This window comes from Moschus berezovskii, chromosome 1 (genome assembly GCF_049115385.1).
Source record: "Moschus berezovskii isolate FMDL1 chromosome 1, NW_MosBer_1.0, whole genome shotgun sequence".
NCBI classification, from domain to species: domain Eukaryota; kingdom Metazoa; phylum Chordata; class Mammalia; order Artiodactyla; family Moschidae; genus Moschus; species Moschus berezovskii.
Genome location: NC_142460.1, coordinates 163,269,441 through 163,413,619, shown reverse-complemented (window position 1 = coordinate 163,413,619; position 144,179 = coordinate 163,269,441). Strand labels below are relative to the sequence as shown.

Genomic DNA, 144,179 nt, shown 5'->3' with positions numbered 1-144,179 from the left:
ACGTGTGCTCAATAAAATATCCGAAAACATCAATGTGACTTGCAAGTTTGGGGAAATACACATTTTTATAGTAAAACAAGTGGGAATAATGTGAGAATGTAAATTAAAGGGTTAGATGGGAAACTATAATAGATTACAGGGACTTCCCTGGTGGCCCAGTGGTTGAGACTCCATATTTCCACTACAGGGGCACAAATTTGATCCCTGGTCAGGGAACTAAGATCCTGCATTCCACGCAACAAGATAAAATAAAATAGGAGATTACCCAAAATGTTGTGCTTTTGGCAAGTCCTTCTGAGTTATCCCCCAGAAGCTCAGGGGCACATATCTCTCTCTTCTGCAAAGAGAACACAGAGAGGGGAATTTGGGAAACATTGTTCAAAGCCAATGACACAGGAAAGGAGCCACAGACCTCAGAGATCAGGGAGGAAAAGTGAGAGAAGACTATAGGACAGCAGGTGGAAAACTAACAATGTTGATTTCCTTTTTTGAAATCAACATTATGGTCACGAGAAGGGAGGGTTACTAACAACAAAATCTTTAAACATTTTGATCTCTATAATATCCTTATTGACAGTTGCTGTTGTTTAGTCACTACGTTGTGTCTGACTCTTTGTGACCCCATGGCCTGCAACACGCCAGGCTTCCCTGTCCTTCACCATCTCCTGGAGTTCGCTCAAACTCGTGTCCACTGAGTGGGTGATGCCTTCCAACCATCTCATCCTCTGTTGCCCCTTCTCCTGTCCTCCATCTTTCCCAGCATCGGGGTCTTTTCCAATGTGTTGGCTCTTTGCATCAGGTGGCCAAAGGATTGGAGCTTCAGCTTCAGCATCAGTCCTTCCAGTGCATACTGGCAGAGAAGGCTTTAAGTGGTCTTCTTTGTGGTATCCTCCAAATACTTCATGGAATGTGTTAGTAAAGAGAATACAGGTTCTAACTGTTTTTTTAACTGCTTGATTTTCTAGCAGTTTTTTTAACTGCTTGATTTGGGGGGTTTTGTTTTATGGTTCAAATTTTATATTCTGCAGAGAGACAAACACTCAAGAAAGAAAACCTATCGAACTGAATTAGCATTCCAAAGTCTTAGGAGGATTTGGAGACTGGACCATCATTTCATAAAAAGGAGAAAATAAATTAAAGCTTTAAAAAGAAGAGAATGAAGTCATTATTTTTACAAAATTTTTAAAAACCCAAACTCTGAGGGCTCAGATTTAGCTAAGCCACCATAAAATTAAAACCAATAAAGCCTGTAAGTGTACATTTTTATTAAGTAGAAGTTATTCTAATTTTTATCATTACAAAGTAGGAGACTTCTTTGGGTCTGTCTGTCACTTTTAATTTGGGGAGCTCTTAAATATTTAGTTTATTGCCTCTTTGGAACTGAAGTCTGGGCAGATAAAATTTTCACAGTGCTGAAAAGCAAGCTCCACTCTCACCGCTGGCTGTGCCAATGGAACATGTTAGATAGCAGATCTGTCACTCAAGGAGTTTACATTAAGAACCGAGGCCTCTGCTGCAGCCTGAGCACCTGCTCACTGTGTCCAGGGCTCTTCCCACTGGGGACCTGTGACAGGGCTCAGAGTATGGCACGGTGAGTGACTGGGTGCCAAGCCCCACCCACCTCCACACCAGCCAATTCGAGAACCATCGAAGCTGCATCCTTCCTGATTAATCAGTTTATAACTATGTGCTTGTTTGTCTGTCTCCCCAACTGGAACCCTTGGAAGTTCCAAGGGGCTGGGGATCGTGCTGCTAGTCTAAAGGACGAACTTTTGTTCATACAGTATTGCTTATATGTAGAATCTATAAAAATGATACAGATGAACTTATTTCCAAAGCAGAAATAGGGACACAGATGTAGAGGGAAAAATGTATGGATACCAAGGGAAGAAAGAGGGTGGGATAAATTGGGATACTGGGATTGACATATATACACTTGTTGTTGTTGTGATGTCTCTGCTTTTTAATATGCTGTCTAGGTTTGTCATAGCTTTCTTTCCAGGGAGCAAGTGTCTTTTAATCTCATGGTTTCAGTCACCATCCGCAGTGATTTTGGTGCCCAAGAAAATGAAATCTGTTACTGCTTCCACTTTTTCCCCTTCTATTTGCCATAAAGTGGTTGGTAAGACTTGATGCCATGATCTTAGTTTTTTTAATGTTGAGTTTCAAGCCAGGGAACTCTACTTGGTGCTCTGTAGTGATCTAAATGGAAAAGAAATCCAAAAAAGAGGGGATATACATATACATAGAGCTGATTCACTTTGCTATACAGCAGAAACTACACAACATTGTAAAGCAACTATAATCAGATGAAAATTAATAAATAGGAAAATAAAGGACAAATATTTATTGAATGAATACATGTTGGTTCCCACGGAGGAGTCACTGTGTCTCAGAGTCTTCCTCCTTGACTGGTCATCGGTTATTTCACCATATGGGGAGGCTCCAGACTCTGGCCTCCTATCAACTTAGTCGTTCATCCAGCTCACTTTCTCTGAACTCTTCTCACGTCTCAGGTGCTGTGGCAGGAGGGGGCTTGGAATAGAAAGATGAACAAGATGCCAACAAACGTGTGAGCTCATCAAGCAAATCAAAGCCTGACTTCCAATAATTTTTCTTTTCATGGGAAAGCACACTGAATTTTTTACTCTCAAAACATAATAGGAAAACAGAGAAATTTTAAACTTAGGAAGGAAAACAAAAGAGGTAGGAGATTTGATTCACCACCATCTAAGCCCAAGAGGACAGGCTCTCTGACGTCACTCCCTATCCCCCAATTTCTCTCCCCTCCAAGCAGCAGACATTAACAGACCCCCTAAATTTCCTATACACAGAGACCTGAAGCAAACAAATATCAAATGGGTTTAGTTTCCAGCACCAACTCCTATTGGCTGGTAGTGTCTGCCTGGAGCCACGGGTACCATATGCAAAGATGAGAAAGGCCGCCATCCACTAGTGGTGGGAGCCAGATGCCACAAAGTCAGTGCTGCACTAGGAGATAAGCATTCGTACAGGGCAGACGTGGAGATCAGAGGAGCATTTTTCTGACCGTGCCTTAGCCTAGCACTAGGCATACAGTAAGTGCTCAAGAAAAATTTAGATCGAGTAGTCTCTACTCTAGTGATGTTCACTTGGTGAAGTGCATGTACACTTTCTGTACCATTCTGTAGCTGAAGAATCTATGGGAAGTTGATGCCTTTGGGATGGAGACTGCAAATACCTTCTGTTCTGGTTGTCATCTATGATTCTCTAACATTCTCCTATTAGACTCATGCAATAGAGTCCAAGACATACCTGATTTAATATATGCCCAAGAAGATTCCCTATGTTTGCCCATGACAAACAGCCCTTACCAAACACGGTTATGATCATTCATTTATTCATCTGCAACTTCTCCAAAGATAGTGATGACTTCTAATTCATTTTTGCTTCATCGACTCCAAGAAATCATTAAGTGGTTGGACCATCATGGGACCTGTGGAGACAAGCCAAGTAGATAGTTTGGGGAAGTGCCTTATGGAGGTAGAGTTGGCAGGACTTGATGACGGATTTGGATGTGCTAATAATGGAAAGAGAAGAATCAAGGATTACTTCTAGTTTTTTTCTTATTATAGTGAGGGATCAGAAGTTCTGTTTCAGATTTTTTGGTCTAGAAGCCTAAAAGATATTGAAATAGAGATGTCAAGGGGACAGTTGCATATGTGAGACTAGAGCTCAAGGAAGAATTCAGGGATGAACATAAACTTGGAAGTCATTAGCATTTAGATGGCCTTGAAAGTCATAGGACCATAACAAACCACCTAAGGGGAAAATTCAAATGAAGGAAGAAGGAAGGCCAACCACCAGGAGTTCGCCAACATGTCATCTGGGAAAAACCAGCATTAATGAAAGCAATTTGAGGGAGGAAGGAAATCAAGAGAATGAATCATTTTGGAAACCAGAGAACGCATTTTAGGCGAGAGAATGAAGTGGTCAACTGGATCTAACACCACCAAGAAGACCTGTGAGGGGACCCATGTGGATCTCTTGGATCCTGACAAGATGGGGGTCATTGGTGACCTTGCCGTGAGCTGTTTCCCTGCTGTGCTGGGGACAGAAGCTGGACTGCATCACAGGAGAACTGGGGAGGAAAGACTATGATTATAAAGTGCTGTTATTCGCACAGAGATTGTCACAGAGTAAGCTTTGGTGAATGAGAGGATGTGTCATTAGCCATCACGGAGCATGGCTCCTGTGCAGCTCCATGTGACTCCTAAGCTGTAGGTTGCTACAGATGGAAATTCTAAAGTTAACTTGCACTCCAAAATGTTACTTCATCCAGGAAATGGGTACCAGCAAAGGAACTTGACCAGAACAAAGTATCTTTTAATTTTAAAAATGTAAATTTATATTTTTGAATCATAGTAAAAAAAAAAGAAAAGAAACATTTGATCAAAACTACTAGAAGACTCGTGATGTAAAAGAAGGAGCTACAGAAGCTTGAGTCCTGTTGAGTCAGCTGGGTCCTAAAATGTGGGTTGAAGGAAGCACACGGTGATTTGGAGGAGCTCTGCGGGTCAGATAGACCCAAGGACTAATGTCTATAGATGAAGAAGTTGTTCTATGAGTAAGTATTTTTTTAATATCACATGTTCTGATATCTCAGCACTCCAGTAACGTCATCAAAAATGAGAGATGCTAGATGTGTGACTTAGTTGGCAGGTCATGCTCTGTGACCTCTCCCGCAGGCTGTAACAGCATGGTAGCAGATCATTCTGTATGTCGGAGGAGAGGAGAACCTTCTTCCAGTCATCATTATATTCAAAAACTATGTATGTTCAGCAGAAAACCAGAGAAGCAAGCAAAATACTACAACCTCTTGCAATTCTGAGTCCCCAAATTCTGAAACAGCAGCTGACCAGCCACCACAGATGCTCTGCCTGTTTGCCTTTCCCCTTGGGCTCTGAATCTACTGTTTGGAGACATACGCAACATGCTAGCCCAGTCCAGTCCCACTGCCTTCCAAGCTCTTCAGAAACCCTTCACCCAGTGAGCCCATTGACATGCCGATCTGTCTGGTAAAGAAGTAATCTTGTAGAAATTGAGAGCTTCTACCTCCATTCCCTCTCTGAGCACTTGAGGTGTAGATGAGATGCTTTCACTGAATCAAAGACTCAGATGCTCTAGCTGCAATCTGCCCTTTACTCTTTTTAAGGTGTTTTTGTGTGTGTGTGTCTTTTTTGTTTGTTTTCTTTTATCTTTATTGGAGTATAGTTGCTTTACAATGTTGTATTAGTTTCTGCTGCACAACAACATGAATCAGCCATAAGTATAAACATATCCATTCTCTTGAAGCTTCCTCCCACCCCCTCATGCCACCCTTCTAAGTCATCACAAAAATATGCTGAGCCCTTATTATGTGCCGGAAGTGTTCTATCCAGCAAAGCACAAAACAGCAACATGCAAGACAAACTTTTGTGGCCCCTTGTGATGTTTATTTTCTAGTGGCAGAGACAGGCAATAAACCAGCAAAGGAATGAGACTATGATACTCATTTTGAATACCAACAAATGCTGTCAAAAATAATATAACAGGTGAAGAAACAGAGGTGGCAGGAGTGGAAGATGGGATGATCTTCCCATCTGACCAAGCAAGAGTCCTTCCCATGCAGGTGCCTTGTTAGCACTGAACCAGATGAAATGAGGGAACGAACCTGGTGAATAGCTGGGAAAAGAGCAAGGATTTAAAGGAAGAGTTACTGCAAGGATAAAATCTCTGAGGTAGGGATGAACCTGGCCTTTTTTACAAATTGCAGGATCCGTGTGTCTGGAGCAAAATGAGAGAGAAGCATGAAAGAATTCAAGATTCTTAAGTTACACAGGCATCACATATGTAGAGGTGTGTATGTCGTGATAAACAATTTGAACTTTTCCTAAATGTGGTGAGAAGATTTTAGAGCAGAAGAATGGCTTTGGAGCAGGATAATGGCATGACCTGGTTTCTATTTTAAAATATTACTTTGGTTATTTTGCAAAGTAAAAGCAACTGGATGGTGGTGCCTTTGATAGGGTGATAGTAACAAAGGTTGTATTAGTTTTCTTTTCTTTTTTTTAATTTTATTTGGCTGCACCGCACAGCATGTGGGGTCTTAGTTCCCCAATCAAGGAATTGAACCTGTGTTCCCTGCATTGGAAACCCAGAGTCTCAACCACCAGACTACTGGAAAGTCCCAGTTTTCTTTTTTATTTTTTTAACTTTTTATTTTGTATTGATGTATGGCCAATTAACAATGTTGTGATGGTTTCAGGTGAACAGCAAAGAGACTCAGCCATACCCAAACATGCATCCATTCTCCCCAAAACTCCCTCCCATCCAGGCTGTCACATAACATTGAGCAGAGTTCCCTGTGCTATACAGAGTAGGTCCTTGTTGGTTATTCATTTTAAATATAGCAGTGTGTACATGTCCATCCCAAACTCTGTAACTATCCCTGGCAACTGTAAGTTCATTTTCTAAGTCTGTGGGTCTCTTTCTGTTTTGTAAATAAGTTCATTTGTATTATTTCTTTTTCAATTCCACATATAAGGAATGTCATATGATATTTCTTCTTCTCTGTCTGACTTACTTCACTTGATACGATCATCTCCAGGTCCATCCATGTTGCTGCAGATGGCATTATTTCATTCTTTTTAATAGATGAATAATATTCTATTGTTGGAAATGGCAACCCACTCCAGTGTTCTTGCCTGGGAAATCCCGCTGACAAAGGAACCTGGCAGGTTACAACCCATGAGGTCACAAAAGAGTCGGACATGACTGAACACGCACACACACCACATCTTTATTCATTGTTCTGTTGGTGGGCATTTAGGTTGTTCCCATGTCTTGGCTATTATAAACAGTGCTGCAGTGAACACTGGGGTGCATGTATTAATATTTTTTTCAGATCATGTTTTTCTCTGGATATATTTCTAGGAGAGGTCATATTAGTTTTCTATTCCTTCTGTGACAAGTTACCATAAACTTAGTGCCTTAAAACTATACTAATTTATTACCTCACTGTTCCTTAGGTCAGAAGTCCTATATAGTCTAATGATGCTAATACCAAGATATTAGCAGCATTTCATTCCACTCTGCAGGCTCTAATGAAGAAATTATTTCCTGTTCAATTAAGTTGTCAGAATTTACTTCAATGTGGCTAAAAACCCAAAGTCTCTGTTTCCTTCAGGCCATAAAATTAGGGCTGTGCCCAGCTTCTAGAAGCTGCCACATATTTCAGCTCATGGCCTCTCTTCTTCATTTTCAAAGCCAGCAACTGTGGTTAAGTCTTTCTCACATCACGTCTTTCTTACCCCCTTTTACCTTCCTCTTCCAATTGTAAGGAGTCACGTGGCTAAATTGGGTTTCCAGACAATCTAAAATAAACTTCCATCCAAGGTCTGCAAATTTAATCACATTTACACAGCCCCTGTTGCCATGTAAGGTGGCATCCATGTGTTCTGGAGATTAGAACATAGACATCTTTGGAGAGGGGGCATTATTCTTTCAATCACAGAGGTGGTCACAGTAGATGGATTCCAGATACAGTTGAAAGATATTCCCAACAATACAATGGAAGAAAGACATAAAGAGGAGAACCAAAACCAGATGGCCTGACTCTCAGTGGCATCACTTACTTAAATGGGAGGCAGTGGGCTTGGGGAAAAATCTAGTACCGATGGGTAGACTCGGTGTCTATTTAGTATCTAAGAGAGATGCCAGGAAACAAATTGGATAACAAATCTGAAGCTTAGGGGGAAAGTCAAGGACAAGTATAAAAATGTGGAAACATCAGTTTATACGTGTTTTTTAAAGCCACAAGACTATGTAAAACGTGAACGACCTAGGGAACAATTGTAGACACAGAAGGAAATCAAAAGCTCAGTCCAAAATGAACCAACATTTCAGTTCAGTTCCGTCACTCAGCCGTGACCAACTCTTTGCGACCCCATGAATCACAGAACGCCAGGCCTCCCTGTCCATCACCAACTCCTGGAGTTCACTCAAACTCATGTCCATCGAGTCAGTGATGCCATCCAGCCATCTCGTTCTCTGTCGTCTCCTTCTCTTCCTGCCCTCAATCGCTCCCAGCATCAGAGTCTTTTCCAGTGAGTCAACTCATCACATGAGGAGGCCAAAGTATTGCAGTTTCAGCTTCAGCATCTGTCCTTCCAATGAACATCCAGGATTGATCTCCTTTAGAATGGACTGGTTGGATCTCCTTGCAGTCCAAGGGACTCTCAAGAGTCTTCTCCAGCACCACAGTTCAAAAGCATCAATTCTTCGTCAATCAGCTTTCTTCACAGTCCAACTCTCACATCCATACATGACCACGGGAAAAACCATAGCCTTGACAAGGCGGACCTTGGTTGGCAAAGTAATGTCTCTGCTTTTTAATATACTATCAAGGTTGGTCATAACTTTCCTTCCAAGGACTAAACATCTTCTAATTTCATGGCTGCAATCAGCATCCGCTGATTTTGGAGCCCAAAAAAATAAAGTCTGACACTGTTTCCACTGTTTCCCCATCTATTTCCCATGAAGTGATGGGACCAGATGCCATGATCTTTGTTTTCTGAATGTTGAGCTTCAAGCCAACCTTTTCACTCTCCTCTTTCACTTTCATCAAGAGGCTTTTGAGTTCCTCTTCACTTTCTGCCATAAGGGTGGTGTCATCTGCATATCTGAGGTGATTGATATTTCTCCCAGCAATCTTGATTCCAGCTTGTGCTTCTTCCAGCCCAGCGTTCCTCATGATGTACTCTGCATAGAAGTTAAATAAGCAGGGTGACAATATACAACCTTGATGTACTCCTTTTCCTATTTGTAACCAGTCTGTTGTTCCATGTCCAGTTCTAACTGTTGCTTTCTGACCTGCATACAGGTTTCTCAAGAGGCAGGTCAGGTGGTCTGGGATTCCCATCTCTTTCAGAATTTTCCACAGTTTTTGTGATCCACACAGTCAACGGCTTTGGCATAGTCAATGAAGCAGAAATAGATGTTTTTCTGGAACTCTCTTGCTTTCTCCATGATCCAGCGGATGTTGGCAATTTGATTTCTGGTGCCTCTGCCTTTTCTAAAACCTGCTTGAACATCTGGAAGTTCACGGTTCACATATTGCTGAAGCCTGGCTTGGAGAATTTTGAGCATGACTTTACTGGAGTGTGAGATGAGTTCAATTGTGCGGTAGTTTGAGCATTCTTTGGCATTGCCTTTCTTTGGGATTGGAATGAAGACTGACCTTTTCCAGTCCTGTGGCCACTGCTGAGTTTTCCAAATTTGCTGGCATATTGAGTGCAGCACTTGCACAGCATCATCTTTCAGGATTTGAAATAGCTCAACTGGAATTCCATCACCTCCACTAGCTTTGTTCGTAGTGATGCTTTCTAAGGCCCACTTGACTTCATTTAGACATCACAAAAAGAGAAGAATTGTAAACAACAAATAAGAAAAATCATGGGAAGAGGAGCTAGTAAAGCAGGAGGACGAGAAGGGAGCCTCATGGAAACCAAATAAGAGACTTCAAGGAGGAAGTAAGTAATGTACCAAATCCTACCAACCAGTCAAGCAAGGTGAAGGCTGCAAGTGTCCACTAGATTTGACAGGATGGTGGTTGTTGCTGACCTTGACCACTGTGATCTTAACATAGAAGATAAAAGCCTGTTGGAATTAGAAAGTGAGACAGTGGGAACTGTAATTTGGGCAACTCTTTTGAGGAGTTTTGCTATAAAGATCAGCAAGTTGAACTGGTGACAAGAGGGAGATGAAACAAATCAAAGCAGGACAGTGTTTTGGTGTGGGAGCCAGTCAGCATGTCTGCTGTTGGGGATGATCCAGGAGAGAAGGAAAAATTGATTGTGCAGGGAAGCCACCCACCATAGCCAGAATAGAGAGGATCCAGGGCACCCTGGAGAGGCTGGGTTTAGACACAGCCCACCCTTTATCACAAGAAAGAAGGCCTAGGACATGAGTCAGGCAGAGGCTATTGCTGGGCTGGCAACTCATTGAGGGAAATACAGGGCAGTTCTCTTTTGATTATTCTGTGAAATAAACCAAGATCATCAACCGGGAATGATTATCCTTCATCAAATATTTACTTCCCCCAACAGCTCCATCTGAGGAGTGTGTGTGTTAGTCCTCAGTCATATCTGACTCTTTGTGATCCCATGGGTTGTAGCCTGACATGCTCCTCTATCCACGGAATTTCCAGGCAAGAATACTAGAGTGGGTAGCCATTCCCTTCTCCAGGGGATCTTCCCGACCCAGGGATAAAACGTGAGTCTCCCACATTGGCAGGTGGATCCTTTACCATTTCAGCCACCAGGGGAGCCTCTTTATCTGAGGAACAGACTTTCCCATCACATTGTGACTTACTTTGGCCAATGCAACTTGAGTGAATGTGAGGTGGACAGAACATTGAAATGACCTTGCCCAGCTGGACCTGGTCTCTTTGCTTCTTCCATTGCTATGAAAAAAAAAGAAAAAATGTTTCCTGGTCCTCTGGAACAAGAAGAGACATATGGAACGAGCAACCAAGCTGATCCAGAGACTGGTAGGCACAATCGCAGATTCTTACTGCTGTGTGCCACGTGCACTTAGTACTCGCTTGTTATACAGTAAAACCTGACTGATGCAGAAAGATATCAGCAGTTTCAAGGAGAGAGGAGAAAGTGTGAAATAGTTCTCTCTGGATGTGAAAGAAAGAATTGATCAGAGGAAGTAACAGGGTAGCTGGGTAGCATTGAGGGATTTAGTGAGGTTATGTAATGAATTCAAAGCGGGACCAGTTGTCAGTGCTGACAATTGTTTCTCGAACATTTGGTTGTTTGGAAGCAGGTGTTAGAGTCAGAAAATTTACTTTAGCCAAGGCTGGAGTTTTGCCAAGCCAAGCCAAGAAGGGCCAAGAGCTGAGGGTGTTCACAAGGGAGAAATTATGGCTAAGGAGCAAGAACTCTAAACTGGGTTTTTAAAAAAGAGTAATGCTCGGTGAAAAGGGAGGACAAATAAATGGATGGTCCCAGTATAAACTAAGCATTGTGAGGACATAGCACTCAAGTAAGTGTGTGTTTGAAAGTGGTGTTTGAAAGGAATATGCTTAGAATTAAATTTTCAGAGGTCTTAGAAATGGCCAAAGGAGCAAGTGACTGAGGTGAGACAGAAAACCTCGCATGTGAACAGGGAGGAAAAGAAAGAGCTAAGAAGCCTTTGTGTAAGGGTTTGATGTGAATGTTGAATCAGCAAGAACCTAGAGCAGAGATGAAGACAATGTGAAGTGTTCAGTATCTATACTTGCTCATATTAAGTTGGTGGGAGACACGAGTTTTCAGAAAAATGAACAAATTATTTTTACTCACTTATCATAACCACGCTCTCCTCACACTCCAATCCTTGCCCCTGGGGTGATACAAAGAATGCTACATCTGATGTCTCTGAATACATCCTATAGTTGCAAATGAAAATATGCATCTGAGCAGTTAAATAAGATGGTTTATATTGTAGCCCTCTTCCCTTTCTTGAAAAATAAAACTAAAACTCATCTCCTCTCTAAGAAAAACAAAGAGTTGGACAGGAAAGTGGTGAGACAGATTTTATTCAGAACTATTGCAAAAAGGGAGATCTCAGTACCAGGCTCAACTTGGAGTAGAGCATGGGCAATTGGGAGTCACAGCCAAGGAGCAAGTAGAGGGAGTGGAGGGATAATGACTAAAAGGAGGCATCAGGGCCAGGGCAGTTCTGGATCAGGACTCTTGCTGAAGGCAGTCTGGGATGATCAGACATTATCTGGGGGACAGTGGAAGATGAGGAATCTGATCACATGTCAAGGGGGAGGGCTCCTGGTTAAAATAACTTCGCAAGTTTCTTGACAAAACTGACTCCTAGAAGGAGGTGCACAGATGGATCTAGAAGGTGCAGGAGCCTGAACAAAAATGGTTAAGGAGAAGATCTTTGTCACTCCCTAGGGAAATAAACTCACCTTGGAATGTATCCTGAATTCTTTCTTTGGAATGCAAATAAATGACTCCAAGGAGGAGAGGAAGTGAATGTCTCCAACTTTAGAACCCAGAGACATGCAAATGTCCCAAGTCTCACCCCACCTTGAAATAAACACACCCCTCCAGGGAGGCAGCTCTCTCAGGAAAGCCTTTCACTTTCTCATCACCCTTCACCTTCCAAGTGTTGATCTTGAGCACAGCTACCAAATTTCAGTGAAATTTGTTTAAAACACTCTGTACAAAAATGTAAAAATATATTTTCTACAGTTTCCCAGATAATAAGAAAGAACTAAGTGTTCAAACCTTCAATGAACAAGAAGGATGGTGAGAAGTGAGTATGGTGCGATGGCTGATTTTATGTGCCAACTTGTCTGGGCCAAAGGGTGTCCAGACATTTGGTTAAACATTATTCTTGGTGTGTTTCTGAGAGTGTTTCTGGATGAGATTATTTTTTAAGTATATAGGGCTTCCCCAGTGGCTCAGCAATAAAGAATCTACCCTGCAATTCAGGAGATGCAGGAGACATGGGTTCAATCCCTGGGTCAGGAAGATCCCCTGGAGAAGGAAAAGGCAACCCACTCCAGTATTCTTACCCAGAAAAATCCCATAGACGGAGGAGCCTGGCAGGCTATAGTCCATGGGATTGCAAAGAGTCAGACATGACTGAGCAACTAAACAACAACTATATATATGTATATATTTATACATGTATATATATATGTATAATTTTTCTGTACAGCAGAAATTAACACAACACTGTAAATCAACTCTACTTCAATTGATCAGTTCAGTTCATTCAGTCACTCAGTCGTGTCTGACTATTTGAGACTCCATAGACTGCAGCACACCAGGCTTCCCTGTGCATCACCAGTTCCCAGAGCTTACTCAAACTCATGTGCATTGAGTCAGTGATGCCATCCAACCATCTCATCCTCTGTCGTCCACTTCTCCTCCTGCCCGCAATCTTTCCCAGCATCAGGGTCTTTTCAAATGAGTCAGTACTTCTCCTCAGGTTGAAGAAGGAATTCATAGGGCCTGGACTAAATCTTAGGCCTGTTCATGCTAATCATGCTCGGCCACCTCTCCAGTGGACTCTGAACTCTGTGCTTAGTGCCTATGGAAACTACAATAGAAGGATAAGACCCACTCTGGACAGGGGAATTTTGAAGATCACATCGAGGTCACTCATCACCTAAGAGAAAACATACTCTAATCACCCCTGCCTCCAGACAGATCATAAATTCTTTTCTGTATCGATTGGAGTGTAACCACAGGCTTATTGATTATTAACTGTTTGAACACCTAACACATGAATGATGGGGTTGTTGTGATTGTATTTACCCTTCCTTTGTTTATGTAAGTCTCAAGGAATTTGGGGTGGTGGGTTCGGACACGTACACACGGGGTATAAAAGATTTTCACAAATGCTGGTCGGGTTCCTTGGCTAAGAGGAGACTCTGCCTTGGGCCCGCCAATGTAATAAACTGCACTTCACTATCTGCATTATCTTTCTGAGTGAGTTTGTTTCCCGGAACGCGTGGCTACAACAAGGTGACCAAAGTATTGGAGTTTCAGCTTCAGCATCAGTCCTTCCAATGAATATTCGGGGCTGATTTCCTTTAATATGGACTGGTTGGATCTCCTTGCAGTCCAAGGGACTCTCAAGAGTCTTCTCCAACACCACAGTTCAAAAGCATCAATTCTTTGGTGCTCAGTTTTCTTTATAGTCCAACTCTCACATCCATACATGACTACTGGAAAAACCATAGCTTTGACTAGATGGACCTTTGTTGGCAAAGTAATGTCTCTGCTTTTTAATATGCTGTCTAGGTTGGTCATAGCTTTTCTTCCAAGAAGAAAGCATCTTTTAATTTCATGGCTACTGTCACCATCTGCAGTGATTTGGGAGCCCAAAAAAATAAAATCTGTCACTGTTTGCACTGTCTCCACATCTATTTGCTATGAAGTGATGGGACCAGATGCCATGATCTTAGTTTTCTGGATGTTGAGCTTTAAGCCAACTTTTTCACTCTCCTTTTTGACTTTTTATCAAGAGACTCTTTAGTTCTCCCTCACTTTCTGCCATAAGGGTGGTGTCATCTGTGTATCTGAGGTTATTGATATTTCTCCTGGCAATTTTGATTCCAGCTTGTGTTTCATCCACTCCAGCATTTCTCATGATGTACTCTGCATATAAGTTAAATAAGCAGGGTGACAGAATACAGCCTTGACGTACTCCTTTCCTGATTTGGAATCAGTCTCCTGTTTCATGCCCAGTTCTAACTATTGCTTCTTGACCTGCATACAGATTTCTCAGGAGGCAGATCAGGTGGTCTGGTATTTGCATCTCTTTCAGAATTTTCCACAGTTTGTTGTGATCCACACAGTCAAAGGCTTTGGCATAGTATATAAAGCAGAAGTAGACATTTTTTTTTAATTCTCTCACTTTTTTGATGATCCAATGAATGTTCACAATTTGATCTCTGGTTCCTCTGCCTTTTCTAAATCCAGCTTGAACATGTGGAATTTCACGGTTCACTTACTGTTGAAGCCTGGCTTGGAGAATTTTGAGGTTTGCTAGCATGTGAGATGCGTGCAGTTGTGCAGTAGTTTGAGTGTTCTTTGGCATTGCCTTTCTTTGGGACTGAAATAACTGACCTTTTCCAGTCCTGTGGCCACTGCTGAGTTTTCCAAATTTGCTGGTATATTGAATGCAACACTTTCACAGCATCATCTTTCAAGATTTGAAATAGCTCAGCTGGAATTCCATCACCTCCACTAGCTTTGTTCGTAGTGATGCTTTCTAAGGCCCACTTGACTTCACATTCCAAGATGTCTGGCTCTAGGTTAGTGATCACACCATCGTGATTATGTTAGTCGTGAAGATCTTTTTTTTACGGTTCTTCTATGTATTCTTGCCACCTCTTCTTAATATCTTCTGCTTTTGTTAGGTCCATACCATTTCTGTCCTTTATTGTGCCCATCTTTGCATGAAGTGTTCCCTTGGTATCTCTAATTTTCTTGAAGAGATCTCTAGTCTTTCCCATTCCATTATTTTCCTCTAATTCTTTGCATTGATCTCTGAGGAAGGCTTTCTTATCTCTCCTTGCTATTCTTTGGAACTCTGCACTCAGATGCTTATATTTTCCTTTTCTCTTTGCCTTTTGTGTCTCTTCTATTCACAGCTATGTAAGGCCTCCTCAGACAACCATTTTGCCTTTTTGCATCTCTTTTTCTTTGGGATGGTCTTGATCACTGCCTCCTGTACAATGTCACGAACCTCCATCCATAGTTCTTCAGGCATTCTATCAAATCTAATCCCTTGAATCTTCAATTAATACATATATATTTAATAGGACAGGAGAAATAAGTGTATATGTGACAAAGTAAGAAAAAATTTGAATGAGTAGTTAGGAGTAAAGCAAACTGTTCTCCCAGTGTGGGTGGGCCTCGTTTAATCTGCTGAGGGTCTGAATAGCATAAAATGCTGAGTAAGAAAGAATTCCTTCTGTCTATCTCATTGTCTTTGAGCTGGAATAGCCATTTCCTTTTACTTTCAGACTCGAATCCAGACAGGATCTTATAACTCTCCTGGTTCTCATACCTTTGAACTTAGACTAGAACTTCACCCTCAGTTCTCCTGGGTATGCAGTTCTCCTACTGCAGATCTTGGTACTTGTCAGCCTCCACAATGGTGTGAGCAAATTCCTTATAGTAAATACATATAAGTATTTTAGAATATATATACAGTAAATTTTAGTGTGTGTATAGATAAATATATACTATATATTTAAAATTAAACATTAAATATTGAATATATAATTATAATAATGCATTTTATTGTAGGAGATATAAATATACAAATATATTCATTGGTTCTGCTTTTCTGGAAAAATCCAAGATTAATATACATGGTAATGGCAGTTACCTCAACAGACCAGAAGGTTTTAAGGAAGTAGGGAGAAAATGGTCAGGAAGAAACAATGAGAAGCAGAAAGGAGGCTATCCCACCTCCCAGCCTGTGCTCCATGGGGAATGGGAAAAGAAAGAGACACCACAAGGACTCCAGTGTCCTCAGGGGAGAACAGATCTCATTCTTAGAGAGAAAGGAACTTTCTGAAAAGAGATGAGGTTGAGGGAATTTTGTGGATGACAGACTTGATTCCAGAGGACACAGAGAAAGGTTCTGAGTGGTAAGGAAGGGATAGGAGACTGAACCCTATTAAGGGATATAAAGAAACTCACAAGACACAAATCAGACAGGGAAAAACAGACCACCTTAAAGGCTTAGCCTGCTGGTGGAGACTGACCTAAATGGGATGAACATACAGAGCAATGACACGATCTCTGATGGCCTTTCAGGAGAAAGTGACTAAGTAGCTCTAATTCGATCCACAGGCCAGGAGTCTGGAGAAGGGAAGTCTCCTTAAATATTTCAAGGAGACATGAGCCCAGGAGAGGCAGCTCCTCCAGCATGAACCACTGGCTGTGCCCTTCAATGGGGCTGCAGGCACTCTGACCACACAGATTCTGCTCAGTTCACCAGTGAGTAGCCTTACTACCAAGAAAATGGGAGGTAAAACTCATCACCTTCCATTACAGAATGGAAGATGATTCATGGTCAAAGTCCCCTGAAGAGAATCTGGCCATACAAAAGCTCTCCCTGAGAAGATCTCCATGTCCCACAAATCATGGAAGACCAGGCCCAAGGGTAAGTCTTTGGTAATGTTTCCCACCCTGTCCATTCCAAGTTTTATCCTGTTTCTCATAGGAACTGGCTCATCCTAGACCATGCGTCTGCTTCCAGAGCATCTCTTGGGCCACATCCAGGTCCATGGGCAATGTTTCTTCCTCCTCCTGCAACTTGTCTCCCCTGGGGGCCCTCCCGACTCCCACCATGAATCAGTACACCATCCACCACTTCCTTGACTTTGTCCAGCCTTCCCTTGGGCTTCCTCACTTCATATACCATCTCTCTGTTCATTCATTCAACATTATTAACATTGAAAACTCCCCTACCCTCTAACAACAACTCTTTCTAGATTGCCTAAATGATATGTACTCTAGACAACGTGTGTGAGGGACTGTTGGTCACAGTTCCATGCCTGAGTCATCTTTGGAGTCCCAGTTCAGCCATCCTTGATCCCCACTATAATCATTATCTTTTCCTAAATGTGAAAAGCCCTTGAGATACATTTTTTTCCAAAGCACTTATTGCTTTGGAACAACAAAATCTTCCAACTCCCATTTCCCAAAGTTAACTGTCCTCACTCATGACCTTGCTACTTGGTAATGAAGCTTACATCTCACTTTTTTAAACATTCATTCAAACGTTTACACAACTGATACTACATTATTTAGTCTCTCACTTCATCGGTCTGTTCTGTTTTAATCTTTTAAGAAAGCATCAATCACATCTTTATGCCATGTAGTGTCACATTCAGACAGATGTTAACTACTTTTACTTGATGAAATAAAAACTCAAGAGTAGATTTGTACTGGGACTTCCCTGGTGGTCAAGTGGCTAAGACTGTGCTCCCAATGCAAGGGGCTGGGTTTGATCCCTAGTAGGGACTTCCCTGGTGGCTCAGAAAGTAAAGAATCTGCCTGCAATGAAGGAGACCTGGGTTCAATCCCAGGGTCAGGAAGATCCCCTGGAGAAAGGAATAGCTACCCACTCCAGTATTCTTGCTTGGAGAATTCCATGGACATGAAGCCTGATGGGCTACAGTCCATGGGGTCGCAAAGAATCAGACACAACTGAGTGACTAACACTTTCACTTTCAGGGAACTAGATCCCACATGCCACAAAGATCAAAGATCTTATGTTGCAAAACTAAGACCTGAAGAAGCCAAATAAATAAATATTTTTTAAAAAAGAGTATACCGGTGATAACCCAACACGTGACCAACTGTAGCCAATGAGCTCTCACCACAGTCTTCCATTTGGTCACTGAAGCTTAGAGTCATGCATTTTCCGGAGAACAGATTAGCATTTTGCATTTTGCAGGTGCCTCTTACACCTGCCCACATTGACCCTGAAAAGATAAGCAAGTTTAAAGCCTGTCACATTCATTCATTTTTAGGTCTAGTTACTCCCATGGGCCTTGGAGAGAACCATTTGTGTCTCAGTGACAAGGGAAACATGCTCATCAATACCCTTGGGGGCCTCTTCATTCTTTTGTTTCCTCAGAACTATCACAATCAAAGAGCAGCTGCAAGCTCGGCACAATTTCTTGGCAGTTTGCCAAAAAAGCAGAACATCTTAGTGTTCAACTCTGGGATCCCCAGAGATGTATTCATCAAATCTGAGATTTTCCAAGTCCTCCTCCTCTCCTTCTCCCTGATCTTCACGTGTTTGATTGTGAAGTCAATGAATCAACAGGAAAAGGAAAAGGGAGATGCAGCTCCTTGGCATAGATGCCTTCCGGTGCCCCATGTCCCAGCTCCTCAACCCACTGTCCACGCATCTGAGGAGTTAGGGGAGCCCTCTGACTCATCCTGCGCTTTGCAGCCCCCACTCCTGCTGACTCAGGCAGTCGCTTTTTACCTTTTCCTGTTTGTGCTTCAGGGTCTTCTCAGAAGCTGGGAGAGAAGGAGGAAGAAACTAACCCTCCCATAATGGGGATGGAGTAGGGGAATGAGAGCTGCAACCTCCTGTCCTTCAGGGGGAAATAAAAAATAGCCACACTGGGAGGGATTGGGGGCAGGAGGAGTCGGGGACGACAGAGAATGAGATGGCTGGACGGCATCACCAACTCGATGGACATGAGTTTGAATGAACTCTGGGAGTTGGTGACGGACAGGGAGGCCTGGCATGCTGTGATTCATGGGGTTACAAAGAGTCGGACACGACTGAGTGACTGAACTGAACTGAACTGAACTGAATGCACAGTTGGGGCAAATTCTGGACCCTAAAGATACAAAGAGACCAAAAAACCACACTGCTACTTTTAAAGAGCCCAGAGCAAAAGCGGAGTACTATGTGTGCCCCTTGCTCTGGATACCACCTAAGGAGTGGGCAGACCCCTAAGCCACCCCTGCAGCCTGATCCCTGAACAAAGCTCTACCCTCACCAGGTATAAGAAACAAGCTTGCCACCCCCTTCCCAGGGAGACAGCAAGCAAGGGAAACTGTGGATTGTTCTTGTTCAGCCCTGCTGCAGCAAAGACCCCAGCAAAGCCCTGCCTGAATTTCTTGTGCGGCCTCTAGTCAATTTCTACCAATTGGGAAAGGTACTGAAACTCCAATACTTTGGCCACCTCATGCGACGAGTTGACTCACTGGAAAAGACTCTGATGCTAGGAGGGATTGGGGGTGGGAGGAGACGGGGACGACAGAGAATGAGATGGCTAGATGGCATCACCGACTCGATGGACATGAGTTTGAGTGAACTCCGGGAGTTGGTGATGGACAGGGAGGACTGGCGTGCTGTGATTCATGGGGTCGCAAAGAGTGGGACACGACTAAGCGACTGAACTGAACTGAACTGAACTGAAAGAACCCTGGATGGTAACAGAAGTCCAAGATCAAAGTGCCAGGAAACATGATTCCTGGTGACATTTCCTCCTGGCTTGCAGACGGCTGCCTTCTCGCCATGTGCTCCTGTGGCCCTTCCTCCGCCAGGTGTGCTCAGAGTGAGAGAGTTCTCTGGGGTCTCCTCCTCCTCTAGGGACACCAATCTATCAGATTAGGGCCCCACCCTACAACCTCGTTTAACCCTAATTAGCTCCCAAAGGCACCACCTCCAAATACCATCCTGTTAGGGTCAAGGTTCCAACATAAGAATTTTGAAGAAGACACAATTTGTCCCATGAAAGGGGTCCTTTGATACAATAACATATCTTTTTAGAATCTATTCCTGGAGGAGATCACTGGTAACCCACTCCAGTATTCTTGCCTGGAGAATGCTATGGACACAGGAGCATGGCGGGCTACAGTCCATAAGTCGCAAAGACATTGGACATTGCTGAAGCGACTGAACACAGAATCTATCCAAAGGAATGATTCCAAATTATGTAAAAACATGTACATAGAGAATTTTCCATGCAAGAAGACATACAGAACTAACCTAACATGTGCAACAATGGTAAGGGATGTAAGAATGACAAAGCCAGAAAAAGAAATGTTACGTATCCATTAAACATGGCAACTCAAAGATCATACAGCAACAGGAAACACAGTTATAATGGTAGGTGCTTTTTTAAAAAAGATGAAGGATCAAGTAACTCTGGGATTGAACTGGCTTTGGGTTTTCTCAGTTATTGTTACCATTATGAACTGATTTGTCCCCCTCTAAAAAAAAAACCCATTTGAGGAAGCCCTGCTGCTGCTGCTAAGTCACTTCAGTCGTGTCCAACTCTCTGCGACCCCATAGACGGCAGCCCACCAGGCTCCACCATGCCTGGAATTCTCCAGGCAAGAACACTGGAGTGGGTTGCCATTTCCTTCTCCAATTCATGAAAGTGAAAAGTGAAAGTGAAGTTGCTCAGTCGTGTCCAAGTAGTAGCGACCCCATGGACTGCAGCCTACCAGGCTCCTCTGTCCATGGGATTTTCCAGGCAAAAGTACTGGAGTGGGTTGCCATTGCCTTCTCTGTGAGGAAGCCCTAATCCCCAGTAAATCAGAACATGACCGCATTTGGAGATGGGACTTTTAAAGAGGTGCACGTGTGTGTGTGTGTGTGTGTGTGTGCATCCTTGTCACTCATTCATGTCCAACTCTGTGATCCCACAGACTGTAGCCCACCAGGTTCCCCTGTCCAAGGGATTCCCCAGGCAAGAATACTGGAGTGGGTTACTGTTTCCTCCTCCAGGGGATCTTCTAGACCCAGGGATCAAATTCATGTCTCCTGTGTCTCCTGCATTGCAGGCAGATTCTTTACCATCTTAGTCACCAGGGAAGCATTTGAAAGAGGTAATAAAGGTTAAATGGTGTCACAAGAGTGGATTCTAATCCAACCTGACTGGTGTCCTTAGAAGAAGAAGAAGAGGTGCCAGGGATGTTCCTGCAGAAAACAAAGACCATCTGAGGGCACAACCTTCAAAAGAAGGCCATCCGAAAGCCAAGGAGAGAGGCCCCAGGAGGAACTGTCCCTACTGACACCTGGATCTTGGACTCACTGCCTCCAGAACTGTGAGAAAATAAAGTTCTGTGTTTCTAAGCCACCAAGTCGGTGGTACTTTGTTATGGCAGACCAAGCTGATTGATCCCATTACGCTCACGGAACCAAAGACTTAACGATCCCTAAGATGCTCTGTGTTCAGGTAGGAGCTGAAGCGCAGAAAGGTTTTCCTCTGTGTTCAGCCCCTGTCCTCAATTTTCACCCGACCCTGCATACCTGCCTCTCTGAGTTTCCTGAGCTTCTGGGAGCTCTTGCTCCCCACCCCTGCTCCCTGTCCTTGCCCAGCCCAGCATCAGCCGCAGATCATCCTTTGGACTTGGGACTTGAAGGTGGAGCTTTGTGGGTATCCCTGAGCCTCCTTCCCATGAAGGTCCAGCTGCTCTGCATCTGCAGTGAGTCCTACAAGAGCGCTCCGGAGATGCTAGTGGTGACAGTGTAGGATGCTGAGCCCAGTGCTCTCTCCCCATCTCAGTGGACATGAGCTTGAGCAAGCTCCTGGAGACAGTGGAGGACAGGGAAGTCTGGCATGCTGCAGTCCATGGAGCCACAAAGAGTCAGACACATCTTAGTGAGTCAATAACAACAACTCCCAGGTAGAGGAGTTGTCTCCCCAGGGAGTGGGTCTGTCTTCTTTCCTTCCTTCAGCACCAACCGGTGTGTCCCTGCATCTTGGAGGCTACAAACCCCACTGCCTCCTTTCCTATCTGGAGAAGGGAATGGCAACCTACTCCAGTATTCTTGCCTGGAAAATCCTACAGACAGAGGAGCCTGGCGAGCTATGGTATGGGGTCACAAAGAGTTGGGCATGACTGAGCAACCGAACACATCGGTTTAAGGCTTCAAGTGATGGATCAGGCATTAGGGTGGGGCTTACTGCTCCCCTCCCCTCACTCTGCCTCTGCATTGGTATCTAATATAGTCTGCAGGGCTGCATCACCAATTGGGTTCTCTCCAGCCTACACCCAATCTGCCTGGAGAGTCTCTGATGGAGTTCCATAGGAGAGAGTCTGGGGGTGAGTCCAAGTCTAAGGGTTAAGTCTAGGGGTCTCTTTGCTGCCATGTTAGTCCACACTAGGTTTGTAGCAATTAATTTAAAAGCTTGCTGACTTCTTTGGAACACTCTGATGACAGGAGTGACTTAATCTCTGTTCTGAGGCAGTACTTGTGACTAGAGGGAAGAACTTTGCCCCTTGAAATTCAGGCTACTCGATTGCCCCTATGATGAACTCAGGAAAAACTACAACTTTGTGGCTTATCTGGCTTCTTCTCCTGAAAGTCTGAGTGATGTTCTTTCCAGCTTTCTCCATCCTAGGCAGAAGGGGACCCACATCCAATTTTAAGTTATGTATTGGCTGCATGTAAATACTGAATTCAGCACCAGAAGAAATAAGCTTAGCAAACAAGACAACAGCAAGCCCAGAACTATAATTACCATGAGGCTCTGATATCACTGATAATTCTCCAACACTCAAAAATATTCCAAGGAGAATGTAAACAGTTAAGAAAAATGACAGATGGGAAGAGATGAAATGGATATAGCCACTATGGAAGACTGTATGGAGATTCCTTAAAAAACTAAAAATAAAACCACCATATGATCCAGCAATCCCACTCCTAGGCATAATTGAAAAATTATGAAAAAGGAAACCAAAATTGAAAAAGACACATGTGTCCCATTGTTCATTGCAGCACTATTTACAATAGCTAGAACATGGAAGTAACCTAGATAGATGAGGGATAAAGCAGTTGTGGTACATATGCACAATGGAATATTCAGTTCAGTTCAGTTCAGTTCAGTCGCTCAGTCGTGTCCAACTCTTTGCGCCCCCATGAATCACAGCACGCCAGGCCTCCCTGTCCATCACCAACTCCCGGAGTTCACTCAAATTCGTGTCCATAGAGTCGGTGATGCCATCCAGCCATCTCATTCTCTGTCGTCCCCTTCTCCTCCCGCCCCCAACCTTTCCCAGCATCAGACTCTTTTCCAGTGAGTTAACTCGTCGCATGAGGTGGCCAAAGTATTGCAGTTTCAGCTTTAGCATCAGTCCTTCCAATGAACACTCAGGATTGATTACTCAGCCATAAAAAGGAACGCCTTTGAGTCAGTTCTGATGAGGTGGATGAATGTAGAACCTATTACACAGAGTGAAGTAAGTCAGAAAGAGAAAGATAAATATCGTATTCTAATGCACATACACAGAATCTAGAAAACGGTACTGAAGAATTTATTTACAGGGCAGCAATTGGGAAACAGACATAGAGAATAGACTTATGGACATGGGAAGAGGGGAGGAGAGGGTGAGATGTATGGAAAGAGTAACATGGAAGCTTACATTTCCATATGTAAAATAGAGAGCCAATGGGAATTTGCTGTATGGCTCAGGAAACTCAAAGAGGGACTGTATCAACCTAGGTGGGTGGGATGGGGAGGGAGATGGGAGGGAGGTTCAAAAGGGAGGGGAAATATGTATACCTATGGCTGATTCATGCTGAGGTTTGACAGAAACAGCAAAATTCTGTAAAGCAATCATCCTTCAATTAAAAATAATATTAAAAAGAAAAAACAAAAAGATACATGCACATTTATGTACATAGCAGCACTATTCACAATAACCAAGACGTGATAACAATCTAAATGTCCATCGACAGATGAATGGATAGAGGTGTGGTATGTAAATACAATGGAATACTACTCAGTCATAAAAAAGAATGAAATAATGCCATTTACAGCCACATGGATGGACCTAGAGATTATCATACTAAGTGAAGTAAGTCAAAGACAAATATCAAATGATACTACATGTGGAATCTAAAATATGACACAAATGAACTTATCTATGAAATAGAAACAGACTCTCAGATGTAGAGGACAGACTTGTGCTTACTAAAGAGCTGGGAGGGATGGATTGGGCATTTGGGATTAGGAGATGCAAACTGTTATATATAGAATGGATAAACAATGAGGTCCTCCTGTATAGCACAGGGAACTATATTCAATATGCAATTATAAACCATAATGGAAAAGAATGTATGTATATGTATAACTGAATGACTCTGCTGTATCACAGAGATTAACACAACATTGTAAATCAACTATACTTTAATCAGATAAATTTTTAACTAATTAAGGTGATATGAAAGGGAAGTCATTTATAAGACTACAAAAATAAGGCCTGGTAGGACCCCCAGTGGCTCAACAGGTAAAGAATCTACCTGCAATGCAGGAGACATGGGCTCAATCCCTCAGTTGGGAAGATCTCCTGGAGGAGGAAATGGCAACCCCCTTCAGAATTCTTGCCTTCAGAATCCCCATGGACAGAAGAGCCTGGTGGGCTACAGTCCAAAGAACTGCAAAAAATCTGACACGACTGAGAACACAAGCGCAAGACTACACCAGAAGACATATGAAGTCATCAGATCCCTGAGTCCACGCTGAGAATTACCAGGATGCAGCAGCTTTAAATCCAGACGGATCCCTGGGCATTGTATGAGCAACTCAAATACTCAGAATAGTGGTGCTATTGGGGATGCACTTTTCCAGAATGGTGAACAGGTCTTGAGGAAGCCCCTGCCTAAAGCAACTTTAATCTTCTGTTGATTGTCAAGGTAACTGTGTTTATAGAGAAGTCAATGTACCTTACATGCATGGTAAATATACTTTATGATTGTATTTATTATGAGATATTTATAATGAAAAATAGGCTCAGGTTAAATTAATCACTGGGTATATGCCCAGGAGCAGGAATGCTGTATCAAATGGCAACTTTAATTTTAGTTTTTTAAGGAATCTCCACACTATTCTCCACAGTGGATGTACCAATTTACATTCCCACCAACTGTGTAGGAAGGTTCCCTTCTCTCCATGCCTTCTGCAGTATTTATAGTTTGTGGGTTTTTGATGATACAGATTTATCACTTATGTAGAATGTCTGATAGGACATCTGAACATTTTGCAGACTTTTCCCTAGTGTTGTAGATACCTAGAAACCCACCTTCAACTGAAAGTCTTCAAGAATGTCAATCACTAAGAAGTTCAAGCATTGCACCTACACAAGAAGAAGGGGCACATCTTTGATCAAAGAGGCCACAGAACTGAAGGGAGCCAGGCAATGTGCTCAGGGTCACAGGGCAAGCTGGCTGCAAGCCCAGTCGCTTCTTTGCAGGCTGTTTCCCCTGCACCAGGCTTTTGGAAGCCTCTAGTCTCCAAAAAGGGGGAAATTTAACTCAGTAATGACTCCCCCAAAATAAAAAAAACCACAGCAATTACCTTAACTGTGCATCTTTGAGCCGCAGTTTGGTGCCTGTGTCCCCCTGACTGGAGATACCGTGGGACCAGGTGAGCCAAGGAAGGCAGAGTGGCCACTAACATGCATTAGTCAAAATGGGCCTTGAAGGCCTGGAGGTTCTGAAAACCAGGTGAGCCGCAGCAAGAGCAAAGCCGATTTCCACGTGCCCATGCTGCTTCTGAAACGAATCACTCATTTTGCAGGAGTGTTTCCACCAAGTGGAACACACCTGCCCTGACAGGAACAACGCCAGGGCCACAGGGAGCTGGTGGGTAAGGAGCCAGCCCACCTTCGCGGAATTCAATGGGAAAGTAGCCAGTCAGTAATTAATTACACAATTACGTCATCAGGGCAATGAAGGAGACAGCGAAGGTGACATATTAATTGTGTCAAGGCATTAACCCAGCAGGGAAGGAGTCAGAGTTTCATCGAGGAAGCAGGAAGCTCCCTCTGATACAGAATGTTGCTGTTCAGTCCTCATTTGGGTCCAAATCTGCAACCCCTTGGACTGCAGCATGCCAGGCTCCCCTGTTCTTCACTATCTTTTGGAGTTTGCTCAGATTCATGTCCCTTTAATCAGTGATGCTAACTATCTCATCCTGTTGCCCCCTTCTCCTCCTGCCCTCAATCTTTCTCAGCATCAGGGTCTTTTCCAATGAGTTGGCTGTTTGCATCAGGTGGCCAAAGGAGCTTCAGCTTCAGCATCAGTCCTTTCAGTGAATACTCAGGGTTTATTTCCTTTAAGATGGACTGGTTTGATCTTGCAGTCCAAGAGATTCTCAAAAGTCAGAATAAGGGATTCATCATCAGAATTCCACCTCCCACATCACAGAACATGCTGGGGAAGGAAAGGCCCAGAAGGGAGGGTTGGAGGGTCAGAAAAGAGGCCCTAGGCAGGGCCTGTGAGGGGAAGCTGAGAAGCCCAGGTGAGCATGGCCCCTGCAGTCAGACCACGGCAGAAGAGTGAGATGTGAAGCGATAGTCAGCAGTCACATGAATTTGAACCAGAGAAGAAACACAACCTTCCTCTCAGCTCAAACACCGCAACGACACAGGTGCCCTACAGAAGCCAGCAACCTTCCCTACAGAACTTTACACACCTGCCAGGACCCAGAGAAGCAGGCAAAAAGGTCATGGACAAGCCAGAAGGGCTGCAGGTCAGGCAGCAGGCCAGCCTGGGCAGGGGTGAAGTCCAAGGGCACCTGAGCCCCACCCCACCCTTCCTTGTGCGTCACTGGGCCTTCATTGTCCACCTCCCAAATTTCAGGCATCTTTCTGTGCGGCCAGCTCCCACCTGGAACCACAGCAGCCAGAGTAGCCAACTAACAGTGCAGAAGCCTCCAGAGGCTTCACCAAAGAGAAGCTGAAGGATCAGCCGGAGTTGCATAAAGTGAAGGAAGCGGGGAGTGGATGGTCCAAGTAGGTACAAAGGCCCTGAGGTGGGTGGACCCATAGATCCCGGTGGTATTTTCCACACTGCAGTGAGCAGAGCGTGGAGAGCGGTGCCTGGCCAGGGAGGGTGGGGGGAATACCCAGCTGGGCCTCGGAGGCCATGGCAGGGTTTGAGATTTCATCCTAAGAGCAGTAGAGAGGCAGGGGAGGGTCACTCAGCACACACAGCAGGCAGAAAACCTACCCTGGAGCCTGAAAGGCCACGGGTCTCTCTGTGACTGTGTCTTTGACTTTGCTTGGCTCACTGGGACCACACTGGACTAGGCAAGGGCTCACTGACATGACCCAGCAAAGCGTCCTTGTGCGGAGGGAGGCCAGCACGCTGCTGACTCAGAGGGCCACAGAGTGACTGTGTCGGTCTTTGCGGGCCGAATGGCCTCAGACACAGCTCTTTCCAACTCTCATCAGGCCTGAATGTAGCCACGGAAAACACGTCCACACTGACTGGCTTCTGCTAAAACCTCGCTTGTGGACACTGACATTTGAATTTCACCTAATTTTCACCTCATAAAACATTATTCTTCTCTCGACTTTTTTCAACCATTTAAAAATGCAAAAACCATCCTTAGTTCGTGGGCCATATCGAACTAAGTAGCAGCTGAACTTGACTCAGGAGCTGTAGTTCACTAGCCGCCATGGGGGACACAACACCAGTGTCTCTCCCCTTAATCTTGCACTTTATACAGACATACCATACACACCCACACACACAGACACAAACATATACACAGGCACACACACATTGTGAAAACGCGGCACACACAGCACTCACACGCACAGACACCTCAAACACTCAGGTACACAAACACAGAACACACACATCACTCTCTCACACGCACAAGCACAGAACACACACATAAGCACGCACATGAAAACAGCACACACACATACACACCATAGAAATACACAAACACAGCACACACACAAACACCATACAAAGACACACAAACACAGCACACACACATCAGACACCCACACACATAACACACAACACAAACAGATACATGCACATGAACAAAAGCAGCACACACACACACCATACAAACAGACACACAAACAGAGCACACACACACACACACACACACACACAGAGCACAACTGTGAGGAGGCTGCTCTAAGCCTCCAGGCTGACTGCACTGCCTTTTAATTCAGTCCAATGTGTCCATTCTGACTGAAACAAACAAAACTAGATCAACTGTAATTTTTTAAATTAGTTTTTGATTTAGACAATCATGTGCTAGTCTTTCAACTACCTTAGACTTTATTAGCCATGAAATTGGAGCATTACCAAGAGCTGCTAAATTAAGTTACTCTGTGAAACATCCTACATTCTTAAGGTTTCTGTAGAGAAATAGGATCAATACATCCTGTGCTACATTTCCCCCACAGACGTTACTAGAATCTTATAAATTGTCTGCTGTCGACCCAGTACGATTATGAGGCCAGGCACGAACCTCTCAGTCTGAAGCCACAGGGTGAGCGATGATTCTCACAAATCTTCCCACCAGCCCACAGGGTCAGAATCTCATTGCTGCTGCTGCTGCTGCTAAGTCGCTTCAGTCGTGTCCGACTCTGTGCGACCCCATAGACGGAAGCCCACCAGGCTCCCCCGTCCGTGGGATTCTCCAGGCACAGTCTTAGAAATAACGTGTCTCACTCAACAAAAGAAGACAATTGTGGGGTTGTTTCAGCTCTGGACCCAGGCTGCTGCCTCAAGTTCTGCCTTTCCCAAGTTGAGAAGCCAGGGCACCTGCTTCATAAATGTTAGAGCGTGAGCCTCACCAGAGGCCGCGGCCTATGGCATGATTTACAGGCTGTGCAGGGTGAGAATTAAATATTTACCAACTGCAGGGGAACGAGGCTCCTTCCAAACTCTGCAGGGATGAGGAAAGTCTGCACGCACTTGGAGCAGGGCGACCTCAGTCCTAAGTGGACCATGTCAGGTGAGGACAGGTCAGCGGAGTGGGGAGGTGGGCATCTCCAGAAGGGACTTCAGGAGTTCACCATTCAATCCCTTTGTTCTACTGATGCATCACCAAAGATAAAACCTACTAACGTTCAGTGCAGACAAATTCCTTTCCTCCAACATGTGTCCTCTTGGCGTAAATGGATTCACCCCAAGAAGAAGAAGTGGAACCTGCCAGGCACGTCTTTCCCTGTGATGTCACAAGCACATTCTCAATGCCTCAATTTCTGTTTCCTAAATGTCATCAAGTGTCTTCTCCCTGCCTCTCCCATCCACCAGCCACACTCACCCCTCTCCATCCGGCATGGATGCCATCAGCAAGCTCCCTGGAGTCCGGCTCCGGTCGGGCTTGGTGAGCAGCAGTGTGAGGAGACCGTGTCTCTGTTACCCGACTCCCTCCCGGTCAACTGTCTGTGGCTTGGCTATGGCCCCAGTCCCTGTCAGGGGCCTTCGCTGTGCAGGCCTGGCTGCGTCTCGTGCCCCATCAGTCCGGTGTGTGGCGACAGCTCCTCAGACCGACACGTCCTGCAAGGGCCCCACCACCATCCATCCCACTCTACTTGCCCGAACCCCTTCACCTGGAATAGCCCGTCTCTTCCTCCATCTGAGACCCACATTCTCATCTGGGTCTTACCTGGGTCAGTCCACCCACAGAGAACTGTCCGACCTCTTTGCACAGGACACATGTTCTTCCCTAAGGGCATGTTGCTGTTGCTGTTGTTGTTTAGTCACTAAGTCACATCCAACTCTTTGCGACCCCACGAACTGCAGCACGCCAGTCTTCCCTGTCCTTCACCGTCTCCCTGAATTTGCTCAAACTCATGTCCACTCATGTCAGAGAAGGCAATGGCATCCCACTCCAGTACTCTTGCCTGGAAAATCCTGTGGACGGAGGAGCCTGGTAGGCTGCAGTCCATGAGGTCGCTAAAGTCGGACACGACTGAGCGACTGCACTTTCACTTTTCATTTTCACGCATTGGAGAAGGAAATGGCAACCCACTCCAGTGTTCTTGCCTGGAGAATCCCAAGGACAGGGGAGCCTGTTGGGCTGCCATCTATGGGGTCGCACAGAGTCAGACACGACTGAGCAATTTAGCAGCAGCAGCAGCATATCCACTGAAGCCATGTCTTCTGTATTGGCAGGGGAGTTCTTTACCGACTGAGCCACCAAAGAAGCCCCTCCAAGGGCAGGATACGCACTTACATGGTAGGTTCAGATGCTAACGCAGCATCTCCTATATCCTCGACAGCATCCATTCACCTTCAGGTCATCACCACTGGCAACCCAGCTCTAAGATCCCTAATGGTGTTCCAAGATCAGGGCCACAAAGGGCACAGGAAGTGCTTCTATTGGACCTCTTCAATTATCTTCAATGTACTGACATTATGACTTGAGTCATTGTTGTTGTCACTAAGTCTTGTCTGACTCTTTGCAACCCAATGGATTGCAGCACACCAGGCTTCCCTGTCCTTCACTCTCTTCCTGAGTTTGCTCAAAACTCATGTCCATTGAATCTGTGATGCCATCCAACCATCTCATCCTCTGTCATCCCTTTGTCCTCCTGTCCTCAATCTTTCCCAGCATCAGAGTCTTCTCTGAGAAGTCCGCTCTTCGCATCAGCTGACCAAAACATTGGAGCATCAACTTCAGCATCAGTCTGTCCAGTGAATATTCAGGGCTGATTTCCTGAATGACTTGAGTCCTACTTTACCAGCTGAGCCACCAGGGAAGCCCTAAGTAAACAAAGGAAGATCCTTAACTCCCTGGGGCAGGCTTAGAATCTGACAGTGTAACCAAAGAACCCTGGAAGGATGAGCAGGTGTGGTCTCCCTGGGTATCATTTTATGACTCAAGGCTTTGATGGACACTGTTTAAATACATATGTAACTTCATTGGTCTTTCACTGGCAGAGAGGCATATGTATCTTTCAGAGAAACGTCCTTGGACACTATGCTTTAACTTTTCTCACCCCTTCCCCCACGCCTGCTTCAGCTCTGTGCATTGCAGGCATGAGAGAGAGATTTATCACATCAGCACAATCCCATTATCAGTTAGGAGCTGCCCTGGGGTTTGCAGGATTCCTAAATAGAAACTGGCAAGTACACAGACATAACACTGAGAGCAAACACAGATTGGGTGTTTGTGTAAAACAGCCCATCCTTGACACACCAAGGTCATTTCCAAGTAGACAGCTCTAGGTCAGCACTATCCAAAAAGTTTTCTGCAGCAATGAAATCTGTAATATACATGTCCAACACAGCAGCCACTAGCCACACATGGTATTGAGCACTTGACCTGTGGCCACTGGGATTGAGGAAATCAATTATATTTCATTTAATTTCAAATAATTTAAATGCAAATAGCCACATGTGCCTATGATATTACATGGGTCAACTCTAGATAGTTCTGCTTGTAAAATGTTCATACTTCTTGTAAAATAAAAACTAGCTAGGGGACTTCCCTGGTAGTCCAGTGACTGAGACTCCATACTCCCAATGCAGGGGACCTGGGTTTCCTTCCCAGTCAGGGAACTAGGTCTCCCATGCTGCAATTAAGACTGAACACAGCCAAATAAATAAAGAAATATTTTTTAAAATAAACTAGCCAAGGATCCCTTCAGGAGAAGGTAATGGCACCCCACTCCAGTACTCTTGCCTGGAAAATCCCATGGACAGAGAAGCCTGGTAGGCTACAGTCCATGGGGTCGCAAAGAGAAGGACACGACTTCACTTTCACTATCTTTCTCAATATTTACCTATTTGACGTCGGTATTTACTCAATGCCTACAGAATACTAGATTCTGTAAAGGTTACAAAAGGCATAAAGGACATAATATTTGCCTTGTCCCAGGATCCAAATTCTGTGGCAATTTAAGGAAAGCAAACCATGAAGTGAAAAATACGGAATTAACTCATCAAACAGCTCAAAGGGTCTCCTGCACACTCCGGTCTTTCTTCTCTGTCATTCACGGATGCTGGCAGGAGACAGAATCATGTTGACAGAAAGTAAAGAAGTCTTGATAATAAACAAGAGTCTCATTTTTAAGCAGTTGTATTGGCAATTAATGTTTCTCATTAAAAACATTTAGTGTTTCTCATTAAAAGGACTCTCAGGAAAGTGATATAGCAATATTCATGGCTTTCTGAAATTTTGCGCTTAAGTTTCACCCTTCAAAAACATAGGTGACCAATTCCCTCACATTAGGGACACAGTCTTATAAGAGGTATTTTTTTAGGATCTTGTAAGTAGTGGAGATCAATCCTGGGTGTTCATTGGAAGGACTGATGCTAAAGCTGAAACTCCAATACTTTGGCCACCTCACGCGACGAGTTGACTCACTGGAAAAGACTCTGATGCTGGGAAGGATTGGGGGCGGGAAGAGACGGGGACGACCGAGAATGAGATGGCTGGATGGCATCACCGACTCTATGGACATGAGTTTGAGTGAACTCCGGGAGTTGGTGATGGACAGGGAGGCCTGGCGTGCTGTGATTCATGGGGTCGCAAAGAGTCGGACACGACTGAGCGACTGAACTGAACTGAAGTAGTGGTGATATTCAAAGTATTTGACAACCTGAAAGATTGAAGGCAGGATGAAAAGGGGATGACAAGATGAGATGGTTGGATGGCATCACCGACTCAATGGACATGAGTTTGAGCAAGCTCCAGCAGTTGGTGATGGACGGGGAAGCACGGCAGTGCTGCAGTCCATGGGGTCACAAACAGTCAGACACGACTGAGCAACCGAATTGAACTGAACTGAAAGCAGGAAAGCCACCCAATCAGAATGGACAGTGTAGATGACCCAACCCCAGAATTGTTATAGTCTAGGTACACCAACAAATCAGAATGCATAGTGCATGGGAACCACCCAATCAGAAAGGAGATTGTATGTACATCAACCAATCAGAATGGATAATATATGGGAACCAGTCAATCAGAACAGGTACAGAGCAGAACACAATCCCATGTTGTGCCAGCAAATCTCCCTTAAATTAGTCATCAATTCATAGAAGAGGGTCCAGGGTAGGGGCTGAATGTAATTTAAGATAAAGAAGTATTTTATATCATGATAGTATACAGATATACATAATTTAATTATGCTTTGCTTTATTGTGCTTCATGGATATTGCATTTACAAACTGAAGGTTTGTGACACCCAGCAGAAGTCTATCAGCGCCATTTTTCCAGCAGCCTTTGCTCATTTCCTGTGTCTGTGTCACAGTTTGGTAATTCTCACAGTATTTCACTTTCATTATTATTATACTTGCTGCGGTTGTGGATGTAAAATGTTGCCTGCCATATCAGCAAATAAAGGATGCTGTGGCCATCAAGCCATCAGCCACTGCAATCGGCCCTGAAGGTGAGGAGATAGGATAGGAAAGAACAAGATCCTGGCTCCAGACAGCTGCGATACACAGAAAACGAATGATTTCAGCGAGCGGAGGCTCTTGTATCTCCCCATACATAGAAAAACACTGAATTGCTTAACTTGAGATGTCTGGTTGTCTTTAATAAACGGTCATCTTTTGATGACTATCTGGTCATTGTTGCAAAAACTCCTACATATCCTGTCTCTTCCTTTACCTCTTGGGAGCAGTCCCTCAGAGTTCACTAGGAGGCTGCCTTCCAGGCTTGATGTCTTTAGAAAATTTGCCAAATATAAAAATTCACAGTTTTTAGGTTGGGCAGTTTTTTTTTCAATCGATAACCTGTGATCAGTGATTTCTGATGTGACTCTTGCAAAAAGTTTGCAACTCACTGACCACTCAAACGATGGTGAGCATTTTTTAGCAAGAAAATATGTTTTTAATTAAGATGTGTGAATTGTTCTTTTAGACATAACACAATGGCACATTTAATAGACTACAGTATATGTAAATAAACTTTCACATGCTCTGGGAATCAAAAAAAAAAAAAATTGTGTGACTTGCTCTACTGCTGTGGTCTGGAACCGAACCTACAACATTTCTGAGGTCTGCCTGTACAGAGTTCTTTGTGAATGGATTAGCACACAGGAGTGTGTGATCAGAAACATCATCATCACAATGAATTTGTGTCTTTACCAGGTAACTCTAAGGAATTCACTAAAATCCCAACACTTCTGAAAAGTCAAACTCTATCTTTACAATAGCATGGTTGGTCCTGGCGGGCTCAGGACAGTTACTAATTACTAGCCATCACAGTAATCTGCACCAACCAGTGGAGCGCTCAGTCAAATCATAGTCCAACCTCTACATTAAATATGAAGAGATGGGGTTGTCAGCAAAATACGCTGAGAATCTCTACATGAAAAATGAAAAAAGAATTTTTAATGGAGGTGGTCTGTTTTGTTTCTTGGAAAATGCTTGATTCTTAAAACTCTATGATTACTTAAACCATTTAAATAGTAAAGAGTTAAGAAGAACAATAAAAGGTTTTTTGGTGTCTTCCTTTTATTTATGAAAGAACATATTGCCCATATCCAGGTTTTTCATGGCTGGAGATATATCCCCCAAACAGCAAAATCCACATCTAACTCATCTGAGGCCATGAGAACAAGATTGACAAGGGAGCAGATAAAAATTAATGTCTTCATGTCAATATCCAATAATAAGATATTTCTCAAGGTGCACTTCTGCTTTAGAATGTAATATTAGTCTACGGCCATACCACCCTGAATGCGCCTGATCTCTAGAATGTAATATTATTTATAACCTACAACGAATGATTTTTCTGGGCAATTTCAGTCATCTGATGGATCCAAATGTTTAATCCTCTTTGTTTCCACAGATAATATGCAATAATACCCACACAGTAAACATATATAAATATGATCTTCAAGAGACTGTAGATAATAAAGACCTCTTAAACGTCACAGTGGGATGTAGACATATCTGCCGTTTGCTAGGTTAGCAAGCAGGAGTGTTGAGTGATGAAAAGCATTATCATAATGAATGTGCAACTATGGAATTCGCTGAAATCTTGAAATATTTTTAAAGTCAAATTCCACTTTAGAAGCTGGGAAAATGGATTCCTTCTCTCAAAATAAAATATCCATTCTGATGATGACAACATTGCTTCTTCCAGGTCATGCCGCAACGTGGGACCCCGCGTTAGAATGACAGCAGTGACGACATCACAGTCAGCAGTGATGACGCTGTGAGCAATGAGATGTAGGCCCTCAGTCAAGAGCCGTGTGGCGCCAAAGGGCCGTCTGTACTACACCAGAGTCGCATTCCTGACCTTCTTAGGACTGGCCACATTAAAGGAAACCTGTGGGTGACTCGCTGGGCCCAGCTGGCGGTGATCAGACTCCTGAAGACAAAGAAAAAAAGCATGAATTGAGTTGCTTGAGATCACCATAAAAGGCACATTTGAGAAGAAAGCTCCACTCATCAGTGAAGATAAAATGAGGATGCAGAGAGGAATACAAATGTTAGCATGTGTCCTTCCTTTATGATTTTCAGTACAACACTCTAGACATTTCCCAAATTCAGGGCCTAAAGAGAGATCCAATTCAAAGAATCTAGAATATGTATGAAGGCAAATTACAGCAAAAATTCATGATTTTGTTTTTTAATATTCCGAATTCTCACCATTATGTGAAAATATAAAATATTTTCAACCTTCTTTAAATAACACACTCCTTCCTAAAGGAAAGGAGCAAAATTGATGAACTGACTCCATGTAGATCACCCATCTATCTCCTCAGACGGTTTTCCTGGCTCTTACATTCCCCTTCTGAAATGCGCTCCCAAGCAGAACACTCACTCCTCCAAGGGGCCAATGCCTGTGGAAGAGTGCTTCCCTGTTAGAACACATGCAGTGTATCTGGAGAAAAACATGATCTGAAAAGATACATGCATCCCAATGTTTATTGCAGCACTCTCTACAATAGTCAAGACATGGAAGCAAACTAAATGTCCATCGACCCAAGAATGGATAAAGAAGAAGGTACATAATACAATGGAATATTACTCAGCCATTAAAAAGAAGGAAATAACGCCATGTGCAGGAACATGGATGGACCTAGAGATTGTCATACTGAGTGAAATAAGTCAGAGAAGGAGAAATACCATATGACATCCCTTATATGTGGAATCTAAAAGAAATGATACAAATGAACTTACAAAACAGAAGCAGACTCAAAGACTTAGAAAACGAACTTATGATTGCAGAGGAAAAGATAGGGGGAAGGGATAGCTAGGGCGTCTGGGATAGGCATGTACACACTGCTATATTTAAAATGGATAACCAAAAAGGGCCTACTGTATAGCACAGGGAACTCTGCTCAATGTTATGTGGCAGCCTGGATGGGAGGATGGGTTGGGGGAGAATGGATACATGTATATGTATGGCTGAATCCCTTCCCTGTTCCCCTGAAACTATCACTACATTGTTCATTTTCTACGCAGGTGGCACTAGTGGTAAAGAACTCGCTTGCCAATGCAGGAGACATAAGAGATGCAGGTTCAATCCCTGGGCCCAGAGGATCCCATGGAGAAGGAACGGCACTCCAGTATTCTTGCCTGGAGAATCCCATGGACAGAAGAGCCTGGCGGGCCACAGTCCATAGGGTTGCAAAGTCAGACACAACTGAAGTGACAGCACACATGCATACACCAATGCAAAATTAAAAGGTTTTAAAAAATAAAATAAAAAATAAATTACATGCAGTGTATTTTCCTGCCCATCCTGAAGATGCTGGCTCAGACTGCAGGGCCCTGAAACTGCATTTAACATCTTAAATAATGTAACTGGCCACCAGGAATAATTAAGGTCACAATGGAACGGCAGCGAGTCTTGGGGATGGCACCACTCTGACTCCTGGTTTTAATTCACTGATTCCCAGTCACCCAAGGAGAACCTGACGGGGCTACATCGTGTCACAAGGATGGTGCTTCTGCTGTAATGATGCCTGGGGTTTTGCTGTTGTTTGCCTTTTCCCCATGAGTTGGTTGCACCAACCAATGTTGTTTTCTAAATTTATCAAGAGTTTGTTTCTGTTGGTCTCAGTACGGGAGAGATAAGGGGGGAAGACATACCCAGGTTTCGAATTATTCATAAGCTCATCCCCCAAAACTAACAGACTTGGAAGGAAAGACATAGAATCGCCTGAAATAACCAGAAAAAATGGACTGCCAGTGAGTCAAGGAGAGGAAAAGGAGGATTGTTTGTTTTAAATATTCATCATGATGTGAAATATTTGCAAACCCCATGGTTTTGTATCAAAATAAAAGAAGCTTTCCGTTCTCATTGACTCCAATTTTCAGGAAGAAATTTCTGACTTTATCAGTTTTGTGCTAATGAATTAATGGACAGTGACACCTATATTAACTGTACCTCACCAACAGAAATTCTTGTCTGGAAAATAACATCAGTGTTGTATCTCTTAACTGGAGATGCAACCAGAATAGAAATAATCAGGAAGAAAAGTGTCATGTTTTGATTAATGCGAATTTTGAAAATCAGTCTCGTTTTTACCTTCTGAGTCTTCCTAAAATTCAGTGCATGATCTGGGATTTCTACAGCCTAAAATCCTCTTGTATTTATTCATATTGAAAGCATTGTGCCTTCAGACCCACATAAAACACGGGAGATTTAAAAAGTGTTCCCCAACTATGATGCCTCATGGTTATGAAGTACTTCGATGTCAGGACCCTTCCATGTGACCCTCCTCACAGCCCCTAACAAGCATCTTGAATCCTCTGAGCTCTGCAGCAAACTCCCTGCAGTGGGGTCGTGAACACAGGTCATTCCAAATGCACAGATGTAAGTGAAGCTCCGAAACTCAGGGATGACTTCCCCTTAGGAACAATGCAATGCATGTCTGTTATGTTTTCACGCTGAGACACAAATGAATTTTCCTCAAAGCAGATTGCCCAGGAGCACAGTAAAAATTTCCATTCTTCAGCCATATCTCCCAGAGATTCTGGCCCAGAAAGTCTGGAAGAGACTCAGGAGGGAGCATTTTAACAAGCCCCCGAAGTGCGTCTCTGTCCTGAGGACCGTTGCTCAGTCCGCTGGTACCTAGACTAACGTGTTTCTAGGTGCCGGCTTCATCTCCACGCTCAGCAAGCATTCTTCGGGACCCAGAATACAGGAGAAACACCCCCCATTTCTTCCAGTTGTGACAATAATAAGGACTTTCTCTCTCAGACCCTGGTAAAGAGTCCCAAGTTCGGGGGGACTCAGCAGGGCAGTGGGCTGAGAGGCGGGGATGAGCACGGGAGGTGCTCCAGGAGGCTAGTGGGTGCTGCGTCCCTTGATTTAAAAGCCTGCGACTCCCAGTGGACCTGACCTGCATCAGCCATGGCCTCTGGTAGCTCCAGACCACAGTGGCTGGCCTTACGTGGAGGCAACCTCCAGCCCACAGCCTGTCCCCAGTGACACTGCCCCAGAGCTGAGCCCTCACCCCTTCTGAAGTCCTCAAGGACCGTCAGCACTGAAAGAACCAGAGACACCCGGGGATCTGAAAAAAGGGGGTCCCCATGACAACTGTGGTGACCTTCCCATGGCAGTGAGGGCCTCCAGTGTTCTGGACCTTAACAGGGAGGGTGTCGAAGGAGCGAGAGTTATAGGGGGCTGGTGCCATGGCAGATAGGGTTTTACCCCTTCCTGGACAAAGGAGCCTGACAGGCTACAGTCCATGGGGTCACAAAGAGTGGGACATGACTGAGCGACTGTCACTCACTCACTCAAAGTATGAAGAGGGTTTCCCTGGTGGCTCAGACAGTAAAGAATCTGCCTGCAATGTGGGATACCTGGGTTCAATCCCTGGTTTGGGAAGACCCCATGGAGAAGAAAATGGTGACTTACTCCAGTATTCCTGCCTGGAGAATTTCATGGACAGAGGAACCTGGGATCAGTTCATGAGGTCGCAAAGAGCGGGACACGACTGTGTGACTAACACACACACACACACAAAGTATTAAGGAGCCAGGCTCCTGTTCCAGTAACTGCTGAGCGTAAGTTGTAATTAAAATCACGCCTGGAGGTGCACGACGAGGACACAGCATGTGGGTGCTCTCAGCAGCCTGGGGATGTAGATACAGATGGAAGAACTCTGGGTGGGACTGAAGGGAGGGTGAGAGTTACTCCCCAGACAGCCTGCTCCTCGGTGCCTGGGCTCAACTCTGAGCAGGTGTGGTCACAGACCCCAGGACCTCCTCTCCTTGCAGTGGGGTCCACATGATGCCACAAGAGTGCTGCTGCTTCCATTTAGTCTCTCAGTCATGTCAGCTCTTTTGCAAGCCCATGAACTGTAGCCCGCCAGGCTCCTCTGTCCATGGGATTCTCTAGGCAAGAATACTGGAGTGGGTTGCCATTTCCTTCTCTAGGGGAGCTTCCCGATCCAGGGATGGAACCTGCATCTCCCGCATTGGCAGGAGGATTCTTTACTGCTGAGCCACCTGGGAACTGCACGGTGTGCAGGCAGCACCGGTCCTGGAGAGCAGTCCAGTAAATCCCAGTCCAGTGTGGTTAATGTGAATGTCTTGGGACTCAACAAACCCTAAGCATTGCCCAGGGTGAAATGACAAGGCAGCCACGTCGATCTTTGGCGACATCCCACTCTCCCCACCTACAAGGCCATTTCCGTCTTAGGCAATAACCCTTCAATCCAGCCACATGTCAGAAACCCCTCCACTGGCTCTAAAATGCAGAGATGCCCAGGCTGCCCCACCACCAGCTGGACTGAGCCAGGAGATCCACGGTCAGGGGGGGACCAGGAATCTGGGTACCCCAAAGGCCACACCGATGACTCCCCTATGCACTGCACCCGGAGCCCTTCAGGCTCCCCCTTCCCTGGATCATTTGAACAAGACAGTCTTGAAGAAACCCTGAGGGACCAAAATCACAAAGGAGCAAGAAGGCCATTTGACCTGGAATCATGCACCTTTCTTCAAGGACCCGAAACAAAACGTTATATACTCATCTACTCCGATCAAAGAGTATTTTTGTCCTGATTGCATTGTGGTGAGCAGTCTATAAGCACTCAGGCTCCTGGTGTCACTTAACTCATGACAGCGTAATGCTGGAAGTTGAGGGCATTCTCCACTAGAGGGAATTAGTGTTTAATGAGCATCCAGAATGCCGTGCCAGACTGCACAGAGTCCACGGCCTTCCACTACCTAAGACCTCCTAAAGATGTGGAGGGTAAGTAAGACATCAGCTGAGATGAGAAGGCAGCATGGGGAGAACACACACAGGTGGACTTGTGGGATGCTAGACTAGTCAAAGGCAAGATGGCCCTGCCCTGAGACCCGCTGACCCAGGGCAGGAGCCTCAGCTGCTCTCACACACATGCCCTGTCTCCATCCACGGGACCGGCATCTGACCCAGCCGGCTCTGGGGTGAGGAGCCCGGGCCGCACTTTTGCTGCAGGCTGACTCTCAACCTGAGATCTCTCCATTTAACTCAGGCTTCTCAGGACCTGAGCCTAGCTCAGATTTTCTGTAAAACTGTGTCATCCATAGTCAACCACCCTGACGCCTAACCAGCCAGCTCTTGGGCAAGAATCTCACTGGGCACCTGCTATGGGCCTCTGAGGTGGGTGGCAACACCCCACAGCAGCATGGACAGCAAAGTGAACAAATTGAGTCTGTGAAGCACAGGGAGAGGAGGGCAGGACACTAGGACAAGGGACGGGGCTCTGACTCTCAGCTGCCTGTCCTGGGCCCTCCAGGGAGCAGGGGTCACTGCACAGGGAGAAAAGTTACAAGGAAAGAAAGCACAGAGTGTACTGTCCTTGCTCTGTGGCCTAAGAAGTTCTGAGGAGGGTCCCCACCACCGGCAGAGTGGGAGACGCGGCCACACAGACCGACTGCAGGCCTGGCTGTGGCAAGTTCTAAAGGAACCTCTCACCAAAGGTGGCCTGGACCTGCTCCTACAAGCTGTGGCTTGACCACCTGGTGGGTCTCCAGGGGCCAGATGACCACATGCAGGACTGTGTCCTCTTTGGAACAAGGACATGGGAGGGAACTACTGAAGGCCAGCCCTTTCCTCTATGGACCATCTTCTTCCCGCCCTCCTCCTTTTTTTCTTAAACTGGAGTATAAGAATATCGTGTTAGTTTCAGGTGTCCAGCAAAGTGATTCACCCACACATATATTTTTTCAGATTCTTTTCATAGATTATTTTACCCTCATAGGTTATTACAAAATATTGAATATAGTTCCCTATATTCTACTGTAGGTCCTTGTTGGTTATCTATATAGAGTGATGTGTATCTATTTATCCCAAACTCCTAATGTATCCCTCCTCTCACTTTCCCTTTTAGTAACCATAATTTTGTTTTCTATGTCTGCAAGTCTGTTTTGTAAATAATTGGTTTGTATCATTTTGTAGATTCCACATAGTTGCGATATCATATGATATTTGTCTGTTCTCTCCCTCCTTTAGGGCTTCTGTGGTAGCTCAGTTGTAAAGAATCACCTGCAAAGCAGAAGACCAGAGTTTGATCCCTGGGTCAGGGAGGTCCCCTGGAGAAGGGAATAGCTACCACTCCAGTATTATTGCCTGGAAACTTGCATGGACAGAGGAGCCTGATGGGCTACAGTCCATGGGGTCGGAAAGAGTCTGACACGACTGAGTGACTAACACAATTCTTCCCTCCTTTAAGGGCCTCACGGGAAACATAACCCACGGTACACCTCACATCCAGGTTTCCCAAATGGGCAATGAGGACACAGTGCCTGGACCCACACCTGCAAGGCACCTTTTGCTTAAGGATCAAAGACAGACCTTTTCAGAAATGTGCTTATCCTAAGTTCCCTCGCTTAGAAAAATCCAACTATTTTAAAACCCTTTGTCAGTTTCTAGCTCAGCCAAAAATAGTTCATCTTCCTTTCATCCTCTTTGATTCTTAAGAAACCTGGTGCTCTGGCTGAGGTTCCCTGCTTGCCTAGAAACCTTACAAACACTTCAAGAAGTGTGGGGGTGTGTTACCAGCCCTCAGGACCCAGCACCTCAATGGCCACTGTTCTTTTTCCACCAATAGATTATCTAACTGGTTACATGTTTAAGAAGAAGAAACATCCTAAATTTCTCTCCCTGTATATTTTTTTCATCATATATATTTTTCATCGAAGTACCATTAACACAATATTTCAGGTGCACGGCAAGGTGACTCAGTTATACATAAGCACATTATTATTTTTCAGATTATTTTGCATTGTAGATTATTATAAGATATTGACGCTAGTTCCCTGTGCTATACTATAAATTTTTGTTGCTTGTTGTGCATCTATTTTTTTTTAATTGGAATCTAGCATTTATTCATACTAAGTCAAACAAGTGGACTCAAAATGTCATAAAATTTTTTGTTAGGCAAAAATTCGTAAGTTTTCTAAGATACATATTATACACACTGTTATTAATATATGAAAAAGCTTTCCTACTGTGCTTGAGAAACAACATCAAAAAAAAAAAAAGGAAGAGATGGAGAAACTGCAAAACAAACTGAATGAAATGTCTCCCTGTATATTTTCAAAGCAACACTCAGAGCTCCGAATGCCATCCTCCTGTATACAAGCATATCCGTAGTCCCCCTTTCTCCTTATTTCTATCAGGGACATGGGACATGACCCCCTTCTGTATCTCCTCCCCTCTGCCCCATCCTCCATCCCAGATCTGAGCACTGTGACTTCTCTAGTGGAAAGACACACACTATGGAACCACAGAAAGGCCACTGAAGTAATGACTGGCTTAAATGTGTCCTTGGGATGACCATGCTTGACACTGAGGGAGAGCCCCTTCATCAGCACGCAGTGCCCACTCAGGTCCAGTCGTGGGGTCTTGACAGGAAAGGCCCATCACAGCCTGGCAATTGCTCCCCTTCACCCACCACCTCTTAAGTCAAGAGTCACTGGCCCTTCAAAGGGGAAACTGCTGCATCGCTACAGCCAAAAGATACATGTGCCCACAGGAGCAGCTTGACGGGAAGAGTTTTACCTCTCTATTCTCTGCCACCCAGCCTGAGGCAGTGGCTCGAACTTTTACCAGGAGCTCACAGTTTGTCACGCAGGTCCATCTGCTTCTGTGACTCGAACCCCTCATACATCTTCCCGCCTGGCTACCTTGGTGTTACTAACAGCATCACTTAGCTCCTCTCGATACGTGGCTGAGCATCCATCAAGGTCCCCTTCCCTGCACAGGCCTGGGAGGTACATGTCTCTGGCAAGATGCACATATGGAGCTGGGTCCCAGCTGCAGGGAGGCATATTACAGCTGGCAGCCAGCTGGAAGCTGAAGTGAACATCAACGCCAGGAGAGAAGGATGGGGCTTCAAAGGCACGCACTCAGCAGTAGCGCCTCAGGCAGGTACCAACTCCGAGGCCAAACAGAGCTAAGGCTATGTGATCCACAAGCTGTCGGAGCCCCAGTCTGCGAGTCTGGCTCTCCCAAAATCTAACAGAGGAGAACACCCATTGGGGACACTAGGGCAGAATCGCATCTAAGTGCTTCTCCTTTGAAGATGCACAAGTTAGAAAATGGTCCTGGTTATACACACATTTGTATTTCGTTTGTTGTTTGAAGTAATTTTTGTTAGGGTATAGTTGCTTTCCAGTGCTGTTAATTGCTGTTGTACAGCAAAGTGAAGCAGCCATACAGATATACATGCTTGTGTGTTCAGTTGCTCAATCGTGTCTGACTCTTTGCAGCCCCATGGACTGTAACTTCCCAAGCTAGAATACTGGAGTGGGTAGCCATTTCCTTCTCCCGGGAATCTTTTCAGCTCAGGGATTGAAGCCACATATCCTGTGTCTCCTGCATTGGCAGGCAGATTCTTTACCACTGAGCTGCCTGAGAAGCCCACATATACATACATCCCCTCTTTATTGGATTTCCTTCCCGTTTAGGTCACCACAGAGCACCGAGTAGGGTTCCCTGAGCTGCACAGTAGATTCTCATTAGTTACCTATTTTATACATAGTATCAGTAGAATATATATATTAATCCAGATTCAAAGAACAACCCATGGACACCAAGGAGGGAAGAGGGAGTGGGATGAATTGGGAGATTGGGATTGACATATACACATTTGTTTAATATGATTTTGGGATATAAAGAACCGTATATTCTGCATATGAACTCTAATTCATTCGAGTGATAAACAGTGTTGACTCAGTGTCAGAAAATAACGAACTGTGTCTCCACGGCTCCTCATGGATGGTTTCCCTTATGTTAATGTGTCTTGGAAGTGCGGTGCCCATCAAAAGTTGCCTAGCAATCAGAAATACCTGCAATCAATTGTGCTCTGCCCTCACTGTTTACAATAGCTAGGACATGGAAGCAACCTAGATGTCCATTGGTGGACAAATGGATAAGGAAGTTGTGGTACATATACACAATGGAATATTACTCAGCTATAAAAAGGAGCACATTTGAGTCGGTTCTAATGAGGTGGATGAAATTGGAGCATATTATACAGAGTGAAGTAAGTCAGAAAGAGAAACACAAATACTATATATCAATGCATATATATGGAGTTTAGAAAGTTAGAAAGATGGCAACAATGGTCCTATATGCAAGGTAGCAAAGGAGAACAGACTTTTGGACTCTGTGGGGGAAGGCGAAGTTGGGATGATTTGAGAGAAGAGTATTGAAACATGTATATTACTATATGTAAAATAGATGACCAGTGCAAGTTTGATGCATGAAGCAGCGCACTCAAAGCCAGTGCTCTGGGAGAGCACTGAGAGATAGGGTGGGGAGGGAGGGGAGAGGGAGTTCAGGATTAGGGGGCACATGTGTACTGGTGGCTGATTCAGTGTATGTATGCCAAAACCATCACAATATTGTAAAGTAATTACCCTCCAATTAAAATAAATATTAATTTTTAAAAACACATGAGAAAAAATAAATTTTTTTTAAAAATCAAGCTCTTCCTGATGCCCCAGGCTCACACATCTGTCTGCACATCCCACATCTCTGTGTGGACATCCTCAATATTACCAGTCAACAATTACACTTTTGGTCTTTTCCCAAAAAACCTGCTCCATAAGGAGAGATACTATGTGTTCTGGCCCCGTTCCCCAACTCTGTCCCGTTGACTCAGAGGTGGGCAAATGCCACATGTGTCCATCATGAACATAACATAATCACCTGCCATGAGGCAAGGGTGTTTAATGGCAAAAAAAAAAATGTCCAAAAAGGGGAGAAGGTCTGAATCACCTGATGAGGTTGCCTACTGCTGCGTTGTTCTGGAACACTGGTTTCAGAGGACTTGGCATGGAGAGAAGCCGGCTCTGCAGCAGAAAGAAGATGTTTTTAGAGTCAGAAGTGACCCAAACCCCACTGCCTATTCTAACAACTCTGACGCATAAAGAAATACTTTTATGTAGTACCCCTGGCATCAATCATTCCTAAGCACAAATGGCTTTTTTAAACTTTACTTGATGGGACATACTTTTAGAGATTTATCTTTCTAATGAAATAAAATATACCAAAAGGACTCAAAATTGATTCCTTTCTTGAGAGGTTCGTCTCATTCAGAAACAAGATGAATCCATAGCTTTTACAGCTGATGGAGGGAAATAGACACAGTGGGAAAAGGGGGCCAGAGAGATTCAGTTTGGGCCACAACTTTGGTCAAGCGACTTGATTCATCACTCTAAATACTAATGAATAAATATTCTATCACAGGAAATTCTGCAAGAGACTATGATGGGATTATTAGAGGAAAGCGTCCATGCTTGGTGATATTCCTTTGAATCCGAAGCATACAATTTGGAATGTACATAGGAGGGAGGCACAAAAGAATAGAAAGGAAAGGGCTGCCAAGAATAGAGTCAAGGCTCAGTGGAGAAAACAGTTTTGAGCATCACTGCAAGAATCGATTAACCAAAAACCTTCCTGTGGAATTTGTTTTGCTGGCAAATTGTTAGGGCCAGCCCCCAACTTCTAAGAGGTAATTTGTGCAGTCTCTCTCTCAACTGCTTTGAAAAGGATTTTGGTTCAAATCCTACCACTGCCCTTCAATAGTGACAGTGGCTTCAAAGACAACCCATTATGACTGTCAAATTGAAAAGGAAAGATTTCTTGTTGAGTTTCAGATGTAACTGAAGTTTTGGGGAAGTTATCCCCAATGTATTAAAATGCCTCCTCACACACTTTAAGGTAGAAGAATTTTTTTAAAAAAAGAAAACGTTGAAAAGAATTATTTTTAAAAACAAATTTTCACCTCAATTTCCTTTAACTTTAGATAAATAGGTGGATTTTTACTGTTATTGTCTCCTAGAATATTTCTAGTTTCAGAATGACTTCTTCTAAAAATTACACCCCAAATAATGACCACCAACAACTAAGCCGATGCCTTCAGAACTGGTGTTTGGTGGGCCAGCTCCTCCTTCCCCTCCCTTCCAGATCTTACTGCTGTCCAAACCCAGCCACTCACGTGTGGTCCTTGGCTCATCTGAACGGTAGCCATAGTTTTCATTTGCACTTTTCAACTTTGTCCCAACAGTGTCTTTGCTTGTCTTCACAGTTGCAGATTTCCTAGAATTAGACCATTCGAAAAAGCCAATGTTCATCAGCAATGGATGTTCGGGTCTCACTGTCCACCCAGTGCATTCACACACAAAGAACTTAACACAAGGCTGAAGTTCAGGCCCTGGCTCCTGGAGGGTGGCCAGCATCAGGATGGATGCTCATACCCACCAGGATGGCTATGTAGAGTCCTGTATGCTCACACACTCCCCTTATGGGAAGAAATGGAACTTTATCATGACAGGTCTACGGACTCCAATCCCCAGGTGGTTGATACTCAACTCTCAGAAACCAGTGACTAAATAAAGCAGGATTGGCCACCTATGACCCACAGACCAAATCTGGGCCCTCATCTATTTCTATAAATAGAGTTTTATCAGAACTCGTCTGCTTCCATATTGTCTGTGGCTGCTTTCCTGTTGAGTAGCTGTGACAGAAAGCATGGGGCCCACAAAACCAAAGAGATTTCCTATCTGGCCCTTCATAGCAAAAGTCTGCCTCTGAAATAAAGCAAAAATTGGTACAGCTTCCCAGGGGAAGGAAGTTTGGCAGTAGATACCCAAAGATTTTTAAATATTTATGCTTTACCACTAAGAATTGATTATCAAGCGAGGGAAATAAGCAAGGGTATGTGCAAATATTTACCTAAAAGGATGTTCATTCATGAGTTAATGATGATTACATACAACTTCCTTCACCACATGTAGCCAGAAGATATTTTAAATTGCAGCATTACACATATTAAAATTGTCTAATAAGATACTGAAAGCTAGATGTAGTTTTAACACTCCCAACAAAATCACCACTGTCTAGAAATCCCTCCCTTGACTGCATTTATAATTATGTAAATATTGCAGACATTTAAACTGCTTATTATAAGTCCTTGACGTAGTTACCTTAAAAATGCTTGCAGCTATATCTGGACAGCTGTGAGAAGAGGAGGAATGTTTCCATCCCTTCCCGTGGGAGGGGTGAGCAGTGGTCACTCCTAACCTATAGGCCTAGTCAGTTTCATTGCCTTAAGCAACCCAGCTGGTCTCACTGTCTCCACTGCCCTGGAAGTTCCAGTAGGACTTCCGCCTGACTCTTAAAATGGTCCTCGGATCCCTAGCCATGACTTAAAGCAGGAGGGCACCAGTCATGGTACAGAGTGTCCTCTTGTGGAAAGAGTGGCAAATGCCGGACACCAAGTAAAAATCTACTCCACTTTCCTAAGCGAGCAAGTCAAACATAGGCAGTAGGAACCCACCTATTTTATTCCACAGTTAATATCACCCTATGAGTTGGTGATTGGCATACATTTTTTTCAGAGTTGTCCACTTTTAGTGCCTTATTTTGGAGAAGGAAATGGCAACCCAGTCCAGTACTCTTGCCTGGAAAATCCCATGAATGGAGGAGCCTAGTAGGCTGCAGTCCATAGGGTCGCTAAGAGTCGGACACGACTGAGCGACTTCACTTTCACTTTTCACTTTCATGCATTGGAGAAGGAAATGGCAACCCACTCCAGTGTTCTTACCCGGAGAATCTCAAGGACAGGGGAGCCTGGTGGGCTGCCGTCTATGGGGTCGCACAGAGTCAGACACGACTGAAGCGACTTAGCAGCAGCAGAGGCAGCAATGCCTTATTTTGTGTAATATAGTCCTAAAATCCCACAGCTGTGTGTGTTGGTTGGTTTTCATTTGTTTTTATTTTCAGAAAACTGACAATGATCTCAGACTTACCTTATTTCACTTTGATAACTAGATTCTGCAAAAAGAGAAAGAAAAGGAACAAAATTATATTAGCAAAATCAGGGCAGTTATTCTGAAAATAAAATGATATCAATTTTATAGGTCCCCTGATTTTAAACACTCACAATACTGAGTGTTTGTGATCAAATAGGTATTTAGTTCCCCAACGGTGAACTACCAAATGACTTCAAATATAAGGAAAGTAGAATTCACTGTTCACTATCATAAATAGAAGTATTTATGATACCTGGGTACCTGAAATACAGTGGGGACCCAGTATGTACTTAGTGAGTACTGACTCTGATTCCTGAGGTTATAGAGACTCCATTTGTTCACCATGAGGACTCTGTATTCCCAGTCCCTGCTGTCAATCATTCGGTGCTTACCTGTCCAGACATCATGCCAATGTTATGCAAATTGTTATTTCATTTCATTGTTACAACAATCCAAGAGGTAAGTGCTAGCATGATCATATTTTTAGCAAACTAGATACTATTGCACAAGTGTAGCTATGTTTTTAACAGATAAGGAATTACATTGCTTAAGCATTATATAGTTCTTCATTCTAAAACACATTTGCAGTCAATATTACCAATAGTATCAATTCATACAGTTTGCCCACCCTTCAAAAGCCCTTGCTAAATTGCTAGTGTTTTTAGTCAATGGATTCTTGGGCTGGAAGGAATCTAGCCCTTCAACATGGGGAGTAACACAGCCCCCACAACAGACCCAGCCCATCTGGCTCTGAAACCAGTGTGCTTTGCATCTTCGCCTTCCTGTCTAGTGCCCCTATGCATCTGGCTTTATCAAGATCCAAAAAATATTCATTTTCCTTATTTTTTGGATAAGGTTCTCACTTATTTTCAGTTCTAACAACATTACTGATTGACACCTCAAATTGAACCTCAGACACAATCTTATTTGAGTTGAAGGGGAGAGATTGGTCTCCCCGTGGTCACAGAGGACGCTGTTGCATTCCGGTAAGGTTCAGTCTGAAGGAGAGGGACCCCTGGCCCCACTGCTCTAGAAGCATGGATTCCCAAAGCCTCCAGGCCGTGCCGAGCGGGGCCCCCGGCCATGTTGAGTGGGGTCCCCAGCCATCCTCAGTCAGTCCCCAGAAACCAGGCAGAGCACTGAGAATTCTCCAGGCACCGAAAAAGAGGAGCACCAGAAAATAATTTTTTTGTTTTTATTCACTTATTTCTTTTGGCCACACCATGTGGCATGCAAGATCTTAGTTCCCCAACCAGGGATTAAACCTGTGCCACCTGCATTGGGAGCATGGAGTCTTAACCACTGGACAATCAGGGAAGTTTCCAGAAAATGCTTTTTAAAAATCCTTGAATTTTTAACAGTTTTAAGCATGGAAATAATTATCATGTGGAAGTCCAAGACTTTGCTGGATCCTCTACATTTAAGTCAAGGTGAAGTATAGCGTCCATTGCGAATCAGCTTTCCAGAGGTAAATAAAAGATAAACTCTAGGACAGATCACATAAACTTTTATTATGTTAATTTATTTAGTTCTCCTAACCAGTCTCTGGGCTTCCGTGGTGGTTCAGTGGTAAAGAATCCACCTGTAAAGCAAGAGAGGTGAGTTTGATCCCTGGGTCAGAAAGATCCCCTGGAGGAGGAAATGGCAACTTACTCTAGTATTTTTGTGTGGGAAATCCCATGGACAGGGGAGCCTGGTGGGCTACAGTCCATGAGGTCACACAGGGTCAGACGTGACTTAGCAACAACAGCAACAGCAACAACCAATCTCTAGGATAGGACTTATCCTCATTCTGTAAATGAGGAAACTAAGAATCAGAGGATCTCTGGGTGCACAACCCGTGTGGACCAGACCCTTCTTACTAGGCTGGTGTGGAGCAGACAAAAGCCTAGAAGATGCAGAAGTCCAAAGAACCAGAATGTTCTTCAGCTATACCACAATAGCTAATGTCAGAAGTAATAATCTGAAGGCAACAAGCAATTCTAGTCTGTTTTGAATTAAAAATTTAAGTTATCCATAGTTTTCATTAAAATTCAGTGGGGTTAATAATGCATCTGTGACATACAGGATAACTCCCAAGGAAAAACAAATTTCCATCAAATATGGGTCCCAGGGGTTCACTACTTTTCATTTCTGTTTCCTAGAGAATAAAAGTATGTTGTTGTTTAGTTGCTAAGTCCAACTTTTGCAACCCCATGGACTGTAGTCTGCCAGGCTCCTCTGTCCATGGAATTCTCCAGGTAAGAATACTGGAGTGGGTTGCCATTTCTTTCTCCAGGGGATCTTCCCAACTCAGGGATCAAACCCGTGTCTCCTGCATTGGCAGGTGACTGAGCCACCACAGAAGTCTGAATAAAGGTATAGCACAGAGGTAATTCTCCAAGGACAAACTAAACCCATGCAGGAGCTAAGTCTAGGCAAGTTAAGGCAGGACAATGCACGTCACATGAAATATCTCACTAAGAAAGCTAGTCCAAGTAAAAGAGATAGATAACATGGTGCCTGGCAGACATGCAGAAAGTGCTCATCAATTCACATAGTGCTAGTAAAATTAAAAGTACGATCAAACTGACATGTAGCCAAACATCAAAACTCTGACTTTAAGAAAAAAATTCAAATATTCAAATAGGAGTAGACAGAGGTTTTAGGAGAGAAAGAAAAACAAAGATGGACACACACTCAACACTTGGGTAGTACTGAGTCCATACAACAAAGTGCCTGTGGTTTCCAAAATCATGAACTAACTCCCACCCCAACACTGATTAACTCACCCCGAGGTTGCTGCTGCTGCTGCTGCTAAGTTGCTTCAGTCGTCTCCAACTCTGTGCGACCCCACAGATGGCAGCCCACCAGGCTCTGCCATCCCTGGGATTCTCCAGGCAAGAACACTGGAGTGGGTTGCCATTGCCTTCTCCAATGCATGAAAGTGAAAAGTGAAAGTGAAGTCGCTCAGTCGTGTCCAACTCTTAATGACCCCATGGGCTGCAGCCCAGGCAAGAGTACTGGAGTGGGGTGCCATTGCCTTCTGCCACCCTGAGGCTGAGCCTGCCCCAAATAAGGTCATTGCCTTCACATATCTTGGAATATCTCAGAAGACTTCATTTAGAAGATGTGTACTTATATTTATTAATTTTATTTGCACTATTTTTGTTAACAGAAGACCATGTTTTGTTTTCTACCACTGCATCGATATTCACCTAGAAAAGGAGAGTCAGAATCCTACAAAATTGAAAATAATCTTTTGATGTGCTCAGATAGGTGGATATTATTTTAGAAAGAAAAAAAGTGTAGCATCTGAATGACACATCAAAATAGCCTTATATCCTGGCAAATAATGAAGTAAAAAATGGCAATCCACTCCAGTCTTCTTGCCTGGAAAATTCCATGGACACGGGGCCTGGGCAGGCTGCAGTCCATGGGGTCTCAAAGAGTCAGACATAACTGAGCACACACACCTTGCAAATAAACACACAACCATCTCTTAACCTTCTCAGGGTGTGAAGATCTGTCTTCCTTGAGGGGTTGGCTCAGGCCTCCTTCCATGAGAAAGTCCTTTCCTTCTCTACTAATTTCATGCATTTCCTTTCAAGGACTCTAAAATCCAATATATCTTTTGAAAGAGCGGATGAGCTAATGAACTACAAATGCTTGTACCAAAAATTAAAAAACACAAATCTATGTGAACAAAAGTAAATTACCTTCTTTCTCTGTCCTGGAGACACAGCAGCAGAATATTATAATCAAAACAATGATCAGGATCAAAAGCAATGACAATGACACAGCAAGTAGAACTATGGCCCAGGTAGGCAATGATGTACCTGGTTCATCAACACTGTCTATAAGGTAGAAAGGAGAAAAAAATATATTTTAGTGATGCTTGTCATTGTCAAAGGTATGTAATCACTGAATCTGCCACACTATAAATTAGATTACATTTTCCAACAATGTTGTAACTATTGGATCTGCTACAGCCAGATGTCAAAGGCCAAGTTCCCTTTAGTGTGATTAAATATTCAATGTTCTACAGTATCTTCCATTACTGTCTCATCCATTTATTGCTACCAATAAATACCTGCCTAGTAACACAGTCCAAACATTCTCTGGTCAACGCCTCTAACATTCCTGAGAGGTGGATAAGCTGGGCTGTGCCACTCCCTAAGGTCAGAACAGTGGTTTCCATGCTCTGATACCATTTACTTACTCAAGAAAAGCTTATTGACCAGATAAATGCCCAGGAGTAGGATTGCTGGATCAAAACTTTAATTTGAAAAGAAACATGCACCTCTTTGTTCACAGCAGCACTATCCACAATAGCTAAGACTGGAAGAAAGCTAAATGTCCATCAACAGATTAATGGATAAAGAAGATGTGGTACACAGTGGAATACTAGTCAACCACAAAAAAGAATGGAATAATGCCACTGGCAGCAGCACGGATGGACTTAGAGATTATCATACTAAGTGAAGTAAGTCAGAGAAAGAAAGACAAACATCATATGATATCACTTATACGTGAAATCTAAAGTACAACACAAATGAACATAGTTACAAGATGGAAACAGACTGACAGTTTCAAACAAAAACATACAGTTACCAAAGGGGGAAAGGGGTGGAGGAGGGATGAATTAGGAGTTTGTGATTAGTGGATACAAACTATTACATATAGAATGAATAGACAATAAGGTTTACTATATAGTACAGGGAAATATATTCAATGCCCTGTAAGAAACCATATACCACCTGATGTGAAGAACTGACTCACTGGAAAAGACCCTGATGCTGATAAAGACTGAAGGCAGGAGGAGAAGGGGACAACAGAAAATGAGATGGTTGGATGGCACCACCGACTCAATGGACATGAGTTTCAGCGAGCTCTGGGAGTTGGTGATGGACAGGGAAACCTGGCATGCTGCGTCCATGGGGTCGTAAAGAGTCGGACATGACTGAGCGACTGAACTGAACTGACCTATTCAGTGTTTCAAGTCAAGCTTAATCACCAATTTATTTTCAGGAATGGAAGCAACTGATATACTTTTGGAGTTGCTGTTATCTTATTTACATTAATGTATCCAGCAGTACTATAACATTGTAAAGGTGTTTCCCCCCAGAAAGTAATGACAATGATGATGTGATTTCCAAGTTGTTCATGGCAAAGACATGTTCCTTAGAAAGAGTTTTGATGTACGCAACTTTAAATAGGGATCTGAAATCATGATCATGCAATATACATTGTACCAATTAAGCAAATCAGAAGTAGTAAGAAAATTTGTAATTATTCTGGAAATTTCTAGACAAAAAAAGTGCAATCAAAACAAAAAGGAGAGCTGGGGAAAGAAAGAAAGAGAGAAGAAAAACCATTTTGATTTTTCATGGCCATGTCCTAGTGGGCACATTCCAATACATGTGATATGGTTGTCTAAATTGAAATTTAATCTACTTTAAATGACATGCAATTATATACAATTACATACTCAGCACCAGTCATACCAGCACATTTCAAGGGCTCAGTTGCCCCAAATAAAGAACCTCACCTTCATCAGGGAGAGTCCATTGGGATCACACCACCTTCCCAATCTTTCCCTGAGGCTAATAAATGCATGAAAAGATGTTCAACATTGCTCATTATTATAGAAATGCAAATCGAAAGTACAGTGAGGTATCACCTCACATTGGTCAAAATGGCCAGCATCAAAAAATCTACAAACAATAAGTGCTAGAGAGAGTGTGGAAAAAAGGGAACCCTCTTGCACTGTTGATGGGAATGTAAATCAATCAGCCATTATGGAGAACAGTATGGCGATTCCTTTAAAAACTAGGAATAAAACTACCATATGACCCAGCAATCCCACTTCTGGGCATATACCCTGAGAAAACCATAACTGAAAAAGACACATGTGCCCCAATATTCATTGCAGCACTATTTACAATAGCTAGGACATGGAAGCAACCTAGATGTCCATCAACAGATGAATGGATAAACCAGCTGTGGCACATACATACAATGGAATATTACTCAGCCATAAAAAGGAACACATTTGAGTCAGTTCTATGAGGTGGGTGAACCTAGAGTCTATTACAGAAGTAAGTCAGAGAGAGAAAAACAAATATCATATACTAACGCATATATATATGGAATCTAGAAAGATGGTACTGATGAATCTATTTGCAGGGCAGCAGTGGAGATGCAGATGTAGAGAACAGACTTATGGACATAGTGGGAGGAGAGGGTGGGACAAATTGAAAGAGTAGCATGGAAACAAAATTTTTTTAATTACCATATGTAAAATAGATAGTGAATGGGAATTTGCTGTATAAAGCAGGGAACTCAAACCCCATGCTCTGTAACAACCTAGAGGGGTGGAACAGGATGGGAACTGAGAAGGAGTTTCAAAAGGGAGGGGACATATGTATACCTATGATTCATGTTGATATATGGCAGAAACCAATACAATATTGTAAAGCAATTATCCTCTAATTAAACATAAATTTAAACAATAATTTTATAACAACATTTTTAAGTTGATCTGTTTAAATATGAATTGCTATTCAAGAAAGTCTGTCACTCAACTCTGGGTGCTTGGGTAACATCTCAGTGTAAATGTGTGCTATCTTATTAGATATTAGTCATTAGAAAAATAGTAAAACGACAGACTTTCTATGAAGAAAAATAGGATTTGCTTGTAAATCAATGGCCTCCCCACACTTAGGAACCAGAGATTATAGCTGAAAAATGTCTCTTGGATGTTCTTATCTAGAGTTTTCTTTGAAATCATAGTTTCAAAGTTAAAGGCTCAGAATAAGTTGCATGAATGGTTATAGATGATCACTAATGCTTTGGTGTCAACCTCTGGGTGCTGACCTCTGGATGAGCAAGGATCTCACTGCCGAATAATCCACAGACTTATCTCAAAGCAAGTGCTGAAATCCAGAGAACTCTGAATTTTGAAGAACTACATAATATAAAAAGATATTTGCCTTTTGTCCTTCATACAAAGCTCTCTGCATTACCTATGATGACTTTTTTATATTTTTCTTTTTTTAACATCTCATATTCAATGCCACCTTAAATGTCTGTGAAACTGGCCACTATAAGGTCCATTATTCCTATACTTCTGCTCCTATCTAAACTAGATTTGTCCCCACAAGGACCGTGTCTTACTCTCCTTATACCCCAAGCAACAGGCATATTAAAATTGGGCATGTTGAACCAATGAATCAATCGATGGATGGATAGAAGGATGGATGGACAGATGAAGAGATTGTTTCTTTCTGACTCTACATAGAGAAGAGAAATCTGTACACTAGGTTGTCAACTGCAGCTGACCCAGAACTGGGACTCACCTTTCTCCTCATATTGAAATGCTTGAACAAGGATTACAGGACTTTAGAAAAATCAAAACTAATATCTATCTCCACATCAGCCACAGTGCTTCTGAGGTAAGCTGGGACAGATAGAGGTAAGAAAAGATTTACCCCCCAAAAATGAAGGGGGAGGTAACAGAATTATCACTCCCCATGTCATCCTCCCTAGCCCCATACATGGAGCTTTAAAACAAGTCAGTCCTTAAATTAGGCGTTTGGGATTAACAAATCACTCAATCAGTTCAGTCACTCAGTCATGTCCAACTCTGCAACCCCATGGACTGAAGCACGCCAAACTTCTCTGTCCATCACCAGCTCGCGGAGCTTACTCAAACTCATGCCCATTGGGTCGATGATACCATCCAGCCATCTCATCCTCTATCGTCCCCTTTTCCTCCCACCTTCAATCTTTCCCAGTATCAGCATCTTTTCCAATGAGTCAGCTCTTCGAATCAGGTGGCCAAAGTATTGGAGTTTCAGCTTCAACATCAATCCTTCCAACGAATATTCAGGACTGATCTCCTTTAGGATGGACTGGTTGGATCTCCTTGCAGTCCAAGGGACTCTCAAGAGTCTTCTCCAACACCACAGTTCAAAATCATCAATTCTTCTGTGCTCAGCTTTCTTTATAGCCTAACTCTCACATCCATACATTAATACTGGAAAAACCATAGCCTTGACTAGACGGACCTCTGTTGGCAAAGTAATGTCTCTGCTTTTTAATATGCTATCTAGGTTGGTCATAACTTTTCTTCCAAAGAGTAAGCATGTTTTAATTTCATGGCTGTAGTCACCATCTACGATGATTTTGGAGCGCAAAAAAAAATAAAGTCTGTCACTGTTTTCACTATTTCCCCATCTATTTGCCATGAAGTGATGGGACCGGATGCCATGATCTTAGTTTTCTGAATGTTGAGCTTCAAGCCAAACTTTTCACTCTCCTCTTTCACTTTCATCAAGAGGCTTTTTAGTTCTTCACTTTCTGCCATAAGGGTGGTGTCATCTGCATATCTGATGTTATTGATGTTTCTCCCGGCAATCTTGATTCCAGCTTGTGCTTCATCCAACACAGCGTTTCTCATGATGTACTCTGTATATAAGTTAAATAAACATGGTGATAATATACAACCCTGACGTACTCCTTTTCCTATTTGGAACCAGTCTGTTGTTCCATGTCCAGTTCTAACTGTTGCTTCCTGATCTGCATGCAGATTTCTCAAGAGGCAGGTGAGGTGGTCTGGTATTCCCATCTCTTTCAGAATTTTCAACAGTTTGTTGTGATCCACACAGTCAAAGGCTTTGGCATAGTCAATAAAGCAGAAATAGATGTTTTTCTGGAACTCTCTTGCTTTCTTCATGATCCAGTGGATATTGGCAATTTGGTCTCTGGTGCCTCTGCTTTTTCTAAAACCAGCTTGAACATCTGGAAGTTCATGGTTCACGTATTGTTGAAGCCTGGCTCGGAGAATTTTGAGCATGACTTTACTAGCATGTGAGATAAGTGCAACTGTGTGGTAGTTTGAGCATTCTTTGGCGTTGCCTTTCTTTGGGATTGGGATGAAGACTGATCTTTTCCAGTCCTATGGCCACTGCTGAGTTTTCCAAATTTGCTGACATACTGAGTGAAGCACTTTCACAGCATCATCTTTTAGCATTTGAAATAGCTCAACTGGAATTCCATCACCTCCACTTGCTTTGTTCGTAGTGATGCTTTCTAAGGCCCCCTTGACTTCACATTCCAGGATGTCTGGTTCTTGCTGACTGATCACATCATCGTGATTATCTGGGTAGTGAAGATCTTTTTCGTACAGTTCTTCTGTGTATTCTTGCTACCTCTTCTTAATATCTTCCGCTTCTGTTAGGTCCATACCATTTCTGTCCTTTATTGAGCCCATCTTTGCATGAAATATTCCCTTGGTATCTCTAATTTTCTTGAAGAGATCTCTAGTCTTTCCCAATCTGTTGTTTTTCTCTATTTCTTTGCACTGATCACTGAGGAAGACTTTCCTATCTCTCCTTGCTATTCTTTGGAACTCTGCATTCAAATGAGTATATCTATATATAAAATAGATAAACAACAAGGACCTACAGTATAGCATAGGAAACTGAACTCAATATTTTATAATAATTTAGGGAAGATAATCTGAAAAAGAATATATACATGACCACTGTGCTGTACACCTGAAACTAACACAACATTGTAAATCATCTACACTTCAATTAAAAAAATAAAAATGAGATAAAATACAGTATATGGTCAAAAAACAAACCAGTCCCTTAATGTCAATCACATCCAGAGAGTAACATGACTCGTCCCCTTGCTCCACAGAAAACAGACTCCCAAGCATCATCTGAAGTGCTTGCTATGCTCATGGATTCAGAGCCAGCTCCCTCTATGCCGAGTCAGGGGTCTGTAATGGTACCCCAGGTGATTCTGAGGCAGGTGGTTGGTGATCCACACTTTGAGAGTCCCTGAGTGCAGTCAAGATATAAACACTGCCCAAGCAAACTGCCACATTCCAGGGAACCCCCATATTCTCCCTCCCACTGATATGATGACAAAATTATTAAACCCAGAACTGCTTTAGGATATTTCGGAAGCCTTGTGACTTAGAGAGCTTCAGGCTCCGTGTCTATCAGTTCAGTTCAGTTCAGTCACTCAGTCATGTCCGACTCTTTGAGACCCCAAGAATCACAGCACTCCAGGCCTCCCTGGCCATCACCAACTCCCAGAGTTCACTCAAACTCATGTCTATAGAGTCGGTGATGCCATCCAGCCATCTCATTCTCTGTCGTCCCCTTCTCCTCCTGCCCCCAGTCCCTCCCAGCATCAGAGTCTTTTCCAGTGAGTCAACTCTTCGCGTGAGGTGGCCAAAGTATTGGAGTTTCAGCTTCAGCATCAGTCCTTCCAATGAACACCAGGATTGATCTCCTTTAGAATGGACTGGTTGGATCTCCTTGCAGTCCAAGGGACTCTCAAGAGTCTTCTCCAACACCACAACAGAACCAATCAAATTTCATGGCCACCGTGTGCCTATGCTCCCTTTAGCCTTAGGCTCACATGTTAGTAACAATCCTCACCCCACCAGGCTGTTCAGAAACTCAAGAGGCACGGGTCAAAATGCCAAATGCTGTGAGGTCCAGCACATATTTTCCAGATTGCGGTGCTCATCTTAAATTCGGTCTGATGAACTCTCTTTACAAACTGAAGTTTGGAAAGAATAGGAACTTTTATAAGAAGGGACCCAGCGGAGGTGGGTCTGGTTCAAGATTCAAGAGAAAGGCTTGAAATTCTTACTGGAAAAAGTCAACACACTGTTGACTTACTCAAATGCTTTCCTTTGCTGCTGGGAAAAAACCCTCAGCATGCCAACTTCGGTCAGTTGTTACTTAGCATGACAATCTTCCCCCTAATCTTGCACACCAAGATAACCCTAGGGAGGGCCTATTTGAAGGAAGGGAGGCCACCTCGCTGGCATGGGAAACAGAATCGAGAAAGAGAAAGGGTGATATTGCACCCTGCCTGCCTCCTGTGTCCCTTAATTCAACCACCAAGTTCAAAAGAGGGACGCCTGCACTCACCTAAAAGCCCCAGGCTCTCACCAACACAGCAACTAACATCAGGAACCACACGGCTCAGATTTTTGCTTCCTATTGGCTGTGACCTTGCTACCCTGGGGGTCAAATCCCCCACAGAGTTTCCCACCTAAGAAAGACTTATGCCCTCTCTCTTCTCCAAGGGAACCGCAAGAAAAGCGTGGGGTGTGCGTTGTAAACAGATGTAATTTAGGATTGGGGTCACACAGAGGAAACTTCCTTCAGTTCAGTTCAGTTACACAATCGTGTCCAACTCTTTGCAACCCCATGGACTGCAGCATGCCTGCCTCCCTGTCCATCACCAACTCCCCGAGCTTCCTCAAAGTCATGTCTTTCAAGTCAGTGATGCCATCCAACCATCTCATCCTCTGTCAGCCTCTTCTCCCTCCTTCAATCTTTCCCAGTATAAGGGTTTTTTCTAGTGAGTCAGCTCTTCGTATCAGGTGGTCAAAGTATTGGAGTTTCAGCTTCAGCATCAGTCCTTCCAATGAATATTCAGGACTGATTTCCTTTAGGATGGACTGGTTGGATGTTCTTGCAGTTCAAGGGACTCTAAAGAGTCTTCTCCAACACCACATTTAAAAGCATCAAATCTTCTTGCTCAGCTTTCTTTGTAGTCCAACTCTCACATCCATACGTGAATACTGGAAAAACCATAGCCTTGACTAGATGGACATTTGTCAGCAAAGTAATGTCTCTGCTTTTTAATATGCTCTTTAGGTTAATCATAGCTTTCCTTCCTTACTTTAATAATAACTTTTAATTGATTTCATAGTATATATATATATGTACACACATGCATACATACCACAGGTATCTATGTTTAGTATGAGGCTAATTTTTAAATGAGCAAGGCCTCCCTGGTGACTCAGTGGTAAAAAATCCACCTGCAAATGCAAGAGATTGACGATTCAGTCCCTGGGTGAGGAAGACCCCTGGAGAAGGAAATGGCACCCAGTCCAGTATTCTTACCTGGAAAATTGGACAAAGGAGCCTGACCAGCTACAGTCCACTGGGGTCTCAAAAGAGACACAAATGAACAACTAAACAACAACAATTTTTAAATGAGCACATATTACAGTGGGTTGAAAGAAAGAGAAACAATAGTCCTATATTGATAAAGTGAAAATCATGACAGTGGACAGAAAACAGAATCTTGGAATGATCTCATCCATTACCCAACCCCTTCATCATGCAAATAAGACACTCAGGATAAAGCTCCATTAAAGGTTAACCAAGGGCGCTCAGAGAAGGGAAGTGCCAGTCTCTGACTCTTTATCCTGCCATGTTGGGTCTCTAATCTGGAAAATTCCTGCCTGGGAAGTTGCAGCCCAGGTCCTATAGGAATCAAGGACTCTCAGTGGACACCAGTCCCTGATTTGCGTCTTAGCAAAGGGTGTGGGCACAATGATTCAAGATGGAAAACAGATTTGTGGGTAAGGATGGATATACTATGGGCTTCTCTGGTGGCTCAGATGATAAAGAATCTGCCTGCATTGGAGGAAACCCAGGTTCAATCCCTGGGTATACTATACCTGTTACCGACAAACAGTGACTAAGTAAGGTTATCTCCAAGTTCAACACCACCTGCCTTCCTCCTTACACTCCCTCCCATAACTGCCTGCACACGAGGACTGCAAGACTGAATTTACAGTGTGACTTTAATCTCAGCTCCGAGATTGTCCTTTTCCCATCTGTGAAGAAAAGGAAAATAGATCCCAGGTGCTCTCACAGAAGTGCTCAGAGTTTTAAAAGGGCACATAGACTTTCTCAAAACAAGCAGGATGACTACAAAATGTCTCTACCAGAATGTGCAAAATATGCTCCTATGTGGACCAGAAGGGACATGGAAGATCACTGAATCCACAAAATAAGTGAGAACTGTGGCTCACTCTCCTGCCTGTAGGCTCTGGTGCAGGCACTGGGTGTTTTAATCCACTTACTTCTCACACCAACAACCACCCTAGAGAGTAGGGATTATTATTATTATCTGTTTCACAGATGAGAAAACTGAGGCTCAAAGAGGTTAAGTCACCTGCCTAACGTCACACAGTGAGTAAGAAGGCAAGCTGGGAATTGAGCCCATGCTGTCTGGCATCAAGTCTGTGAAGAGCAGCATCTGATGAGGCTGGGCTGGGAGGCAGGGCCTTGGAAAGGTTCGATTTCAATAGCTCCTAATCCTGCTTGCTCAGTAATTTGGGAGCTTTAAAAAAAAATTGCTGACTTCCAGACTCTACGCAGACTGAGACAGAACTCTGGGGTGGGGCCTGAGAATCAGCATATGTGTTAAAGCTCCCTTAACAAGCAGCCAAGGAGGGGAAATGCATGCCCTATTCTCTTCCCTGCCCCTCATTTTACCTACAAGAAAACTATGCCACAAAGGCCAAGGATTTGCCCAATGTCACACAGTTCAGTTCAGTTCAGTCACTCAGTCGTGTCCGACTCTCCGCGACCCCATGAATCACAGCACGCCAGGCCTCCCTGTCCATCACCAACTCCCGGAGTTCACTCAAACTCATGTCCACAGAGTCGGTGATGCCATCCAGCCATCTCATTCTCGGTCGTCCCCTTCTCCTCCCGCCCCCAACCTTTCCCAGCATCAGAGTCTTCCAGTGAGTCAACTCGTCGCATGAGGTGGCCAAAGTATTGCAGCTTCATCTTTAGCATCAGTCCTTCCAATGAACACCCAGGATTGATCTCCCTTAGAATGGACTGGTTGGATCTCCTTGCGGTACAAGGGACTCTCAAGAGTCTTCTCCAACACCACAGTTCAAAAGCATCAATTCTTCGGCGATCAGCTTTCTTCAATGTCACACAACTAGTGCCCAAATTCCAACAAGGATGGTCACACCTACCACTCCTGTCTGCTCTCAAAAGGACCATGTCCCACAGAATTCAGATTACACCAGGAACCACCACACTCTACAAAGCAATCGTGTTTCCTAAAACTATGGTTTCCCTTGCACCGTCCACAGCCTGCACACTTGTGAGTTTGTAGAGAAAATGACCGAGACGGTCAGAGGGTTGAGGGAGCTTGGCTCAAGGCAGGAGTGAGGAGGGGCTTTCACCTTCTCGCTGTCTGTACATCTGTGATCTTAAAGTCTGTATTACCTCCATAATCAGGAAAATCAATTTAAAAAGACACCAGCATGCGCCTTTCAACATGCTTTTCTTTATAGAATCAATAAGCACTTCATGCAACCTTTTGGCTTGAACTCATCAAGCTTCCTAAGCTGTCAATGTCACTTTCCTCAAGGGCTTAAAAGGATTACCCCCAAAATGAACACAAACTCCTTGCACTTTTAGGAAATGGGTGACAAGACTGATGTTTTTATCTGATTCCTGAGGAAGCCTGAATAAGCACAGCCTCATGCATTCTTGGCTCTTCATAAACATGGCTTGGCTTCCAGAAGCCAACTCCCCTAGTTGTTACCTAGGTGGTAACAAGGTCTTCAGCGACTAAAACTTGCATAAAACACACAATACACCACCAGTCACCAGCTGCTCTCGATCTTGATGAATAATTTAGAAACAAATTACCCATCTCCAAATGAGTCCAATAAAATGGAACCCATTGCAACATACCCATCATGCTCTCCTCTGTGAAGCTGTTGGAACTCCAGATGCCGTAATTAAGCCTGCTCACTTCACTGGTGCCGGGCTAAGAAGAATTCAGCCGAATTAAACCCCATCAAGGGAAAGTGAATGCCCCTTGCCCTTTCCCTACAAGAGACAAACTTTGCAGACAAGCTCATCTCCAGATCCATTTCTACAAGACATCATCAGTCAGACCAGAGCTCTTTGTTGCATTATTGCCTTAATAAAGTGTGTGCTTTGAACAGCTTCATTCCATTTGGTGCTAATAGAACTTTTTTTTCAACCTTCCCTTTCAAACCCTGGACCATACTTTATCACATTTAAATAGCCTGAAAGCAAGCTGGGTTGGCTTCTTGGAGAGATGGCCAATTCCAGGCCGGAACAGGGGAAGTGCAAAGAAAATTTGGAACATCTTAATGAGCCAAGTGCTCAGAAACTAAGAGGGACATGTCAGAAGGACACTAGAGCCAGCTGGAAAGGATTCCCCCTGGTCAAAATTGGAATATCAGAATGGATTGTGATGGGAGTAAATTACAATGTATTGGATAAAAATGAGTCCACACCAAACTGTAAAAAATAAAAAAAAGAAAAAAGAAGAAGTAGAAAGAAAGAAAAGGAAGAAAGAGACAGTGATGTCTCTTCTTTGAAGAAGAATGTGTGTGCTCATTTGTTCAGTCATGTCCAACTCTTTGTGACTCGCTGGACTGTAGCCCGCCAGGCTTCCTGTCCATGGGATTATCCAGGCAAGAATACTGGAGTGGGTTGCCATTTCCTACTGCAGGGGATCTTCCCAACCCAGGGATGGAACCCACGTCTCTTATGTCTCCTGCACTGGCAGGCAGATTCTTTATCACTGTGTCACCTGGGAAAGCCATTACAGAAAAATGACAACTAAAAAATATAGAAAAATGGTGGAACCAGAAAATCATTCTTTTACAACCACCAAAGAAATAAGTGATTTGGGCAATGACTTATCCATGAATGCAAATATTATTAGGTGAAAGACTGTCAAGAAACAGATATTCACACAGTATTTGTAGATTATATATTAATTATAAAGCTAAAATGTACCTTTACAATAGAGAAATCTGGGGGACATTGCTTCAATCAGATGATCAGACTTATTACATGTAATCAAGAAAACTGGCGTCATGTGGCCAAATGACATTATTCATATAATGGCAAAAATATTTGACCTTCATCCAGTGTGCTGGGAAAACTCAGACAAATCCATATTGAAGGGCGTCTTGCAATAAAGGTCTGGATCCTTCAAAGATGCTTTTATCAGAAAAGACAAAAAACGAGAGAAAAGAAGACATGACAACCAAAGGTAACACACGCTCTTTAGCTGGATACAGGCTTGAGGGGGGAAACAACTAGAAAGAACAATGGGAGAAATTTGAACATGAACTGAATATTGTATAATAGTTTTGTATCATTGTTAAAGTTCCTGACTTCCAAGAGCATCGAGGTTAATTAGAATGGTCTTGTTCTTATGACACATATGCTGGGGTATTTAGGGGTTAAGTGTCATAAACCTCCAAGCAAATCTTAAATGGGGAAGAAGGGAAGGAAGGAAAGAGAGAGAAAAAAAAGTTGTCAAAAGAGTGAGGGAAGGATGGACAGAAGACAGGGAGGGGGAAGCAAGGAGGGAGGGAGGGAAAAAAAAGCTGAGAGAGAGACACAAACATGAGATGGTCACATCTGTTGTGTCTAAGTGAAGATACACTGGTACTCCTTGTACTGTTCTTGCAACTTTTCTAAAGGTTTTTAATTGTCCAAACTAGTAAGAAAAGCAGGTAAGGTTTGAATTCTAGCTTCCTTTTCATATACAGTCTGAGGAAATAAGCTAAATTCTTTGCAGTCTCATAAGCTGAAATAAGTTAACCCTGACTTAAAACCGAAAAACACAGATTTCTGTGATCTTTACCATCGAAAAGACAGATATTCACAGAAACAGGTCAAAGCTCTGGATGTCCCGAGCTCCCATTTCTGTTGGCAACCACCAGTTGGAGCTGGTCTACCTGCTCTGTGTGGATGGGGCTTGCTGTCTGCTTCCTAACAAGCCCCTACAATCTGTCTCCTACCTGACACAAGTATTCACCCATGCTTTCATTTTTGTTGTCTGCCTGGTCTCTGGGGATGTCTGAGTTGGAGACAAGGGCTAAACATCAAGAGCGTGGGCTTGTGCTGGTACTATATTGGGGATTACTACCTGCAGTGTAAAGTTCAGGATAACAGGATCTAAGCACAGCTTAGGCTCTAAATGGCTTTTTACAGGTTCACAGAGACATCATCTGTTGTTCAGTGAATTGTCTCTCCAAGTCTGATGCTGGGAGGGATTGGGGGTGGGAGGAGACGGGGATGACAGAGAATGAGATGGCTGGCTGGCATCACCGACTCGATGGACATGAGTTTGAGTGAACTCCGGGAGTTGGTGATGGACAGGGAGGCCTGGCGTGCTGTGATTCGTGGGGTCGCAGAGTCGGACACGACTGAGCGACTGAACTGAACTGAAGCTTCCCAGGTGGCACTAGTGGTAAAGAACCCACCTGCCAACGCAGGAGACATAAGAGACCTGCTTTCAGCAGGAAGATCTCCTGGAGGAAGGCATGGCAACCCACTCCATTATTTTCACCTGGAGATTCCCATGGACAGAGAAGAGGGCTACAGTTCAAAGGGTTGCAAAGAGTTGAAAAGGACTGAAGTGACACATGCAAAATTCATTTGTTAAAGTCCTGTCTTCTAGAACCTCAGAATGTGACCTTATTTGGAAACAGTGCTGTTGAAGATGGAATTTAGTTAAGATGAGGTCATACTGGATAGAGTGGCCCCTGATCCAATATGGCTGGTGTCTTTATTTTTTTTTAAAAAAAAGGAAGGGTGTGGAGTTTGGACACAGCCACATACACACGGAGAACATCATGTGAAGACGAAGGCAGAGATCAGTGTGATGCAGCGTCCATAAGCCAAGGGACACCACAGATGGCCCGCAAACCACCAGAAACTGTTACAGGGAAGAGCTTGGATCTGTTTCTTTAACCTTTGCTTCCTGTTGCTTTGGTTCACTGAAAGGACACTGCCCGTATAAAGTGGCCTGCCTCAGAAAACTGTGCTCCTCTACCTGAATATTAAACCAAAATGCCTTTGTTCAGGCCCCTGTCCACCTGTGGGTGGCAGGATGAAAGCAATAAACACATCCCCTGACTGAGGATTGCCATTCTAGGAGATATTTACAAGATTAATGGCCTCTTTACTTTGTTTCCTCACCTCCCCCATCTCTGTTCTATAAAAGAACCTGGCATCCAGACCCCAATAAGATGGTTATTTTGAGGCATTAGTCTGCCACCTTCTCAGTCATTGACTTTCTGAATAAAGTTGTATTCCTTGCCTCAATATCTCATCTCTTGGATGTATTCGGCTATTATGTGGTGAGCAGAGTGACCTTGGATTCAGTAACAGCTGGGGGAGAGGTCTGGAACAGACTGGTCCTCAGAAGAAGCCAACCCTGTCCACACCTTGATCTCAGACACCCAGCCTCCAGAGCTTTGAGAGAAACCATGACTGTTGTTTAACCACCCAGTCTAAAGTTACACAGCCCCAGGACACTCACACACCTTCCAGGGCTGCTCACAGGGGGAGGGCAGAGTGGACTGGAGGGCAGAGTGGACAGGTAAGCAGATTCAACACACATTGCTAAGGTCACCTCTGCCATCTACTATAAATAGGGACACGTTCCAAACAATGCTCCCCTGTCATCTCATCTTTACAGCAGGAATATAATATAACAGCATCCACTCATGAGAAAGCTGTGCAGGTTAATTTGGCTAATATTTGGGAACCACTTAAACTAGTGTATTTAAAGAGGAGATACATTGTTTGGTATGTATACATATAACTGATTCATTTAACTGTATAGCAGAAATGAATACAACATTTTAAGTCAGTATACACCAATAAAAGTTTTAAAAAAATAATCAAGTGAAGCACTGAGCTGGAAAAAAAATAGTCTTTACTTAATAAGTGATATGTAGTGCTGGCAACCCACTCCAATGTTCTTGCCTGGAGAATCCCAGGGACGGGGTAGCCTGGTGGGCTGCCGTCTATGGGGTCACACAGAGTCGGACACGACTGAAGTGACTTAGCAGCAGCAGCAGCAGTGCTGTGTTTTATTTTTATTTTTGTTATTATTAATCTTGCTATGGCTGTAACTTTATTCCAAACTTTGGAAGATCTTAAGTGAAGATATTTTCATAGTAGGAAGAATTATGGACCATGGGAGAACTCGTCCTGGCTTCAGGATCCCTCTGTGCCATCAGCATATGACCTGGAACAGAGTGTAGTCCTTCTTTGGGCCTCCTTTCCTTTCACTTTTCCAAAATGTAGGTGTGAGAGCAAACCTCCAGCCCCCACCCCTGTGCTTTCTGAGCTCAAGCAGGCTCAGAGGGGCCCATGAAGATGTGTGGTCAGAGTCTGGCATTTGCCAAGGACCCTGTTGATGATGACATCATCAACACAATGAACATGTACTTGAGCAAACTCCGGGAGACAATGAAGGACAGGGAAGCCTGGCGTGCTGCAGTTAATGGGGTCACAGGGCTGCAAAGAGTCTGACAATACTTAATGACTGAACAACAAGAACCCTACAGCAGATCCTCTTGGAATCTAAATTTTAAACTTATGTCATTCTGTATATATATTTTTTTAAATGCATAGACCTGGTACTTTCAGATACACTGTGGATTTGCTGTGTAAAAAAAGATCCCTCCTAATTCCGCTAAGATTGGAAGGAATCCCTGAGAAAATGCACACCCTCCTCAAAAATTAGAAGAATTCCTTTCCTATTGGCACAGGGGATGGGATCAGCCAGGAACAACGGGTGAGAGCTAGGGAAAAGCATTTATATCTGAAAACTTGATGCTGTTTTATAAGTAGCTGTCAAGATTCTCAGTGATTTCCATAGGTAAGTAGAATAGAGAGAAACACTTGAAGAGGGAATTTAAACGTGAAATTACAGGGCCAAGAAGCTGACACAAGTCCTTTGTCTTCATCACCATCCCTTCCTGAGATCAAGGTCACCATACGATTTTCCTGGGCATCGTTGATTAAGCAGCACAGTATATAAAATGTAAAGCATGCAATAATAATTCACTTTATATGAAGCAAAAAGTCTTCACTTACCCAAGGGAGGCTGAACCACAGTGAGACTAACAGTTACAGACTCACGGACGTCCAGCCCCTTCATCTCAGCCACACAAGTCACAGTGCCATTGCCCTGCGGTGTCAAAGCAAGGACGCTCACTGCACTTTGAAGGTCCTCAGGCTCCGGGATGGAATAATAGCTCGAATTGCTCACAGGAACCCCTATCTCCCAGGAAAGATCTGGGAGCGGGGTCCAGTTCAGTGCATGGCAAGTCACATTACAAGGTTTATCCTCAATGACTACAAGGCTGCCTCCAGGAATCAGCAACTGCCCCATGACTAAAGGAGAAAAGAGAAATGTTCGAGGGAATGATCATGCCTCTCAGGGCCAGATTTTTCCACAATTTTTCCTTCAGATCACATTGCATGAGCACTGTCTTCCCCAGCCCAAATTGACTGTGTCTGTATCCGGAAACTGTAAGTCAGGTTTGATCTGTGTATTTAGTTTACATCTGTCAGGTTCACAGGTGAAGGGGAGGTGGCTCACCAGAAAATATAGATTCCAGAGAAAATGAATAAATAAAAAATCAGGAGCCAGAGACTTGGGAAGCATACTTAATTCAAACACGTGTGTTCTCTTTCAACACATAATTTTCTTCTATTAGTTTTGGTTGCATTTCCTCTTTCTGTTCTGTTCCATTTATCTAGAATCCCTATTATATGCATATAGAAACCCTGCGATTCATTCTTCAAGTGGTTATCTATTTATATCTCTGTTTAATTGTATTGTTTCTCCAAATTCTTGGAAAATTTTAGGGGCTTGTCTTTCATCTTCACTGATCATTTATTTTGTTGTTAATGTGTAGTTCACATCTTTCCATGTTTTTTTTTTTCATTTTTTCACTTAAGGGTTTTTTTAATTGTCTTAAAGCAATCTTCTCTGATTGACTGTTATTACCTTTTGAAAATATGCTTGTTAAATTTCACAGGTAATAAACAGCAAGTATTTTCTTTAAAAAAAAAAAAAAAGAAAGAAAAACAGGATCCAAGGAAATATAAATTACATGGGAAAGATGGGATGAATGTGCCCACCACAGAGGGCTACAGGATCACTGCAGCGGAGTTGCAAACTTGTCCTGGACTGCCCTAAGAGCCAACGCAAAAAGGGAAAGAACCTTTACGTTCTTTTCATTGTAGAGAGAACACATCTCAGAGTTTCATGATGGAAGCAAGTCTCTCCTGGCTTCTGATCAACCAGATTCATTTTTCTTTATTTTGGGACAACACATTTTAAAATATAATTTCCTATGATATTGCCTTAAAATATTTTTCTAGGTACAAATTAGATACAAATCTAATCTAATTATACAAATAACTACCTTAAATCCTGTATCAGAATATATTAGATCAATTATTTTAAAGTTTTTAGTAAAGACTCCCTTGCATATGCCAGGGCTCACACTGCAAATAACCCATCTGAAAATAGCACTTGTATCTGCTATACTATTACTAAAATAACCTGAGGATTGGCTCCGGAAAAGACACAGCCTTAGTGAATTACATAGACATTGACACATTCAAATTAAAATTTCCTAAAACTCCCTCTCACATTTTATAATGGAAAAAACACTGGACTAAGAATCAAAGAATCTGTTCTGGATCCTGGTTTTTCCATAAAATTGTCATCACCTTGGGCAGATCACTGAAATTCTCAGGCTCTCTTTTTACTTCCTAGTGAGCAAGAGGCTTTAACTTAGATCAGTGGTTCCCAAACATTTTGGTTTTAATACCTTTCATACTCTTAAAAAACCCTGAGGATGCCAAAGACTTTTGGTTCATGTGGGGTCTATCTTTCCCATATTTGAAATTAAAATTAAATGTTTGCTTATTTTCAAACACATATTTTAAAATAACAATAGTAGCCCATTACTTCCCAGATGGCTCAGAAGATTCTTATCTGCCTGCAATACAGAAGGCCCCAGGCTTAATCACTGGGTCAGGAAGATCCCCTGGAGAAGGGAATGGCTAACCACTCTTGTATTCTTGCCTGGAGAATTCCATGGACAGAAGAGCCTAGTGGACTACAGTCCAAGGGGTCACAAAGAGTTTGACACAACTGAGCAACTAACACTTTTGCTGGTTAATAAGGATTAACATATTTTTATGAAAAATATATTTTTAACCCAAAATAAATTAGTAAGAAAAATGATATTGTTTTCTATTTATGCAAATCTCTTTAACATCATGTGGCTACCTTCAATCTGTGGCCATATACTGCTTTCTTTGGAGTACATAAAGAAAATATGAAAATCTAACTTCACACAGATATACGTTTGGAGTGGTAAGGAGGTTTTTCAGATAATCATGGCTATTCTTTAATACTACACCAAAACTTGACAAGTGGTATTTTCTTAAAGTTTAGTTACACTGTGGAGGGCTTCCCTGGTTCAGATGGTAAAGAATCTGCCTGCAATGCAGAAGACCTGGGTTCAATCCCTGGGTTGGGAAGATCCCCTGGAGAAGGGAACGGCTACCTACTATAGTATTCTGACCTGGAGAATTCCATGGACAGAGGAACCTGGTTGGCTACAGTCCATGAGGTTGCAAAAAGTCGTACACAACTGAGCAACTTTCACAGACACTGCAAACTGAAACCACACAAATAAATTTTCATTCCATTACATTAGAATTCATTGTTCTAGCTGGTACTTTGAATGGATCTTTTATCCTTGCATGATTTTGTATCATACATCAGTCACTTGGAAAATACCAGTCCACTAAATTATGCAGACCTTCCCAGTGTACAGTGGGAAACTCCCTGTACACTCATGACAATGCGTGAGAAAGGTAATAACATCTTAATATGACTATGGAAACATGTATTCTCATAAACCACCCTGAAAGAACCTGGGAAGACGCTGGGGAGTTTCCAGACTAGAGAATGGAATCAGCTCTGAAAGCCTTTCTTACTCTGAAATGTTAGATTTCCCATTATTTCTTTCTTGAATGTGTCTTAGAGTTAGTGAAGCACATTAGCTATCTCAAAGAAAGTGAAAGTGAAGTCGCTCAGTCGTGTCCGACTTAGCGACCCCATGGACTGCAGCCTACCAGGCTCTTCCATCCATGGGGTTTTCCAGGCAAGAGTACTGGAGTGGGTGGCCAGTGCCTTCTCCCAAGGATTACTGTAAATATAATGAGAGAGGAACGGATTTGTCCCTCTGCAGGCTGCAGGGGTTTGTGCTTATTCTTTTCATTTCGTTCATTGTTTCATGATGGAGACGTTTAAGAAGACAGGAACTAGGAAGGAATATTACTGCTTTGGTGATCTTGTACTCCAGTCTTCAGTTCAGTTCAGTTCAGTTCAGTCGCTCAGTCATGTCTGACTCTTTGCGACCCCATGAATCACAGCACGCCAGGCCTCCCTGTCCATCACCAACTCCTGGAGTTCACTCAAACTCATGTGCATCAAGTCGGTGATGCCATCCAGCCATCTCATTCTCTGTCATCCCCTTCTCCTCCTGCCCCCAATCCCTCCCAGCATCAGAGTCTTTTCCAGTGAGTCAACTCTTCACATGAGGTGGCCAAAGTATTGGAGTTTCAGCTTTAGCATCAGTCCTTCAATGAACACCCAGGACTGATCTTTAGAATGGACTGGTTGGATCTCCTTGCAGTCCAAGGGACTCCAGTCTTAGTGGCCCTCAAAACACGTGGGGTCTAGATTTCAGTGTGTGATTAATAGGTGGATTGGGCAGTAAATAGACAAACTCAATCTGAAGCATTTTCTTTTTCAGTGTGTATATGTGATCCACTTTTTCCCACTCACTGGCTTTCACAACGGTCATCCAGTGGTGTGAAAAACAATTTTCACAAGGTGATAGCTAGAACATCCACATAGATTTTGGATGACTCAACATGCAGTTATGTAAGCTCTCTTTATTTTTCTTGTGGATACACGGGAAGGGAAAAAAAAAAAAACAGTCTTTAGAAGTGAACTGAATGAAGTGCCATTCAGTCCATTACAACCAGGGTAAATGGATGCGGTTCTGTCTCAATCTGTGGGTTCCTTCCATGCGATCTTGGGAAAGACTGTAACTTCCCTAGATGCTTGTTCTTCCATCTGTGTTAAAAACCAAAAGCTACAGTAATTATCAACATAAAAAAAATGCATGTTTGCAGTATTCAGGCAACTTTATAGATGCACAGCTTCAGGCAAGATGCTATAAAACCACATGGATTTAAGAATCTGATATGCCATAAGCATAGCAATAGTAAGTCATGCCTTTGCCCTGTTTCCTTGATCCAGAGGTATTTCTCCATTTTGCCTATTTTCTACAGACCCTCACAGCACATCTCATAAGGCACCTGCTCCCTGGAGCCAACCTAGAATACTTCACTGAGTCTCTCATCTCCCTTCACAGTCTGAACCTGGCCTTGTCTCCCTCGCATCTCTGGCCAGCACCTCCCTTGCACCACTGATGTTTATGCCCTTGCAATATCCACTTTGTTGTTGCTGTTGTTCAGTCACTCTGTCGTGTCTGACTCTTGGTGACCCCGTGGACTGCAGCACACCAGGCCTCCCTGTCCTTCACCATCTCCTGGAGCTTGCTCAAACTCATGTCCATTGAGTCAGTGATTCCATCCAACCGTCTCATCCTATGCAAACCCCCTTCTCCTCCTGCCTTCCTTCTTTCCCACCATCAGGGTCCTTTCTAATGAGTCGGCTCTTCGTATCAGGTGGCCAAAGTATTGGGGCTTCAGCTCTTTTTTTTTTTTTTAATATCTATTTGGCTGTGTTGGGTCTTGGTTGCTGCACACAGGATCTTTGTTGCAGCTTGCAGGATCTTTCATGTGGCACACAGATTCTGTAGCTGTGGCAGACAGACTTAGCTGCTCCAAGGCATGTGGGATTTTAGTTCCCTGACCAGGGATCGAACCCGAGTCCTCTGCTTCACAAGGTGGATTCTTAACCACCGGACCACCAGGGAAGTCCCTATCCACTCTTCTTGAATTCTTGAGGACAGGATTGTGTCTTATTGCACTTATCTTTGAGTCTTCCTTAAATGCCTAATGCAATGCTGTGCTCCTATTGGGAACACAATAAATAATAGCAAATGACTACATGGAGATTACTATGAATCAGGTGCTGTCCTAAAGGCTTTTATATAGACCTACTCTTTTCATTGGAAGGACTGATGCTAAAGCTGAAACTGCAATACTTTGGCCACCTCATGCGACAAGTTGACTCACTGGAAAAGACTCTGATGCTGGGAAAGGTTGGGGGCGGAAGGAGAAGGGGACGACAGGGAATGAGATGGCTGGATGGCATCAGCGACTCTATGGACATGAGTTTGAGTGAACTCCGGGAGTCGGTGATGGATGGGGAAGCCTGGCGTGCTGTGATTCATGGGGTCGCAGAGAGTCGGACACGACTGAGCAACTGAACTGAACTGAACTGAACTCTTTTGATCTTGAAACTGCCCTGTGATGAGGAAACTATGGCACAAGGTCACTAAGTAATATGTTCAAGGTCACACAGTTAGTGATAAAGCTGGAATTTGACCTGGCAGCCAGGCTCCCATGCCTCTGCTGTTAACCCCCAGACCTCTCTGGCCCCCAGCTTCATATGCAGGAAATTGAAACAGAGCATGGGAGCCTTCAAACCACCCTCAGTCAGTTTTTCACCTGATCCTCAGAGTAAACCTGTGATGTGAGCAGGGAAGCCTTATCCCCACTTTAAAGATAAAGAAATTGAGCCATTTCAGCGGTCACCAAGGTGGGATGAAAACAAAACCAGAACTCATATCTTTGATTCCTTGTCCTGTGCTCTTTCCTTTATACAACAAATTATTAGAATAACAATTTCATTGTGCAAACTAAGCCAATAATCCAGGTAGCCTCACATGATCACTTCTTTAGAGAATATCATTGTACCCTTAATTAAACCACACAAAATCAAAGACGCATAAAAATAAAGGTAAAACAATTTGGCTAAATTTAAAAATAAGCAGGTAGAAATAGGTAGACCTGTATCTCCACCAAATATTATCAAATTTGATTTGATTGCAGTGCAAATACAGAATAAATCATTGGAAATTTCTCCTAAACTAACAAATAAATACACGTAATAAAAAATTTCAAAGCCACAATGTAGTCTGTTAAAAGAGATGCTGCCATAGAAATCAGGAACTCTAAAAGCCCCAATACATGTATAAATATTACATAGTTACATTTTCAAGGAATGCAAAATGATTAAACTTTGATAAAGACTCTGAATCCTTGTAAAGTATCCTTTTATTTTGTTCACTATGTAGCATAATCTTCAGCACCTCACCATTACCTTTGATGCCACAACTTCCCTATAATGAAAATGAATGATAAAAGGAAAAATAAGTTGTCCATTATTATAAATTTTGTTACTGTTTTATTTATCTAAAAGACATGGTAGGGTTGAGTGAACACGCATCTTTGATTGTAAGAATCACTAGGGGCAGGAAAGAGATTAGGAAAATTCAGCCAGAAAGAGGAAAAAGTTAAAGCACAATTCAAAGTTGATAAATAATGTCAGGCAAAGAAACAGAGCCAGGATATGAAAAACTGGGAAAAGGGCAACAATTGTCAACTCTCTCTCTAAGTCAAAGACGAACGATCACAACTGGCCTTAGAATTCCAGGATATACATCCGGAAAAGCTGTTCATCTGAAATTGGTCATATAGGAAAGTGATTTAAGAAAACCGTCTTTCATAGCCTTAATACGAGAAAATGGAAAATAAAGGAATGGGAAGATGGAAGGGGAGAGGAAGAGAAGCAGGAAGAAAGAAAGAAAGACAGGAAGGGAGAATAGAAATAAATACATGACAAAACAACAAACACCAGTCAGTTCAGAGAAATTCTAAGCATGATACCAACCCAAGGCAAGTCCACACACGGAAGAAGGAAGGCAGGGAAGAAGGGAGAGAGAGGGGGAGGTGATAAATAAGCAGCAAAATATCCATCGGTTCAGAATAATTCCAAGCATAGTACCAACAGAAGGCTGACCCTAGATGTCCCCACATGACATGAGCTTCAGAAGGTTCTCTGCAACCTGATGTTTTAACCAGAAGACTCCAAGCATTCCTCCTCAGAGTTGCCTGCATACACACCTTGAACCGAAAGGAAGGCAGATCCATCCCGGTTGCTGTTCTGGAGGCTGCATTTGACTTGCCCGGTGTCGCTGAGTTGCACGTCATGAATTATCATCTCAGAGATAAAGTTCCCGTCCTCTTGGTAGCTCGCCGAGGTGAAGCGGTCACTGGTGATGATGGGCTCACTGGGTGTCATGCTGAGCACCACCGTGCCTCTCAGAGCCCACATGATGAGCTTCCAGCCCTGGGAGATGGTGCAGTTGAAGCGAGCCTCCGAGCCCTTCAGGGCCGTGACATTCTTGGGACCCTCTATGATTTCACTGACAGATGCACAGGCTGAAAGACAACCAGTTTTGCAGGTTGAAGGGATGACTCTACAGAGTCAGCTGTGCTCTGTAGCCCTTCTGTGTACCAGTCGGGACCATCAACGGCTCAGACTCCATGTCCTGCTGGTCCCAACACCAGGGCTCCCAGTAGATCAGGAGCTGCCAGTGGACAGGAAGCCATGCCCATGCCCTCCTTTCCACACCCCCTCGCCCCCAACTCCACAGTCCACGGGAATCCCAGCAAAATTGGGGGTGGGGGAGCAATGCCTCTCCTCCAGAGGGAACGTTCCCTGAAGTATCTGACCCCAGCCTGTCCAGAGAGCCACCACTAGCCCAGTTCTGTTACTTCAGGTAAGTTCTTCAGCCTCACTATGAAGTGGGAATTTTCCTCCCATTGAAATGGGGAAGACATATGATTTCCACCTCTGAGGAGATTTCAAGGCTCAAAGGGGGAAGTGGAAGGAAGTATCTCTTTGTTCAGTGAGTGGAGACCCCAGCTTGCCATGATCATGGTCCACCACACTCCCCCAGCACCCTTAGGACAGACCTATCACTGAGGCAGGTCTCTTCCAAAGATGAGAAGAGACCCACGTGGGAGACACAGAGAGGAAAAATACATGGAAGGATGTTGGAGAGCGGGATCCCTCAGTGAGAACACTCAAGGCAGGCATTCACAGCCTCATAGAGTCTCATAGCATCTAGTGTCGGGTTTAAAAACTCCCACAGGTGAGCATGTAGTTCTGGAGTGAGTCCTAGACCACTGGGCAAGTTATCACACTTCTCCTTGACCACTCCTCTCACTGTAAGCCGGGGGGGGGGGGGGTCACTGGTACCGAAACGCAGAAGGATGCTTTAGGGTCTCCCCAGGCATAGGTCCTCCCCTCCCCCACCTCCTCCTCCTCCTCGTTTATAGAAAAGCTTTAACCTCCTAGGCCTTGCCCAAGTCCCAAAGAACAGATTTAATCAGAGAAGTGAAAAAACACACCCACAAAGGAAAACAGTCAAACAAGACAAAATATTAATAGTTTAGCCATAAAACAAAGTCAAGGACCCCTAGCTCCTCCTCCAGGGCTATTGATCATTTGTTGTTGCTGTTCAGTCACCAAGTCGTGTCTGACTCTTTGCCACCCCATGGACTGCAACACGCCAGGCTTCCCTGTCCTTCACTATCTTCTAGAGTGTGCTCAAATTCATGTCCACTGAGTTGGTGATGCCATCCAACCATCTCATCGTCTGTTGCCCCCTTCTCCTCCTGTCCTTAATCTTTCCCGGCATCAGGGTCTTTTCCAATGAGTCGGCTCTTCACGTCAGGTAGCCAGAGTATTGTAACTTCAGCTTCAACAACCGTCCTTCCAATGAATATTCAGGGTTGATTTCCTTTAAGATTGACTGGTTTGATCTCCTTGCAGTCCAAGGAACTCTCAAGAGTCTTCTAGATAATGTTCTGAGCCAAATTCTTGAGTTGTTCTACAGATTCCAAAACCCCCACCAGGTGAAAGAAGTTAGCTGCTTGCTGCCCACAAGCACGGAGACCACAGACCAGCTGGAACCAAAAGGCTGATAAAATTGATTCCTGAAATACCACCCTGTTTTCTTACCAATCAGAAGAATGTCCATGAGCGGCTCATGTACTCTGTGACCTCCCCGCTTCACACTGCCTTCTAGCCATCAGGGAGCTTGGGTCTTTTGAGCATTAGCTGCCTGTTTGCCTTGTTCAGCACCTGCAACAAATGCTGTATTTTCCTTCATCACAACCTGGTGTCAGCAGACTGGCTTGGCTATGTGCTGGGCGAGCTGACCCAAGATTGATTCACAGCACCACAGCCATTAGTTTTATTTATTTTTTTTATTTTACAATATTATATTGGTTGGTTTTGCCATACATTGATATGAATTTGCCCCGGGTTTACATAAGTTCCCCCTCCTGAACCCCCCTCCCACCTCCCTCCTCCCTTTATCCTCCCTCTGGGTCATCCCCGCATGCCAGCCCCGAGCATCCTATAACATGCATTGACCCTGAACTAGTGATTCGTTTCACATATGACAACATACGTGTTTCAATGCCATTCTCCCAAATCATCCCACCCTCACCCTCTCCCATAGAGTCCCAAAGACTGTTCTATACATCTGTGTCTCTTTTGCTGTCTCGTATACAGGGTTATCATTTGCATCTTTCTAAATTCCATATATATGTGTTAGTATACTGTATTGGTGTTTTTCTTTCTGGCTTACTTCACTCTGTATAATAGGCTCCAGTTTCATCCACCTCATTAGAACTGATTCAAATGTATTCTTTTTAATGGCTGAATAATACTCCATTGTGTATATGTACTAAAGCTTTCTTATCCATTCGTCTGCAGATGGACATCTAGGTTGCTTCCATGTCCTGGCTATTATAAACAGTGCTGCAATGAACATTGGAGTACACGTGTCTCTTTCAATTCTGGTTTCCTCGGTGTGTATGCCCAAGAGTGCGATTGCTGGATCATATGGCAGTTCTATTTCCAATTTTTTGAGGAATCTCCACACTGTTCTCCATAGTGGCTGTACTAGTTTGCATTCCCACCAACAGTGTAAGAGGGTTCCTTTCTCTCCACATCCTCGCCAGCATTTATTGCATGTAGACTTTTGGATAGCAGCCATTCTGACTGGTGTGAAATGGTATCTCATTGTGGTTTTGATTTGCATCTCTCTGATTATGAGGGATGTTGAGCATTTTTTCATGTGTTTGTTAGCCATCTTTATGTCATCTTTGGAGAAATGTCTGTTTAGTTCTTTGGCCCATTTTTTGATTGGGTCATTTATTTTTCTGGAATTGAGCTGCAGGAGCTGCTTGTATAATTTGGAGATTAATCCTTTATCAGTTGCTTCATTTGCTATTATTTTCTCCCATTCTGAAGGCTGTCTTTTCACCTTACTTATGGTTTCCTTTGCTGTGCAGAAGCTTTTGATTTTAATTAGGTCCCATTTGTTTATTTTTGCTTTTATTTCCAATATTCTGGGAGGTGGGTCATGGAGGATCCTGCTGTGATTTATGTTGGAGAGTGTTTTGCCTACGTTCTCCTCTAGGAGTTTTATAGTTTCTGGTCTTACATTTAGCTCTCTAATCCATTTTGAGTTTATTTTGGTGTATGGTGTTAGGAAGTGTTCTAGTTTCATTCTTTTACAAGTGGCTGACCAGTTTTCCCAGCACCACTTGTTAAAGAGACTGTCTTTTCTCCATTTGATATTCTTGCCTCCTTTGTCAAAGATGAGGTGTCCATAGATGCGTGGATTTATCTCTGGGCTTTCTATTTTGTTCCATTGATCTATATTTCTGTCTTTATGCCAGTACCATACTGTCTTGATGACTGTGGCTTTGTAGTAGAGCCTGAAGTCCGGCAGGTTAATTCCCCCAGTTCCATTTTTCTTCCTCAAGATTGCTTTGGCTATTCGAGGTTTTTTGTATTTCCATACAAATTGTGAGATTATTTGTTCTAGTTCTGTGAAAAATATCTTTGGTAGCTTGATAGGGATTGCATTGAATGTATAAATTACTTTGGGTAGTATACTCATTTTTACAATATTTATTCTTCCAATCCATGAACATGGTATATTTCTCCATCTATTAGTGTCCTCTTTGATTGCTTTCAGTAGTGTTTTATAGTTTTCTATGTACAAGTCTTTTGTTTCCTTAGGTAGATATATTCCTAAGTATTTAATTCTTTTCGTTGCAACAGTGAATGGAATAGTTTCCTTAATTTCTCTTTCTATTTTCTCATTATTAGTGTATAGGAATGCAAGGGATTTCTGTGTGTTGATTTTATATCCTGCAACGTTACTGTAATCATTGATTAGCTCTAGTAGTTTTCTGGTAGAGTCTCTAGGGTTTTCTGTGTAGAGGATCATGTCATCAGCGAACAGTGAAAGTTTTACTTCTTCTTTTCCAATTTGTATTCCTTTTATGTCTTTTTCTGCTCTGATTGCTGTAGCCAAAACTTCCAGAACTATGTTGAATAGTAGTGGTGAGAGTGGGCACCCTTGTCTTGTTCCTGATTTTAGGGGAAATGCTTTCAGTTTTTCACCATTGAGGATAATGTTTGCTGTGGGTTTGTCATATATAGCTTTTATTATGTTGAGGTATGTCCCTTCTATTCCCACTTTCTGGAGGGTTTTTATCATAAATGGATGTTGAATTTTGTCGAAGGCTTTCTCTGCATCTATTGAGATAATCATATGATTTTTATTTTTCAGTTTGTTAATGTGGTGTATTACGTTGACTGATTTGCAGATATTGAAGAATCCTTGCATTCCTGGGATAAAGCCCACTTGGTCATGATGTATGATCTTCTTAATATGCTGTTGGATTCTGATTGCTAGAATTTTGTTAAGGATTTTTGCATCTATGTTCATCAGTGATATTGGCCTGTAGTTTTCTTTTTTTGTGGGGTCTTTACCAGGTTTTGGGATTAGGGTGATGGTGGCCTCATAGAATGAGTTTGGAAGTTTCCCTTCCTCAGCAATTTTCTGGAAGAGTTTGAGTAGAATAGGTGTTAGCTCTTCTCTAAATTTTTGGTAGAATTCAGCTGTGAAGCCGTCTGGACCTGGGCTTTTGTTTGCTGGGAGATTTTTGATTACAGTTTCAATTTCCGTGCTTGTGATGGGTCTGTTCAGATTTTCTATTTCTTCCTGGTTCAGTTTTGGAAAGTTGTATTTTTCTAGGAATTTGTCCATTTCTTCCAGGTTATTCATTTTATTGCCATATAATTCCTGATAGTATTCTCTAATAATCCTTTGTATTTCTGTGTTGTCAGTTGTGATCTCTCCATTTTCATTTCTAATTTTATTGATTTGGTTCTTCTCCCTTTGTTTCTTGATAAGTCTGGCTAGTGGTTTGTCAATTTTATTTACCTTCTCAAAGAACCAGCTTTTGGCTTTGTTGATTTTTGCTATAGTCTCTTTTGTTTCTTTTGCATTTATCTCTGCCCTAATTTTTACAATTTCTTTCCTTCTACTGACCCTGGGGTTCTTCATTTCTTCCTTTTCTAGTTGCTTTAGATGTAGAGTTAGGTTATTTAGTTTACTTTTTTCTTGTTTCTTGAGGTGTGCCTGTATTGCTATGAACTTCCCCCTTAGCACTGCTTTTACAGTGTCCCAGAGGTTTTGGGTTGTTGTGTTTTCATTTTCATTCATTTCTATGCATATTTTGATTTCTTCTATGATTTGTTCGTTGTTCAGCAGCGTGTTGTTCAGCCTCCATATGTTGGCATGTTTAATAGTTTTTCTCCCATAATTGAGATCTAATCTTACTGCATTGTGGTCAGAAAAGATGCATGGAATGATTTCAACTTTTTTGAATTTACCAAGGCTAGATTTATGGCCCAGGATGTGATCTATCCTGGAAAAGGTTCCATGTGCACTTGAGAAAAAGGTGAAATTCATTGTTTTGGGGTGAAATGTCCTATAGATATCAATTAGGTCTAACTGGTCTATTGTATCATTTAAAGATTGTGTTTCCTTGTTAATTTTCTGTTTAGTTGATCTATCCATAGATGTAAGTGGGGTATTAAAATCTCCCACTATTATTGCATTATTGTTTATTTCCCCTTTCATACTTGTTAGTAATTGTCTTACATATTGCGGTGCTCCTATGTTGGGTGCATAAATAGTTATAATTGTTATATCTTCATCTTGGATTGATCCTTTGATCATTATGTAGTTTCCTTCTTTGTCTCTTTTCACAGCCTTTGTTTTAAAGTCTATTTTATCTGATATGAGTATTGCTACTCCTGCTTTCTTTTGGTCTCTATTTGCATGGAATATCTTTTTCCAGCCCTTCACTTTCAGTCTGTATGTGTCCCTCGTTTTGAGGTGGGTCTCTTGCAGACAACATATATGGGGGTCTTGTTTTTGTATCCATTCAGCCAGCCTTTGTCTTTTGGTTGGGGCATTCAACCCATTTACGTTTAAGGTAATTATTGATAAGTACGATCCCGTAGCCATTTTCTTTATTGCTTTGGGTTTCGAGTTTATACACCCTTTCTGTGTTTCCTGTCTAGAAAAGATCCTTTAGCATTTGTTGGAGAGCTGGTTTGGTAATGCTGAATTCTCTCAGCTTTTGCTTGTCTGTAAAGCTTTTGATTTCTCCTTCATATTTGAATGAGATCCTTGCTGGGTACAGTAGTCTGGGCTGTAGGTTATTTTCTTTCATCACTTTAAGTATGTCTTGCCATTCCCTCCTGGCCTGAAGAGTTTCTGTTGAAAGATCAGCTGTTATCCTTATGGGAATCCCCTTGTATGTTATTTGCTGTTTTTCCCTTGCTGCTTTTAATATTTGTTCTTTGTGTTTGATCTTTGTTAATTTGATTAATATGTGTCTAGGAGTATTTCGCCTTGGGTTTATCCTGTTGGGGACCCTCTGGGTTTCTTGGACTTGGGTGATTATTTCTTTCCCTATTTTAGGGAAGTTTTCAACTATTATCTCCTCAAGTATTCTTTCATGGTCTTTCTTTTTGTCTTCTTCTTCTGGGATTCCTATGATTCGAATGTTGGAGCGTTTAACATTGTCCCAGAGGTCTCTAATATTGTTCTCATTTCCTTTGTTTTTCTTTTTTCCTCTCTGTTTCATTTATTTCTACAATTCTATCTTCTAGCTCGCTTATCCTGTCTTCTGCCTCTGTTATTCTACTGTTTGTTCCCTCCAGAGTGTTTCTGATCTCATCTATTGCATTATTCATTGTATATTGACTCTTTTTTATTTCCTCTAAGTCCTTATTAAACCTTTCTTCCATCTTCTCAATCCTTTTCTCCAGGTTATTTATCTGTAACTCCATTTTGCTTTCAAGATTTTGAATCATTTTCACCACCAAAATTCGAAATTCTTTTTCATGTAGATTCCCTATATCTTCCTCTTTTGTTTGTGTTGGTGGGCATTTATCTTGTTCCTTTACTTGCTGGGTATTTCTCTGCTTCTTCATCTTGCTTATAATGCTTTGCTTGGGGTGGTCTTTCCCTCTTCTGGCCGTTTGTGGATTTCTCTTTATTATGTAGTTTCCTTGCTGTGTGTGGGGTTGAACAGGTGACTTGTCAAGGTTCCCTGGTTATGGAAGCCTGTGTCGGTGTTCTGGTGGGTGGAGCTGGATTTCTTCTCTCTGGAGTGCAATGAAGTGTCCAGTAATGAGTTATGAGATGTCAGTGGGTTTGGAGTGACTTTGGGCAGCCTGTATATTGAAGCTCAGGGCTAGTTTCCTGTGTTACTGGAGAATTTGCGTGGTATATCTTGCTCTGGAATTTGTTGACCCTTGGGTTTAGTGTAGGTATGGAGACGTTTGATGAGCTCCTATCGATTAATGTTCCCTGAAGTCAGGACTTCTCTGGTGTTCTCAGGATTCGGGCTTAAGCCTCTTGCCTCTGGTTTTTGGTCTTATTCTTGGAGTAGTCTCTAGACGTCTCTATCTGTCATTTCCAAGGTGGTTCCCTCTGTTTTAGCTTCTGTCTGCTGGTCTTTTCAGTGTCTAATTTCCGCCCTGATACTAGGGGGTGGGTGGACACTTTTTAAGGCTCAGTTGTTCAGTCCTGTTCTGGGAAGGGAGGAACGCTGCAGTCGAATATCTCTGGCATCTGTGGGGAGTGCTCGCAGCGTCTCGGCCACACTGGGTTTGCCCCCGCTCACAGCACGTATGCTGTCCCAGTCTATACTGCACAGGCTCTAGGTTGCTCTGCCGGGAATGATCTGAGGCCGGCACCGGGTTGTATGCACTTCCCAGGTCTGAGCGGCTCAAGTTCAGGTTCTCAGGTACTCCACAAAGGCGCAGACTTGGTTGGGCCTGCGTTTTGTGCCTTCCCCGGTCCGAGCAGCTCAGGGGACCAGGTGTTTGGCGAGCCCCAGTCCCCGCCACTCAGTTTTCTGGGTGTACAACCGGCGCACCTTCTCAGGGGGATATCGACCGGCCCGAACCCAAGAAGTCCTGATTAGCAACAAGACTGTGTGCAGTTTGTATCAGATGCCTTTCTGGGTTCGCGGTTGCCCGCTCCGGCTCTGGCTGCGCTCCCTGCCTGTCTCGGCGGGGGATGGGGGATGGGCCAGCCGCAGCCGGCTCGCTCTGCTCAGTCCTTTATTCTGTGAGCGGGGCTGGCCGAGTCATATGTTAGAGCTTTCCGCCTTTTCGTGGGGAAGCTATCCCACAGTCTGCTTTGCTCTCCCCAGATCTCTCAGATTGTTCTCGCGGCATTCAAGCCCAGTCCTCTCTCTAAGCAGTTCAGCCGGCTCCTCCCTGCCCAGCCCCCGCTGCTAATGGCGTATGCAGGCGTCTGCGCTGCTTCTCCACTAGGAGTTACCGTTTGGCGGGTAATCTGTGGGTTTTAAAAAAATCTTTAAAAAAAAGAGGGTTATGTGGCCCTCTGAGCTTCCAAGGCTCGCCACAGATTCGCCAGTGAGAATGTTTCCTGGTGTTTGGAAACTTCTCTCTTTTTAAAGCCTCCCTTCCCGGGACGGAGCTCCGTCCTTACTTCTTTTGTCTCGCTTTTTATCTTTTATGTTTTTTCCTACCTCCTTTCGAAGACAATGGGCTGCTTTTCTGGGTGCCTGACGTCCTCTGCCAGCATTCAGAAGTTGTTTTGTGGACTTTACTCGCGTTCAAATGTTCTTTTGATGAATTTGTGGAGGAGAGAGTGGTCTCACCGTCCTATTCCTCCGCCATCTTATTCCTCCCCCCAGCCATTAGTTTTAAGAACCAAGTGAGACAATCCATGCAAAGCCCTTATGATGACACTCAAGCATTCAGAAAGCAGACACTATTATGTGACATATAAGAAAATCAAGAAAATCATAGAGGAAAGTGCTCACACTTTTCACAACATTGTACTTTTCCCTTACCAGATGCATTCTGACACTGGTTTTAACTGAAATGACAACTCCTAACTGGCCTTCCCCAGGGAGGGGACCGGCAGAATCACTCAACATGGAGTGTGTTCTGCTCCTGAAGAACTCAAGAATCTTTCCGTCATTTAGTTGATTTTTCTTATCACCAGGAAAAGACTTTCCCATGTATGCAGTAATAATTCAAAGTAGAACTTGCACAGCAACCAAGAGTCTTCGAGATTTCTCACCTTTTACCTCCAGTGTTTTTTTTTTTTTTTCTTTGTTTTTTTGGATACACTGGGTCTTCACTGCTGCAAGCAGGACTACTCTTCACTGCGGTGCATTTGCTTCTCATTGCGGTGGCTTCTCTTGCTGCAGAGCACAGGCTCGAGGCACATGGGTAGTTAAAGCACTTGGACTCAGTAGATGTGGCTCTCAGGCTTAGTTGCTCCGAGGCACAAGGGATCTTCCTGTACCAGGGCTTGAACCCGTGGCAGACTCTCAACCACTGGACCACCAAGAAAGCACCCCTCTTATGTTTTAATAGTGAAGAAATCAAGACCAGCAACATCTCGGGACTTGTGAGCACAGTGGTGTTGCTGGGACATAAACGCAGTTCTTCGCACTCTGAAGTTTCCCTCTTCCCACTCTTTCCTTTCTGATCTCACTCAGAGTCTGTGGCAAACAGACCCCCCTGGCAGCCCACACCCTTGGTTTCTTCTCAGCCGTGCCTGCCACCATCAGTAAAGACTACATGTTCCTATCACCTTCTAGAACTGTAGGTGCCCCCCTTCCAATCTTACAAGGTAAAGTTGTAAGGAAGATTCTAAAGGAATCTAATTACTGTATGAAAGATTTCTGGGGAGGAACCTCCCTGCCCATCACTCACTGAAGTACCCAGGATGCACTGCAGGGCATGTGCCCACCGCAGGGCCAGGTCCATTGGTAAGGATGGGAGACAAGGAACCAGATGCCTGCAAGGCAGAGTCAAGGAGGGGGCCCCCAGGCTTCAAAGAGGCAGAAATAAAAGAAGGTCAAAATCAACTAGACTAATCCCAGATGGGATAAACATGATCACTATTCTTTGTTTTGCCTCTGGGCGTGATAAAAAGAGAAAAAGTAAGATCCTAAATAACTGCTCAGAGTGGGTCTTCTCCCTTACCTGTGGGCACATTTCTCTGATCTGAGGATCCCTCTGATATGGAATTTAAAAAAAAAAAAAGGGGGGGGAAATCCTGAGGAATGAAAATCAGAAATTATTCCCCAGGGAAACCACAACCGCTGTGCCAACTTGGGTCTTCCCACGAGCCCTGAATTTCATCTTAGGAAGAAGCACAAAAGAAAAGAAAGGGCCAAAATCTACACTGCGAGGAAAGAAAGACTAGACACACTGTCATGCTCCACACTATGATAACAGCATCCTTCCCCATTCAGGGGAAGGCTTGCCCTGCCAGCATCTCAGTCCAGGCCACTCCAACAGGATTAAGCAAAGCGTCTGAAACCCTGGTCCCATCACTGCCCGGCACCAGGGGGTTATTCACTCCAAAACCCTGCTCACTCGAAAACAGTCTTTAAATTCCCTGCGGATTGCACGTGGGAATAAGAACGCATGAGGATCCAGACCTTACTGTGCAGGGAAGCAAGAGCGAGGGAGGGACCTGGGCCAAACGGAGACTTCCCATTTGAACTTGGCCTTTAAGCTAAACAGGCGGCGCTGAACCCTAATCACTAGGCCCCTCTGACATCATTGCCAGTGATCTTTGCTACCACCACAAACTAACTCCTCTCTAGCTCTGCCCTGTGACTCAGAAGCTCTATCTTAGGCGACGTGAGGCCCTGAATTCTCACTGCTCCCTCACCTGCGTCCTATCAGCTGTGGTGTGTGTAACCTGCCCCACACATGACAAACATGAGAAAACTGTCATCAAACAGCCCCCGTCTCAATGCAAAACCTCACCTTCCCCTTTGCTCTTTCAGTTTGTAGAGCAAAAGACCAAACCACGGGCAGAGCCATGGGAACGAACCATCAGCGTCCCCACCCACCTCGGTCGCTGAAGTGACCAGCTCTGGGGGTCACCCAACACCGTGTCCTCCCCTGCAGGAGTTGACCCACTTTTTTGATGCTTGTCACATGTACAGCCTTCAACTCCAAATCCAGGGCTCCCACCCTGCCCCCACCCCGACCCTTGCTCTCCTCCTGCTTTGCAGATCCCGCTCCACCAAGCATCTCCATGTAAATGACTGGCTGCCCCTCAGGATTGAGAAGTTCCCCTTCCAATCACTGTGTCCTAACTGTGGAGTCCTGCCCCAAGGCCACAGAAGTGGAGCCAGAACCAAGGTCAGCTCCAAAACTGATTGAACCCCTTTGTAACCATTGCCCCAAACCCCCTTGATCATAACCAGCCAGCTCCCTGACCCCATGGTAGGCAAAAATACCCACCCAATGCTCACCTATAGTGCCCTACTACTCACCTAACACCAACCTTCCAGCAGGAATTTTCTTTGTCTTGAGGCTGTAAAAATTGGCTGCTAACCCACAAAAACTATTGACTCTCCCTGGTCTGTCAGGAGGTCGGTTCACTGTACTCACAGTACCCAGAATATCTCTGCTCTTTGTTCTTAATAAACTCACTCCCTTCTGAAATTCCCTGTGTCTGGAAACTCTTTTCCAACCCATGCTTGAACTTCCACCACACTAACATCTGCAAAACTAAAATCACTCACACAGGAACACATGGCCAGCTGCCCGGCCCCTTCCAGTCCTCCATGGATAGATCCTGAACATGAGCACCGTTCTTCTACAGTGATTTCTTCTCAGCCCCCTAGGGTAGCAGCCGGTGTCTCCCAAGCATGGGGGGACAGCGGGTCTGCCCAAACCGACCCCTCCAGCCTTCCACTCACCTCTTCTCCAGCTTCCCTCCTGTTACCTGTAGACCCCTAACCTGCTCCCATCTGTTACTTAGCTTTGGAAATGAATAGAAAGGCAGACAATTAAAAGCAGAAGGGAGGGATTTCCCTGGCAGTCCAGTGGTTAAGACACGGTCCACCCAACGCAGCGGTCCACCCAGTGCAGGGATCCACCCAATACAAGAGGCTCAGGTTCGATCCCTGGTCAACTTGATCCCACATGACACAACCAAGACATAGTCAAATACAAAATAATAATGATGATAAATAAATAAAGAGAAAAAAAGCGGAATGGAGCAAGGTACGTAAAGTGGAGGGGGTGGAAGGGAAGGGCCCTGGAGAGGCAGATCCAAAGGTGAAAATGGAAGTTAAAACACATGGGGGGGGGGAGCGGGGGTGCTTGCCTATTGTTCCAGTGGTTGAGACTTTGCCCTCCAATGCAGGGAGTATGGGTTTGATCCCTGGTTGGATAGCTAAGATCCCACATGAAAGAATGTTAGTCGCTCAGTCATGTCCGACCCTTGGCAGCCCCATGGACTATAGCCCACCAGGATCCTCTGTCCATAGGATTCTCCAGGCAAGAATACTAGAGTGGGTTGCCATTCCCTTCTCCAGGGGATCTTCCCAACACAGGGATCAAACCCCCATCTCCCACGCTGCAGGCAGATTCTTTACCACCTGAGCCACCAGGGAAGCCCCTAGGATCCCACATGCCTCCCAGCCAAAAAACCAAAACATAAAACAGAGGCAATGTTGTAACAAATTCAATAAAGACTTTAAAAACAGTCCACATCAAAAAGACTTTCAAAAAAAAGAAAACCATAAGGAGGGTTGGGCCATCAGAAGGAAACTGAGGAGTGAGGAAGGGGTCCGGAGACGGATCTGAGCGCCCGCCACGTCCTGCTGACCACAGCAGGAGGTGCCAGCATCATTGTCACCACCGTCACCCAAGACTGCTTTCCACATGACAGCCAGACAGAGCTCAACACGCCAATGTGATCAGGCACCCTTCCCGACCCCCACCCCAGACTTCGTTGAAAATATTTCCACCCTTTAGAATAAACACCAGATCATCCTTAACATTATCATGTCTTAAAACCCTGCTTAGTTTCACCTCCAAATTTCATTTTTCCCCAAACTCCACCCCCTGACCACCAGACCATCTTTCGTCTATCAAACTTACCAGCTGTTTCTGGCTCCCTTTGCACAGGCAGAGACTGCCTAGAGAGCCAGTCTCATCTATAACTCTGCTCCCAGCCAAGTAGTCTCCCCCTCAGGAAGCCTTCCCAGACCACCTTACACAAGTCAAATTATCCAGAACAGGATGTTGAATCAGCGAAGCACTTGTCATGGTGGTGATTTCGTATTGATTTTTCTATCAATTGATGTCTAAGCTCTTGGTTAGCAGGGACTCTGCCCAGTTTTGCCCATCCCTGTGCCTGCAACTAAATGGGACATAAGAGCCCCAAGTGAAGAAACAGGATGGTCGAGTTCTGTACAATCCACCATGCTGGGGGTAAGGTGGAAAGGAGAGGGCTGGCAGGAGCCCTCTGGGTACACATGGAGGTTGCCCTTAGTTACTCAAAGCTAAGTCTACAAAGGGAGGAGTCTCTCCCCAAAACTTTCCAAGCCTCCTAGCGGGTCAGAATTTTGCAATGGATCCCCACCTACTGTGGGGCTCTAGAATTAACGCATTGTTCTCACTGGAAGGACTGATGCTGAAGCTGAAGCTCCAATACTTTGGCCACCTGATGCGAAGAGCCAACTCATTGGAAAAGACCCTGATGCTGGGAAAGATTGAGGGCAAGAGGAGAAGGGGGTTACAGAGGATGAGATGGTTAGATAGCATCACTGATTCAATGGACATGAATAAATTAAACTCTGGGAGACAGTGGAGGACAGAGGAGGTTGGCATGCTGTAGTTCATGCGATCGCAAACAGACACAACTTAGCAACTGAACAACTTCTCCCCTCTTGGAATAGCCACACCCAAGCCTCGACCCAAGCCAATCCTGCCTTCAAAACAAAACTTCAGGGTAAATGGCTCAGAAGAATTGTAGATATGGAATTTAACAGTTTCCCGCTAAGCCTTGGAAGAGGTTTTTGCCATTGTGACTGAGAAAGTCACGTGGGAGCCATATCCTGGAAATATGGTGGAGCCTGGTTTGCTAACCCCATGAGTCCTTAAGCTCTGCACCCCATGAGTCCCTAAGTTCTGCACAAGCAGAGAAAATGCCTTCTATCCAGCCTACAGACAAATGCACATCAAGCACCTAAAAAAATGCTTAACACCCTGCACAAGACAGAGGGCTTCCAAACATCTCTGTCCCCAAATACATGTTAACACCCCAGAGCCAGCTTCCCTTGTCTTAAGATGTAAACACACCCAAAACCAAAATTTATTAAATAGTCTTGACTGAACCTCACACACTCTGATCGTCCCCATACTATTTTATTTCTGTTTTAGTTATGTTTTCAGGGCTGTCATGGACAGAGTTTAAAACACAGCAACAACATTATCTAGCCCTCTGAAACAGAGTTTATAGGTGTATATCAAAGTCAAAACATTAGTCACTCAGTCATGTCTGATTCTGTAGCCCCCCAGGTGCCTCTGTCCTGGGATTCCCCAGGCAAGAATACTGCACTGGGTAACCATTTCCTCCTCCAGGGAGTCTGCCCAACCCAGGGATAGAACCTGGGTCTCCCTTATTTCAGGCAGATTCTTTACAGCCTGAGCCACCAGAGAAGCCCATAGGTGTGTATGGTACAAAGCAAGCAAAATATCTACACTGCTAGATGTCAGAATAACAGTCACTCTAGGGAAGGGGTGGGGTAGAGACTGAAGGAAACATTTATGAAGTGTTCTTGAACTCTTTGTTGATACACAAAAGTGCTCAGTAGGTAAAATTTCATCAAGCTGCACCGTTACGACTTGCACAATTTTCTGCATTCTACAATACAGCACCTTAAGACCACTGTGGTAAGAATACCCTGAGGAGTTCAGAACTAGCTAGGAAAACAAGAAGAACACACCAGAAGAGATGAAATCAGCACAAGACATAGTCAAAAGAAAGCTGGGGTACAAACTGGTCACTTTAAGCATCCTGGGGTCTGCACTGTCCATTTACGGCAATGCAGAATCTGACTGGGAGACCCTAGTCTGGGCCACCTGGAGTCCACTCCGACTGACACCCTGGGAAAGTTCCAGGCTGAGAGGGAGCTGTTGGGAGGACCAGAAGGTCTCACGGGCAACAGGTCCCTTGCTGCTGCTGCTGCTGCTGCTAAGTCGCTTCGGTCGTGTCCAACTCTGTACAGCCCCATAGACAGCAGCCCACCAGGCTCCCCTGTCCCTGGGATTCTCCAGGCAAGAACGCTGGAGTGGGTTGCCATTTCCTTCTCCAATGCATGAAAGTGAAAAGTGAAAGCGAAGTCACTCAGTCATGTCTGCTTAGTGACTCCATGGACTGCAGCCCACCAGGATCCTCTGTCCATGGAATTTTCCAGGCAAGAGTACTGGAGTGGGGTGCCATTGCCTTCTCCGAACAGGCCCCTTACTCTGTCATTAATGGGAACTGGGATGATTGCCCTGAAAACTGCAAGGTCAGGAAGGCTTCAGAGAGGAGGTGATGCCTGAGTCAGGTCTTCCTTGAAGACCAGGTAGAATCAGAGGAAAGTTCAGGCAGGAGAATGGAACGCTTTAACAAGAGCAGTGACTTTGGGAAGGGACCACAGCAAGACTCCCAAGGCGAGGACCCCGCTGTGGAGGATTTGTGGGCTCACATGCACATGAAGGACCCTTCTGGAGTAGGGCTGACGTGGCAGGCAATGGACCCCACTGAGTGGTAAAGAATCTGCCTGCAAAGTATTCTTGCCTGGAGAATTCCATGGACAGAGGAGCCTGGTGGGCTACAGTCTGTGGGGTCACAAACACTCAGACACAACTAAGCACACACAGGCCCAGGCAGGAGGAAGTGGAGGTAGGGAGGGGACCCAGTGGGAAAAGCTTGACAAAGAATCTTCGGGCAGCCACGCTCCCCAGTGGCCTCCTCCAGGTGCCTTCCACCCACTCCAGGAGGATGCCCCAGAACATCCCACCAAGCTCCGTGGTCCCTACCTGCCAGCCCAGCCAGGACCACCAGCACAGCCAGGACGCCTCTCTCGGCAGCTCCCGCCATCTCGCATGTTCCTCCTCACCTGGGAAAGCAGAATAGGCAGGTCACAGTCTGTCTCCTTGCCAAGACCCACGGGACCCTCCCAGGGCACGTGTGTCCCTGGAGAGATGAATCAGCACTTCTCAGCCTGACCAGCAGTGGCACCAGCCTCATCCAGGAACTTGTCAGTGGTTTGATTACCTGGTGGTTTAGGTTAGTTTAGTGACTAAGTCATGTCTGAGATTTTATCACCCCATGGGCTGTAACCCGCCAGGCTCCTCTGTCCATGGGATTTCCCAGGCAAGAATACTGGAGTGGGTTGCCATTTCCTTCTCCAGGGGATCTTCCCAACCCAGGAATCAAACCCACATCTCCTGCCTCGCAGGGAGTCTCCTGCATTGCAGGTGGATTCTGTACTGTTGAGCCACCAAGGAACTTTCTAGAAAAGCTGATTCTCAGGCCTACCCTGGACCTACTGGATAAGGTCTAGGGGGTGAGCAGGAAGAATTCTGCCCAAAGTTAAGCATGGGACCAATTCTGGTACATACTCACATCTGAGAATCACTGTATTAAGTGCTCTTGCTCCCAAGCCCATGCAGAAATCATGGAAACACCTGCTATATTCTCCTACGACCAGGGAACCACTGACTGGGAGGGCTGAGTGTGGGTTTACGGTTATTCCCTTCCATCGTGGTGCTTTACTCACTGAGAAAAAGCCATCCTACCCACAAGTTTGCATTATCAGAAGGAAAATAGCGAAATGAACACCTAGATCATAAGCTTCTCAGAAGGTGGTAAGAGGTATGAAGACAAACAGTAGATAGGAGTGTGTGTGAGGGGGTGTGTGGGATGTGCTGGCTGATGATTCAAAGGAGAGATAGGAGAAAGGCTCCCAAGAAGGTATCCATGAGTGGGGAAGGCGGTGAGGTGACAGGCAGGTGGGTAAGTGCAGAAGGGCCTCCCAGGCTGAACAGCAGGTGCAAAGGCCCTGGGGTGGGACTGTGCCTCCGTGTTCATTTGCAGAACCACAGAGAGACTCTGGGGCCTGGGCAGGGAGCGAAGATGAGTGGAAGGGGAGCGGTCAGCATAGACCAAGTGAGGCCTTGCTGGCCCCTTGCAGCACGGGGCGATCTTGTCATGCATACATCTTGGCCCATCCTTTTTTCTGTGATAACCCTCTTGCTCACTCCCTATCCCCTCATGGTTAGTTTTCTTTTTTCCTTCTCCCTGGGCCAGGCCTGTCCAGGACTGTCACCAGCACTGCTTGGAGCACTTAAGTCACCCACTGAATGTATTCTGAACTGTCTCTAGAAACACCGGCACACCGGCTCCCCAGCCCCAGGAAAGGGGCTCTTTATTTCATCCATCCTTAGCACAGTGACCCGACCTGCCAGGAGTTTTCACTCTGGCTTTGGCATCCACACAGATTTCAAACCTCTACTTGGGGGATACAACCCATCCCCCCCAAACTAAGGGGCAATGGGTTCCATCAGAGACCCTGCACAGGGTTCTGTGATGAGCTGACCCACCCACCCTGGGCTCCATCCTGTCTTCTCTTACAGGACATAGGAGGCAGGCCCCACAACAACCCACAAGCAGAAATACGAGAACTGAAATAGACACAGGTAATAACCTCATCACCTCCACCTGCAAAAGGCACCACATACAAGGTGCTGAATCAAACAGAGTTGGGGTGGGAAGGACTAAAGACCCCCGGGCCCGTGACTCCCTCTTTACATGGCAGCATGTCACTGGTTGCTCACGAGATCACAAGAAGGAACGTGGGATTTCCACCTCTGTTTTCTGATGGCTTTGGAAAGTAAATTTCACCCTGTGTAGGAAACCATGTCCGCTCGTGTGCAGTTGTGTCATGTAAGGGGTCACGTACCTGTGCAGCAGGAGCGTCCCACCTCAGCCTCTTCCATCATCGAAAGCAGACTCAGCAAATCCCTACAAATATGCTTCGATTCCAAGCTTCCCTGGAGAAGGGCATGGCTACCCACTCCAGTGTTCTTGCCTGGAGAATTCCATGGACAGAGGAGCCTGGCAGGCTTACAGTCCCTGGTGGTCACAGAGTCGGACATGACCAAACAGCTAACACTTTCACTTTCACCAAGCTGTCCAGCAGCTGAACACAAACCAAAATCATGGGCTTCCCAGGTTGATCCAAGATCTCAAATTACCAAGCACCAAATAAATCATTTACTAATTTTTCAAGTTCGATGAACACAAGTGGACAAGTCAGTTGCTCAGCAAGTCCCCTAGAATCTAGGCCAGAGCAGAGGATGGAGGAGAAATTGAGTTATAAAAGTCACACATTTTACCAAAAGCAATAAATGTGAAGTGTGGACCCAGCATCATTGAAACTGCAGCAAGAGCTTAAGGTCCACCATGAAGTATCTCTAGTCATTGATGGTCAGGGTCACTCGGGCTGCTAACTAGGACCAGGTGACAATTCACTTATTCTCTGTGTGACAGAATGAATCCATACCTAAAAGCTCAGCAGCAGCCCCCAGGACAGGGTATAGGAACACCCCAAGTGCTACAGGAACCCAGACGTGGACTTGTGAGCAGACCCTATTTGAAGGGTGTGTATAGGGAGAAACTGTCATCAGGTTGATTTCAAGTTGTAATTGAGCTCAGACAAGTCCCTTTAATTAAAGGAAATCTCTGCCAGGTAATTTGCAAGTTCATATCTTGGTGGAGTAGCTTGAGATTTCCCTTCTCATTCATTTTATTACAGAAGACTTGCAGTTACCTCCTTTTAGTTGAAGAATTGCAATGCTAAAAGTCTTAAATATTGTTAAATTGCATCAGGACAGGATTTAAATGCCAACCACTAATTACCACCCAGACTAGGCAGAAACACTGAGCAGACCCGTCTGCACCCAGCAAGCTTGTCAGCTCAGGGAGGAAATTGTTGAATTCGATCATCTGGTTTATTTACCCATAACACACACACACACCCTTATGGCTGGGTTCTTGGAAACGGCCTGATATCACAAAATTCAGGGGCTACAGGCATCCTGTCTTTAGGCATCAACATAAATTCTAAACCCCGAAACAAGGAAGACAGTGAGAATTTAAACACACACAAGGGGCTCTCTGCAAACCTCTACATGCACGTACAAAGGCACCAGGGCACCTCCTCCACCCAATACCCAGCTCAGGGTGCCCCCACATTCAGAGGGGCATTGACTCTGCCAGCCAGATGTGGGGAGTCTTAGAACTTTCAGAGATTTAGAGCAATTTCCCTTCCATCAAACCTCTCATTGGGGAAAGATATGTGTGTGTGCTCAGTCACTCAACCGTGTCCAACTCTCTGCGACCCCATGGACTGTAGCCCGCCGGGTTCTTCTCTTCGTGGTATTCTCCAGGCAAGAATATGGGGTGGATTGCCATTTCCTCCTCCAGGGGATCTTCCCAACCCAGGGATCAAACCTGAGTCTCCTGCATCTCCTGCATTGCAGAAGAATTCTTTACTGCTGAGCCACTGGGGAAGCCTTGAGGAAGAATGCTGCTGCTGCTGCTGCTGCTAAGTCACTTTAGTCGTGTCCGACTCTGTGCGACCCCACAGACGGCAGCCCACCAGGCTCCACGTCCCTGGGATTCTCCAGGCAAGAATTCTGGAGTGGGTTGCCATTTCCTTCTCCAATAAACGGCATTTAAAGTCTGTCCAATGAATAACAGGCATGCCAGGAATTTTCCAGCCGAGTCTCAGCTTTCAGCGCATCCCAAGAACAGCTCCCAGTGAATCTAGAATTGAGAAACTGTCTCAAATTCCTACACTCACAGGGCATCCTGGTGTTTTCATTTTAACTCTGTGGAATTTGGGAAACAGATATGCCTCAGATTGCTCTTTCCCCCAAGACCAGCAAGCGGGCCTCCAGGAGCTAAGCAACAGCTCCCCGGGAGGAAGCCAGTACCTGCAGGGAATCCACTGGCCACACACCAGGCCCATGGGGGTGTCTCACCTGTGGCAGGTGTATCTGCCCCTCGGGCCTTCGGCAAAGGTTCTCAGTCCTCTCTTTCCTGCCTCCGAGCTCTCCCCACACAAACGCAGGAACAAATCTGTCGGCCACTGGAGAATCTGGATGGTGCTCAGCTGTTACCAGGAAGTGGCTCACGTCACAGGCAGAGCTGTACAAACAGAGGTGGCCTCCCGCCTCGGGCCCAGAGCAGCAGACTCTCAGTTAATCATCAGCCAGCCCAAGGGCCAGGCAGACGGACAACGCCCCGCCTCAGGGCCACGGCTGCCCTTCCACCTGGCCTCCACCCCTGGTTCCCGCCCACGATCTTTCTCACATCCAGCAGAGCCAGGCAGGAGCTCTCCTGCCCCAGTGGGAGGACAGCAGCCCCTTCCTGCCCATGGTCGTGGATATAGATATGGCCGTGGACACAGCCGGCCGCCAGCCAACCTTGCTCCCTGGGCTCTGGCACAGGCCCGGGGCTGGCAAAGCCGGTTCCTGCTCCCAGCCAGGTTCCTCCACATCCGCAAGAACAGGTTCTTTTGCGAAAGAAAAAAAACAAAGTCCTGAGGGTGAAGTCCTCTGGAGTAGAGCCAGCTTTAAAAGTCAAGTCCTGTTTCCCATGGAGGGTTCACTGGAGAACTGCTAACAGGTTTTCTACAGACGTCCCAGACCCCAGACCTTTGGAAGTGAATCAAGGAACTTCGCTTTTCAGAGCATCAATAATTCCTAAAAAAAGGTCATCCCCCCAAATCATGAAGCAACATCGTACCAGATTGTCTACTCTCTTATGGTTCTCTCTGAGTTTCTGACTGGTCTCCATCACATTCTAATCCAGTCATGGAACTCGGAACAAAGGTGTGGCTCTTATACTGAGAGTAAGACCCTGAAAACAATGAATATGGGGGAAACACTGTGCCTTCCAGATGAAGGGATTCAGAACACACCACCCCAAAACATGCCACTTTGGCATAAAGATTATTTTTAAGCTGAAGATTGAGATTCAACAGATGCAAAAAAAAAGAAAAGGGGGGAAATAACCTTCTCAGAGCTTTCCTTTTCTGATTGAAAACAGCAACTTCTGGGAAATTAGGTTGCAATAAGTTTCTCTCCAGGGTAGGTCTACGCCCAGAAGAGAAAACACAAATGAAACTTACTCCAAATCCTGTCTCCAGGGGAGTTTATGATTCTAAGGAAGACAGCAAGACCACTCATGCCTGTGTAGACAAATGTCACCACAAACTTCTTAACTCCCATTTGTCCTAAAAATACTGTGTTCTTTGCCTAAGATACTTTTTCTCAACCGCTTCCTTTCTCCTAGTAAGTTAGCTGTGCAAGTCTTTAACCATTCAATGAGACAATTACCTCCTTTGTTGGCTCCCATGTGCACACAAAATAAACCTTTTCTCCTGTTAATCCAGCTATGGTCTGTTTAATTCACAGGCCTCAAGGACAGAACATAAGAGGATAGAGGAAAGATTTTTTTTTTCCTTCTCAACCATGCTCTGTGGCTAAGAGCTGGTCAGAAAAATGGTAAACAAGCAGGTAGACCTGGAGAGTCAATATATTTGTCAAATATCTCACAAATATACGCAGGATTAAAGCATCTTATTTAGGAGCTGTGACCCTGAAGGACTGAGATAATTCAAAACTCAAATGATTCCAGGGCAATGAGCCACAGGAACAAAAAATCAAAGGCCAACATAGCTCATTCTGCCCAATGTGCTTTTTTGTTTTCTTGGCTTCCTTCCATCCTGACATTTAGAATATCAGTCACCAGGCATCCTTTATATGTGGCATCTAAAAAGAAATGATACAAATGAACTCACAAAACAGAAAGAGATTCACAGACTTAGAGAATGAACTCACGGTTGCTGGGGAGAAGGGATAGTTAGAAAGTTTGGGATGGACATGTACACACTGCTGTATTTAAAATGGATAACCAGAAATGAAACAAAAAATTAAAAAAATAAAATGGACAACCAACAAGGACCTGCTGTATATCACAAGGAACTCTGCTCAATGTTTTGTGGCAGCCTGGGTGGGAGGGGAGTTTGGTGGACAAACAGTTCAGTTCAGTTCAGTCGCTCAGTCGTGTCTGACTCTTTGCGACCCCATGAATCACAGCATACCAGGCCTCCCTGTCCATCACCAACTCCCGGAGTTGACTCAAACTCATGTCCATCGAGTCGGTGGACAATGGATACATGTATATGTATGGCTGAGTCCCTTTGCTCTTCACCTGAAACTATCACAACATTGTTAATGTGCTATACCACAATACAAAATAAAAAGTTAAAGAAAAAAAATATAATATCAATCACCAGGAGTTGTGAGGACTGGCCTTCAGATCACAATAGGTGTGTGGCCCTGTTGTCCGACTCTTTGTGACCCTGTGGACTGTAGCCCACTGGGTTCCTCTGTCCATGGAATCATCCAGGCAAGAATACTGGAGTGGATTGTCATTTCCTTCTCCAGGTATCTTTCCCACCTCAGGATTGAACCCACATCTCCTGCATAGGCAGGCAGGTTCTTTACTGATGAGCCCAGGGAAACCCTCAGAACACAATATCAACCAACATTTCCAGCCCTACCCTCAACCTCAGCCCTACTACCGGACAATATCATTAGAGTTTCTTAGAAAATTTTAAGGTATAATAACAAAGAGTGTTTAGGGGAGGGGAAAGAAGAAAACTTTTCTCTACTCTCTTCCATGGCTGGGACCCTGGAAATTAAACTGGCAAAGACAGGTTAACACAAGAAAAATAAGAGATTAGCAAGAATTTATTAACACATGCAGCACACATGTGCAGAAGAAGCTCAGTGCCCTGGCAACTCAGAGGGGCCATTTGGACATGGGGTTGTCTAGTGTCTAACAAGGAAATAAATCTCCAGAGAAGAGATAAGAAAAGGAAAAGGAGCTGAGGTTTGGGAGTGGCAAACTCTGGGAAGGTAAGTACATTGGTGAGCCTAAAGAAAGATGAGTGTTGTCATGATAAGTTTTGTTATGTAGATTCTGATAGTCTGCAGTGATTACCATACTCTTGCCCTTCCTGGTACAGAAGAAGGGAGGGTGGAGCTTGTTTGGTGTCAGCTGTTTGTCAATCATCTTGAACTTAAAATAGTCCATATGCAAAGAGGCCTATTTTAGGGTGGTCTGCTCTATTCCCCCACAAATGCTGTAACACCTCTGCATATGGAGTGACCATAACCACTGTCAGAAGTTCCACAGACTATGAAGGATCCTCCTTGACTGACCCCTGGCCCAGTGTATTCCTGTCCACCTGTTACTGAGAGGTTCCCCTAGGACAAGAGTGGAAATGTACTGACAAGTCAGTCACTGGAAATGCAGCTCAAATTGCGTGGTCCTGAGGGATTTTTTTTTTTTTATTTGGGAGATTTGCATTCTTTCAAAGTTTGAGCATAAAGAGAAATTTCATCAATATTTTTAGCCTATGCTCTTTTAAAATCACAAAGTTCAGATTTACATAAAGCATATTCACACTGGAATTCCAATTGCAGTAAAGTCTCTAAAGAAAGCTTTGGTGAAGGTTGGGGTGGGGAGGGAGGTTCTCTGACTTTGAGCTCAGATGCAGTAGGTGGTGGGCAGGGCGTGTAAGGAGTGAATCGGGTGGGAAGGTGGAGGGCTCAGGGGACCACTTCTGGGACAGAGGGATCAATGTGCATCTGGGCAGTAGGATGAATGGCAGGAGGCCTGGTACCCTGAAGACATTAAAGAGCCTCATGGGACCTGAATGCAAATAGTTGGGGGAGGGGATGAGGGGGACCTCGGATGAGCACAGAGGAGAGGTAGGGTCCAGACCAAGGATTCAGACAAGAGGTTTGTCTTTAGCTTCTAATGTAGAAAGAAACATCAAGAAGAATGGTGAAAACTTTGAAATGGGGGGAAAAGATGATGGGATTATCTGGTCTAATAGGACCTGAGCTGAGTTTCTTAATTTTATGTGTCAACTGGATGGGAGCACATAGATAGCTGGTTCGACATCTTTTTTGGTGTGTCTGGGAAGGCACCTCTGGAAAAGCATTTGAATCAGTAGACTTGAGGAAAGCAGATTCCTCCCCACTGTGGGTCACATCATGTCACATCATCCAGTCACTCAGTGCTGTCTGACTCTTTGCAGCTCCATGGTCCATCAGGCTCCTCTGTCCGTGGGATTCTCCAGGCAAGAACATTGGAGTTGGTTGCCAGTTCCTTCTCCAGGGGATCTTCTCGACCCAGGAATTGAACCTGGGTCTCCCAGATTGCAGGCAGATTTGAGCTTCATCTAACCTTGCTCCTCTTCTTGTTTAGTCGTTAGGTCACGTCCGACTCTCTGCGACCCCATGGGCTGCAGCACACGAGGCTCTCCTGTCTTTCACTGTCTCCCAGAGCTTGCTCAAATTCATGTCCATTGAGTCGATGATGCCATCCAACCATGTCATCCTCTGTCTCTCCCTTCTCCTCCTGCCTTCAATCTTTCCCAGCATCAGAGTCGAGTGCTTAAAAAGAGGAGAAAGTGGAGGAAGGATGGATTTCCTCTCTGTCTGACTATTCAGCTTGGACATCAGTCTTCTTCTGCTCTCAGAGACTGGCCCTCCTTGGTCTCAGACCTTCAGACTCAAACCGGAAGTTAGACCATCAGTCCTGCAGTTCTCAGAGTTTCAGATCTGAACTGAGCCACACCACCAGCTCTCCCAGGTCTCCATCCTACAGACAGAAGGTCATGGGATTCTTCAGCCTCCATAATCACATGGGCCAATTTCTCATAATTGATTAACGAATAAATAACTTATTGGTGCTGTTTCTGCAGAGCACTAATACAAAGTTGTAAGAAAGTGAAAGTAATATAAATGATTCTAGTATTTAGAAATGCAAATGAACTTCGACCAAAGAGGCAACTGATTTTTGCCCAGAAGATACTGACCAGTTCCGCATCTACTTGTAAATTTTTTAACATTCATGATGGCACATAGATGTGTGTCCTTTGAATCATCCTTTGAATCTGTTGTAATGTCTTGCTGGTTCCCTAACTAATTAATGAGTTAAATAAAATCTGGGACACACGTTTCTTTTCGATTCATATGAGAGCCATGATTTTGGACCGTTTAACAGGGTCTAAAATTTAGACCTTTTAACAGCCCTTTGAGAAATTAAGTGAACCGGTGGCATGATCTCTGTGGAATATTTTTAAAATATTAAAGGTAACAGGTCAAATCATTAAAGTTTTACTGAGTCTAAACTCATACTGCTTACCATACAACAGGTCAATAAATCAGATGAGTTGTTGTGGCAAGGAAGAGCAACTTTATTCAGAAAACCAGCAGACTGGGATTATACTGGACTAGTGTCCCAAAGAACCATCTTACCCAAGTGAGAATTCAGGCATCTAAAGGCAGAGCTGGGGTGGGGTGGGGAGTAGTTGTTACAAACTCCTTGGTGTAGGAATCCTTTGTTATTGCCCCTGTACACAAAGGTCTGGTCACAATGTAACAAGACAAATGTTTTCCTCTGTTCTGCAACTTTTTATCTCTATAGGAATTTTTCAAAAAATGTTATACCTTTAAAGGTCAGAGCCTTGAGAATGGACTATCCTATATATTTCAGGCTATAGGCAAAATTTTTTTAGTGATCAACTTGTAACAAAAAGAATATGACACAAAGATTAAAGAAACAGATCCAAAGGCAATCATATTTGTTCTTCCCTGTTACAAAAGTGCCCACATTTAATGATTTTTCACTTATATATATAACAATTTCCTATCAGGCTCAACCTAATATAAGGAAAGCTGAGCACCGAAGAATTGATGCTTTTGAACTATGGTGCTGGAGAAGACTCTTGCAAGACCCTTGGACTGCAAGGAGATCCAACTAGTCCATCCTAAAGGAGACCAGTCCTTGGTGTTCATTGGAAGGATTGATGCTGAGGCTGAAACTCCAATACTTTGGCCACCTCATGCGAAGAGTTGACTCATTGAAAAAGACCCTGATGCTGGGAAGGATTGGGGGGAGGAGAAGGGGACAACAGAAGATGAGATGGCTGGATGGCATCACCGACTCTATGGGCATGAGGTTGAGTGAACTCCGGGAGTTGGTGATGGACAGGGAGGCCTGGCGTGCTGTGATTCATGGGGTCGCAAAGAGTCGGACACAACTGAGCGACTGAACTGAACTGAATATAAAGAAGAAAACAAAACCCATCTGAAAATATCACCCCTAGATAAGCATCATGAATTTTTACTGTATATCTCCTGTTATTTTCCTCATTAGAAATGGTAGTATATATTAACCATAAAAAAATTTGAAAATTCAGGTAAGCAGAAAAGAAAAGTGAAAGTGTTAGTCACTCAGTCGTGTCCAACTCTTTGCTACCCCATGGACTGTAGCCCACCAGGCTCCTCGGTCTATGGAATTCTCCAGGCAAGAATACTGCAATGGATAGCCATTTCCTACTCCAGGGGCTCTTCCGGACCCAGGAATCAAATCCAGTTCTCCTGTATTGCAGGCAGATTATTTATCATCTGAGCCACCAGGGAAGCCCAAGCAGGAAAGAAGGAAAAATTTTAAAACAAATTTCTCTTAAGCCCAACATGCAAAGACAAGTAGTCGATAGCATGGCATATATATGTATAAAAAGGCTTTAAAATGTTCCTATTTTATCTAATGTTTAGAAGCCAGATTTTACTTACTTACCATGTTAAAAGCCTCTTCCTCAAGTCAGTAAATACTCATATTTTTAATGACTAAGCATAATTCCATGAAATGAAGGTGCATCACTTATCTAGACAAGATTGCTGCTATTGGATGTCATATGACTGGCATTTTTTACCACTGTACACAGTGGTGAACGTCACCATAGCTGGATCAGAGCATAAATGTGTACTGATTTCCTTAGGATCAGATCTGAACAATGCAACAGCTACTATGGAGACAGTAAAAAGATCAGTGACTGTGGCCGGGGAGGGGGGACAGGTGGGAGGATAAAATGGCAGAGAAGAATATTTTTAGGACAGTTAAAATATTCTGCATGGTTCTATCACAGGAAATGCATGTCATTATACATTTGCCAGAACCTATGGAATGTACAGGGGAAGGCCACGTGATAACAGAGGCAGAGAGGGTAAGGATGCAACTACAAGCCAAGGAACGCTCAGGACTACCCGCTGGAGATGGAAGAGGCCACCTTGATTTCAGACCTCCAGCCTCCAGAATTGTAAGACAATGAAGGTATGCTGTTTCAAGGCACCTAATCTGTGGTACTTTGTAACAGTTGTCCTAGGAGACTAATACTCTTAATTAACCAAACGACTTAAATGTTTTTCCATAAATTTATGCATTCTTTTGAAATAATTTTAAGCAGTTAAAAAGTGTTATGTTTAATGGGTGGACCATCAGTTAAGTTCAGTTCAGTCTCTCAGTTGTGTCTGACTCTTTGCGACCCCATGAACTACAGCACGCCAGGCCTCCCTGTCCATCACCAAATCCCGGAGTTCACTCAAACTCACGTGCATCAAGTCGGTGATGCCATCCAGCCATCTCATCCTCTGTCGTCCCCTTCTCCTCCTGCCCCCAATCCCTCCCAGCATCAGACTCTTTTCCAGTGAGTCAACTCATCGCATGAGGTGGCCAAAGTATTGGAGTTTCAGCTTTAGCATCAGTCCTTCCAATGAACACCCAGGACTGATCTCCTTTAGAATGGTCTGGTTGGATCTCCTTGCAGTCCAAGGGACTCTCAAGAGTCTTCTCCAACACCACAGTTCAAAAACATCAATTCTTCGGCGCTCCGCTTTCTTCACAGTCCAACTCTCACATCCATACATGACCACTGGAAAAACCATAGCCTTGACTAGACGGACCTTGGTTGGCAAAGTAATGTCTCTGCTTTTTAATATGCTGTCTAGGTTGGTCATAACTTTCCTTCCAAGGAGTAAGTGTCATAAGTTATTTAAATAACTTATTATTAAGCATTAAATTGTTGCTCTATTGAAAATGGATAACCAGCAAGGACCCACTGTATAGCACAGGGAACTCTGCTCAATGATATGTAGCAGCCTGGATGGGAGGGGAGTTTGGAGGAGAATGGATACATATATATGTATGGCTTAGTCCCTTCACTATTCACCTGAAACTATTACAACATTGTTACTAGGCTATACCCCAACACAAAATGAAAAGTTTTAAGCAAAACATTAAGTGCATTTATATTTTAACTGTCAGAAATCTTTTCCTTGAACAACCATATACATTTTACGTATTATATAGAGAATATGTTGCTGTCTATACAATTTTGTATTATTTTGGCCTTTTCATTGTTGATTTAGGCTGGTCGTTTTCAGGGTGATGCAGAACTAGGTAGAGACAATGAATCCCATGGTCATACACTCATGATGTACCTCTATGTCCATAAAATGAGTCCTTGGTTTGAACTGACATCATGCAGGTTCCTATTTGATGAGTCTTTCATCCTGAAGCCCTCCAATGACGGTGCTGGCAGCACAGGAGCAGGAAAGGCAAACCCATGTTAGGTGTCAACTCCAGTAGGAGTAACTGACCTCCCAGCACAATTGAGGGACTGATGCGATCAATTTGCTCCCAAATGACTGCTGGTCCCCCCAAGGCTGGTAGCAGGGCAAACGGAACCAGCATTCAGCAGAGGTGGGGGCTAGGTCAACCTTGGCGAGGGGACTATTCATAACCTTTCCCATCCCTGCCATCTTGGCTACACTTACGGGCCATTGCACAGAACTGGGTGACTGAGGATGGAGGCCATCTGACCCCACCAGACCAGTCATCCTGTCCCACTGGTACCCTCGATGAACATCACCATGAGACACAAGGGTTTGCACATCCACTCCCCAAAGCCCACCCACATTCCTTTTCCTTGGGCCTCCAGTGTCTTTGGCTGCTGGGGCTGATACGACAAAACACCATAAGTTCATCTATACCACTTGCAAAGCCCAAATAGAGACACAGACACAGAGAACCAAGGTGTGGATACCGAGGCGGGTCAGAGGGGTGGGGTGGATTAGGAGACTGGGGTTGACACACACACCACTATAAATAAAGTATAACTGACGTGAACATACTGTGTAGCACAAGGACCGCTATTCAATGCTCAGTGCAGTGCTTAGTTGTTCAGTCACATCCAACTCTTTGTAGCCCCAAGGACTATAGCCTGCCAGGTTCCCCTGTCCATGGAATTTGCCAGGCAAGAAAACTGGAGTGGGCTGCCATTTCCTCCTCCAGGGGATCTTCGCAACCCGGGGACCGAATCTGAGTCTCCTGCACTGGCTGGCACATTCTTTACCACTGGCACCACCTGAAGCCTATTCAGTGCTCTGCTGTGGCCTAAATGGGAAGGAAATCCAAGAAAGAAGGGATATATGTACACATGTGGCCAATTCACTTTACTGAACAGCAGAAACTAACACAACATTGTAAAGCAACTAGACTCCAATTAAAACAAAATTAGGGAAAAAATACCATAGACTGAGAGCCAGGAGCATCTATTTCCCACATTCTGAAGGCTGAAGCTCAGAGTACAGACACGGCTGGGTCCTGAGCTCTCTCCCTGGCTTGTGCATGGCCACCTTCTTGCTATGTCCTCACAGAACATAGAGAGAGCGCCCTGGTCTCTCCTTATGAGCCGCTAATCCATCATGAGTGTCCCCTGTCGTGATCTCATCCAATCCCAGTTACCTCCCCAAGATCCTGTCTCCTAAGACCATCACTTTACTGGTCAGGGCTTCAATGTATGCATTTTGGAGGGGGGAGGTAGAGACACAAATCAGTCCATAGCACCTGGTCTCTGGTCTGACAATCCTTCTTCTTCTAGGTCTCCACCAGAGGTCTCCATCCAATTTTTGAATTTTTGGTTGATGTTTTAATTTGCTGGTGGCTCAGATGGTAAAGAATCTGCCTGCAATGAAAGAGACCCAGAGTTCAATCTCTGGGTCTGGAAGATCCCCTGGAGAAGGGTGTGGCAACTCACTCTAGTATTCTTGCCTGAATAATCTGGTGGACAGCAGGCTACAGCCCATAGGGTTGCAAAGAGTCAGACATGGCTGAAGCGACCTAGCACGCACACACAGACTAAATGAGAGGGAAAGCTGTCAGAGTCCATACATGTAGGTCAAGATCTTTCCTCTTCGTCTCCCCTACTCTAACTCCCTTTCTGCACCAAACCCTACCCCTGAGTAAAAGGCACACATGAGAACACGCACACATATATGAGAACTTACACACACACACACATGTTCATTCCCACACACATAAGGCTAAAAATTAGTGTAATGAAAGGGAGTTAGGCAGCAAATAACATTCAGTGGAGGAAAATCACAACACCACCACCCCCCGCGCATGTCATTCTCTTATCGAAATGAGTCTTATATTAAACATTTTCATCTCCTTTCATTCAGATATACTGATGGGACTTAAAGCATTGACAAGTACCTGGGAACCTCCTTGTCTGCACTCCATCTGAGATCCTGCAGGTCATCTGAACCCATAGACTCTTGCCATCTCTTCAAATTTTACCTTCTGTGGAGTACAGTGTTCTGAAACAGCAGTCAACATTCACTTTATATTTTACTGTAACTTGATTTCCAGCTTAAAACACCATTACCTACTTTAGTCTCACTTTAAATCGTAATATCTGTGGAATTAAGACCATGGTTTTCTCATAATGTTTTTTACTGATTGACACTGAAGTCCTAATTATGAAAATTAAAACTGAGCTTGTGCTTCCTAGAATCATCTAATGGACTGCTCGTGAGAAAATGGTCATCTGGTCAAAAGTCAGATTTTATATATTTAGTCCTGTTTTATCTCTGCAGGAGGAAGTTGTTTTCTTTTGGATTCACTGAAGTGTTTAAAACTCCCATTTTGGGTTCACATTTCGGGGGTGTTAGAAGCTTTATTGCAACCACAGCAGAGAGGAAAGAAATAGCATTTTCAAATGCTGAAAACCACTTGGGGATTTCTATGTTGGGGAACAAAGGGGTATGACTTTACACAACAAAAGAAATAATATCCTGGTTCCGTTTTGAGTAAACCTAGTGACATCTGACTGGAGAAGGCAATGGCAAGCCACTCCAGTACTCTCGCCTAGAAAATCCCATGGACAGAGGAGCCTGGTGGGCTTCAGCCCATGGGGTCGCTACTAGTCGGACAAGACTGAGCGACTTCACTTTCACTTTTCACTTTCACACATTGGAGAAGGAAATGGCAACCCACTCCAGTGTTCTTGCCTGGAGAATCCCAGGGATGGTGGAGCTTGGTGGGCGCTGTCTATGGGGTCGCACAGAGTCGGCCACGACTGAAGCGACTTAGCAGCAGCAGCAGTGACATCTGACATGATTATTACCATGATTATTAGTACTTATGAACTGTCACCATTTCTCATGTTTAATAACTGCAAAAAGTAATATTTAAAACATGTTCAAACATCTTGGCGCACACACAAAAGCAGAGTTTTACATTCCAGACAGGTAAAGCACACTTTGCAATAAAGCCAGCAGGCAAGTGAGTCCTGATCTCTTTATTTGGAAGAGCAGAAAAACATGAGCAATAAATCAGGTATATTTGGCAGAAAAGAAAATACAGTCCAACCGGGGCTTACTGAACACCTTGCCTCATTGCTAACCCAATGAGATGGCAAATTGGTTCTTTATGACACATCCCAAGGTTGTAAATATTCCCTATCGTGGCAGGATTAGCTGCAGCCACTTATGCTTCAAATATACAGGAGAGAAACGCCAGCAAACAGGGGCTCAGGCGCATAGGTGTTTTCAATTGTAGAAAATTGAAATTTCTACAGAGGCAAAAATTCTGGACCAGTTCACAGAGTCCTTCCTTCTTTCTCCTCTGCAGCCTGAGCTGGTGGCTGGAGCAGCAGAAAGGATGCACTGAGCAGTCGAGTCACCTCGCTGGCTGCGTTGAGACACCTGCTAACCAGGTGACACACCTTCCCAGGAGGCACCCATAACACAGTGGCCAGAATTTAGTCACATGTCCCCTCTACCTACAAAGGAGGATGAGAAATGTACTCTTTTTTGTAACTTTTTATTTTGTATTCAGATAGCTGATTAACAATACTGTAATAGTTTCAGGTGAACAGCAAAGGGTCATACATATACATGTATCCATTCTCCCCTAAACTCCCCTCCCATCCAGGCTGCAACATAACACTGAGCAGAGTTCCCTGTGCTATATAATATGTCCTTCTTGGTTATACATTTTAAATAGAACAGTGTGTACACGACCATCTCAAACTCCTTAACTGTCCCTTCCCCCTGGCAACCGTAAGTTCAGTTCAGTTCAGTTCAGTCACTCAGTCGTGTCCAACTCTTTGTGACCCCATGAATCACAGCACACCGGGCCTCCCTGTCCATCACCAACTCCTGGAGTTCACTCAAACTCACGTCCATCGAGTCAGTGATGCCATCCAGCCATCTCATTCTCTGTCGTCCCCTTCTCCTCCTGCCCCCAATCCCTCCCAGTATCAGAGTCTTTTCCAGTGAGTCAACTCTTCGCATGAGGTGGCCAAAGTATTGGAGTTTCAGCTTTAGCATCAGTCCTTCCAGTGAACACCCAGGACTGATCTCCTCTAGAATGGACTGGTTGGATCTCCTTGCAGTCCAACAGACTCTCAAGAGTCTTCTCCAGCACCAGAGTTCAAAAGCATCAATTCTTCGGCGATCCACTTTCTTCACAGGCCAACTCTCAAATCCATACATGACCACTGGAAAAACCATAGCCTTGACTAGACGGACCTTTGTTGGCAAAGTAATGTCTCTGCATTTTAATATGCTGTCTAGGTTGGTTATAACTTTCCTTCCAAGGAGCAAGTGTCTTTTAATTTCATGGCTGCAATCAGCATCCACAGTGATTTTGGAGCCCAAAAAAATAAAGTCTGACACTGTTTCCACTGTTTAACCATCTATTTCCCATGAAGTGATGGGACCAGATGCCATGATCCTTGTTTTCTGAATGTTGAGCTTCAAGCCAACCTTTTCACTCTCCTCTTTCACTTTCATAAAGAGGTTTTTTAGTTCCTCTTCACTTTCTGCCATAAGGGTGGTGTCATCTGCATATCTGAGGTTATTGATATTTCTCCCAGCAATCTTGATTCCAGCTTGTGCTTCTTCCAGCCCAGAGTTCCTTATGATGTACTCTGCATATAAGTTAAATAAGCAGGGTGACAATATAGAACCTTGACGTACTCCTTTTCCTATTTGGAACCAGTCTGTTGTTCCATATCCAGTTCTAACTGTTGCTTCCTGACCTGCATACAGGTTTCTCAAGAGTCAGGTCAGGTGGTCTGGGATTCCCATCTCTTTCAGAATTTTCCACAGTTTATTGTGATCCACACAGTCAAAGGCTTTGGCATAGTCAATGAAGCAGAAATAGATGTTTTTCTGGAACTCTCTTGCTTTCTCCATGATCCAGCGGATGTTGGCAATTTGATCTCTGGTGCCTCTGCCTTTCCTTAAACCTGCTTGAACATCTGGAAGTTCACGGTTCACATATTGCTGAAGCCTGGCTTGGAGAATTTTGAGCATGACTTTACTAGCGTGTGAGATGAGTGCAATTGTGCAGTAGTTTGAGCATTCTTTGGCATTGCCTTTCTTTGGGATTGGGATGAAGACTGACCTTTTCCAGTCCTGTGGCCACTGCTGAGTCTTCCAAATCTGCTGGCATATTGAGTGCAGCACTTTCACAGCATCATCTTTCAAGATTTGAAATAGCTCAACTAGAATTCCATCACCTCCACTAGCTTTGTTCGTAGTTTTGCTTTCTAAGGCCCACTTGACTTCACATTCCAAGATGTCTGGCTCTAGGTCAGTGATCACACCATCGTGACTATCTTGGTCGTGAAGATCTTTTTTGTACAGTTCTTCTGTGTATTCTTGCCACCTCCTCCTAATATCTTCTGCTTCTGTTAGGTCCATACCATTTCTGTCCTTTATCGAGCTCATCTTTGCATGAAATATTTCCTTGGAATCTCTAATTTTCTTGATGAGATCTCTTGTATATCTTATTCTGTTGTTTTCCTCTATTTCTTTGCATTGATTGCTGAGGAAGGCTTTCTTATCTCTCCTTGCTATTCTTTGGAACTCTGTATTCAGATGCTTATATCTTTCCTTTTCTCCTTTGCTTTCCTCGTTTCTTCTTTTCACAGCTATTTGTAAGGCCTCCTTAGACAGCCATTTTGCTTTTTTGCATTTCTTTTCCATGGGGATGGTCTTGGTCCCTGTCTCCTGTACAATGTCATGAACCTCCATCCAGAGTTCATCAGGCACTCTATCTGTCAGATCTAATCCCTTAAATCTATTTCTCACTTCCACTAATATAGTCATAAGAGATTTGATTTAGGTCATATCTGAATGGTCTAGTGGTTTTCCCTACTTTCTCCAAGTTAAGTCTGAATTTGGCAATAAGGAGTTCATGATCTGAGCCACAGTCAGCTCCTGGTCTTATTTTTGCTAACTGTATAGAGCTTCTCCATCTTGGCTGCAAAGAATATAATCAATCTGATTTCGGTGTTGACCATCTGGTGATGTCCATGTGTAGAGTCTTCTCTTGTGTTGTTGGAAGAGGGTGTTGCTATGACCAGTGTGTTCTCTTGACAAAACTCTTTTAGCCTTTGCCCTGCTTCATTCCGTGCTCCAAGGCCAAATTTGCCTGTTACTCCAGGTGTTTCTTGACTTCCTACTTTTGCATTCCAGTCCCCTATAATGAAAAGGACATCTTTGTTGTATGTTAGTTCTAAAAGGTCTCGTAGGTCTTCATAGAACCGTTCAACTTCAGTTTCTTCAGCATTACTGGTTGGGGCATAGGCTTGGATTACTGTAATATTGAATGGTTTGCCTTGGAAACGAACAGAAATCATTCTGTCATTTTTAAGATTGAATCCAAGTACTGCATTTCAGACTCTTGTTGACCATGAAGGCTACTCCATTTCTTCTAAGGGATTCCTGCCCACAATAGTAGATATAATGGTCATCTGAGTTAAATTCACCCTTTCCAGTCCATTTTAGTTCACTGATTCCTAGAATGATGACGTTCACTCTTGTCATCTCCTGTTTGACCACTTCCAATTTGCTTTGATTCATGGACCTAACATTCCAGGTTCCTATGCAATATTGCTCTTTACAGCATCGGACCTTGCTTCTATCACCAGTCACATCCACAACTGAGTATTGGTTTTGCTTTGGCTCCATCCCTTCATCCTTCCTGGAGTTATTTCTCCACTGATCTCCAGCAGCATACCAGGCACCTACCGACCTGGGGAATTCTTCATTCAGTATCCTATCATTTTGCCTTTTGATACTGTATGGGGTTCTCAAGGCAAGTATACTGAAGTGGTTTTCCATTCCCTTCTCCAGTGGAACACATTCTGTCAGAGCTCTCCACCATGACCCACCCGTCCCGGGTAGCCCCCCATGGCATGGCTCAGTTTCATTGAGTTAGACAGGGCTGTGGTCCATGTGATCAGATCAACTAATTGGCAACCGTAAGTTCACTGTCTAAGTCTGTGAGTTTGCTTCTGTTTTGTAAGTTCATTTGTATCATTTCCTTTTAGATTCCACATATAAGGGAGAGAAATATATTCTTTTAACTGGTCATATTTTTAGCCCAACTAAAAGGACTTAGGAAAAAGGTGTGAATAGAAATAGTTCCACTGACTTTTGTATTCAGCATAGAGAGAAAAATGATCACCTTATCTGAAGAAGCAAAGTACTCTTTGGACCAAACAATTTGTTTCATAATTACATGCCATCAAAAGCTTATTTCTTTCTAAAAATGAGTCTAAACTTTCTGATCTCATTTTTTTAAAGGCTGTATATTAGTCAGGGGCCTAATTCTGACTCTAACGAGAATAAATTTCATGTTTGCATCTTGCTTAGTTGGGCTTCCCTGGTAGTTCAGTGGTAAAGAATCTGCCTGCCAATGCAGGAGATGTGGCTTTGATGCCTAGGTCGGAAAAATCTGCTGAAGAGGGAAATGGCAATCCACTCCAGTATTCTTGCTTGGGAAATCCCGTGGACAGAGGAACCCAGTGGGCTACAGTCCAAGGGATCACAAAGAGTCGCACACAACTGGGCTTCAGCCCATGAAATTACAAAAGAGTCAGACACGACTTAGTGACTAAACAACTTTCTTAGTGAATGCAAACTACTTTTTGATTTGTTACAGTTAGAACCGGTCATGGAACAACAGACTGGTTCCAAATAGGAAAAGGTGTACGTCAAGGTTGTATATTGTCACCTTGCTTATTTAACTTATATGCAGAGTACATCATGAGGAACGCTGGGCTGGAAGAAGCACAAGCTGGAATCAAGATTGCTGGGAGAAATATCAATAACCTTAGATATGCAGATGACACTACCCTTATGGCAGAAAGTGAAGAGGAACTCAAAAGCCTCTTGATGAAAGTGAAAGAGGAGAGTGAAAAGGTTGGCTTGAAGCTCAACATTCAGAAAACAAAGATCATGGCATCTGGTCCCATCACTTCATGGGAAATAGATGGAAAAACAATGGAAACAGTGTCAGACTTTGTTTTTTTGGGCTCCAAAATCACTGCAGATGCTGATTGCAGCCATGAAATTAAAAGACGCTTGCTCCTTGGCAGGAAAGTTATGACCAACCTTGATAGTATATTAAAAAGCAGAGACATTACTTTGCCGACCAAGGTCCGTCTAGTCAAGGCAATGGTTTTTCCCGTGGTCATGTATGGATGTGAGAGTTGGACTGTGAAGAAAGCTGATCGCCGAAGAATCGATGCTTTTGAACTGTGGTGTTGGAGAAGACTCTTGAGAGTCCCTTATACTGCAAGGAGATCCAACCAGTCCATTCTAAAGGAGATCAATCCTGGATGTTCATTGGAGGGACTGATGCTAAAGCTGAAACTCCAATACTTTGGCCACCTCATGAGACGAGTTGACTCACTGGAAAAGACTCTGATGCTGGGAAAGGTTGGGGGCGGGAGGAGAAGGGGACGACGGAGAATGAGATGGCTGGATGGCATCACCGACTCTGTGGACATGAGTTTGAGTGTACTCCGGGAGTTGGTGATGGACAGGGAGGCCTGGCGTGCTGTGATTCATGGGGTCGCGGAGAGTCGGACACGACTGAGCGACTGAACTGAACTGAACTGAACTGATAGCTTGAGTAGAATCCCATGGACAGAGAAGCCTGGTAGGCTACAGTCCACGGGGTCACAAAGAGTCGGACACGACTGAGCGACAGAACGGAACGGAACGGATAGCTTGAGTAATGTCTCAGTGAGGTAGGTCCTGGGGGGCATGGTCCTTACCACTTACCTCCTATGTGACCCTGTATTAGCAATGTCCCTTCTCTGAACTTACAACTCCTTGTGGCAGGCAAGCTCCCAGATAGTCTCAATAACCCCTGCTTCCAGGTGTCCTGGGCTTCCCTTGTGGCTCAGCTGGTAAAGAATCTGCCTGCAAATGCGGGAGACCTGGGTTGGAAAGATCCCCTGGGTGAAGGGAAAGACCACCCACTCTAGTATTCTGGCCTGGAGAATTCCATGGGTTGTATAGTCCATGGGATCACAAAGAGTCAGATACGACTGAGGGACTTTCGCTTTCACTTTCTTTCCTGGTGTGCCCTTGTGTAGTCTCCTCCCTTTGAGTCTCCTCCCTTCTAACCAATAGATACAGCCAAAGTGATAAGGCATCAACTCTGAGAGGGTAATGGGTAGGAAGGCCAAAGGTCCCCAAGCAGCAGGAGGAAATAAACTGCAAGTGGCAGACGTATTTTCTCCCCTTCTCTGTTGATGAAACCGGTTCCGCCTGAGACTAAATTTTTTCTCTTCTCAAACCTGGGACTGATAATCCCTCAACAAACCAGTATTCATGTCAATTGTTTTATGGCCAGGGGATGACATACCTCATGCCATCCTATCTCAAAAATGCACATTATGGGAGAAGGGCCTGGTGAAACTCCCTCAGGCTTGAGGTGTCTCTTTTACCTGCTTAATAGCTTTTTAACAGACATAAAACAGCTTGCTAAAAACTAGCAAGGGGGCACTCTTTCTGCCGCCTTCTGATGTCTTTGTCAGAAGCTTTCCCTATCTCTTTTATACTTTAATAAAACTTTGCTACACAAAAAGCTCAAAGTAGTCAAGCCTCATCTCTGACCCCAAATAGAAATCATCTCCTCCAGAGGTCATGAATCCCAGCATAACATACGGCTCACAGCAGCAACCTTTCACCTCTGTGATTAAAGAAGGTGGTACCTTCCATCTTGCTAGTCAATGCTTTCTATCACCTTCTCAGCTGGCACAATTTGATAAAGCTAGCAGTCAGGTTGAAGAGATCTATCATAGGGAACTGAGACTGAGGGTAGACTCCAGCCAACAGCCTGCAAGGAAATGAACCCTACTGGCCAAAACATGAGCCTGGAAGTGGATCCCTCCTCAGGCAAGTCTTCAGATGAAACCTCAGTCCTGGTCTAACCTGCAATTATGCAGTATCTCATTTAGCATTCACTCTGCTGTATAAAGTGGCATTATGGTACAGAAAAGGAAAAACAAGAGATCTCTTCAAGAAAATTAGAGATTCCAAGGGAACATTTCATGCAAAGATGGGCTCGATAAAGGACAGAAATGGTATGGACCTAACAGAAGCAGAAGATATTAAGAAGAGGTGGCAAGAATACACAGAAGAACTGTACAAAAAAGATCTTCACGACCAAGATAGTCACGATGGTGTGATCACTGACCTAGAGCCAGACATCTTGGAATGTGAAGTCAAGTGGGCCTTAGAAAGCATCACTACGAACAAAGCCAGTGGTGGTGATAGAATTCCAGTTGAGCTATTTCAAATCTTGAAAGATGATGCTGTGAAAGTGCTGAACTCAATATGCCAGCAGATTTGGAAAACTCAGCAGTGGCCACAGGACTGGAAAAGGTCAGTCTTCATTCCAATCCCAAAGAAAGGCAATGCCAAAGAATGCTCAAACTACCGCACAATTGCACTCATCTCACACGCTAGGAAAGTCATGCTCAAAATTCTCCAAGCAATATGTGAACCGTGAACTCCCAGATGTTCAAGCAGGTTTTAGATAAGGCCGAGGCACCAGAGATCAAATTGCCAACATCCGCTGGATCATGGAGAAAGCAAGAGAGTTCCAGAAGAGCATCTATTTCTGCTTCATTGACTATGCCAAAGCCTTTGACTGTGTGGATCACAATAAACTGTGGAAAATTCTGAAAGAGATGGGAATCCCAGACCACCTGACCTGCCTCTTGAGAAACCTGTATGCAGGTCAGGAAGCAATAGTCAGAACTGGACATGGAACAACAGACTGGTTCCAAATAGGAAAAGGAGTACGTCAAGGCTGTATATTGTCACCTTGCTTATTTAACTTATATGCAGAGTACATCATGAGGAACGCTGGGCTGGAAGAAGCACAAGCTGGAATCAAGATTGCTGGGAGAAATATCAATAACCTCAGATATGCAGATGACACCACCCTTATGGCAGAAAGTGAAGAGGAACTCAAAAGCCTCTTGATGAAAGTGAAAGAGGAGAGTGGAAAGGTTGGCTTGAAGCTCAACATTCAGAAAACAAAGATCATGGCATCTGGTCCCATCACTTCATGGGAAATAGATGGAAAAACAGCGGAAACAGTGTCAGACTTTATTTTGGGGGGCTCCAAAATCACTGTGGATGCTGATTGCAGCCATGAAATTAAAAGACACTTACTCCTTGGAAGGAAAGTTATGACCAACCTTGATAATATATTGAAAAGCAGAGACATTACTTTGCCAGCCAAGGTCCGTCTAGTCAAGGCTATGGTTTTTCCCGTGGTCATGTATGGATGTGAGAGTTGGACTGTGAAGAAAGCTGATCGCTGAAGAATTGATGCTTTTGAACTGTAGTGTTGGAGAAGACTCTTGAGAGTCCCTTGTACCACAAGGAGATCCAACCAGTCCATTCTAAGGGAGATTGATCCTGGGTGTTCATTGGAAGGACTGATGCTGAAGCTGAAACTGCAATACTTTGGCCACCTCATGCGACGAGTTGACTCACTGGAAAAGACTCTGATGCTGGGAAAGGTTGGGGGCGGGAGGAGGAGGGGACGACGGAGAATGAGATGGCTGGATGTCATCACCGACTCTGTGGACATGAGTTTGAGCAAACTCCGGGAGTTGGTGATGGACAGGGAGGCCTGGCGTGCTGTGATTCATGGGGTCGCGGAGAGTCGGACACGACTGAGCGACTGAATTGAACTGAACTGAACTGAACTGAACTGATGGTAAAGAATCTGCCTGCAAATGCAAGATGCGGGTTCTATCCCTGGGACAGAAAGATCCCCTGGAAGAGGAAATGGCAACCTACTCCAGTATTCTTGACTGAAAATTCAATGCAGAGAGAGGCCTGGAGGGCTATAGTCTGTGGGGTCACAAAAGAGGTGGACATGACTGAGCACGCAACATATGCTGGAAGAGGTATTGTTAGCCTTACTTGTCCTTATAGGTGAATTATTCTCATTTTACTTATAAGAAATGTATTTGTTACTTTTTCTGCGTAGTAAATTTACCACAAAATAACTTAGAACAACACACTTCCCAGGGTTTTCTGCAAGTAAGTTTCCCTGCTCCCCTAGATGAGTATGTCACCTGGTTCAGCAGGGGAAGATAAACACAGTCTTTGTATTTACGCTGCCTCTTAAGACCCAGACCAGACGCTGTCAGGAGAAGAGTGTGGTCTGTACGGGAAAGGAATCCGCATTTTTAAGCACTTGGCTACTTTCAGTTCAGTTCAGTCACTCAGTCGTGTCCGACTCTTTGCAGCCGCATGAATCGCAGCACGCCAGGCCTCCCTGTCCATCACCAACTCCTGGACTTTACTCAAACTCATGTCCATCGAGTATGTGATACCATCCAACCATCTCATCCTCTGTCATCCGCTTCTCCTCCTGCCCTCAATCTTTTCCAGCATCAGGGTCTTTTCAAATGAGTCAGCTCTTCCAATCAAGTAGCCCAAGTATTGGAGTTTCAGCTTCAACATCAGTCCTTCCAATGAACACCCAGGACTGATCTTCCTTAGGATGGACTGGTTGGATCTCTTTACAGTCCAAGGGACTCTCAAGAGTCTTCTCCAACACCACAGTTCAAAAGCATCAATTCTTCTGCGCTCACCTTTCTTTATAGTCCAACTCTCACATCCATACATGACTACTGGACAAACCATAGCCTTGACTAGATGGACCTCTGTTGGCAAAGTAATGTCTCTGCTTTTTAATATGCTGTTTGCTGCTGCTGCTGCTGCTAGTCACTTCAGTCGTATCCGACTCTGTGTGACCCCATAGATGGAAGCCCATCAGGCTCCCCCATCCCTGGGATTCTCCAGGCAAGAACACTGGAATGGGTTGCCATTTCCTTCTCCAATGTGTGAAAGTGAAAAGTGAAAGTGAAGTCAGTCAGTCGTGTCCGACTAGTAGCGACCCCATGGACTGCAGCCTACCAGGCTCCTCCATCCACGGGATTTTCCAGGCAATAGTACTGGAGTGGTTTTCCATTGCCTTCTTTAGGTTGGTCATAACTTTCCTTCCAAGGACTAAGCATCTTCTAATTTCATGGCTGCAATAACCATCTGCAGTGATTTTGGAGCCCCCCAAAAAATAAAAGTCAGCCACTGTTTCCACTGTTTCCCCATCTATTTGCCATGAAGGGATGGGACTGAATGCCCTGTTCTTAGTTTTCTGAATGTTGAACTTCAAGCCAACTTTTTCACTCTCCTCTTTCACTTTCATCAAGAGGCTCTTTAGTTCTTCTTCATTTTCTGCCATAAGGGTGGTGTCATCTGCATATCTGAGGTTATTGATATTTCTCCCGGCAATCTTGATTCCAGCTTGTGCTTCTTCCAGCCTGGCATTTCTCATGGGCTCTGAAAAAAATTATACTCTGCATTTAAGTTAAACAAGCAGGGTGACAATATACAGCCTTGACGTACGCCTTTTCCTATTTGGAACCAGTCTGTTGTTCCATGTCCAGTTCTAACTGTTGCTTCCTGACCTGCATGCAGATTTCTCAAGAGGCAGATCAGGTGGTCTGGGATTCCCATCTCTTTCAGAGTTTTCCACAGTTTATTGTGATCCACACAGTCAAAGGTTTTGGCATAGTCAATAAAGCAGAAATAGATGTTTTTCTGGAACTCTCTTGCTTTTTTGATGATCCAGCGGATGTTGGCAATTTGATCTCTGGTTCCTCTGCCTTTTCTAAAACCTGCTTGAACATCTGGAAGTTCACGGTTCATGTATTGCTGAAGCCTGGCTTGGAGAATTTTGAGCATTACTTTACTAGCATGTGAGATGAGTGCAATTGTGTGGTAGTTTGAACATTCTTCGGCATTGCCTTTCTTTGGGATTAGAATGAAAACTGACCTTTTCCAGTCCTGTGGCCACTGCTGAGTTTTCCAAATTTGCTGACATATTGAGTGCAGCACTTTCACAGCATCATCTTTCAGGATTTGAAACAACTCAACTGGAATTACATCACGTCCACTAGCTTTATTCATAGTGATGCTTCCTAAGGCCAACTTGACTTCACATTCAAGGATGTCTGGCTCTAGGTGAGTGATCACACCATTGTGATTATTTGGGTTGTGAAGATCTTTTTTGTCCAGTTCTTCTGTGTAACCATATTTTATTTAAATTATATGCAGAGTGGATCATGAGAAACGCTGGACTGGATGAAGCACAAGCTGGAATCAAGATTGCTGGGAGATAAGAACCAGGATACCAGTAACAAGATACCAATAACCTCAGATATGCACATGACACCGCCCTTATGGCAGAAAGTGAAGAAGAGTTAAAGAGCCTCTTGATGAAAGTGAAAGAGGAGAGTTAAAAAGTTGGCTTGAAACTCAACATTCAGAAAACTAAGATCATGGCATCCAGTCCCATCACTTCATGGCAAATAGATGGGAAAACATTGGAAACAGTGACAGACTTTATTTTGGGGGGCTCCAAAATCACTGCAGATGGTGACTGTGGCCATTAAATTAAAAGACTCTTACTCCTTGGAAGGAAAGTTATGACCAACCTAGATAGTATATTAAAAAGCAGAGACATTACTTTGCCAACAAAGGTCCATCTAGTCAAGGCTATGGTTTTTCCAGTGGTCATGTATGGATGTGAGAGTTGGACTATAAAGAAAACTGAGCACCAAAGAATTGATGCTTTTGAACTGTGGTGTTGGAGAAGACTCTTGAGAGTCCCTTACACTGCAAGGAGATCCAGCCAGTCCATCCTAAAGGAAATCAGTCCTGAATATTCATTGGAAGGACTGATGTTGAAGCTGAATCTCCAATAGTTTGGTCACCTGATGCAAAGAACTGACTCATTTGAAAAGACCCTGATGCTGGGAACGATTGAAGGTGGGAGGACAAGGGGCCAACAGAGGATGAGATAGTTGGATGGCATCACCAACTCAATGGACATGAGTTTGAGTAAATCCGGGGTTGGTGATGGACAGGGAGGCCTGGCCTGCTGCTGTCCATGGGGTCGCAAAGAGTCAGACACAACTGAGCAACAAAATTGAACTGATATATCCTCTGGAAAATCTGCAAACCCCACGCCTTCAACTGCAAAATGAGGGTAATTGAATTTACCCTTCATGAGGTCACTATGTGGATTTGATTAAATAATGCATGTAAAGCATTGGTGTATCATAAATGCCTGATATATTAAAATTATTACCTTTGTATCTAATATACAGGGCTTCCCTGGTGGCTCAGAGGTTAAAGCCTCCAATGCGGGAGACCCGGGTTCGATCCCTGGGTCGGGAAGATCCCCTGGAGAAGGAAACTGTAACCCACTCCAGTATTCTTGCCTGGAGAATCCCATGGACGGAGAAGCCTGGTAGGCTACAGTCCACGGGGTCGCATAGAGTCGGACACGACTGAGCGACGGAACGTAAGGATCTAATATACAAAAGCTTGTCTTTGACAATCTTTTGTATGCCTGTTGCCCCTGGGATATTATTTACAGTTTCCCTTTTATATGAAACACTCTCCCATTATAGATGATAAGTTTTATGATCGTCACAGGTGCATGTGTGCAGGCTCAGTCCTGACCCACTCTTAGCGGCCACATGGACGGTAGTTCACCAGACTCCTCTGCCCATGGGATTTTCCAGGCAAGAGTACTGGAGCAGATTGCCGTTTCCTTTTCTGGGAGATCTTCCCAAACCAAGGATCAAACCCAGGCCTCCTGCATTAGCAGGCGGATTCTTTACCTCTGTGCCACCTTTGAAGCCCTCATCTCAGGCATGCTTAGTCGCTCAGTTGTGTCCGACTCTCTATGACCCCATGGACTGTAGTCCGCCAGGCTCCTCTGTCCATGGGATTCTCCAAGCAAGAATACTGGAGTGGATTGTCATTTCCTTCTCCAGGGGATCTTCCCAACCCAGGGATTGTACCCAGGTCTTTTAAGCCTCCAGATACAAAGGCCAAATAATTGTGCTACAACGATTTCAGTGTACCTGGGGATGTTTTCCTTCACTTCAGCCACCAGATGGCACTGCAGGGTGATAAACTGAATGGGAAGACTGGTATATAAAATATTACCTTAGTAATATCCCAGGGTTGGTTCTCTTCCCACCCCAAGAAACACACACACAAGCTTCATTTTACTCGTTGAGATTGGGTGACTCAGTGATTCTATGATCACTCACCCTAAATTTGGAATACAAGAAGATTGTAACACTAATTGTAAAACCCGAGAGTGATTATCAAGCCATATTTTGTTCTTGAATCGAATAAAATTGTATTTCTACTTTCATAATCCAAGCTAAAATTAGCCAGAACATTCATTGTACTCCACAAGAACAGGGATGTGTTTCTTTTATTTGCTTACAATGTCTTGTTAGCCTCTAGAACAGTACCAGACATAAATAAGTGCTCAATGGAGAATGAACGAATGTCAGATCTGACATTGAGAAGATACATATATGGACTTCCATAACTTTAACTGAAAATTTCTGGAAGCTGGAATGATGTGGCCCAGTTGAAAACAAAAGCACGTATTTATTTACATTTAGAAAGGTTCACAGCACCAGGGATTATCAACTTGATGTGTTAAGGGAGAATGCTCTTTTCAGAAAAAAAGAGGTCATCTAAAATATAAAGCTACAATTTTCCTCAGCTCAATTTTTGCTTATTCTACCCTCAAGATGAAAATAAAGTTTTCCTTTTCCCTTTGTAAAGGAGAGACAGTCACAAGCAAGGGAGATTTGCCCACTTTCAGGAGCAAGCATAGGTCAAGCAAGGAACTAATCAATGACAAAAATATTTTTCCAAGCCAGTACACCAAGAAAAAAATTAATAATTTCTCTTTCAGCTCTGTTAATAAATAAGACACACACTCCAAAAATGCATGTCAGGCTGGCCGTGTGGACTGCACCGTGGTGATGGGCAAGGACAGATAATTCCTGGAAGAGTTCAACATACTTGGATGATTCAGTCCAAGTGCAGTCATGACGCCCCTCACAGACACTGGACCTGGATGAGAGCCCCGCGAAAGGGAAGCACCAGGGTATGGTGGGCACAGAGGCTGTGGCCGGGCGCAGTCAGTACACTGGAGTTCAGTTCAGTTCAGTTCAGTTGCTCAGTCATGTCCGACTCTTTGCGACCCCATGAACCGCAGCATGCCAGGCCTCCCTGTCCATCACCAACTCCTGGAGTCCACCCAAACCCATGTCCATTGAGTCGGTGATGCCATCCAACCATCTCATCCTCTGTCGTCCCCTTCTCCTCCTGCCCTCAATCTTTCCCAGCATCAGGGTCTTTTCAAATGAGTCAGCTCTTCGCATCAGGTGGCCAAAATATTGGAGTTTCAGCTTCAGCATCAGTCCTTCCAATGAACACCCAGGACTGATTTCCTTTAGGATGGACTGGTTGGATCTCCTTGCAGTCCAAGACACTCTCAAGAGTCTTCTCCAACATCACAGTTCAAAAGCATCAATTTCTCAGCGCTCAGCTTTCTTTATAGTCCAACTCTCACATCCATACATGAACACTGGAAAAACCATAGCCTTGACTAGACGGACCTTGGTTGGAAAAGTAATGTCTCTGCTTTTTAATATGCTGCCTAGGTTGGTCATAACTTTCCTTCCAAAGAGTAAGCGTCTTTTAATTTCATGGCTACTGTCACCATCTGCAGTGATTTTGGAGCCCAGAAAAATAAAGCCACTGTTTCCACTGTTTCCCCATCTATTTCCCATGAAGTGATGGGACCAGATGCCATGATCTTAGTTTTCTGAATGTTGAGCTTTAAGCCAACTTTTTCACTCACCTCTTTCACTTTCATCAAAAGGCTCTTTAGTTCCTCTTCGCTTTCTGCCATAAGGGTTGTGTCATCTGCATATCTGAGTTTATTGATATTTCTCCCAGCAATCTTGACTCCAGCTTGTGCTTCCTCCAGCCCAGTATTTCTCATGATGTACTCTGCATATAAGTTAAATAAGCAGGGTGACAATATACAGCCTTGACATACTCCTTTCCCTATTTGGAGAAACACGACAAAAGCCTGATGGTGCTCAGCCAGCAACTTAAAACAAAGGTGGATTGGGAGTTTGGGATTAGCAGGTGGAAACTAGTACATATAGAATGGATAAACAACAGGGTTGTACTGTATAGCACAGGAAACTATATTCTACATCTTGTGATAAATCATAATAAAAAAGAATGACAAAGAATGTGTATATGTGTATAACTGAGTCATTTTGTTGTACAGCAGAAACTAACACAATGTTGTAAATCAACTATAATAATCTCTTTTAAAAAAGAGAAAAAAAGCTAACGCGGAAACCGGAGGTCCCCTTCAGCTGTTTGTAGAGAGAAGAGACTCACATCTCCTGCACTGGAGGTTTGAACGAGCTGAGGATCAGGCCCAGGAATTAAGTGTAAGGATAACAACCCTGTGGGAAAGGTCGACTTCTTCATCCCTCAGACCTGGATGGTGAGGAGAGGGCCATGGTGGAGAAGGACGGGGATTTAGAGACTCAGGATGGGGACAGCTGAGTCAGTATGAAAATTCTAAGCCCTCTGGGTTGATTCAAGCAGTCAGCTCTTTTCTGATTAACGCATCACCCCCATCCTTGCTTGAACACAGTGCAGAGGTCCTTGCCTTGTAGGCACACGTGTATCCCCCTCCCCTCCCCAGGTTCCAATCCTAACTCACCACCCAGCCAGCAACCTGGGTTTGTTGTTGTTGTTCAGTTGCTATGTCATGTCTGACTCTTTGTGACCTCATGGACTGTAGTCTGCCAGGCTCCTCTGTCCATGGGGATCTTTCAGGCAAGAATACTGGAGTGGGTTGCCATTTCCCTCTCCAGGGGATCTTCTGGGACCAGGGATTGAACCCATGTCTACTTCACTGGCAGGTGGATTCTTTACCTCTGAGCCACCAGGGAAGCCCAAACTGGGTTTACTTGCCCTGTACCCCGGCCAGGGAAGGATAAGCTAAGGCAGAGAGGGACTCTGCCCGCTGCAGTTGCAGAACCCTGCCGACAGGCACCAGCAGGAGCTGGGGAAGCAGATGGAGGACTTGTCCACAACAGTGACCACACCAGCTGGGTTCTCGGGTACCGTCTGAAGACAGTGGTGAGGAATCTGCTGGTGAGAGGCCCCCAGAACTGTTGGGAAGTTAGAGGGTGACTGATGACAGGATGCTGTGGCAGGACCAGGCTCCCTGGTGGGAGGAGGAAATCCACAACGTACAGAGGGCTGGGAGCAGCAGTTCCCCGTCACCGGCCACAGGGAGCCGATGACAGTGACGGACAGCACATTGGAGGGCAGGTGGAGGAGACTGCCCCTCAGAGAGCCCTGACATGCAAACTAGGACAGCGTTCTGAAGAGGAAGATGGGAGGGGGCAGACAGTAGGGTACTGCCCTACCTCTACAACCAACCAAAAGCAAGGACGCGTGATGGGGATGCGGAGGACAGCCACCAGTGACAGGTCCTGCCCACTCCCTGTGCCCAAGCCCATTCTCAGAGCTGAAGCCCACTGACTAAATAAGATGCTGGAATCTCAAGAGGAAGGACCCTCAACACCTCAGCAAACGCACCTGGTCAGGACCCCCTAGCCTTTCCCCAAAGGGACCCAAAATCCTTAATGGAACAGGGACACATACAGCCTGAGGGCTGCTGTACATGGTGGTTGATACTTGGGGATTTTAAGCATCACCAGGGTGCCCTGCTGGAGTAGGGGGCACACTGGCGTTTGATAATAAAGACAGACTTACAGGACTACCCTGGTGGCCCAGTGGTAAAGATTCACCTTGCAGTGCAGGGGATGCGGGTTCAATCCATAGTCGGGGACCCTAACACCACTTGTCGCAGAGCAATTTCGCCTGCAACTACTGAGCCCATGCGCCACAAGTAGAGAGTCCATGCACCATAATGGAAGACCCCCATGTGACACAGTGCTGCAACTAAGACCCAACGCAGCCAAAGTAATTAATTTTTAAAACATATAAACTACTGGAGGAAAATAAAAACAACTACATGGACAGACTTGGTCCATTCGGGCAGGTGCACCGACTTACCAGTGCTCATTTCCCCATCCTCCATGTATAACTGGAGTGCAGCAGCTTAGTAAGTGGCAGAACCCACATGCTATGTGTTGAACTGTATCCCCAGAACCTCCCATGTTGAAGTCCTAAGCCTTGAATCTCAGAATGTCCCCTGGGTAGAAAATGACTACTGCAAATGTAATCAGTTAAGGTCATTAGGACAGGCCCTAATCTAACATGATTGGTGTCCTAGTAAAAAAAGATAAATTTAGACCCAGAGACACACAGAGGGAGAATGTCTCAGGACAATGGAGGCAGAGGTTCGAGTGATGTTTCTACAAACCAAGGATCACCAAAGACTTCCAGAAAACCACCAGAAGCTAAGGGATGGACAGCAGCCAGGGAACAGAGTCTCCCTCACAGCCTCGGATGGAGCCAACCCTGGCCTCACCTCGATCATGGACTTCTGGCTCCAGAGCTGTGAGAATATAAACATTTGTTGTTTAAACCACCTGACTGGTGGTATCTTATTATGGTAGCCCTAGGACTCTGCTCCATCACGTTTGGATTTCTTGGCCTGAGAAGTAAGAGCGATCACAATGGGAAGGAAAAGCAAAAACTCATGCAGTTGACTTCAGGCCAAGAGTATAGATCAAACACAATACTCCCCAGAGAAATGAAAGACTTTTAGAGACCAGCACGGAGGGTGGGGGGGCAGTGGGTTTTGTTATCTCCTTCATTTTATTTATTAATTGAGCCCTTTCAAAGTCATGGAGATTTTAGAAAATAAATATGAGCCTGGCGTGCTGCAGTCCATGGGGTAGCAAAGAGTCGGACACGACCGAGTGAACGAACTGAACTGAACACTCAGCCCCACAGAGGCCCCGAATACAGCTGTTGTGCCAGGTGTGGCCTCTATTCTAGAGTCAGTCAGTGTGGGAATGACGTGCAGCCCTAGATTTGATGGTTGCATCACTCTTCATCTTTATCAGGGAAGAGGATTAGAGCCATGCACAGCCCCAAGAGATGGACAACAGTATTTATTTATAGCTCTGCCCCAGGGCTGTTAATGTTCCTGCCTTCTGTCATAATTTAATCTGAAAAGACCTGGGCCATCTGGACTTTTCCCAGAACATCACACTGGTCCACTTTATAGATGCCGTAGTAAGTATACTGAATGACTACAGAGGCAAGTGTGCTGGAGGTTTCTGAAAGACAGAAGTGCTCCAGAAGGTGGAGAAAATGCTGTAAAGATTCAGGGGCCCAGGGTATTCAGGAAAGTTTTAAGGGTCCAATGGGCTGGGGTTTGCTGGCACAGCCCCTGTAAGTCAAGGATGAACTATTGTGTCTTTAACCTTCCACCCCAAAGAAGTAAACACAACCTGGTGCTTTGGGTTCTGGAGATAGAGTATTTCAAATAGGAATATTTCTCAACACATTTACCATGTGATGTGAAATGTGTAGGGCTTCCCAGGAGGTGCTAGTGGTAAAGAAACCATCTGCCAATGCAGGAGATGCAGGTTTGATCCCTGGGTCAAGAAGGTCCCCTGGAGAAGGAAATGGCAACTCACTCCAGTATTCTTGCCTGGAAAATCCGGTGGACAGAGGAGACTGGCGGGCTACAGTCTATGGGGTCGCAAAGAGTCACACTCGACTGAGCACACATATGGAAGGTGCCAGCTCTCAATGACAGCGAAAAACAGGAAAAGGCATCACAGCTGGTCCAGGCTGTGGTTCAAGTGAGCCTGCTGCTTGGCCACGCACCCTGGTAGACCCTGAATACCTGTGGTGGGAAAATACATCATACACAGCTTAAGACAAATCCCAGCAGGCAAACCACAACCTAGACCCCTAGGATTCTAGAGCAAGGCCATGCGAGCTGCAGCAGAGAGATATACACTTCCTGAAAAGAAAAGTATTTGTCCTGTGCCAGGTCCTGATTGAGACTGATGACCTGACCGTGACCACCGAGTGACCATGTGGCCATCACTGCCCATCAGACCCTCACACTCACAAGGTCAGGCAAGCAATCAGCAAGGAATTCTTAACAATGGAAGTGGAACCTACAGATGAGGCGCCAGCGGGCCAGAAGGCACAGGTAAGTTGCACCTTCAGGTGGCCGAGAGAGCTGCTACTGACCACGGTTGCACCTGCCCCTCTCCTGAAGTTCACATCTGTGGCCACAAGGATTAGGGCTGTGCCTTGTCACCTGCTAAAGGGGAGGTTAAAGGCTAAGCTTTGGTTCATTGATGAGTCAGCTTGCTACCTGTCCCCCCAGATATGGACTATGGATGCACTGCAGCCGCTGAGTGCTCAGGGAGTGGAAGCCAGGCTGAAAGTCCTGGTGATGGAACACTTCCCAAAGGGAAAAGCTTCAAGCGTCTGTTACCCATCTGGAGTAGAAGTTGCCTGAGGCTAGAGCATATATAGACTCATGGACAGTGGTCATGGCTCAGCTCCCTGTTCAGTGATCTGGAAGAAGGAAGTTTGAAGATTAGAGCAAAGAAGGCTGTGGGTGGTCCTGTAGGAAGGGGCGTTAAGTGCAAAGATCTTTGTGTTCCATGTCAGGAGCCACCAGAGAGTATTCACCTTGCAACCAAGTAGATAAAATGACTTTGCCAACTGAGATCAACCTTCTTCATTCATGGGTCATTCTAGTGCTTGCACAATGGATACATGAACAGAGTCACATGGTAACAGGAAGGAAGCTATACAAGGGCCCCAAAGGGTGGGCTCCAACTCACCAAGGCTGATTTAGCAACTGTATGCTGAATGTCCAACCCACAAGCACTAGAGTCCCACCCTGAATTCTCAATTTGGTGCCATCATTCAGAGACCAACCAGCCATCCTGGGAGGAAATGATTCAACTTGACAGGCATTAGCCTATATGCTAGGGTGAATTTGCCTTGCCTATCTACAGGGCTTCAGGCAGCATCACTGTGTGTGCTAAGTTGCTTCAGTCGTGTCCAACTCTTTGCGACCCTATGGATCATAGAGAGCCTGCCAAGCTCCTTTGTCCACGGGATTCTCCAGGCAAGAGTACTGAAGTGGGTTGCCACGCCCTCCTCCGGGGGATCTTTCTGATGGGGGGATCGATCCCACATCTCTTACGTCTCCTGCATTGGCAATCAGGTTCTTTACCACTAGCGCCACCTGGGTAGCCCTAGCTTCACTAGTTGAAGGTTTGCAGAATACTGAATCCACCAGTCCGGTCCCACATAATAACTCCTGGGCTCAGGCACTTAATTTACAGCAAAAAATGTTTGATAGTGGCCCACAGACCACAGATTGACTGGTCCTATCATATACTGAAGCTTCTGATCTGACAGCACAATGAAAAAATTCTTCGAAGACACAAATAAAGCGTCAGCTTGGAGCCGGTACCCTACCAGGCACCCTCTAGGATGTATCACTTCTAAATCAACAATCAAACATGATGCTGTGTCCCCAGTAGGTGTTATATGTTAGCGTGGAAATCAAGTATGGAAGTCACATTGACCTACTTACCACCACTTCCAGTGACCTACCTGGTGGCTCATGCTTCCCGTTGTTGAAACTCGGGACTCCAGTTTTACCTTTCCACAGATGGAGAGAAATTTTGACTCAGGATGGATCCTACCCAGAGTCTCCCTGATACTTGATTACAATGATTTAGAGAATGACATTTGAGACTTTTGATCTGGTAAGACGGATAAGAGTTGCGATTTGAGTTGATCCTATAATCATTTCAGAATCTGGGGTGGTGGGGGGAGCTCTGGGACCGGGTGACTGTATTTTGCACGTAAGATGGACAGGAATGTTTGGGAGCCTGAAGTAGACTGTAGCGGACTGAATAGTGAGTAGTTCCCAGAAGATGTCCAGATTCTCAACCTCTGCCTCCCAAGACGACCACTACTCTATTCTCAGTCATTGTAGCTGACCAAGTTAGCCTTTTCTAGAATTCATATCAATGGAATCATACAGTATTCATGCTTTTGCGTCCAGCTTTCCTTTGCTCAGCAGCCTGTTTTTGAGACTCATCCATGTTGCATGTATCTGTTGTTTGTTCCTTTCCTACTGTTGAGCAGTGTTACACTGTGTGAATACATCGACATTTATTTATCCATTCTTCTGTTGGTGGATATTTGGGTTAGTTATAGCTGGGGCTACCCTAAATAAAAACTGCCATGAATATTCATGTCAAAGTCTTTGTGTGGGCAGACAAATGCTATTTTTAAATTTGAGAAAATGAAACAATGGAAGTGAATTGATTAGCAAGTGATCCACACTTAAGCTGGAATCACAAGAGAAGATTGCACTTCTTTAAGGCTAAAAAATAATATAACTCATACAAGATATAATTTCTGTATATATTTTATACAGAAATATATATTTGTATCAGTTCAGTTCAGTTCAGTCGCTTAGTCGTGTCTGACTCTTTGCAACCCCATGAACCACAGCACGCCAGGCCTCCCTGTCCATCACCAACTCCCGGAGTTCACTCAAACTCATGTCCATCGAGTCAGTGATGCCATCCAGCCATCTCATTCTCTGTCGTCCCCGTCTCCTCCTACCCCCAATCCCTCCTAGCATCAGACTCTTTTCCAGTGAGTCAACTCGTCGCATGAGGTGGCCAAAGTATTGGAGTTTCAGCTTTAGCATATATTTGTATATATTTGTGTTTCTGCAAATACTCTTTGAAAAATACTCATTTGCACAATTTGGGTGCAGTTACATCAATCTGAATATTCTCAATTATAGAATAACATACAAAACTTGCTTTTATGATTTCTCAGTGTATAAAATAACTAAGAATCTGCCTGCAACGCGGGAGACCTGGGTTCCATCCCTAGATTGGGAAAATCCCCTTGGAGAAGGGAAAGGCTACCCACTTTAGTATTATGGCCTGGAGAATTCCAAGGACTGGAGAATTCCATGGGGTCACAAAGAGTCGGACAAGACTGAGCAACTTTTATTTTCACTTTCACTTTAAAAATAACTAAGATTATTTTCCTTCCAAGGTGTTTCCAGGGAAAGACCCTGGGGCATTTATTTAAATAGTAATTATACTCTATTGTAATTTACCTTTGACTCTTAATCACTTAAACATTCTCCCTGGGATCTCGGATTACACTGTTAATTTGCTTAGCAAACACTTCCTTCCGAGTATAACAGGAAGCCTCAACTAAACACAGAGAGGTATAGCCAATCTCTGGTTAATGAGACCCAACTGATGAAACTGTAACTTCAGGTGACATAATTGGGATCTCACTAGCTCAGCCCCACAGGACGGACCAGTCTCTACAGTCCAAGCAAGAGGAAGGTGAGGATTCGTGGAGGAGAGGCACCTTCCCCAGCATCACTAACAGATAGCCTTGGTCAACCCAGAGTGGCCAGTCCATTTTAGTTCAGACACTCCCTAGTGGGAGAATTCCTTAGGTGAACTCCAGCATAAGGAAATAGCTTGTGAAATGACCAAAGGTAGAGTAATTCATCGTAGTTTTGAACACGTCAGATTGTCCTGGGGTGGATGATCAGAAAAACAGGTCTATTAAATCCACCACATACACAATAAATTACAATAAAGATGGTGTGTTTCATAATCTACATGACACACACACACGCAAAAATGGGAAGATGGTAGAGCTCTTACCAAGCCTTTGGGGGACTTCAGAGTAAAGCAAAACCACGAGCCAAGGGCCAGTCCCGCTCAGCCTCCCAGCCATTGCCTGGGGCCTGAAGTTCAGTTCAGTTGCTCAGTCATGTCCGACTCTCCGCGACCCCATGAATCACAGCACGCCAGGCCTCCCTGTCCATCACCAACTCCCGGAGTTCACTCAAACTCATGTCCACAGAGTCGGTGATGCCATCCAGCCATCTCATTCTCCGTCGTCCCCTTCTCCTCCCGCCCCCAACATTTCCCAGCATCAGAGTATTTTCCAGTGAGTCAACTCGTCGCATGAGGTGGCCAAAGCATTGCAGTTTCAGCTTAAGCATCAGTCCTTCCAATGAACACGCAGGATTGATCTCCTTTAGAATGGACTGGTTGGATCTCCTTGTAGTCCAAGGGACTCTCAAGAGTCTTTTCTAACACCACAATTCAAAAGTATCAATTCTTCAGGCAGGTCAGGTGGTCTGGTATTCCCATCTCTTTCAGAATTTTCCACAGTTTATTGTGATCCACACAGTCAAAGGCTTTGGCATAGTCAATGAAGCAGAAATAGATGTTTTTCTGGAACTCTCTTGCTTTCTCCATGATCCAGCGGATGTTGGCAATTTGATCTCTGGTGCCTCTGCCTTTTCTAAAACCTGCTTGAACATCTGGAAGTTCACAGTTCACATATTGCTGAAGCCTGGCTTGGAGAATTTTGAGCATGACTTTACTAGCGTGTGAGATGAGTGCAATTGTGCAGTAGTTTGAACATTCTTTGGCATTGCCTTTCTTTGGAATTGGAATGAAGACTGACCTTTTCCAGTCCTGTGGCCACTGCTGAGTTTTCCAAATTTGCTGGCATATTGAGTGCAGCACTTTCACAGCATCATCTTTCAAGATTTGAAATAGCTCAACTAGAATTCCATCACCCCCACTAGCTTTGTTCGTAGTGATGCTTTCTAAGGCCCACTTGACTTCACATTCCAAGATGTCTGGCTCTACGTCAGTGATCACATTATCGTGACTATCTTGGTCGTGAAGATCTTTTTTGTACAGTTCTTCTGTGTATTCCTGCCACCTCTTCTTAATATCTTCTGTTTCTGTTATGTACATACCATTTCTGTCCTTTATCGAGTTCATCTTTGCATGAAATCTTCCGTTGGAATCTCTAATTTTCTTGAAGAGATCTCTTGTTTTTCCTGTTCTGTTGTTTTCCTCTATTTCTTTGCATTGATTGCTCAGGAAGGCTTTCTTATCTCTCCTTGCTATTCTTTGGAACTCTGCATTCAGATGCTCGTATCTTTCCTTTTCTCCTTTGCTTTTTGTTTCTCTTCTTTTCACAGCTATTTGTAAGGCCTCCCCAGACAGCCATTTTGCTTTTGTGCATTTCTTTTCCATGGGGATGGTCTTGGTCCCTGTCTCCTGTACAATGTCACGAACCTCCGTCCAGAGTTCATCAGGCACTCTATCTATCAGATCTAGTCCCTTAAATCTACTTCTCACTTCCACTGTATAATCATAAGGGATTTGATTTAGGTCATACCTGAATGGTCTAGTAGTTTTCCCTACTTTCTTCAATTTCAGTCTGAATTTGGCAATAAGGAGTTCATGATCTGAGCCACAGTCAGCTCCTGGTCTTGTTTTTGCTAACTGTCTCCAGCTTCTCCATCTTTGGCTGCAAAGAATATAATCAATCTGATTTCGGTGTTGACCATCTGGTGATGTCCATGTGTAGAGTCTTCTCTTGTGTTGTTAGAAGAGGGTGTTTGCTATGACCAGTGCGTTCTCTTGACAAAACTCTATTAGCCTTTGCCCTGCTTCATTCCGTGCTCCAAGGCCAAATTTGCCTGTTACTCCAGGTGTTTCTTGACTTCCTACTTTTGCATTCCAGTCCCCTATAATGAAAAGGACATCTTTTTTGGGTGTTAGTTCTAAAAGGTCTTGTAGGTCTTCATAGAACTGTTCAACTTCGGCTTCTTCAGCGTTACTGGTTGGGGCATAGGCCTGGATTACTGTAATATTGAATGGTTTGCCTTGGAAACGAACAGAAATCATTCTGTATTTTTAAGATTGCATTCAAGTACTGCACTTCGGACTCTTTTGTTGACCTTTATGGCTACTCCATTTCTTCTAAGGGATTCCTGCCCACAGTAATAGATATAATGGTCATCTGAGTTAAATTCACCCATTCCAGTCCATTTTAATTCACTGATTCCTAGAATGTCTATGTTCACTCTTGCCATCTCCTGTTTGACCACTTCCAATTTGCCTTGATTCATGGACCTAACATTCCAGGTTCCTATGAAATATTGCTCTTTACAGCACCGGACCTTGCTTCTATCACCGGTCAAATCCACAACTGGGTATTGGTTTTGCTTTTGCTCCATCCCTTCATTCCTTCTAGAGTTATTTCTCCACTGATCTCCAGTAGCATACTGGGCACCTACCAACCTGGGGAATTCCTCATTCAGTATCCTATCATTTTGCCCTTTGATCCTGTTCATGGGGTTCTCAAGGCAAGTATACTGAAGTGGTTTGCCATTCCCTTCTCCAGTGGACCACATTCGGCTGTGGTCCATGTGATCAGATCGAATAGTTTCCTGTGATCTCATCAAAAGCCTTGTATCTAGAGAAGTGTGTTTAAGGTTAACCCTTCAGAAAATGATTTTTGCAAGAGCCCTGATGTTATCCTTGGGGGCCCTGAGTCCCAGAGGTGTGCTGCAGATGGCATTCAGGACCGCAGGCATGAGTTGTGGGCATCTTTATTGGAAGTTTATAATCACCTTGATGTCAGTATTTACACCACAGAAATGGGATATACACAAATGAGGTCCTGCCCACCCCTAAGCATTGACCAACACACCACAGCCAGCTGTGTGACTGACTCCAGAGCCAGAGCACAGCTGATAATTAAGTTCTCAGAAATCACTTAGTAAACGTAGGAGATTTAGGAGTTTAAAGTAAAATGAACTGCAGAACATAAAATATTTGTCAATTACCTTGAATGTGAAAAGTGAAAGTTGTTCAGTCATGTCTGACTCTTTGTGACCCTATGGACTGTAGCCTGCCCAGGGTCCTCTGTCCATGGAATTCTCCAGGCAAGATTACTGGAGTGGATTGCCATACCCTCTTCCAGGGGATCTTCCTAGCCCAGGGTTTTAGATCTCCTACATTCCAGGCAGAGTCTTTAATCATCTGAACCACCAGGGAAGCCCTGTCAATTACTTTACTGCTGTGGAATGTGAACATCCTGCTCTTAAAGCATTAGCTGAACACAGCGAGTTTAAGAACCCTCTTGTTTAATTAAACGGAAGCGTGGGAGAGGATTTTATGGAGATTAGTAAACTCAGGCAAAATAGCCAGCCCCAAATATGACTGATTATTTTGAATTAAAGGGATTTGAGAAACAAATGTTCCAGGAACACTCTATCTTCCTGGAAGTAGGAGATAAATCTCCCAGGTGAAAAGAGCCCTCCCTGTACCAGGAAGATAGAAGGCATCTTCATCATCAGAGCCTGGAAATTTAGAACCAATAAGGCTGTGTGAACAAACCTTGTTATTTTTTTCACCAATTTACTACCCCAAGTCCAAACCCCTTTGTCTTATCAATTCTTCACAAATTATTTTCTTTGTCTAAAAGATAGGAAGAATTCCTGCTTTTATCACTTCTTTGAGTCTCATATTTTTACCGGACTCTTGTATATATGTTTATAATTAAATTCTTTTCTTGTTACTTTTTTTTCTTGTTTCTTGTTACCCAATGGTCCAGTGGGTAAAGATTCTGGCTGCAATGAAGGAAACACAGGAGATGCAGGTGTGATCCCTGAGTCAGGAAGATCCCCTGAGAGAGGAAATGGCAACCCACTCTAGCATTCTTGCCTGGAAAATCCCATGGACAGAGGAGCCTGGTGGGCTGCAGAACATTGGGTCAGATGTGACTTTTTTAATGTGAGAAAGTAAATAAAAAACAAAACTCAACAATCTTGAAGTCTAGAAAGCACGTAGCATGTATTACTTCTGGAAATAGAAATAAAACCAAAACACACTTTAATTTTCGAAGTTAATGAAACAGCTGTGCATGTGTGCAAGCTAAGTTGCTTCAGTTGTCCTGCTCTTCCCAATCCTATGGACTGTAGCCCACTAGGCTTCTCTGTCCATGGGACTCCCTTGCTTTGTCCTCTTCCAGGGGATCTTCCCGACCCAGGGATCAAACCCACATCTCTAATATCTCTTGCATTGGCAGAGAGGTTCTTTACTACTTAGTGCCACCTGATAAGCCTGAAAAAGCTGTAGTGAATAAATAATAAAATATCTGAAAAGCTAAATCAATTATCCATCAGAAGAGAACAAGGACTGTTTTCACTTTCTGCCTCTAGAGGGCGGCATCACCCCGCTGGCTCCGCTGCCTGGACTGGCAACATATTAGCATCACCAGGAGAGCTTTTAAAACTCCCCAGGCCCAGGAAGCAAGCAAAGCAATTAACCCAGAATCCCTCCAGAGAGAGATCCAAGCATTAATATTTTTAAGGTTCCCGGGTGATTACAGTGTTCAGCCTGGGCTGAGAGCTACTCTCGAGATTAAGGTTATCATGAGATTTACCTTTTCTCAGCATCCTTTACATTATTGTGTGTGTGTGTGTGTGTGTGTGTGTGAGAGAGAGAGAGAGAGAAAGAGAGAGAGACTCCTCATTGGCCATTTTTCCCACGATGATTAGGAAAAACAGGAAGAATTAACAAAGAATATCTGTGTATTTAAACGTGCTCTCATGCCTAAGGACAAGGTTGATAGCTTTTTATAAACAAAAAAAAACCTATCAAAAAAATAACAGGATTTAACCATTTCCAACCTCATATTCTTTTAACTCTGAGGTTTGTCTCGTATAATCTAATTGCCTCAGTGAAGCTTCAGATGATGTTATCTTTCTTGCTTTGCATCATTCACTTAAAGGTCTTTCTTTCTGCATAGTTGCTATTTAGTTGAACTGTGAAAACCCAAGCAAAATAAGTTTACAAGTGAAGTGCTTAATGTGGAAATGGTTTGGGGTGGCAGTGTTAAGAATGGAAATGGTGAGTAGTAAGAATTTCAATACCTGAAAAGACTTATAAAACAATTCCTTCTAACTTTTGGCAGCCAAAGTTTGGTTTCAACATACACTCTGCCCCTAAAATTTCCAAATCTTCACTAACTTTTTTAAAGCTTTCAGATTACAAGAATATGAGATTCCACTACATATTGCAATTATGGTCCTTCTATCTGGGCTTTCCCAATAACATCAGCTATAGAAAACCCCTGTAATCTTAAAATTATTGTGTTTTACTGAATGCTTGTCTCATTGGGCACAGATCATATCAAATATGATGTAATACATGGCAAATTTGGGGCATAAATTCTCCTTGTTTGCTATGTTTTCTGTTTTCTAATGATTTTTGTTTGTTTCATATAACAGTGTCTACAAATGGTTTTTTTAATCAATTTATTTTAATTGAAGGATAATTACTTTACAATATTGTGGTGGCTTCTGCCATACATCAACATGAATCAGTCACGGGGGCACATGTATCCCCCCATCTTGAACCACCCACCCTCCTTCCTCCCCACCCCATCCCTCTGGGTTGTCCCAGAGCACTGGCTTTGAGTGCCCTGCTTCATGCATCAAACTCGCACTGGTCATCTGTTTCACATATGGTAATGTACATGTTTCAACACTTCTCTCAAATCATCCCACTCTTGCCTTCTCCCACATAATCCAAAAGTCTGTTCTTTACATCTGTGTCTCTTTTGCTGTCTTGCATATAGGGTCATTGTTACCATCTTTCTAAATTCCATATATATGTGTTATTATACTGTATTGGTGTTTCTCTTTCTGACTTACTTCAATCTGAATAATAGGCTCCAGTTTCATCAACCTCATTAGAACTGACTCAAATGTGTTATTTTTTATAGCTGAGTAATATTCCATTGTGTATATGTACCACAACTTCTTTATCCATTCATCTGCCAATGGACATCTAGATTGTTTTCATGTCCTAGCTATTGTAAACAGTGTCGCAATGAACGCTGGGGAACATGTGTCTCTTTCAATTCTGGTTTCCTTGGTATGTATGCCAAGGAGTGGGATTGCTGGGTAATGTGGCAGTTCTATTTCCAGTTTTTTAAGGAATGTCCACACTGTTCTCCACAGTGGTACTAGTTTGCATTCCCACCAACAGTGTAAGAGGGTTCCTTTTTCTCCACATCCTCTCCAGCATTTATTGTTCGTAGACTACAAATGGTTTTTAAAAATCAAATAGTATGAAAGGTTACATCGTTAAAAAGGAAGTCTCCTTTGATCCCTAACCCCAGTATTCTTCTGCAAGGTAATCACTATCAGCATTTTCAGGGTATACTTCCAGAGATGGGTTGGACAGGAAATTATGTATTTTCAATTCCATTTCAAAATCCAACCAAACGAGCAACAGCCATGTGGGCAAACTGGGCAAGATATCAATGCAACAACATCACGTAAGCAGGATACTAAAAATTTCATCTTTCATGCACAGTTTCTCCAGAAGCAACAGAAGGATGTGCTCCACCCAAAAGAGAGGGCAAACAGGGAGAAAGGAGGCATTGGTTCCAGGAAATGGGATCCAGCCTGTCAGCTATGCAACCTCCTGTCAGGTCCAACAGGGGCAAGAACTCCGAGAGAGGGCTCTGGGAAGAATTACATCAGGAAGGTTACCACTTGGTACAGAGAACTGACTCATTGGAAAAGACCCTCATGCTGGGAAAGATTGAGGGCAAGAGAAGAAGCAGGTGACAGAGGTTGAGATGGTTGGATAGCATCAACAACTCAACGGACGTGAATCTGAGCAAACTCCGGGAGATGGTGAAGGACAGAGAAGCCTGGCATGCTATAGTCCATGGGGTCACAAAGAGTCAGACTTGACTGAGCAACTGAATAGCAACAACAAATATGTAAACTATGCAAATGAAAAATAGATAAATTCCAGCAGGGTAGGGAGAACTTTCATGAACAAAAATGTAAGCACTACACAGTACTTTTCCTAGCAGTTAATGATATTTACATGGTCATAAATTTGTAGGGGGCGACCGAGAATGAGATGGCTGGATGGCATCACCGACTCTGTGGACATGAGTTTGAGTGTACTCCGGGAGTTGGTGATGGACAGAGAGGCCTGGCGTGCTGTGATTCATGGGGTTGCGGAGAGTCGGACACGACTGAGCGACTGAACTGAACTGAACTGAAAATTTGTTGTTGTTCAGGCGCTCAGTCGTGTCCAATTCTCTGTGACCCCTTGGACTGCAGCATGTCAGGCTTCCCTGTCCTTCATTATCTCCTAGAATTTGCTAAAACTCATGTCTACTGAATCCGTTTTGCTATCTAACCATCTCACTCTCTGCGGGCCTCTTTTGCCTTCTGTAGGGCAAGGGAGTTAGAGAAGGTGAGGTTCGGAAAAAGAAGGAGACCGTCACTTTACAGGAACAGATCACCTTTAACGAGGCAAGAAGGGGCAGCAGTCAGATTGGTGAGCTGCTGCACTAACTCCAGTACTAGTGCCTAGAAAATCCCACGGATGGAGGAGCCTGGTGGGCTGCAGTCCGTGGGGTCGCTAGGGGTCGGACACGACTGAGCGACTTCACTTTCACTTTTCACTTTCACACATTGGAGAAGGAAATGGCAACCCACTCCAGTGTTCTTGCCTGGAGAATCCCAGGGATGGGGGAGCCTGGTGGGCTTCCGTCTATGGGGTCACACAGAGTCGGACACGACTGAAGTGACTTAGCAGCAGCAGCAGCACTAACCCAAGAAAAGAATAAGTATATATAGGCATATATGTGGAAATCTACTGTCTTAACGGGGCCTGTTCTTCTCCAAGGTTGTTCGGGTTAGTTATCTCTTAAACGGCTGGGACAAGGAATTCTGGAGATTGGCCAGAGGCTGGGATGGCTGGGAGCTGGGCTTAATTAACCTTAATGTCCATTTTTTACTTCAGGTGAGAGAGTTCTCTGTTTTGCATAGAATGGTAGGGAGGACCCAGAAGGGAGTTTTAACTCCAGGCTATTATGAGCCGAGTAAATTTCCTTCACCTTCAATCTTTCCCTGCATCAGGGTCTTTCCCAGTGGTCATAAATAATAAATAGCAAATAAAGTTTCAACCCCAAATTGTGATATAACGAGAAGATGAGGGCGGTTAGGTGGTGGTAGGATGGGTGAAGTGGCTAAATCATTTTCTGCAGGAAGTCAATAGAAAATGCCTGAAGCAATGTAAGCATATTATTATAAACATAGAATTATTATTATTATTATTATAAACATAGCAGTTTAAGTGTATTATTTAGAAATAGCGACACAAATACCAGAAGAGATAGCAAAGGGGATCAGTCTGGCAGGGAAAGTAGGGTAAAGGACTGCTTTTTTTCATTACTTAAAGCCCTATAGCACCCGTGGCCTTTTTACAGCATGTACACGTATCATTTTGTTTAAAAATAACTAATTTTTCAAACGTGTTTATAGGAAAATTCATATAAATTTAAACATAGGAATGACATTGCTCATCTTCTATGTGGTTCAGCATCCCAACTTCAGAGCTATTAATTTCTATGGATTCTTCAGCACACAGCTCTTAATCATTTACTTAGAAGGGCTGAAAAATAACTTTATTTATCAGGATAGGATGATTTGATGAAACAGTCAAATAAACATTGAAATGTTGAGGACTGAACACAATAAAGGCTTACTTCTCACTCGTGGAACGTGGGATCGAGGTCATGACCTCCAAAGTCACTTCTGTGGACAAGTGTGGACACTGTCTCTTAGTCACCTTCTGTCTTGGATTGTTGGTCAGAGGAGTTGGCCCCAAAAGAATCACATGGAAACTGACAAGACTTCGAAGATTATGAGGTGAACGTTCTCAAGCTCGACCAGTAGAACAATCCAGAAAAGCATTATCTGTACATGGACAAACAGGAGAGGAAAGTGGAGCACCGTGTGAGCGGGGATAGGTGTAAGAATCTCACCTGTCTTCCCAGGAAATGGGAATCGAATCCCTCTGCCCACCTCCCAGAGCCATCGTGAGACGTGCCCTAGGAGAACAGGCTCTGTAAATCATTGACAGTCCACAAACACAGGGTGTTAAACTGTGCCATATCCACAGGTAGATATGAGTACTCTTTGCCAAACCTATGTTCTATAACATATTTATTATCTGTATATTGCATTATTGTTGGGAGAAAATTTCCTTATCACTGACTTTGTTTGTAAAGGTCTTAACTAAGGGTTGTATATTATATAGCAACCAAAAAAACAAAGATTACCTTGAGTAACACAAAGGGTTACGGGTCACCTGCTTGTTCTCGCGCTCTCTGACCCTGGGCACAGAAGCCTTGCTGTGCCATCCTTTGTAAAATGAGCCTGCACACCATCATTCTAACTGAAACCAAGGCTTCCTTTAAGTACGAGTGTCAAGTACACTGCTAGCATCAATCTCTAACCTACATCTTATCTTCCTAATCCAGTTATATTATTTTTATCCCATCTTTATAATTCACCAAAGGTACATATATTGCTTAGTCTCTACACCTTTTACCTTTTGCTAAGCCACTTTTTTTTCCTTTAATGGCATAAGAATCTCTGATAAGAATGTAAGATATATTGGTGTCAGACTATAGAGGAAAAAAAACGATCTGAATATACACCCTTGCTCACCATGATAGTCTAAGATTTTATGGAAGAAACAGACAACTTCACAGTTTCCTTAAATAGGTGTCTGCTGTTACTACTATCAAGTGGGACTTCTGTGGTTCCCTGAAACATAATCCATCTCCAAACAGGAGCAATACCATTACAAGTTGCCTGGAAACTCACTATCAACAGTGGAGAAAAGGCCTGAGGAACCCACACCTGTTCTTTAATCCTTCAACCCAGAAGTCACAGGTGACATTTCTGCTTACAGCCTATTGGTTGGAACTGGTCACATGACCTCAGCCTAGTTGCAGAGGAGCCACTATCTTCTGTTGTACCAGGAAGAGGAAACTTAAGTGAGATTTGGTGACATTCAGTTCAGTTCAGTTCAGTTCAGTCGCTCAGTCGTGTCCGACTCTGCACGACCCCATGAATCATAGCACGCCAGGCCTCCCTGTCCATCACCAACTCCCGGAGTTCACTCAAACTCATGTCATGTCCACAGAGTCAGTGATGCCATCCAGCCATATCATTCTCTGCCGTCCCCTTCTCCTCCCGCCCCCAACCTTTCCCAGCATCAGAGTCTTTTCCAGTGAGTTGGGTCTATCTTAATAGGGAAATGCAATGGTTCCCTGAGAATTCACAACCAGAGTTCATAGGTTGATATAGGAACTCAGCAAGAAGGGCTTCAGGAAAGAAATCCAAAAACAAGTGACCATAACGAGATACCTTCACATTTATACCCCAAGTATCAAGTGTTTCTGGAAACAAAGTGAATTTACATTTGTCTTTGTCTTAATTAAATAGAGTGCAGGCAAACCTCAGAGATATGAGGTAATTTGCTTCCAGACCACTGCAAAAAAGCAAACATAATAAAATGAGTCACACATATTTTTGGTTTCCCAGCACATATAAAAGTTGTATTTACCCTATACTGTAGTCTGTTGAGTGTGAAATAGCAATGTCTTTAAAAAATACATAATTTAAAAATATTTTATTGCTGAAAAAATGCTACCCACCAGCTGACAACACAGGGTTGCCACAAATCTTCAATTAAAAATATACAGATTTTTATACAGTCCACCAAGCAAAATCAAATGAAACAGAGTAACACCAGGTATCTCTATATTCTGGGCACAACTTAGCTTTTCTCTGGTGGCTGCAAAAGCAGTTTAGTGCAGTGGGATTAAAAAAGTTTTTTTTAATTTCATTCTCCATCCTGCCAAACAACTAGAAAACATTAAAGCAAGTCAGGGTCTGCTGCGTCTCAATTAAGTTCTTCAGCTAAAAGGGAGAAAAAACTATTGTTCCGTCCAACTCAAAGGCTGTTGTGAAGTCAACTGAGATTATGAACGAAAGTGTTCTGTGATGATAAAGTGCTATCTTTAATTGATGGAGGGTTTTGTTTTACCAATTGGCTTCTTTTTATATAACTCACCGTGTTACAATTTGGCTTTGAAAATTAAAACATTAATTAGGACAAACAAGTTTTACCTGTGGTATCACCTTGTAATAGTTGCTCTTTCTGTTTAATGCTTTAGATGCAATAAACATAGTGATGAGATTGCAATACCCACGTTTTTCCTCTTTGGTCTAACATATTGGGGAAAAATAAAGTCCTCACATACATGGACTATGCTCAACTAAAAGTCCTGTTTTTGTTCCAGACCTACCTAGTAGTGCTGTTAACTTGTAAACACAGTCTAAGGAATACATTGAGGGTATTTTTTCCCCATTTTTTGTGTGTGTGTGTGTGTGTTTATTTTGGAAAATGTCTAACATATACTGTGGTAAGCAGAATAATGCCTCCCCCAAGATGTCTACTCCTTAATTCCCGGAACCTGTGAATACATTAGGTTACACAAAAATGGGAAATTAAGGTTGCAGATGGAATTAAGGTTGCTAATCAGCTGACTTTGAGATGGGAAATCATCTTGGATAAACCTGGTGGGCCCAAGGTGCTAGTCGCTCAGTCATGTTTGACTCTTTGCGACCCCATGGATTGTAGCCCTCCAGGCTCCTCTGTCCATGGAATTCTCTAGGCAAGAATACTAGAATGGGTAGCCACTTCCTTCACCAGTGGATCTTCCCAACCCAGGGATCAAACCCTAGTCTCCTGCATTGTAGGCAAATTCTTTACCGTCTGAGCCACCCAGAAAGCCCTAGGTAATCACCAGGACCCTTCAAAGCAGAAAACATTCCCTGGCTGGTGAGAACCAGAGTGACAACAGCGTAAGGCCTCAACCTACCTTTGAGGATTTGAAGATGAAGGAAGAGAGGCCTGAGCCTGGGAAAATGAGCAGTTTCTAGAAGACAGAAAGGCAAGAAAAGAGACCCTTTCCTGCAGTGTCCAAGGAGGCATGCAGGTCTGCCCCTCAGGCACCACGGTCTTAGCCCAGGGATGCCCCCATTGAACTTCTGAGTCTACTGGATTGTAAGAGAATAAATTTAAGTTGTTTTAAATTGCTGTACTTGTGGCTACTTCTTACAACATTCATAGAAAACTAATACATATATGAAAGTAGAGAGAATAGTAAAAAAAAGAAAAAGAAAGAAAGAAAACCCATGCACCTATTAGCCAGATTTCAATAATCATCCACTCATCTTGATTCACTGACACACTCACCCACTTCTTCCCAATCACATCAAATAATTTTGAAGCAAATCTCAGACATTTTGTCTCTCGACGCTTAAGAATTTCAGCATGTGTCTGTAAAATGGAAAAACTTTTTTTAACTTTTTATTTTATATTGTAGTTGATTAACAATGTTGCAATAGTTTCAGGTGGACAGCAAACAGACTCAGCCATCCATATACATGTACCCATTCTCCCCCAAACTCCTCTTCCATCCAGGCTGCTACATAACATGAGCAGAGTTCCCCGTGCTGTACAGTAGGACCTTGTTGGGAGAGCTCTTCTTTTAAACATAACCGTGATACAACCATCACAACTCAAAATTAATGATAATCCCATAATATTGTGAAATATTCAGCATGAGTTCCTACTTCTTCATTATCTCAGCAATGTTTTACTAGAGTCTCTGTGTTTGAATCAGAAGATGAAAACAGCCATAAATTACAATCAGTTAAAATGCTCCTTTATTCTCTTTTACTCCATTACATCCTCCCCTTGCCACCATCTTTATTTCTAACAATGTACTTATGGAAGAGAGTGGACTGTGTCTCCCAAAGAGTTAGTTTTCCACCATATGGGACTTTACTGTGTGCTGTGTCATCAGGCAGGTTCTTCTGTCCCCTGTATTTCCTGACCACTGGTAGTTAGATAAAAAGGTTTAATCCCATTAGAATTTTTCTTTTTTTGCAAGAATACTTCATGGCTGGTTTTGTTCCATTCTATCAGAAAGCCATAACATCTAGTGGTCTCTGTTTTTTCTGAAATAAATGTGTGTACATGCATGTACATGTAGTCACTAAGTCATGTCCGACTCTTTTGCAACTCCACGGTCTGTAGCTTGCCAGGCTCCTCTGTCCATGGGATTTCCCAGGTAAGAATACTGGAACAGATTGCCATTTTCTCCTCTGAAATAAGTAGTCATTTATAATTATTATTTTGTTCCGTCCTTTGTAAACCAAGAGCTGCTAAATGGTGGCACTCTCAGTTTAGGGCTCCTTTGCTTCCCATCTTCAGTGTTGGTTGCTCAGTCGTGCCCAACTCTTTGCAAACCCATGAACTACCCCACCAGGCTCCTCTGTCCCTGGAATTCTTCAGGCAAGAATACTGGATTGGGTAGCCATGCCCTTCTCCAGGGCATTTTCCCAGCCCAGGGATTGAACCTGGGCCTCCCACATTGCAGACAGATTTGTCAGGCAAGCGTATTCTCTTCAGTCCTGTCTCATCACAACAAAGATTTGGAGTGATGGACGTTACAGCCCTCAGCACGTCACAGCTCTCGGGTCTTAAACAGACCATGTTATAGCTCTTAGACAAATCAGTGTTACAGCTCTATTTTATTTAGAAAATAGCAGGAAAGGCATGCCCTCAAGGCATGAGGGCATGTCGACCCAAAGACATGAAGAGCATCCCAGCACGCGGGAGAGAGAGAGACAGCCCTTTGGCTCCTCTTTTTATGTTTTTTCCTCCCCCTGGGCCTACCCTACGTAAGCTGAGCTATCCAGGAGTGTTTTTGTTCTACCTGAGGTCCTCACTCAGGTCCTCGGACCTTACTTTGACTTTCCTTTGTTCTATTTTCACCGACTTTTCCCTTCCTTGTCTTTTAGCCACTGCCATTTTAGACTCCTGTTTCCTATTCTAACTACCTAACAGATTCTTTACCATCTGGGCCACCAGGAAAGTCCCTCTGATCTTGAGTACAGCTATAAAAAGAAACTTCCCCACATCACAAGCGGTCAACCTGCACTGGGGCCAGATAGTAAGGACTCTGAACTCTGGGGTTCACACAGTTTCTGTTGAGCTACTCAGCTCCACCATTGCCACACAAAAGTGGCCCCAGACAACCCACAGATGGAAGTGGCTGTGGTCTGACAAAACTTTCTTCCCCAAACACTGCACAACACTCCAGTAATTAGTCAGTTTGGGTATTGGCCCGGTAGCTTTGGGATAGATCCCCAGAACTAGGATTTCTGATGATTTTGTACTTTTGGTAGATTTGTGATTTTGGTAGATCTTGCCAAGTTGCTCTGCACAGGCCTCCTCTAAAGTGGAGCTCTTCCGTAAAAAAATCTGGGCAAGCTACCATGTAATAACTTAGTGAAGCTACAATCTTTTTTCCCAACATGCCCTTTCATACTAGGGCTCTAGGTTGTTGTTTAGTCTCTGTCATGTCCTACTCTTTGCGACCCCATGGACTGTAGCCTGCCAGGCTCCTCTGTCCATGGAATTTCCCAGGCAAGAATACTGGAGTGGGTTGCCACTTCCTTCCCCAGGGGATCTTCCTGACCCAGGGATCAAACCTGAGTCTCCTACATTGACAGGCAAATTCTTTACTACTGAGCCAGCAGGGAAGCCCCAGGCTCTGGGTAGAGGTGGTGAAATTGGAATTTGACAAAGTTTGGAAGGATACAATGAAGCAGCACTATTACACTCTGCAGGTCTTCAGGGTCAGAAGCAGTGACAGACAGACAGACAGACACAGATATCCTGGTGTATTCCAGCTTGTCCCACCCCTCCTGAGCCTCTTGTCCAGCTCCTCCCCACTGACCGTTCACTCCAAGGCACATGGTCAAGCATCCATCTTCCCAACCGGCCCCCCTCGGAGAAAAAGTTTGCTACAAATGGTCTTTGTGG

At 44.1% G+C, this 144,179-nt stretch overlaps 1 protein-coding gene across 4 annotated transcripts; it reads right to left on the bottom strand.

Annotated features, from left to right (window-relative positions):
* Window positions 1–33,005: 33,005 nt before the first annotated feature.
* IGSF5 (immunoglobulin superfamily member 5) lies at window positions 33,006–95,510 on the bottom strand. 4 transcript variants are annotated; one of them, XM_055414160.2, is made up of 9 exons: window positions 95,053–95,503; window positions 91,042–91,121; window positions 74,874–75,191; window positions 67,773–68,072; window positions 51,735–51,872; window positions 48,034–48,058; window positions 46,221–46,321; window positions 44,999–45,072; window positions 33,008–35,137 (listed from the first exon to the last, which is right to left on the bottom strand). In XM_055414160.2, exons 2-9 carry the CDS (start codon window positions 91,100–91,102, stop codon window positions 35,042–35,044), a joined length of 1,113 nt encoding a protein of 370 aa, XP_055270135.2. In that variant the 5' UTR covers window positions 91,103–91,121; window positions 95,053–95,503; the 3' UTR covers window positions 33,008–35,041. The 4 variants fall into 4 exon arrangements, with proteins under 4 accessions (XP_055270146.2, XP_088696904.1, XP_055270135.2 ...); XM_055414171.2 differs by lacking the exon at window positions 51,735–51,872 and having other exon boundaries at window positions 33,006–35,137; XM_088840778.1 differs by lacking the exon at window positions 91,042–91,121 and having other exon boundaries at window positions 33,007–35,137; window positions 95,053–95,510.
* Between the last annotated feature and the right edge of the window lie 48,669 nt (window positions 95,511–144,179).

What these genes read in the sequence shown, in the direction of transcription:
- IGSF5 (XM_055414160.2), bottom strand. Translation starts at nt 91,102, where the DNA reads ATGGCGGGAGCTGCCGAGAGAGGCGTCCTGGCTGTGCTGGTGGTCCTG. An exon ending in TGCCTTCCTTTCGGTTCAAG is followed by an intron (nt 68,073 to 74,873) that starts GTGTGTATGCAG and finishes TTTCTCCTTTAG; the next exon opens with TCATGGGGCAGTTGCTGATT. An exon ending in AGTTATCAAAGTGAAATAAG is followed by an intron (nt 46,322 to 48,033) that starts GTAAGTCTGAGA and finishes GTCTAATTCTAG; the next exon opens with GAAATCTGCAACTGTGAAGA.